This window comes from Xiphophorus hellerii, chromosome 13 (genome assembly GCF_003331165.1).
Source record: "Xiphophorus hellerii strain 12219 chromosome 13, Xiphophorus_hellerii-4.1, whole genome shotgun sequence".
NCBI classification, from domain to species: Eukaryota; Metazoa; Chordata; class Actinopteri; order Cyprinodontiformes; family Poeciliidae; genus Xiphophorus; species Xiphophorus hellerii.
In genome coordinates this window covers 24,204,678-24,348,856 of record NC_045684.1, presented here as the reverse complement: position 1 = coordinate 24,348,856, position 144,179 = coordinate 24,204,678, and the positions used below count along the sequence as shown (strand labels likewise).

General features: G+C 40.2%; 6 protein-coding genes across 8 annotated transcripts; 4 read left to right on the top strand and 2 right to left on the bottom strand.

Annotated features, from left to right (window-relative positions):
• Positions 1 to 22,500: 22,500 nt before the first annotated feature.
• On the top strand, positions 22,501 to 24,908 carry LOC116731687 (C-type mannose receptor 2-like; the record flags this gene model as incomplete). The annotated part of the gene is made up of 3 exons (XM_032581501.1): positions 22,501 to 22,888; positions 23,610 to 24,040; positions 24,131 to 24,908. Coding segments are annotated over 3 exons (921 nt in total), but the record flags the coding sequence as incomplete, so codon positions are not given.
• Positions 24,909 to 42,785: 17,877 nt separating this feature from the next.
• On the top strand, positions 42,786 to 67,326 carry fndc5b (fibronectin type III domain containing 5b). Its single transcript, XM_032581272.1, has 6 exons — positions 42,786 to 43,570; positions 47,317 to 47,435; positions 49,107 to 49,305; positions 55,269 to 55,358; positions 62,294 to 62,484; positions 63,418 to 67,326. The coding sequence occupies exons 1-5, from the start codon at positions 43,489 to 43,491 to the stop codon at positions 62,431 to 62,433; spliced, it is 630 nt and encodes a 209-aa protein (XP_032437163.1). The 5' UTR covers positions 42,786 to 43,488; the 3' UTR covers positions 62,434 to 62,484; positions 63,418 to 67,326.
• A 19,598-nt stretch (positions 67,327 to 86,924) lies between these two features.
• On the bottom strand, positions 86,925 to 101,853 carry ldlrap1a (low density lipoprotein receptor adaptor protein 1a). Of its 2 annotated transcripts, XM_032581808.1 has the most exons (10): positions 101,671 to 101,853; positions 95,434 to 95,576; positions 94,420 to 94,532; positions 94,226 to 94,340; positions 92,501 to 92,573; positions 92,304 to 92,399; positions 91,400 to 91,527; positions 91,173 to 91,207; positions 90,916 to 90,947; positions 86,925 to 87,925 (listed from the first exon to the last, which is right to left on the bottom strand). In XM_032581808.1, exons 1-10 carry the CDS (start codon positions 101,753 to 101,755, stop codon positions 87,879 to 87,881), a joined length of 867 nt encoding a protein of 288 aa, XP_032437699.1. In that variant the 5' UTR covers positions 101,756 to 101,853; the 3' UTR covers positions 86,925 to 87,878. The 2 variants fall into 2 exon arrangements, with proteins under 2 accessions (XP_032437699.1, XP_032437696.1); XM_032581805.1 differs by lacking the exon at positions 90,916 to 90,947.
• Positions 101,854 to 103,305: 1,452 nt separating this feature from the next.
• maco1a (macoilin 1a) lies at positions 103,306 to 114,196 on the bottom strand. The gene is made up of 11 exons (XM_032581201.1): positions 114,117 to 114,196; positions 111,983 to 112,124; positions 111,137 to 111,263; positions 110,923 to 111,046; positions 110,626 to 110,804; positions 108,088 to 108,613; positions 107,801 to 107,959; positions 106,327 to 106,509; positions 106,127 to 106,247; positions 105,828 to 106,002; positions 103,306 to 105,401 (listed from the first exon to the last, which is right to left on the bottom strand). The coding sequence occupies exons 1-11, from the start codon at positions 114,194 to 114,196 to the stop codon at positions 105,199 to 105,201; spliced, it is 2,019 nt and encodes a 672-aa protein (XP_032437092.1). The 3' UTR covers positions 103,306 to 105,198.
• A 177-nt stretch (positions 114,197 to 114,373) lies between these two features.
• On the top strand, positions 114,374 to 118,114 carry srfbp1 (serum response factor binding protein 1). 2 transcript variants are annotated; one of them, XM_032581202.1, is made up of 3 exons: positions 114,374 to 114,502; positions 115,591 to 116,004; positions 116,297 to 118,114. In XM_032581202.1, the coding sequence occupies exons 2-3, from the start codon at positions 115,591 to 115,593 to the stop codon at positions 117,521 to 117,523; spliced, it is 1,641 nt and encodes a 546-aa protein (XP_032437093.1). In that variant the 5' UTR covers positions 114,374 to 114,502; the 3' UTR covers positions 117,524 to 118,114. The 2 variants fall into 2 exon arrangements, with proteins under 2 accessions (XP_032437093.1, XP_032437094.1); XM_032581203.1 differs by having other exon boundaries at positions 114,403 to 114,502; positions 115,628 to 116,004.
• Positions 118,115 to 119,566: 1,452 nt separating this feature from the next.
• Positions 119,567 to 125,216, top strand: e2f3 (E2F transcription factor 3). The gene is made up of 7 exons (XM_032579847.1): positions 119,567 to 119,747; positions 119,989 to 120,121; positions 120,624 to 120,843; positions 122,303 to 122,434; positions 122,541 to 122,655; positions 122,737 to 122,917; positions 124,260 to 125,216. The coding sequence occupies exons 1-7, from the start codon at positions 119,700 to 119,702 to the stop codon at positions 124,484 to 124,486; spliced, it is 1,056 nt and encodes a 351-aa protein (XP_032435738.1). The 5' UTR covers positions 119,567 to 119,699; the 3' UTR covers positions 124,487 to 125,216.
• Positions 125,217 to 144,179: the final 18,963 nt, after the last annotated feature.

The window sequence follows — 144,179 nt, the reverse complement described above, 5'->3', positions numbered from 1 at the left end:
AGGGGGGAAAACATGCGGCAAATATCGTCGGGTCCAGGAGTCGAACCCGTGACGGCCGCGTCGAGGACTGAAGGCCTCCAAATATGAGTCGCGCTAACCCCTACGCCACCACGGCACGCCCCGACTGCCATGATTTTTAGTGACTTTGCGTGAACACACTTACTCACGTGTGATTTTGATTTGATTTCTTATTTAAAGGAAATTGCAAAATTGTGTTTTTTCGACACTACACAAAAGTCTGACCACATTTGTAATGGAAAAGCAGCCGCTGTCACTCTGATGAATATTTAACAATCCCATAGCTCCTGGATTGATACCAGGCATATTTACACTACTTCTAATTACTTAGCATCAAATTTTTATATATTTATATTTGAAACATTTCTACATTCAGAGCAAAACGGACTCAAGGTCAAATCTCTTGTTTATTTGCACAAACTTGCTTAAAAAACTCGATTTTTTAAGCGATGACTGTGACAGTGATGTTACTGTATTTTTCACATCCGCAGTCATGTTTTAAATTCAAAGAAACGATGTTAAGAGCAAAATAAGAGCTTATAGTGCAGATACTGAAATTATGGCGTATTAATGACATCACAACAGATGTTGATTTTACATTTAAACAAAATATGATACAAATAACATGACATTACATAAAAGCTGTATCCATTTTCCACACATTTTTTTAAAAAGTATACATTTTAAAAATGTATACTTTTCTCTATAAATCTACTTATGGCAGCTATCCTATTGCAGTACATTCCAGTGTATTTCTTTAGTTTTCCTAGTGTCATGCTTACAGCATGAGTACGCAGTTGTTTTGGCTCAGGCGTCCCTTCACCCTGCCGTACGAACGACGTGAAAAATTTATGCGTCTTCTCAGCAGAGAGCTGGAAATGATTAAACATTCAGATTCCAGCCCTTAAAATGGATGCTGAAGCGGTCTCTTCAATACACACGAAGCTTTGAGGATGTTTGGTTGGGTTTTTTTTTTTTTTAAGTCCACAGATGTCAAGCCAGGGGTTCGACTGCTTCTACGTCTTTTCACAAGTGACCAAGATTAGTGGTTAATTTTCTTTTTTCTGGATTGTAAGCAGAACAGAGAGACGCAGTAGATAGATGGTCACCGGAGAATCTGCAAGATTGGGACGGAGTTAATTAGTGACAAGATGAGAAACTTATACTAATTTCTGTTCCGTTTTTTCCATTATCTCCTTAACTTTGTTCACATATAGACTGTGTCTGTGTCTATTTTGCAAGTCTCTTGTTGTCAGACTCTATGTTTAACTTCTTATCCAATTCCTGCCTGTAATTTTTCTCTTTCTTGCTGCTCTCTTATTCTCTTCTCTTTGTGTAAAAAAAATATGCCGATATATTTCTAGATAAACCATAATTCTAACATTTCTCTTCTTCTTTTCTTAGTCACATCACAGCAATGAGAGGAACAGGAGCCCTGAGGTATTTTACAATTAGCATAAGCAATGCAGCGAAGATTGCTGCACAACATGCTAGCTCATGCATAGCAACTCTTATTTTTAATAGTAAATGTTATTTAGTGTCTTGTTTTCAACCTGCTGTAGTTCTTTTTGGCAAAGTTGGTCCATTCTAAGTCCCACAAGTCGTACTGCGTCACTTGAAGCTGCAGTACGTGACTTTTATAAAAAATATATTTTTTTACATATTTGCTGAAACTTGTCACTGTGTCGTGACAGTTTATGAGACAGATAATCGAGCTCCTCTGCTTTCTGCCAGAGCTAACCAGGAACAGCCTATCAAAGCCAGGAGGCGGGTCTTAGCGCTGTCAACACCCTCTGTGTAGCGCTGCTCATCGCACCTTCTCTCTCTCTGTCCCTCCTTTTGTCTCTGCTATGCTGCAGCTAGCATAGCCTGTCATAAATGCTAAAGCTAATTAGCATGGCCATCGATGACGGCAGATAAACGGTTTTCCTGTAAGTTGTTTCTCCGCCATTAGCACTTTGAGCAGCGAGTACAGGAGATTGATTGACAGCCCTAAGGCCCTCCTCCTGGCTCTGATTGGTTGTTTTTGGTTGTGCATTTCTTCAGACGCCAACAGTAGTTCAGAAAGGAGGCAGAGGAGTTTGATCTTTTCACAGATTATCCGTCTTGTATTATACTGTCACGATGTTCATGGTGTATGGTTTAAAAATGTAAAGAAAAAATATTTATTTTATAAAAGTTATATAATGCTGCTTTAAAGACAAAATGTTTGTGTGGCAATAAACATTTGGAAGCAATTTAGCAAATGTAAACTTCCATGTATGCATCTTTAGAGTTAAGGAAGTGTTATGAAATAACTCTTGCCACGGACAAGCAAAAATATTCACAGCTTTTTTTCACATTTTGTCCTGTTACACTCACAAACTTTTATCCAATATTTGTAAAATTTCAGAGACTGAAACTATTGCATAGTTGGGATGCATTTGTAGCCACTCCTATTACAGTAAGCCATTAGTTTCTCCTTTCTAAATTAAACAGAGCTGCTTTATTCCTTGGTTTATCTACCCTACGTAGAAAACAGCCTCTGATTCCTTGGACTGAAGAATAGCCTCCTTAAGACTCTCCTACAGGTGTGAAACAGCGGATGAATATTTGACGTGATGTGTGTTTACACACAGAGGCGTCCTGAACAGATGATCTCAGGCTCTGAACTCATGCCTGTGACTTCACCATTACAGCACACAAGACATACGTGCACGGAGCAGAACAGCAAACAGATTACAACGAATGTGTGTAGCACTTGCTGTCACACATGACCGTGTCCGTACAAATGAACACTTGCTGAAAGCAGGATAGAGGTGGATTGTAGAAGCAGTGGGTGGTTACGTGGGTGTTTTTTTTTTGTGTGTGTTTTTTTTGGTAACCTGGATCTGGTGTTCCTACATGTTCAAACACAGAACTTGGCAGTCGTTCTTGAAACCTTTTGGATCCGTTAGAGTTTCCTTCGCTACTGCCGATCACTCAAGGAACTTGTACGCGGAGGCCACATCCGCCCCGATGCGCTCAGAATACAGCGGTCTTCACAAAACAAGACCGCAGCCAACTTGGAACAGGCCTGCCCGAGAGGGCGCGCGAGAAAGCTGGAACCAAACCAGCAACTTTCCAATTACAAGAGAACTACTCTTCCCATCGATCCACAGCCACCCCAGTGTGGTGGCGTGAACATATTTTGCCAACTCAATGAGAATCAAATTTTTACGTAAATTAATAGAGCTGATTGACTTTTACTCAAATTTTCAATGTACATGTGTAGGACTTACATTGACTTGCGTATCTCTTTTCTATAAATGTGTTGCATGGAGGCTTGAGTTAGCAATTTGATCTTTTAGTTCAAAAACAGAAATCCCAAGCAACATTTTCATTCTGGGTCTGAAACACTAATTTCCCTTTTTCACATTAAACAAGAAAGCCTAAATTATTTCTGCTGGCGAAGTGCCCAAATAATTAAATAGAGAACACATTGCTTGCTGGTGTGGCATCATATGCACGCTGTATGAATATTTCTTGGGTTTTATCAGTTGGACCCCAGGAAAATCAGTAACCACTTCGGTGGAAACTAATGGGCATTCTATAAATAAATAAAGAAGCATCATATTAAACCAACAGGAAATCAGTCAGGGTATCAGGAAGATGATTGTGAACATTCAGAAATCTGGTTCATCCTTGTGTTAAATTTCCAGAAGTTGCTACGTTCATCTGTTCAAACAATTACAGGCAAGTATAAACAACACCGGAAAGTCCATGAGCTGGAAGGTCACTCAGAGAGGAAGAGGTCAGTACTATTGCTATTGTTGAAGGACTTGGAAAATACTACTAATTTAAAGCCGACATGGTTTTGAAACTCAAAGGGAACTCTTCTGATCAATGTGCTGTTATGATCAGCTGGGAAACTCGACGTGGAAAAGGGGTGTAGCTGTTTTTTGCTCCACAAAGCATGAAATGCTCCAGTTGGTTGGTTGCTGAGTAGTGTGGAGTGCGGTAGCTGAGGTTGGCCAGGAAAGCATCGGCGTTTTTAGTGTGGCCGGCTGTAAGTACTCCAGTGGTAATTAAACTCATTAATTAAAAGAGCATGGAACGGTTCTGTCTTATTGAATGGTTTACAAGCAGAGCTGAGCATCACCAGTCCCAGCTGGAACTAACACAATTAAGATGAAGATTGCCTTTTAATTACGGGGCTTCTGCTATGTGAAGTTAGCATGTTCTCCCTCCGCTTCTCCTGGTATTCAGATGTCCTTCCACAAGATAAAAACATGTCAGTCAGATTCATTGGAGATCCTGAGTTGCCCTTAGTGGTTGTCTTCTGCCTACTGACCCTCTGGAACCAACCATCAACAGGTATAGCAGGGTTTACCCCAGGAACCTTGCTAAGCCCAGTGGCAGGGGCACAAGGGCAGACATCCAGCAGCCTACTGTTTTTGAGTAAAAAACCCGTTAAAGTTGACAGGAAATTTGAAAATATCATTATTATGTAATTATGTGTTATTGGAAGACATTATCAACAATACCTAAACGCCAACTATGAAAACGCCAAATATAAAAAAACTATAAAAACAACCTGAAATAAATAAACAAACAATGCTTAGCCTGGTGGGGGAACAAGTAAAACCTGGTGGCCCGCCAGGCTTATAGTACACTGAGGCAACACTTGTACTGGAAATATGTAAATCAGTCAACGTAGGGCTGTGTTTATGAATTTATTGCAAAATTTCATAAAAAGTCTTTTTGGGGAAAATGTATGAAAAATGATTGGGCAACATCATCTAATCGGTTGAGGCTGAAGAGTTTATCACAATTCAAATGAGGGATTCACTGATATAAACATTTGTACCTATATCAATATCTGATAATGTTGTTTTGCCCGATAACTGAAGATTTTGATATTTTGGTCAATATATTTCCATTGCCTATCAACACCATGAAAAAACGTGGGAACACTTTCATCTCTACTTCAGTTCAATAAGCCACTATCCTACCGATACTGATATCAATGCAGATATATTGTGCATCTCTGCTTCAAACCACTAATTCTCCAGGATGAACACGTCCGTATTTATGGACCAGATTGTTGGGACACATTTCTTAGTTTGTTGCTTTATCATTTCTGGATTATTTGCCATCATTGCTCAATTTTTCTGCTCGTTTGTGATCACGTAACTCGTAATTCGTTTGACGTTTTTCCAACTTAAAGCGCAAAACAGTTTTGTGGTGAAATTTTTTCTTCATCTGCTCAGCAACAAATTAAACATGAAATATTTTAATGAAACAAAGTCTCATGTTTTGTCTTAACAACAGGGAAACAGTTTCCTACTTTTATGTAATGTTTTTTTTTTTTTTTTTAGATTATTTGATTTAGAAAATCCTCTAGTCTATTTCCAGCGACAAAAAATGAGAATTTCTTTGAAAAAGAAAAAAAAGAACTCTTCTATTACTATAACTTAGTTTTTAGTAAAAATTAAATTAAAATTAAAAGAAAACACTGCTGTGCTATTAAAGGAAAATGCTTTGTGCCCAACACTTATCGTTAAATGAAGAATTCTTATGCTAAAAAAATGACCAAAGTGCCGAATTAGTTGCTTTCTTGAAATGCAGCCAGGGGCCATGCAAAGTTGATCCAAGGGCCACAAATGGCCCCCAGGCCACCCTACCAGCTGTTGTTATGGCATTTGAACAAGGAAAATGTTCAAGAATCTACAGTCTTACTGTCTTCCATGTTCTTATGGTAAATGCACATCTATCAAAATGCACAAATGTTACTTCCTGGAGGAGGAATATCACATTTTCTTGATTTATGTCATTATTAATTTTTTGAAGTAAAAAGAAATAAAAACGACTGCCATTGTAGTTAGTTAGATAGTTTTGCAATAACAAAAACAAGAACTAGCAAGTCACCAGGAAAGCTGGCCTTTGTACGTGTTGCAACCCAACGCAATAACATTTTCATAAACCAACGGAGTCCCGCACGTCCACCGCGTTACAATAAAGCTTCTGAGCGTCCTCCGCCTCGCCGGTGGCCGCGGCTGATGGAGTGGCGACCGGCGGCTGATCGCCGGCGTGAATCGACCACTGTGCTGCGGGAGACAGGGCTGCATTGTTCGCGGCCGATCCTAACAATAGGAGCTCTGTCAGAGGGGATCATCTGTTTTCTTGGCTAGTTGGCCCGCTAATAGGGCTACTTATGCTGTGTGAATGGGCCGGAGCCGGGTCACAAACAAATGGGACTGATAAACACACAAACAAGCGCGCTGCTGTGGTCATGTGCCGCAGCATGTAGCTGGAAATGCAATGCCGCGATTAAAGGGAAGCAACCTGAAAAAAAAGAAAGTTAAATAAAACTGCTGAGGATTTACTGAACAGGGTGGGGGGAGGAGGATGTACAGTGGGAATAAAGGATAGAGAGAGAATAAGGACAAGTCCAACGTTTTTCCCAGGTCAGCTTAAACGCTCTGGGCTGAACTCGCCGTGCTGTTGCTGTTTTCTACTTCCCTTTTCTCTCCCCCCTCACTTCCCTCTCATTCTCAAGCTCTCTCCCGTTTGCCTAGAGCCATAGTCAAGCTGCAACAGGATTCAGTCGTTCCCACGGAGACGGGAGAGACGGTGCTGCCATGGCAACGATAGATCGCTTGCTCGAGCGGAGAGCCACTCCATCTATCCGACTCTCCTTCTACACTTGTGTCTTCCGAGCGTCACAGCTCTCCATCTTCTCCGTCTTCAGCTGAAATCAGAGCGCCAAGCTTTCATTCGATCTGTCGTTCTGACTTTCTTTCTTTCGTCCTGTCTTCATCTTCATCTGCGCTGCCTTGTCCTGATCGTATGGTTTTTCACGGCAAAAAAAGCATAAACTTGGCACTGGCTTTCGCGCTGCTGTAATTAAAAGGTTCTCACAGCAGCCACTCTCCCACAGAGAAGGCCAGATTCTCACTCCGCAAATTGCTTCTTGCACATTCAGAGTGGCTCAGAAGAGGAAAACATTAGAATTGAACAAGCGGGCTCAATTAACGCTCTCTCAATTAATTCACTTGTCCAGGGGAAAAAGGTGCCAGCAAAGGTCAGGGGAAAAAAACAGGTTTGTAGGGAGAGATGTTTGCAGGGTATCTGAACTGGTTTTTGGGCATAATCTTCCCAACAGATTAGAGGTTTAGGACTTTCTCACTTTATTAGGAGTTCATTTTTGGGTAATATATAGCTTGGCTATTTGTTTTGCCGCTAACTACTATCAACTACTTTCAAATAGAAAAGGGAAATGTTCACAAATAGAAGTGACACATACATTATTATGGGGGACGTCAGCATGGGCACCTGATCGTGTTTTTAAGTGAGGGAGTGAAATTAAAATCAAAAGCAGCCGCTACCCCCAAAACCATCCCCCCGCATGCCAACCCCCAAAACCAGTCAGTGGCACCACTGCCACTGACTGGTATGGAGTCCAACTACATACGTTTTTTGGCCGCACCAGCCCACCGGGAAACGTCCGGGTACTCCTGATGGCCAGCAGGCCCTGGCTCCACACCCAAGTCACAACTACATCGTTTTCCTCCATTAAACAAAAATAAAACAATACCCGGTCTGACGTATAAGTGTATTACAATGATTCCTATAATAGTCTACAGACTGATTTAGTAAGAAATCAGTCTGGGATGCTGTTTCTATGAGATGAGATTGTAACTCTGAAAATCTAGTCTAGTCCAACGGGAAAACAACATTAGTCGAAGTACAAATCCCACATCTTTCACATGTTTAATGAAACAGACGAGTATTGGGGCAAATCTCGGAAAGGCCACTAGTTCGTCACCTGGCCAATAAAGAGACATAAGCACTATCACACCTAAGGACAATAGAAATGGCCAATTAACCAAACATAGTTGATTTCATTTGTGCAGTGAAGGTAGAAGAAACACATAAATATTCCATACAGAAAGAATCCTGCGAAGGAGACCTCGCATCCATGAGGCATTCAAATGTAAAGCTGAAGGTATTCAGAGCAGGAAGCAGAACTCTCCCACTCCACTCCGAGCAAACACTCTGCCTAGTGACTGCACACAGAAATTTCTGATAGGCTTTTTTTTTTTTTTCCAAATGCAAAACCACTGTAAGACCTTTTCTGAACACCTTAAAGGCAGTAAAAGGCTGTCCACTGGTATGTCAGGAAATTTTTAAACTAAGGAATGCGGGGGCTAAAGCAATACAGTACCGGCTCCTTAGCACCAACCAAACTGGTTTAAGCAAGGCAGGAATCAACAAACAGCATTTGCATTGATAGGGGGATCGATCTGCTACACAGTGGTCGATATTAGAGTCTGACTGGCTATAACCTTATTGCATTGCCACTAGATAGGAAAGCTATTACAACAATAAATAAGGAAGACAAATGAAAGCATAATAGATCAATGTTTGAATATCTTTGACTTGTTGCCGTCGTATCAGTGGGGGATGTAGGTGTTTTAACACCCACGCTTTTCGTGCAGTTTTGCTCAAAAACTCCTGTGATGTCTTTGTGTCACCAATTAGTGTGCATTGACACAGATGTGATCGCATATGAATCTTTGTAAACAAAAGATTTCCTCGAGTATGGGACACCAAGAAGGCCAAAAAGGTGTGAGATTTAAAGCATCCTTCATACGCAAAGTACGTTATTTACAGGTAAACAACTGCAAAGCATATTTAAATGATCGTTTCAGGTAGCCTTTCTACCGCCGCAATCCCTTCCCAGTCAACTCACATCGACCATTTTAGAAAAAAAAAAGGTTTCTACTTCTTTTGATTTCCATAATTTCATCCAGTCTTTTTATAGGGCAGCAACTCCCATGATTACTGTCGCCTCAGGCAACTGTCTACCCATGTCTTATGTTGTTCGTTTATCTTTTTTTGTTGTTGTTGTTCTTTGGATGGAATGTACTGAAACTAATTTCATTGTGCTTTCTGTAAAATGTCATTTGTGTGAAATGCTGATTCTGATTCTATATTCTTGCTGCATACTCCCGTAAGCTAGAATTTTACCGTTGAGGTTTGTTGTTTTTGTCGTTTCTTCATACACCAAATAGATATATACTGTATATATACTTATATATATATAAAAGTGACCCCGCTCCTCTTCCCTCACTGACACACCTTTCTTACTTTCCCCTCATGTTTGTCTGAAGTCCTCTGCACGCTGTCGGGCTGAACACACACACACACACCCCCGTGTCCAGGTGTGACGTAAACACGCTTCAGCTCGACACTCGTAAGGTCGTTTAAAGGAGTCTTTGGCGAAAAAGAAACCGCACGTCAGTGGGAGTCTGGACTTATTGATTATTTATATGGCTGTCAGGGACTCTCAGCGTCACACACAGCAGGGCGGCGGGAGGAGGTGGGGGGTGTATGTGTGAAAGAGCATGAGATTAAGATGGAGGGGTGGAGGGGAAAGATGGAGGGAAATGGTGAAGGAGCGTTTGAGCAGGAATCTATACCTTCGCCTGGAGCCAACACTTTCCAAAGATCAGCATTGAGGGATTTCTACACCGTTGAGGCCTGTTGGTCTTCAGACACACTCTGGAGTTGGTTCAAAGCTCAACCTTCTCCACCCTGAAGCACTTTCTTTCTTCCCCCTAAACTACCACTTCTCATGCCAGATACAGCGTCTTTTGTTTATCCCCATGTTCTTCCGTTAGCCGTTACTGACCTGCGTCTACGTCCCTAACAGCCACTATGGATTTTTTTTCACATAAACAGCCTCTCATGGTGTCCTGCTGGAACAATTAACAGGGGCAGAATGATTTACTGATATAATTTGGTCCTCAGTAAAAGCCGTGGGGATGCGTTTTCATTCCCATGGATTCTGTGCAGAAACATGAGCTAATTTTATGAGCCTATTTAAAGTGATTAGCCATAGGTTTCTCTGTCGCAGTGTTGATTTACTAATGTGTACGCAATGGCCCATATGAGAGTCTCATTGGAAGATGAACCAATCCACAATATAAATATGAAGATTTAAAATAGAAACGTACATGTAACATGATCTATTGTTGGAAAATTAAGGTTAAACTCCTTCAGTTTCAACACGTTCATGGTTTAGTTTAGCTAAAGTTCACAAATAAAATGACATCTTTCCTTCAGCTAACTAAATGACAGAATGCGCGACTCTGTGCTGTTCCCTAAACAGCTGGAACAGTATGATTGATAATGATGGTGGAAGAAACTTTTATGTATATGTTGTTATTTATAACTGACCCGAACCCATAATAGGAATGAGCAAACATTTCAGTCTATAATTGTGCAGATCTAGTTCTACAAAACAATCGACTCAGGGGAGTTTAATGAAAATGTAGTCTACACTCATATTCATATTTTAATGATTTTTGTACATTTACAAACAAATGCTAACAAAATGTGTCACTGACCATGAGTGCAGCTACCAAGCATCCACTAAATATTGGCTAGAGTACAAATTGATTAGCTCCATTTTTGGCTAGCTAGCCTAGCTGCTACACTACACTCTGCTAAAGAACTAAGGCAACGAGTAAGTTTGTCACATTAGTTTTACTCCATTTACCTCTGTTTGTGTCACGATTTTTGTCTTCTTTTCTTTTGACTTCCTTTGGCACCAGACAATTGAGGACATTTTGGCATAATACTTTCTGAAGTTATTTGTGCTACAAAGTAAGATAGATCCTGCTCAAACAAACCGTCTAATAGAGAGGGGGGGGGGGGGGCAAATAAAGCAATCTATAATTATTTCTAGTATTTTTTTTTTTTTTTTTTTGCGATGTGGCTAATCTAGGAAGTTGTATGATTACCTATTAGTTTTAAATAAAAATGTGAAAGGTAAAGAAGAGTTTTTCTTAACCCTTTTCATGGCGCCCCTAGACTCTAGCACCCTGAGCCTGTACTGCTTAAGCCACAGGCTGGCCCTGTGTATGATTGTCTTTAAGACCAAATGTTTTGCAGCAAATAACTTCAGTAATTTATGTTCATGTTTCATTGTGAAAAATAAAACACTTTCTCCTTTTCCACATTTATCACGATATCTGCAAAACACAACACACACTTACGACATCAGCTCATTGTTCACCTGTTGAACACAGGCACATGTATTTAAACATATAAATCCATCAGGAGAGAAATGCCAACACACAGGCGACGGCCCCCCTGCCAGGAGTCTAAATAAAAATCAACGGACCGCAACCGGATGTGCATCACTGGTTGCCATGGCCACTGAGGACTAGTCTTTGGAGTTGCCAAGGCAACAGCTTGGGAAACTCTTTGCCAGCCCGTCACTCGTCTCGGGAGAAAATAGTGGATGAGGGATGAGTATATGTTTGCTTTTGCTTTTTTTACTATTATTATTATTAATATATTTCTTTTTTGCTGCACGAGTGTGTCCGCGTGCTGCGAGAAGAGTCTGGGTGACTGGAACAGGTGGATGAGTTTGTGAATAAGAAGTGAAGGCAGAATAAGTGGAGATATTTAAATTAGTGAAAAATACAAACACACATGCATGCCTTTCTTGAGATGTTGTCCTAAAAGTCGATCCATATATGTGTACTTTCTTATATCGCCTATTTAAGACAATTTCAATAGGACTGAAAGGAACCAAAGCCCAGTCCTAGTGTGTTCAATCCAGTTTTTAGAGTTAGAGCTATGCTTTGAATTAGGGTTAGGCGTGGTTTTGTGTCAGAGTAACTTTTAGATGGAGTTACTTAAACAAGTCAGTAAAAAAGTGCTGACATGGTCAGAAACACAAATGTGTGTGTGTGTGTGTGATTGCATGAACATAAGAGTCGTGAATCAGTGTATATATATGCAAGAGCACTGTGCACATAAAACCCACTGCCAGTCAAAGTGACGTGAACTGAATGAGGGGAAGAAAAAGTAGGGCCCGGTTGCTATGGCGACGTGATGGGCTTTCAATCGGGAGCTCTTCTCTCCTGGGCGCCATCGGCATCAAATGCTACCTGGACGATAAACACAGACCGTCTAAGTGTCAACACACCGTCTGAGCGTTGAAAAAATACAAATCTAAAGTCGCCATGTCTGCTGCTATACTTCAGCTCGTAATCCTTCATCTCCTCCACTTATTTGTCTGTTTTTCCTCCCCTCTTTTTTTTTTTCTTTCTCCTGCCCTATATTCATACTCTAATCTAGTCCTGGTCTGACTTCTTGTCTCACTCCAGTAATCTTGTCAGGACAGATGGTTCGCACACACAAACACACACAAGTATAAAACGCTTTCTCTCTGATCCACATTCGATGCACATTTGCTCTTTCGCTGACCCAAATCAGCTCGAAACTCACGTTACGTCACATTTCCCACAGTCGGACCCCCCCCCCCCCCAAATACACACACACACAGCTACCGTCCCACTGGGTGACCCAGTCATGTTTCTTGCTCAGCGATGGGCTGCTGGCAATCAACAGGTCAGCTGAAGAGCAGATCAATAAGCATATGAATTTTAGTCCTAACATGCTTTGGAAAATTCATACTAGCTTGTTTGTTAGGACAGCGGTTGGTCAATATGATGCTGATGATGGCTTCTGTAGAAAATCCACTACTCTGATATGTCCTAAAAGCCTTTTCTTTTCCAAACCAAACCCCCAAAAGACTTGCCTGTGTTCTGTTTTGTGATGGTGATGCAGTTAATTAGACTCACTGAGAAACGTACTGATGCTGGAAAAATCCTGCCATGGAATATGTCGGGAATCTGTGCATCTTTTTCTTCTTTCGCACAGCAAACATGTGGAAGAATGATCCCTGGTCAAATGATAAAGGAATTGAATGTTTTGTTGTGGTTTGTTTTGCCTACATGCAGTGTGCTATGCGTGGAACCCTGAAAACATCATCCCCACAATAAAACATGGTTCTGACTGCATCATGCTGTGGGGATGTTATTCTTCAACAGGAAGAGAGTGGAAGACGCCATGTTTACATAGAAGCAACGCGCCGCGAAGCTTTGTTCGTGAGACTTGCAGCCACGTGGAATTTTCTAGGTTGGTTGTGGGCGGAGCTTGGTAAGGTCCATTCTGTGTGACATCAAACAACCCACTGTGCGCCACTGAATATCGCCAACACATTTTTTAAAATGCCCGTTAAACTTCATTGTAATTGTTTAGCCTGGAATGTGCGTCTTCCGACTCACGTCTGTATTTTTGCCAGAGGTTTTGCTTCTAAGGACGGTGTAGTATCGGGTGGACATTTTAAAAAGACACTGGTTGATAGCAGCTCACTGCGGCTGCGTAGTGTCCGTCTCTAAGCAACCGTGACAACAGCGTCAGTTCGTGGGGGTGGGGGATCCTGTTTAGGTCCCGCATCGACAATTTAACTGACCTTACCTTGTTTTGTTTTGGTCATTATTATTACATTTACTGTTGGAGATGTGTGTGATAGGTGTGTCTATCAGACATTTATAGCAATACGGAATAAATCGCGTCCCGTATTGGTTCAATACGGGACGAAGACAACAACAACCACCTGTCATTTTAGGCTAGCTTAAGCTAACCTAAAATATTTACAACTCTCTTGCTGATACAATGACATTACTTACCTACTGTCTTTCAACCACTTTGAAAAGCTTTTCTTTGACTCTCCAACATCTTTATCCCTCCCCCTCTTCCGTTTTCTGTTTTGTGCCCCGGAAGTTTTTTTCTGCCGCCCCATCTTTAGCTCCCTGCTGTCGAGGCATTACTACAAATTTAAAAGAAAGAAAACGCACCGTAGGGTGACTGGGCTCTCACTTAGAGATAGGGTGAGAAGCTCAGTCATCCGGGAGGGACTCAGAGTAGAGCCGCTGCTCCTTCACATCGAGAGGAGCCAGTTGAGGTGGCTCGGGCATCTGGTCAGGATGCCTCCTGGACGCCTCCCTGGTGAGGTGTTCCGGGGACGTCCCACCGGGAGGAGGCCCCAGGGAAGACCCAGGACACGCTGGAGGGACTATGTCTCTCGGCTGGCCTGGGAACGCCTCGGGATTCCCCCGGAAGAGCTAGAAGAAGTGGCCGGGGAGAGGGAAGTCTGGGCCTCCCTTCTGAAGCTGCTACCCCCGCGACCCGACCCCGGATAAGCGGAAGAAGATGGATGGATGGATGGAAAACGCGCCTCAGCGTGTTCTCGAAGGGACGCTGCCCAAGCTACCTGTATTGGAGGGGAGAGCGGCTGGCAGGGAAGGAAGAGGGGCGCCTAATCAGTGCTGTTCCTCTGTTATTGATCATTTCATACACAAACAGCTGTTAAGTACATAAAATGCTGACTAGAAAAAAAAAATTCCCCACATCGTTTTTACGCCCCCTCTAGTGCAGCGCCCCTAATGCGTTGCATACACTGCATAACCACTTTTTGCGCCACTGAAGGCACCATATGTGTATGTTTGGAAACGATCCGTCTTGTTTTGCTGTTTTAGGATTCTCTGGCCATCTGAACTCTCCACAATCGAGTTGTTCAATGAACTAAAATCCAAAAAAATTTTCAGGCAACCAAAAAAACCAGAGTTGGAAAAGAGATGAAGTGTAAGACTTGAGGCTACGCTAAGCAGACAGGATCAATCAATCTCTGGTTCATTTGTGTGTCCTCTGGTGCATTCCTAATGAACTAATCCATTTAGCATGCTCGGGGGGGGGGGATCACATGTACCACCAGCAACAAACTCCACACACATGACCCCAGCTTTTATGTGTTGTATTGATTGCCTATGAATTTGAATAAATAAAACACAGTCAGCGTAGCTATATGTGTGACTGTTGACTGAAAGGTTTGGATTCTTGGTTGAAATGTTTGCAGGAAGTTTGGCGAAGACCGATGACGGTTTGGCTGAGCAAGTGAGGGAACGCAGGTGCAGACTCGGCAACCAGAAACCCGGGCTGGGTGCAAGTCAGGAGGAGACGGGGAGACTTCCGGAAAAATGAAAACTAAGAATTCGGTTTTGGATGCAAAAATACAAGTAGAGCCATTAGAGCCATGGTAGATGAAAAAAAGGAGTAGTAAAATTTCCGCCAAGAACTCAATCTCAATTTTCTGATTTTTGTTTTCTTTCTGTTAAACGTTGTCAGCAAAGTTAACAGCAGTAAATTGTTCGACCCATCACTCTGTGTGGAATGAATCCATGAGTTTCACTTTTAGTGAAATAAATGTACTTTTCAGTAATACTCTACTGACGTACGGAGATCAACCGTACCCCCTCTTATCACGGTCAAAGTCAGTCACCACACGTGAGAATAAACCACATAAATTAATGCCAAACAAAAATGAGGTGGAAGAATGACATGACATTTTTAAAGCAATATAACACAGCTCTGGAAAAGTAGAGGGAATAGACTTACCCTTCCTTCCTTGTGTTTTAGGTTTACTACTGCTGTTAAAACTACCGTAAAAACACATCTGAGCCTTTTGTATTTTCACATTAAAAATGGGCTAAGAAGGGCTGAGAACTAAGAAATCTGAGTAAGAGAAGTTTGTGTATGGATTTTACATCTAATTTTGCACAATTAACAATTGTCTTGCCAACTGATATTCCCTCCAAAAGTTTATTTTTAACAGTAAAATCTTTGTCTATTTTAGTTATTGTTCTCTTTCCACAACAGGTCGTGCCCTGTTTAAGGATCTCCTTAACTTTTCACCTAGTGACTCAATATCTCATTATTACATGTGGGCATTATGTTGAACGCAACTTTTTCCATCTTAAGAGGATTTAAATTTTTAGAGGAAAAGTGTTCCTCTAAACAAACTTCCGTCATTCAACGAACTCTTGTCCAGCTACAAACCTCGGTCTCTGTTCGGTTGAAGCAAACTCTGGCGCGGTTCGATTGCGTATGTGGACGCCAAGCGGACCAGAGACCGCTCCAAAAGCAGGAAGTGGACTACAGCGCAATGTATTCTGGGTAAGTACAAGCAAAACAAACATGCGAGTCTTAACGCGGGAAGGAGAAATGACTTGTCTTTTACCAAAGACAAAAGAGAAATCCTGCAACCGCTAAAATCTGACGCTACTTCATTTTTGTTTGCATTACGTGAAGAATTAAGTTGCGCTCATGGTTCTTCTGAGGTTTTCATGCAATTTCCTCCAGTGGTTTTTGGTGCAGCGCCACCACAGGCGAGGAGGAGAACAAGGGTTTGGTTTGTTTGACAGAATGAAATCGATCCTCACCAGCTGAAAATGTAAAAAAAAGTTACAATTTTGGTCCCCAATTGAAGCGAGTCTACAGGCGAAAAAACACCCCGAGAAGCAGTTAAAGACACTTTTATATCGACAGGCTTTTAAACTCATTTATCTTCAAGATTTTTCTTGTTTCTATGTTTGTATGTTAACATCTGTGACAGGCGCCACTTATTTCTACTAGCAGGGCTTCTGCCAATAAATCGCTTTCATTTATTTCATGTAAAGTGGGCCAGCGAGCGAAGCACATCTGAACAGAATAGACCTGAACAAAAGAGGGGAGAACTTGAGAGGTTCAGCTGTAATTCTCTTCTCAGTAGAGGAGTCACCAGAGGGCAGGGCAGCGGCATGACTACATCTCCCAGCATGCTGCGGTCACACTGGGATGAGGCGATGGAGTAGACGTTGGGGAAAAAACCAAAAACTACTGATTCAATACATCCAAGAAAAAAAAAAATCATATTTCTGCTAATTCCTGCTAAAAATGCAGAATTGTCAAACTGCTTCATCCAGAAATAGCAAATGGATACAGGAAGGAGGAGGTTGATTATAGAGCTGCAGAGGAGGCTTCTCTACACCAGTTGGTGCAATCCTATTGGCCCATCTTGGTACCCCTTCCCCCATACCGATCCCACCTCACAGACTCCTACTTGATGTCTCTCATCTTCAGCACATTTCTACGCGCATCAAGCCAAATTCACAGGCGGCCATGGTGGGAAGAGAGAAATTTGTCCGACAGCAGTCGGGGGTTGTGTACACGGTGTAGAAATATTTATTGCAATCTAAGTGAGGAACAATGTAGGTAGGAAAAAGTGGGGGGGGGTAAAGGGAAGAAGGGGTGGAGGCAGTGGAGGGGTGGCTGTTTTTGGGAAGATGGATGTTGTTCAGAATAGGAAATGGAGGCAGCAACAGAGAGAGGAGTGGGGGGGTGAGTTCATATTGGGGAAGGGGCGGCGGTGGTGGTGGTAGTGGCGGACGGTGGGAGACTGGGCTACATGACGTTTGTTTCCATGGTGATGGTCTCTCTGTCTCCCACATGTAGGGAGATGGTGCTTTAATATGTGTGTGTATCTCTGTGTGTGTGTCTCTGTGTGTAATGGGTTTTTTTTTTCTCCAAAAAAGAAAAAAAAAAACAGTTTGTTTGTTTGTTTGTTTGGTGGCCATTTTATTGCTAAAAGGGTAAAACCACAGCTATGAGCCTTGCCAATCTGCACCCTGAAATGCTTCCATGGTTTGCAATCAACACAGATTTCAGAATCATGATTCAACACAAGCCGACTGGTTTAAAAAAAAAAAAAAAAAAGTGTATTTTCTTGACCGTCCTGTTGTTTGAGCCGGTCGTTAAGTTAAAGTGTAAAAGGCAACAATGCCACAACTGTGGCTGTTAGGTTCCATTAAGAATCTTTATCTTTGCTTTGAAATTAAAATAATATGAATAAAGATCAAATCTGTTGGCGCAACCGCAGCTGCCAGACAACCACTAATTCCAACCAGTTCGCTCCGGACCGCAGAAATGCCAGATCAATTACAGCGCGCGAGTCGGTCTTTCCACCTGTGCTTCCCGCCATGACGCTTTTCTCACTCGCTGATTAATGTAATTAATTGCGTGAGCTGCAGATTTTGGCGTTTAGTTTGTAAAGGCTCGTTTAAAAATAGCATGTATAGGAGCTACAGCTGGGATGAAGGTGGAATTTTAGTTTGTGGGGGTGTGGAGGGTTTCAAAAAAAAAAAAAGAACGTCAAACGGTGAGCGAGCCTGGATGCTTCTGCACGTGCGTTTTATTAGGGATGTGACACTGCATGTGTCGGAGAAACAGGCTGATATCTGCGCGGGGCGTGACCGGCATGGCAAAAAGATCCTGTTGCGATCCGCGCCGAACTGGAGGCAGAGAGGAGGCCTGGGAATTCCGCTCAAACTTGAAGGCAACATCGCCATCTGCTGTCGGGAAGAAACACGGCGCTTCTGCTGAACAAATCCACCCCCCTTAAAAAAAAAAAAAAAGTGATTAGCGACACATTAAGCTGCGCTTTGCTTACAGATGGTCACACGCGAGATTGAGGCGGACAACCTGAGCGGGAGTCACCAAGCAGACGGGCGAATTCCCTTGGAGGCCTCAATTCAGGGTGGACACACATCCATCTTCCTCCATTAACCACACACGCCATCTATTTTTTCCCTCCTGTTTTTAATGACATTATACTATCATTTACAATTTGGCACCGTCTGAAACCAGAAATCTGCATGGAAATTCAAGGATGAAAGAAAAAAACCCCACAAAAACAAGAACCTGCCCAGAATTTCAAGCAGCTGAGTCAGAAGAAAAGAATTGCCGTTGTTCTCGACAAACGGGTCAAGCCTTCCACCTGCAGAAGTAAGAGGATAAGCTGAACTGCCGGAACTGAAAGTATTAGGGGGAAAAAAGTCATTAGTAACCCTAAGGTGATTAATGATGCTAAGTAGTGTAGTTTATGGATTTCAACGCAAAAGGCATGGCAAAATGCCAGTCATGGGTCTGATTCATTTTTAGCAATAATAAAGCGTTTGGTTTTTAGGTTTTCTTTGCTGCAAAAACACAAAATCTTAAGTACGTCTGGTCTAGTTTCTACTTCCAATATCTCAATACATTTTAAATAAAACAAAACTAACTTACAAGTAACTTTTCAGCAGGTGTAGGGGCTTGTTTTAGCTTCTATGTTTGGTGTAGAAAAGGCAGTTTTTAATGATTGCCATTGAATGAAAAAGAAATTTGATGTGTATTTTTTTCTAATCAGCTCAGGCTGAACAATTACATACCCTTATCAAAACATATATCTGCAGCTTCCGTTTAACTTCCGCTAAACTGCCTCTCAGTTTTTATGTCAAAGTTCTGGCCCTTTTGATTCTTTCTCCCAGCTTTCATCATCCTCATGGGTTAAGCCACAGAAGAAAGCTCTGTTTTCGTGAGAAAGACCAGCCGTGAAACCCGTGAAACCCGTAATCCCCGCTCCGACAAGATATTTCCCTGGAGAGACGATCTAAATAAAACCAGAGCAAACCTGATGTTTAAACTAAACATACAATCACTTCTAAAACCGTTCTACGGTTTTTGAGACTTTACGGGAAATTCATAGATTGCCTTGGAATCTTTCAACATAATCATCTCATGCAAAGGCTCATAAAATTCAGATGATGTTTTTGGGTCTGGAATTGAGGATTTTGGTGATGACACTTGACAAAATGTAATGTTTGTTACTGGTTTCTCAATGACCGCATGATGTTTTTGAGGCTTATGTTTTTATGATGTAAAGCATCTTGAGCTGCCTTATTGTGATACAAATAAACTCGAATAGTTGCCATTAAATACCTGAACAAGATGGGAGCAAATTCAACAAATGGCCACAAGAGGGCACCTTGAACAAAACATTGTTACACCTCCAGTCAGATTCTTACTATGTCTGAGAGACAATCTGTGTCCATCTGTTCAGCACTGAGACCGAAACTGTCTTTAATTGGTGCCTCTGACTCAAAAGGGTCAAAGGTCACACGCCAAAGACCTCCATCTCTATTGGCTCAGGCTCAAATATTGAAGGTCAGTGCTTCACAATCTGTGCCAGGCAACGAGCCGTGCAGTGCTCAGAGATCGGATGTTTTGGGAGAACTTTTGCTTGAGTGATGTTCATTTCAACCCAAAGTCATATGTGTGATTTATCCGCCGTCCTGCTCAAAGACAATATTTTTAATAAAAAAAATTTTTTTTTCCTCAACTACATTTAAATGATAATAATCTCTAATTGCAGTTGTGAACTGTCTGTCACCCTTAGTTTGTTTACAAAATGGCCTGAACAACCCTGGAGCGGAAGGTCACACGCCTCATTTCACCACCTTATGGATGCAGGGAAATAAGAATCTGGGCTCTCTTCACACAAGCAATGAGGCAGTGGAGTTGATTTTTACATAATTACAGCACACGTAAATCACGGGCAGTCGTAGGCCGGGCTAAAAACAAATGAGATCTAGGGTACCTTATGAAAAACAACACAAGGTACGCAGAAGCCAGAATTTTCCAAGTTTTAAGTGGAAAAAAAAATTACCTGGAGCACATAAAAAGTACTTCAAGCTGCAGCAGCAAATTATTTATTTACACTTCTGTCATATTGTGTCACACAGAAAGAGGAGGATAAAGTCCACCTAAAAGCAAAATGCGAAGTAATCCCATTGTATTACTGATAACTGTCCTGGTGGTAAATTCTACGTGACGTCCAAAATGCAATATTCATAATTACGTTTTATGTGATGATGAAGTCATTTCCCGTTTTGCCATTTTCATCACCATTTCTAATGCAATACTTCTAAATGTTAACAGAAAAAAACATTGATGGAAACATGGACTGCTGACTAGTTGACATAGCAAAGTACAACAACTAGTTAGTTCCACCAGTTTTTCACCTTACTATTTAAACATGCTTACTGCCTGTGGGTTACTTGACTCAAATTTTAACTTCAAATCACCTTTTGCCCACTCCCAAGTCAGAAAATCAGCAGTACTTGTTAATTATTCTTCAAATGCTAGCTAAACCTAAGCAAGACTCAGAACTGAATGCTGTCAGACCTGTAAAAAGAAGAATTACAACCTGCATGACAACATAAATTGAGTTAAAACAACTCAAATAGCAACAAGGTCATTCTCATTGATCAGTCTGGAGCAATTTGTAAGGTTTTTGGACTTCAGTGGACTTCATCTAGAGCCATTATCTACAACTAGTGAAAACATGAAGGAGTGGTAAACCTTCTTGGTAGTTACCAAAACCACCAAATTTCCTTAAAAGGGAGTAGAAAAGTCCTCCCATTTCTTCAGGTCTAACTTGCCTTAGTTAAAATTAGTGTTCAAAATTCTACATTAATAGGAAACCAAGCAGAATTTGCATTCATGGGAGAGTTCCAAGGTGAAAACTACTGCTGACCAAAAAAAAACAAAAATGCCAATCTCACACTACCTAAAAACATCTTGATGATTCTTAAGAAGCATAATTTCATAATAATAACTACGTGATACCTACAGTCAAACAGGACGCTGTTAGTTGGATGGTCTGGAGTTGCTTTGCTGGCTGTTCCAGAACCAGACTGCCCTGCTGTAGTTGATGAAACCATGAATTTCATCAACTGGATGGAGACATACTCCTTCCAGATTTTCTGGATGGAGTATGTCTAGCCACCAGTTTGTGGCCTAAAGTTAAAGTCCAAGAGCACAGATTCAAATCCGACTGAGATGCTCTGGCATAACCTTAAACAGGCTGTACATGCTTGACAACCGTCCAATGCAGCTGAATTAAAGCAATTCGGCATTGAAGGGTATGCTAGCCTCCATGATGGATAAGACAATCTATTAAACTTTGATTATGCTATTGGTCAAAGTCAAAAGCTCAATTTCACCAGCTAGATTTGCATGTTATTGACAGTGTCCAATTATGGAGAATGACTTTGCATAGCAACCAAGAAAAGGAGGGAAGAAATGAAATACAGCTAAGAAAAGTCTTCCTAATGGTAGGAGGATTTTCTAATCCAAAGAAAGCAAGCAGCAGGGCATAAGAACTAGAGCTTCTTTTTCTGTTGGAAGGTAAAATTATTTAATGTGTGCGTTTACACATGTTCACTGATTCATCTGTACATTTTATTTTTCTTGTTTGAACCACAGACGTGGGAAATCAGGAGTACTTTCAACAACTTCAGCTTAAATTCACCTGTTTATAACTGCTCGTTCTTTTAGAGTAAGTAAAAGTAAAAGTAAGTAAAGTAAAAGCTTGAAATTAACATTTGGTGCCATCTTTGATCCACTGTATTTGTATTTCTTCAAAAATACTTTGTACAGCTATTCCAGTGTTTCACACTTTATTTTTCAGGATGAAGCGGACACTCCTGCTTGTCCTCGCCTTCTCAGGTCAGTCTGTCAGTTGTGCAGAAGGGTGAAACTCAAAGGGACAGGTCTGATGTTTGTACAGATATAAGTTCTCCAAAGTTATTTTCAGTACCTCCAGTGGGCAGATGTCATACAGTAGTGATTTTGTAGAAAGTGCAGAGATTCAGACCTTGTCAGTCCACTACAATCTTACCATGAATGCTGTAGTTTTTGGAACAGGTCATCAGTTGTTTACATGGACAGTATTATAAATTGTTCTTTCAAAAAAAAAAGCTAACTATTAAACGCTAACTGATGGCATTTGCTGGACTACAGCAACCAACAGTACGATAAGGATAGTAGATTTTGCTGTTTGAGCTCATTTCCCACTGTTGGTTTCACAGCATATATTCTAAATCTAGATTATATTTCTATAATATTGATTGTTTACAGAAGATGTGTTATAAGATGAGGTAATTTTAAAAAAAATGATCTTGTCCAGCGGGGGTTTATGTTCTGTCTACCAACTTGTTTCGTGAGTACCACTACGTGAGCAGCCCCAAGACGTGGGCTGAAGCTCAGCGGTACTGCAGAGAGACGTACGCCGACCTGGCCACCGTGGACAGCCCAGAGGAAAACGACAGACTGCTCCTTGAACTGCAGGGATCCGGACAGTTTGCCTGGATCGGGCTTTACGACAACACAACGGGTTGGAAGTGGACAATGGGAGACGATGACTTTGTCGGCAATAAGAGTTTCCCACCTTGGCAACCAAATCAGCCTGACAACTACGGTGGCAAGCAGAGCTGCATAGTGATGAATTTGACTGGAGGTTGGCGGGATGAAATCTGCAACACAGAGCGCCCTTTTATCTGCTTTGATGGTAAGTAATTTTTATAAAAAACAACTTGGGGATGTGCTGTGGTGGCGCTGGGGTTAAGCACAACCCACATATGGAGGCCTTAGTCCTCGACGTGGCTGTCGCAGGTCGATTCCAGGCCTGGCGACCTTTACCGCATGTCTTCCCCCTTCTCTCATTACCCACTTTCCTGTCAATTAACTATCAAATAAAGGCCACTCGAGCCAAAAAAATAAAAAAATCTTTAAAAAACTCAAGTATTCACTTCACAAATCTACTATCAATCAAACCATCAAATGTTAATATTTTTGCGGCGCCGTATGCTGCAGTGGTTAGAGCAGGCGCTCCGCATTCACAGGCTAGAGTCCTGGATATATCCATCCCAAGTACGACTCCTGTCCTCAGTTCCTTTGCTGCTTGTCTTTACCCCCTTCTCTCTGCTCCGTTCCTGTCAAATTATTGTGTGAAAAAGGCCAACAGTGATGTAAAACAATTTTAAAATAAAGATTACTATGTCAGACAGAGGTCAAGAAAAATCAAAGAACATTGGTCCTCGCTTTCATGAGGTTTTTTTTTCTGTGCGGTTTCAGAAATTGACGGTCTGACCGGACGAGCCCCCACTTTCCCACTGTCTGACAGTGACATTTTCGGTGCTCCTCCTAATCGTCGTTCTATGACCGCAGGAGCGTTAAAAAAGAGAATATAAGTGAAGTTTATTTTTTGCTGTCTTTCTCTTTTCTTGTAGAACACGGCCCTTCTAAATACGTTGTTGTGACTACATTCGTGCTTTGGGAAGATGCTAAGAACTACTGTCGGTCCAAATACACGGACCTGGTCAGAGTGTGGAACACGTCTCAGAACAATGAAATACACCCACTCATTGAGAGGAACCACTGGATCGGCCTCTACAGAGACCTGTGGGCTAACTGGTCTGACCACAGCCTACTGACCTTCACTAACTGGGAGACGGGCCAGCCCGACAACAAAGGCAGCACCAACATGACTTCCTGTGCTGCTGTGAATACGAGCACCAGAACGTGGGGGGATGTTGACTGTAGTGAAGAGCACGAGTTCATCTGTCAGACTCTGATTCCATCCAGTAGGAGGTTGGAGCTGCTCTTCCAGTCTGAGGCCGACCTGACCGACCCCGACGCCCAGCAGCAGATTTTACAGCAGGTAAATACTGTAAATGCCTCTTTAAGAGCAATGGATCCTCAAAAAGTTCTTAATACCCTGACACAGGTTTTGTTTCTATCTGACATTTAGCTGCATGCTAAAATGGAGGCTGATGGACTAACAGACTTCAAGTTTCGCTGGATGGAGAGGGATGGGCAAATTTTTCATAAAGAACCAAAGAAAAAAACATGAGGAAAATTCTGCCTTTTTCATGCACCATTCATAAGCATAACCTACAGATATTCGCATCTACATGTATAGTCTAGTAAGTCAAGGACATTTTCAGTACCTCTTTTTTTGTTAAGCTAACAGTAATTTACTTTGCAGATACACTATAAAACATATGTAATCCTTTCTGGAATAAGTCGATCCACATATATTTTTATTCATATATGTGTACCTAAATGTCAAGGTACACATTGTATGCAGGTAATATCGTGTAACATCCAATTTGACTGTTTAATAAGGTAAAACCTGACACGACTACCTGTAATATCATATGCGTTTCCTAAACTTGAATTATGCAAATGATTTGCTTTTCTCTTTTTATGATTTATTTGTGCTGTACATGGCATTATACATTCTATGGACCATTTAAACTTTATACCCGACCTTTTTCTTGACTTTGATACCCAATTGTTACTTCTTTTTTCATTTGTCGGTTGTACCTGTATTGTCTGTGATGCAATACAATGCAAGGGTGGTTTGAATGTATAAAAAAAATAAAGAAAAACTTGTCATTTCTTGGCCACAAAATGTTTAAGTGGTGCCTTTTAAATTCATTGGAAGTGTTTGTGACTTTGTTCATTTAGTCAGTGTAAAACTATGTTCAATTATTTTAAACTGGCAATAAAACCGTGTAATTAAATGGGTGTGTTAGTGCCATAATTTGTCATTTTCTCACCAAAATGTTAATAGCAAGACATTTAGGAGTTTTTAATACAAATACTAAATGTAATGTATTTCAGTCATTGCACTCAGGTGCAGTGAGTCTCAGGTCATTGTAGTATAAAGACGTCTGTGTCAGAAATGTTTAAAACTTCTTTTCAGCTGGATTTAAAACTAGAAAACAATAAACTACCAAATTTACTCAGACTAAACACTGTTGACTACTATTGCATGTTTTCAAAATGATACTTTTTTTTTAATAGACGCCACCTAATTTCACTTGATTCATTGTATGTGTCTACATGCTGTTCTAATGACAGCGACAAATTACTTCCACCGTGTTTGCATAGCTGCAGAAAAGAAGGTGGAGTGACAGAAGAAAAGGCAGGCAAATGCCGTTCCTGTAGGTCTGAGATTTGTTTTCCGTCAGATTTTACAGCAAGTACAGGAAGCCTGGATCCGTTTCATCTAAACGTAGCTCGCCCATCTCGCAACAATGCTGTCGTTTTGTCTCGAGTATTTAACCAAAGATTAACATACTAGACATTGTGTGCTGTCATAGTTTCAGCTGCATGCAAAATTGAACTCTGATGGGATGACAGACTTTAAACGGCGCTGGATCGAGAAAGACGGAGTCACTTTACACAAGGAGCAGAAGAAGAAGTGTAAACCCATCCTGTGTCGGCGTGTGTTTTCTCTAAGAAGTCAACCTAAAGTTGCTTGTCACATTTTACAGGATAACTAACGAGCTCGTAAAACATTTGTGACAAACTCATATAAAAATGAAGAACTGGGCTGATGCTGGTCCTACAAAAGCCATGAATCTGTTTCATTAAAAAAGCCTTACACTGAAAAAACAAAAACAGGTGATTCAATTTCAAATCAAAACACTGAGCTCATTTGTTGCAAGTAATCAAATTGAGTTTATCCAAGCGAATATATTACGTTTATTAAGTTGTCGGGTTAAACAAATGTAAATAATTTAGGTTTGATAAACTTAATTGAACTATATTTTTTAAGATGGAGCTTTTTTTTTCAGGAAAGTTTCTTTCACAAACAGAGCTACAATATAACTTAGAAACATGTGAAACTTGCACAAACATAATGTATAAATTTGACTTATGGGAACTTTAGAGATACAAGTTTGATTTATGTCCATAATATGTTATTTATTCAAAAATAAACAGTTTAAAAAGTTTTTACTGAGTTTAAATGTGGGGTTCCTCAAGGCTCAGATTTTATTCACAACATCTAAAACAATACATCAGCTGATGATACATTTCTGCTACCACATGGAACTGGGCCTTTGTGTTCTAGGATTTGTCCAACGGTGGAGGTTCTCATTGTGAACAGTAGATGCTGGTTTCAATACCTTTTGAAAGTTGCTTTTTAATCCCTTTCAGTCTACTTTATGTGGCCTTACAGGTTATTTCAGGTGATTCTGTCAGGAATAGTCTGGCAGCAATAAGGCCTGACTGTTGGTAATGAAACTGAACTGAAAAATTTGGGTTTCTTGAGTTAAGAAGGTGAACAATGACTTTCTCCACACAGGGCCAGGGTGCTTCGCATTGATTTTCTCCCCCTTTTCATCTGATGATGTGAAACATTTAAGTGTGACAAATAAATCAAAAACAGAAGAAATCTGTAAGACAAAAAAAAAAAACCTTCTCACAGAAGCATATATATTGATGGAAAAGGGAGACCAAACACTGTTGCAAAAATGCTGGTGATTTTAGAAACAAAGGAAGCGAAAACCCCCTATGGTGTAGTAGTTACTTACTGTTGATATGTGATGTCAGAACAATGGAAAGCAAGTAACACACTATTGTTTCAATATCTAGGTACTTTTAGTTGAATACTAAGGTCAACATCAAAGCCAATTGTACATTTTTGTGAGCTTCAGGGCCTCCTTCGTTATTAAAGCTTTCATGCTTACGGTAAACCCCAGAGTTGTTCAGAGACAGGGCTCTTAGCAACATGAGCTGCGTTTCCATTACGAAGGTGCGCAAGACTGTCAATTTTAAGTTAATGTCAAAAATGGTCCATTAAATAAATAACGCAATTAAAAGCACGTGAAGAAGTTTGCTCACGCAATAATTAAAATACATGTCACGCCATCGTCCTCAAACTACTTCCTGTCATCATCTTCTTCATGGTTTGCGCCAGCAGCAACATCCAGTTGTTGATCATGTGACTTGTGATGCGAAAAAAGTGTTTCCATCGCAGTTTTGCGAAATAACCCGCAAAAAAAAAAAAAAGGAATCCTAGAGGCAAAACTTTTTAGTGAAAAACAATTTTTTTTTTTCAAAATTGCCATGTTTCCGTTCAGCAAATTTATTTTTGAAATGTCAAATTGCGCAATTATATGCAGCTACACACTACATAGCCCAACTATATAGCACAAGAGAAATAGTCATACAACTTGAGGCTTTACTTTTCCTCACAAACAATTATCAATGTATGTTATTGGGATTAAACGTGGTTGACCAACATAAAAAGACAGAACATGAAAGGTAAGTGACAAAAAGCTTGTTTCACTGGATTTTACATAATTTACGAGTATTATTTTCCTTCCACTTCATAATTACACACTACATTGTGTTGGTCTATCACAAAATATCAACAAAATATGTTAAAACTTGGTTTAACTAATGCACTTAACTGGACAAAAAAAAAAAAAACGTGGTTCTGAATAGTTTCCGTTTTGGTACAAGATGAACTCTCATAATGATCCATTATCAAGAGACATAAACATACTGGTGGTAATATGAGTAAATTGAACACTGATACTGCATAACACTGGTCTGGTTTGACATAATTGTTTACAGCTATTAAAAACCAATCAGGCTGTTGTTTTCTTATAATGTTCATGTTCGAAGGTGAAACGCTTGAGTTCATCAACATGATTTGGATGCGTTTACCTCCTGTACTAACCACAGGAGCAAATTAGTGAGACCGGCTTTGCATAGCTACCAAAGAGAACAAAGAGAGAAACTGTAGAAGTAAGCAAATTCTGTATTTTAGGTTTGAGTTTTTACTAATTCACAAAACAAACGCATGAAAGAAGCAAACTGGTGCATTTTCCAGTTGACGGTAAGCCTTGTGTCCTGATGTCTCATTTTGTCAGTGTTATGTCCATGTGGGAAGAAATGAACAAATAAAAGTGATTTTAAATAAAACAATGTTGTCTTACTGTCACGAATAATTCTGTAATTAATTTAAGGACATTGAGTTGTCTGTCCATGTTTGTTCTTTTTATTTTACATGATGTAATCTTGAAGTCTGTACACCTTTTCTGAGACGGTCACAGACAGATACTAGGAGGCGCTAGAGTGCTTGCCATTTTTCCTCCAGACAAAAAAAGTGCCCTGGTGAAATATTTCTTTTATGCTCAGCATATGGCTATTAATTTGAAATAGATAGACAAAAGACGTAAGATACACTACAGCTAAGTCAGCTGGTGGTTCCCCTCTTTCCAAATGTCTCTGCCTCTGCACCTATCAATAAGAAAGTAGCCGCCTTGTAATGGTTGAATTTACAAGATAAGGGACGCACTTGTCCTTGTTTTATAGTTCATTTTTCTACAAGATTCACGAGATCCACGTTTTCACTTTTAAAAAATAAAATCTAGTGGTGCTTAGCGTGATAAAAGTTGTGAGACGAAATGTCCTTTTATCTGTTTCAGTGGTAAGAGCATTTTCTTTTCTTATTTTTGGTTCCAACAATAACTCGTGTGCATCTCTGTTACATTTTTCCATTTAATTTTGAAATCTAAATTAATGTTTGGTTAAAAAGAAATTGTTGAATGTTCAAAAAAGGCACAAACTGCCTTTGGAACAGAAAACTGGTGGAATATCTAACATTTAGAAATCAAACCACATACATCTTACGCTTTTCCTGTTTAATTTGTCTTGAGTTTTATCTTTATACAGGATAATTATGGCAAATGTACTTTCAGCAGACTGATCGACGTTCTTTGTTGCTATGATACACGTGTAATAATCGTGTGGCTACAACAGGATACTTCACCTCGCGTAAGTTCTTCTGAAACAGCCTGTATGCAAATAAAGATCTTTTCTCTTTGACTGACTTACTTATGTAGTTCTAATACAGAAAATAAAAACATCCTCATTACTTATATCCAAGCACACAAATTTTCAAAATGGCTTGATATGCAAGCAAATTTTATACGACTCAGTGGAGCGTGACTTAGTGTTTCTGTTCAAAATCCATAAATCCATAAACATTTGTATTTTACGGCTCAGTTGCTCAGACTGCTCGTCTCAAACTGTCAATGTCGGAGATTGTGAAATGATGATGACACAAAGGAGCTCCATGAGGAAATGCACTCTAAAAATGAAAACTGTGGAACAAAATAACATCCAAACAACTGCACTCTCTGCACTTTTAATCTAGAGCAGATTTAAAAGGTACATTCGTCTGAAAAACTCTAGGAAAGGAAAAAGAACATGATAATGTGAGTCAAGGGACAAAGTTATTCCAAACACTTACTAGATTAAGAGATAGACTGCCGTTCTCTAACATTTTCCACAAAACAGAGAAATACCGTAAATCGATATGAAACGTCCTTTTCTGAACTTCTTTATGGGTTTCTGTCACTGCAACATTTCCTTCTGCTTGTAATTAAGGGGCCTGATGAGTGTAAGGAGTTAAGAGTCACATGTGTATATAAATGTAGTGCCTTGCAAAAGTGTTTACACCCCATTAATATTTGTACATCTTTTGCGATGTGTTGGAACGTCTATGTGACAGAATATCTCAGTCTAGTGCATAGTGAAGTGGAAGGCGAATGATACGCGGTTTTCAGTATTTCTTACAATAAAAATCTGTAAGTGTAAAACTCCGTGAACCCAATTATTATACCGTTCACCTGTACATAATTTAGATGATTAATGCCTCAGAGGTTTGTTAGAGAATATTAGTGAACAAATAGCATCAAGAAGACCAAGAGGAAAAGCGTACAGGTCAGAGAGAAAGTTTTAAAACAATATTCCAAGATTGGAACGTTTATTGGAGAACTTCTCAGTCCAAAAACAGAAAAAGTACAACTCCAAACCTTTTAACGTGTGGTATTTAGGCCTAATCTGATAGGCCAAGCAAGAATAAGAGTTCTAACTTAGATTACCAGGAAGACCACAGCAACAGAGATCCACGGCTCCGTTGGGCGAGTCTTTCAACACAACTCTGGCCTTTATGGAGAAGCAGCAAGAAAGACGCTATTAGTTATATTTTCATTCAATTGTCACACAAATTTTAAGCCAACTTTAGAAATTTCTCAAAAAGGAAACAAACGAAAAATGCAAATTAAGTGCGTTTTCATCTACTGGTTCGAAGTGAATCAACCAGGTTACACAAAAGTGTAATTTTGTTAGATGTTGATGCTACCTATGGTTGTAATAAACAAGACACACAGGTTGCCAACTAGCATAAAACACACATTTCACAGAAATTGAGAGCTTTCTTACCTCCAGCTGAATGTTTGGGCTTAGAAATTTCTCAGACTTTCGGGCCTTTGGTAAGGCATACCAAAGTTTCTTGGGGGAAAATCTACTCTTCTTTTTTTACCCAACTACAATGGCCCTAGTACGCCGTCGTAGAAAATAAGTGTATGAACTACAGATGTCCCAGAGAAAGCTTTAACAAGTATTAAGCAACTGGAACATAGACAAACAAAATGAGGACATGAGTTTATATTGCCACTGTGCCCAATGAGGTATTGTAGAAGATGTAAAAGAATCTCAAGAGTGGTATCTCCATAACAACCATTTCTTTTACAGCTTCTTTAGATCTCTCTCCCTGGGTGCTAATAAACGCTCACATATGCTGCATATAGAACGGCTCAGATTACACTCTGGTTTATGAGGTGATAGAGGATAAAGTACATTCAATAAGCTTTTGTTAGCATTGAGGTAACAAGACTACAAAGTTGTCACCCCCCCCTCAACCATCTTGGTCGCCAAAAACCTGCCCGCTAAACCAGTTTAGATCGCCAGTCGCAATAGTGATGCCATAAAATGAAGCATCAACGAATCATAAAAAGAAACGCTTAAACTTGTCAGTCTAGCGTAAGCAGTTTTTTTTTTTGGGTTTTAACAAGTTGCTATTTTTTTTGTCATTTTAACTCAAACTCCTAAGACATAAAGATTACACCCATGATGACCCGTATCTGTGTGTCCGTCATGTGTTGGCAGGTATCGGTGGCGTCCATGACTATTCAAAATGACAGTCAGCCACAGAGTCTCTCTCTCCGTCTCTCTCTACGCAAGTGTACACATCCCCTCACACACACATACACACACAGAGATAAATAGAGAGGAATACAGAAGCTGCAGCGTGACAGTAATTCAGCCGTGCCGTCGGCTGGTGCGAGGCCATCTCTGGCAACACCCTAAATGAGTTCTCATGTCCCCCACGGCAAGATGAAGCACCTCCGATAAAGCCGAGCTGCGGACCTCGGCTTTCTGCCACCTAACCGCAACTAAATCACAGTCCGCCTCCTGCACTCGCTGTCAGGTCTGGGTGCAATGGGAGGATGAAATAAAAAAATAAAAAATAAAGAGGATGCAATAAAATATCTTGGCTAACAGTGTGGGGTTATGTGTGTGCGGGTATATTACTGTGAAGAGATTCTGTCACAAATGCAATTCAGTTTACCTGTACTGCACCAGTTCACAAGAAATGTCATTTCAGGGCACTTTACAAAAAAAAAAAAGTGAATTAAATCCAATTATACATACACATTACAACTGATCCAAGTTATCAAATATTACTCATTTTGGTTCAAACATTTTCTATCTAATCAAACCCTGCAAATTGTATCAAGTCAGTAGCTGTGTTTCCACTGACAGTAAAATTGTGTAAGTTGAAATTATAAATATGCTTAATGCAATTTTTTTTTTTTAAATCAAATTTTTCATTAAAGTTTGTAGCGTTAGGATGAGGTGGTTTTTTGGCCATATATAAATAGATGTTTTGTAAAACTCCAGTGGAAACACTTTTTTCGCATACTCACGTTATCAACTGCCGGATGTTAATACCGACAAAGACGACACACAGAGTGCATTTGAGAAAATGTTAACGACATAACAGTGATGCAACAGATTTAATAGCTGTTACAGGCCTGTTACTCATGTCAATCGCAAATCAAACTTCGACCAGAGTCCTCCAACCAAGATGACACCCTTCTGTGTTGCTGGAGGTCAAAGGAAAGATGGCACCCAAAAAAATGGTTCATATCTAAAACCAAAATATACACCATCTAGTTTACATAATTTAGATCAACATTAGATTATTTTTCTTCTTTTGCTCTTTCCTTTGGGTTGTTATTTTGTTTGTATTTCCTTTTAATTCCTGTAAAGCACTCTGTATTGCCTTGTTGCCGAAAATGTGCTATATAAATAACATTACCTTTACCTTGCTAAATGTTTTCACTAATCATGGACCTGAGAGACATCCATTTATTAATCCGTGGGGTTTAATATGAAAAGGTTGAGCCCATCTCTTACAAAAGCAGCCCCCCACACCTTAATCCCCTCAGCACCAAACTTTACCCGTGACACGTTGCCTTGAGGCAAGTACCGTTATTCCGGCTACTGTCATGTAACCACTGGCTTTCCAGACCTAAGAGTCGTGATTCGTCACTCCAGAGAATACATCTGCACTGTTCTAGAGTCCAGTGGCGGTGTTCTTTGCACGACAGCAACAGATGCCTTTGCGTTGCACTTGGTGCTGCAAGGCTTGAACGCCAGGGCCATGGAAACCCATTCCATGAAGTCCTCCATGCATTGCTCGCGAGTTGATCACTGACCGCATGAAGGAGGTCTGGAGACAATGATGGCAGAAAGTTGGCACCTTTGGCCATAAAACATCTGATGAATGGATGGGTGAATAAAAACTTTTAGCAGTGTAGTGTATATTGTAGCTGCCTCACATGAACACTAATTGCTTTAAAAAAAATCATACAAAAATTGGCAGGACATTTTACCTCTAGAAAAGGGGCCTGCTCCATTGCAGATTGATGATTGAGCTACTGATAGCTGTATGGCTACATCAAACTACATAAAGTTGCATGCTTTCATGTTTTCGTTTTTCTAGAGCAGTGGCTTCATGTACTGTGAATATGGACATCCCAAAATACTTCACTATGTGTACTTATTATCTGCAGCAGCTTGTACTTTTTGAATAATGCCTGAAAGCAGATTAAAAAAGACTTCTAATCATTGTGTCCTTTATTCAACACAATGCTATAAAAATCATTTTCATTGCCTGTAGTCAGACAAATAGATTAGAAAAACCCAAGCAGGCAGATTTAATGAGACTCATTCGACCATTACGTACTTCCTGTTTGAAATCTATAACCCCCTAAACATTTTATGAAACGGTTACTCAGAGTGTTTGTCTCAAACTGTTTTAATGTCAACAATGGTGAAATGATGATGAAACAAATGAGGCTACCAGACAACATATTTCATAAATAAACCCCAGAGATCAGGGTGCAGTGCTTGGCAGTGGAAACCAGTGGCAGCTGGTGGAAAACATTCTTGGTGGGGTTGATGTGCCAATAAATTTCCCTTCCAAATCCAGTACAGGGATTGAAATGAGCAGCAGGGAAATTCTTTATACAGCAAAATAACATGTTGAATTAGACAAACGCAAAAGGCTGGTTCAGTAACTTCCAAGTTATATAGAATTTTATCATTAAATCAGTGTCAACAGCCAACACCGAATCAAGACTCAGAACTGTGAAAAACACCAAACTAATTTGAGAAGTTTAACTTTTAACAAACAAGCGAAATTTTAGTAAAATTGTAGAAAATTAACTCATGGCACCAGACAGAGGCCTTCCTCCCTAAAAGGACTAAACACACAGGATGAAATAATCATGGCTACTCACACAAAATGAACCCAGAAATCAAAAAGACTTGACCAGGTTCTGCTGGAACCATAGGCGTAAATCCCGGTGGGGGGTCGGGAGGGGATACTGGGGATATCCCCTCCCCAGATATATATATATGTGTGTGTGTGTGTGTGTATACATATATATATACACACACACATAAGTGGCCGTCTTACCCAGCAAACATCATGCTATCAACCAAACATGTGCATTATAAAAGCAGCAGAAGCTCAAAAAGGCAACAGGAACATTATGATTATTAACAATTAAAAACAAATCCTAGCAAAATTTACCCAGAGCAGTATTGGCATTATGCTAGCCAGAGAAACACATACATCAAACAAACTACAGCAACATTCATAACTGATTATCAGTAAAGACTAAATGATAGTGGCTGATGAACAGAAAAAGTAAACAACGAAAAACAGCAGGGTGGTAGCTATTAGCTAAAACTAATTTAAAAAGCAGAGGAACTCAAACTGTAGCTTACCGGCCATCTTGAAAATTCAGCACCATCATTCAAGGTGGGGTAAGGTCTCCCTCAACAGTTGTCAGTCGCCATCATCAAATTTGGAACTTTCTCACTTTCAATTACGCCGGAATCTTCTTTTCTTGATTTTTTTATCGGCTGTTGGCAAGAGAAACGTCAGGTAAGCCTACTGGTTTACCCACATATTCCAGGCAGAGGCGAAATTCTAAGAGCCCCAATGATATTAAATTCAGCGATGCTGATTGGCCAAATGTTTCTTAGTTTCCCCTAATAACCGCACACTATTGGCTATTTAGCTACACTAAGGTGGCGCTATGAGAATAGACAGTCTGTCGGGGGAAATTCACTTTTAAATGAGAGTTGATGTGTGGTAATGTGGTGTAAATGATCCAGATTAAGCACACGCTACTAAGGGACACTGGCTAATATTTTTTTCGTTTTTTCCTGCGTATTTCATTCCAAACATAAGAGAACGTGTTATTTAACTTTTTTTTTCGTTTATTTTTTTCTTTTTGCATGAAAGTTTCTGTATTATCAAAATGTGTGTGTGTGTGTGTTTCACCTTCCTTTCAAACTACAATTGCTCTGGAAGAAAAAAAATCTCTTTTCTCTTTCGATCTGCATTTCAATAAAAGCCCTTTAATGGAAGGAATAAGGGATTACATTTGACACTAGCTCGGTCACCATTTGATGTAAACAGCTTCCCATCCCTGTCTCCGTGTTTCATTAGTGGCCTATAATATATTTTTAATGGCAGCCTTAAATTATAATTCCAGTTTCAGCTGTCGTTATGAGTCACCGCCGTTTTCTGTTGGCTCAGCAAAGCACGCTCAGTCGAGTCGAGTTCAAATAGGAAGGCAACTTTGCCAAATATATCAGTTTGGGGGCCAGCAACGTGAAAGCTGCCAAATCCCATCAGCTGCAGAGGTGGAATGATGCTAAGTGATTAGCAGCAAGCCTGCAGATTGATAAAGGTCTGCATATTGTGACTTTTCTCACTTTGTTTGAGGACAGTAGAGTAAATGGACATTTAGCGATTTTTAAAACGACTTTCTGTGGAAAAAGGTGAACAGCAGCTAACATCTGCTTTGCAGATCTGAAAATATATAGTGACGAAACATCAGAAAAGTAAAGAGGTGAACCAACTAATTTGAATTTACACTTAACGACGACAACCAAGAGAGTAATTTACTACAGGTAAGATATAACGTGCTTGTAATTTTGTAACAGAGCCCCACTTTGAAAACACGGAGCTTCAAACATAAAAAGTTACCTGCAGTCTTTGATCATTTGAGCAAAGCTCAAAATTTTAAATTTGGCTCTTGTTGGCCTTTTTCGTCTTTGTCAAGCATGCACAAGGATAAAATATGTCCCCATTTCTGCAGCGATTCCTGAAAAAGTGATGCAGGCGTCGCTGGCATCCCTACTTGGCATTAGCCGCCAAAATTCAGCCTCATTTCACCGCATTTCACACATTCATGTCTGATGAGTGCTATTCAGCGCCGCTCTCAAGCTCAACCTTCACACTTCAAAAGCCACTCCATCATCATCGTTGTCGTCGTCGTTGGGTAAAAAGTCAAAGTGTGAACTTCTTTTGATGAGGCGTACACAGTGTGAGGTCTCTCTTTGTGACCTTTGACTCACTTATGGCTCAACGATGCAAACGGCGCCAGAATGAGAATTGCAAGCGCTGGGAATGACCCAGGTGAGAACAGTGACATTTCTTTTCGGTTCTTAGAGAGATACGTCTTCTTACAGGTGGATTTAATCACACCACCTTGAATATTTCCCAACTCTTTAAAAAACAGTTATGGATCTAAATATGTAATAAATCCTTCAGTGTTTCGAACGGACGAGTAACATTTTCTAAACAGTATATTTCCTTGCACCTACTAGAGTAACATATTTGAGTATTTCTACATCTACAATCTCAGATTATATCCATATTGGCAAGTAGACAACATAGATTTTAAAGCCTTAAAATAATATTTTTTTTATTGAATTTGCAAATGTGAAACATTTAGAAAAACAAAATCCAACCAATAGTTTGAGTACATTTCAGTTTCTGTCAAGCACGTCGCTTCGTGTCCCAGCTGAACTACATTCTCTTTAAGTTGACTCACCTGATTGCTGAGTTAATGTCTTGCCAGATCCTCCTGCGATGTCAGTTTCTCCGTTGCTCTTCTTGTGACTACCACCATGATTTGTAGCAAAAAACCATATTATTTATAATTATTCAAGTCAATAAATGTCCTAAAACATTTGGTAAAATAAGCACATTGCAACGTGATAAGGATATTCGGCCTTTCAAAGACTCTTAAAGGGTATTTTTGACCAGTCAAGTAACCGAAAACTATATATATATATATGTATATATATATATATATATATATATATATATATATATATATATATATATATATATATAGTTACATGGAACGACATAACCAAGTTGCAGGCATAGTGTACAGAAACATCTGTGCAGAATATGGACTGGAAACCCCGAGATCAAAGTGGGAAACACCCCCAAAGGTGGCGGAGAACGCCAGAGCTAAGATCCTGTGGGACTTCCAGATCCAGACAGACAAAATGGTAATGGCGAACCAACCAGACATTGTCGTAGTGGATAAACAACAGAGGAAAGCCGTTGTGGTAGATGTAGCAATACCAAGCGACTGCAACATCAGGAAAAAGGAGCACGAGAAACTAGAGAAATACCAGGGCCTCAGGGAGGAACTGGAGAGGGCCTGGAAGGTGAAGACCACAGTGGTGCCTGTGGTCATCGGGGCCCTCGGGGCAGTCACCCCCAAACTGGACCAATGGCTACAACAGATCCCAGGAACAACATCAGACATCTCAGTCCAGAAATGTGCAGTCCTTGGCACAGCCAAGATACTGCGCAGAACCCTCAAGCTCCCAGGCCTCTGGTAGAGGACCCGAGCTCAGAGGATAAGAACCACCCGCGGTGGGTGAGAAGGGAATTTTTTTATATATATATATATATTTATTTATTTATTTTTTTTTTCAGACATGTCATGTTCATGTCAGCATCAAAGTTCATGTTTCCTTAGCTGTGATATGGTAACATGTGCAAATTGTTTATTGTTCAACATGGAACTTGTTTATGGCTGATTTACAATTTGCCTCATTTTTGTTTTTTGCTCCGGTTGCAGTAGTTTTATGCTGACTGTTACAAAATCTCAAAGATTAATAAAGCCAAGTGAGAGAACTTGACAGAGGCTGATTTGCAGACCAAGTCAATGTTCAGCATCATATTTCATTATTAATGCTAAGTTATGCCATAAATTAAAAAGTGTTGCAATCCAAACTATACATAATTCTGGCACTTTGTGGGTAAGTAAATTCAGACTCCTTCACCAATGTTGTCGTCCCGACCCCACAAGTCCACGACATTCATGCTGCTGATAGGTGTACGTAAACTTCTGACCCACACCCGAGCTCCGCTACCTGTACTTCCTCTGCTCTGGAGGTGTGCGTTCGCCAGCCGATGTTGCTCCTCGGAGCTCGCGTTGCTCACAAAGCCGTAGTTGTGAATTAGTAATGGCTTCCCAGTCCTGTTACCTTTTTCATGCCTTACTGCCAAATATAGAGACGTGTGGTGTGCGACTGAGTGCCAAGGAGAGGTTATTATATAACTGCTGCTGACCTCTACCAACATCCTCCATGAGAGTATACTGCTACAGTATGAGCGGCAGATGGTGAGCATGGACACGGTTTCGCTGCATTTATCTGTCCCGAACAAAACAAATACACCAAACCGCCAACGCCGTTGCTGCGTTTTTGCCTTCGCTTTGCCTCCTTACACCACTCATGTTGTTGAATTGGATTTTTTTTCCTCTTTTCTTTTACCCATGTTTCAGGTTTCACTGCAGGTCAGGAGAGAGAGTTTTAGCGAATGGTTTTGGGTTAATGAGCGTGTCAGATGTGAAAACCCAACAGAGAGCAAAACAGAACAATAAAAGCAAAAGAAACAAAAAAAAGCAAATGATTCGGCGTGGCGACTGTAGCGACAACCAGAACCTGTGATGGTCGTGACGAAATCCGTAGACCATAAAAAGCACATCTGGATGAGTCCAGAGAAGGTTTTTTTTTATTATTATTATTCTTAGTTTTTATATTTTCCGGTTAGCTGCTGTGCAAAAGTACCAAAAACACACAAGTTTCAGGTGGAAACACAGATGGGATGCATTTGGCCCTCCTCTTCCTCGTTGATAGAGCTTCGTTTCGCTTACTGTGTTGTTTGACAAATGACTCAGTGCTTTTGGTCAATAATCACTGAGTCACTGATAGTAATTGGAACCACCTGCACTGTGGCATTTAGCTGATTTGTACTCCGGATGAGGAGGAAATATCGAACCAACAGGATCTGTAAGCGCTTCACTTCCAAATGTGTAATAAGGAAAACAGCTGGACTTCGACATCCTGTCTCGGATCGCGCCGGTGTGTCATCAGCAGAGGAAATGTCGATTACAGACGGTTGCATTCTGTCTTAACCTTTGCTGAAAAATATTATTACTTGAAGAAATTTATTACAGCTTAATAAATAGACCAGTAAGTGGAACATAAATTGTTGGTTAGTTGAATCCAATGTCACCTGGAGACATTTCTTTAACAATGGTAAGACGCGTGTTTTTGTGTGAACATCAGAATCACATCCAGACTTTGTTTGATGCGAGATTTGATTTAGACCAGGGGTCTCAAACTCCAGTCCTCGAGGGCCGCAGTCCTGCAACTTTTAGATGTGCCTCTGCTGCACCACACCTGAACAGAATAATTAGGTCATTAAGGCTCTGGAGAACTGATCTACACAAGGAGGAGGTCATTAAGTCATTTCATTCCAGTGTTTTGTACCTGTGGCACATCTAAACACTGCAGGACTGCGGCCCTCGAGGCCTGGAGTTTGAGACCCCTGATTTAGACAAACAAAAAAATAATAATTCTAATATGTTGTTAATACTTGCATATCTGCTTCAACAAGCCTTTTTTTTTTTTTTTTTAGTTTGCAATTAGGCATAAACGTTCTCTGAAGTTGAAATTCCTTGTAGGAAAGTCGAGTTTACCAACAACACGAACCCTCAAAATCCAATATGGCTGCCCCGCATATAAACCTCAACTGTATTTGAGATAATAGAGTTGATTCCCTGAAAATTTGTATCTCAGCAAACTTATCACACACACACACACACACACCCACACACAAAAACTGTCTGTCCTTCTACATTAAACATGACAGTGAGATGTTGGAAAGCACAAAGTGAAGATGAATAATAGTTTTAGTTTGCATTTTCTGTTCTTGTTTAATGAGCTTGAACTTGAAGCAACCGAACCGAGTCCCAGAGGGTAAGTAACTCATTTATTTCTACTCACCAAACTAATATCAATATTTCTTGTGAGTGACACTAAAGTAGGGGAGTCTAAACGTTTTGTCACAAAGGTCAAAAGTATTCATGGCCCAAGAAAGAAAAATGAAAAATCTCAAATAAGATCAAGGAAAGAAAGGAACAAAATTTTTGGGGAGCATTATTCATGGTTCATCCAACACTTAGCAATAATTTTGCACATTTGTTCTCTTAAAGGAAATACTTTTCAAATACTTTCCAAACAAATGTATTCTCAGTTTACAAGAACGAGATTCGGGTCACTTTCTTCCACAATGCTTGCTAAATTTAGGCAAGTTTAATAAATTAAATAAAAGCTTCAGAAAAGCCAGATTTTCAGTAAAAGTCTCTGGGTAAACGTGGTTCTACTTATTACACAAGCTTGGCTGTAGAAAAAAAAAAAAGGCCAGCACTTTGTGTCGTACTTAACATTTAGAGTTGTAAGAAAATTCGGTCAATAACGATTTCACACTGATTAAAAGTAAATCGTTCAATAAACAAATTTATGTTATTCTTAAACTGCTGTTTGCAGCCTCAAAAAAAATTGTTCCGAGTGCCAAAAATGGCCCCGGGGCCGCACTTTGGACACCCCTGCACAAGAGAAAACTGGAGTCCATCAGTGGCAGAACTATGGCTGATGTTTGCACTTACTGCAGAATAAGTATCAACTCACCCAGATTTTGACATAAGCTAAAGAGGTTCGCTTCTAAAGTACCGAAAAATGAAAGAAAGAAAAGAAAGAGTTCAACGTGGAATGATAGCGAGTTTTTAGAATGTCTTCAACTTATCTTAATGAAGTGTTGCTCAGTTATCTCCTTTATTTTACCTCTCTATGCACTCCTTCAGAGAAATTCAGAGCTTCAGCGGTCAAACACATTCAAGGCGGATTAAGCAAGCTATTGGATGTGACGTTTTTCCTCCGAAAAGTAAAAAATATCCTTTATAGTTGATCAGAGAATGCAAGCGATGCAAATATCCTCCGTAAAAATGGACAGAGGGACACTGGGGGTTATTTCCATAATCACATTTAGTTTGGGTTTGACTCAGAAATGCACGATTCAACAACAATAAGTCCACCTTTGCGGTTTCATCGTCCCCTAGATTCACTCACCGTAGGAAACGAGGAGAGAGATCAGGGGCCGGTCGCCACATTTCAGATCTGCTTGCAAATTGAATCCAGGAAACATTTTTTGCTACAAAAGCAAGCAGAGCAACAGAGGCGTTTTGAACACGCGGCACTTGAAAGTGACTTTGACTCGTTAGGGTGCAGCTGGAAGGAGGCGGCAGCATCTCCTTCCTGTTAGGTAACACCGGGGGGGGGGGGGGTCGGCCCCTCAGCACAGGGCCTCTGTCCCGGGAAGGAGGGAGTCCACGTCAGAACGTTTTCTTCCTTCTCTTCGTCTTTCCTCTTCCTCCCTTCTCCGAGGAGGGCGTTCTCTCCCACCGGTGCCAGCACTTTAATTGGAACCACTTTAGGAAATAAGCTGCTGCCATCTTGTTTTTTTCTTGTTTTTTCTTGGTCTGTTTTAGCTAAAAGACAGAAGAGCAGCACATAAAACGTGAACCTTTGATGGCGGGGGGGGGGAAGAAAGAAAGTACAGCCTTATCTTTTGGTGAGCGAAATGAAATCGAATCCAAACTAAACATGGTTTATAAATACAAACAAATATATTTGTTTATGTTTATATTTTATTTTGCTCTATAGTGAATATAGAACAAAACAAGACTTAAGGAGGAAATCAAGGAGACTAGCTTTTTGTTTGTTTTCGCAAAAAAGGAGATAATGATTTGGTGGAATACAAACTGTTTTAAAGTTATAAACGATTAAAGGGGCAGAGTTTTGTGTTTTCCAGGCATCTGGTGTCATTTTATAACATAATCAAGTGACTGTGTTAGCTTCAGTTGTTATAAAAATGATGTATATCAAATATTACACCTTGGTATTGGACCTGAGTGAAGTTGCTCCCCCACCGCCACCTTCTGCAAATCAGACAAAACTGGTGTGAATCAACTAGACTACGTTTGTGCAGCAATTATTTTTGTTTGTGTTGCTCTGGCTTTGAAGATAGCAATGAAGGTTTAAAGGTCAACCCCCCTCCCCCTCCCCCCCCTCCCCCCTCCCCTCACTCTTACTAAATCAAAATTACCTTTAAACCAATTTTGTTTAATGTGAAGAAGGTTGGAAACCGGCCCTCTGTCTCCAGTTTGATTGCGTCTCCAATGAGAAAAGAGCAAAAGGTTCCAGAGAAGAACTGATGACATCAGCAGGTTGTTTTTGGAGTGTGCATTTCCTGCAGCAAAGCTTTTCTTCTTTTTTTTTTTTAGGGTGGCAGGATTTATGAGGGACATATGCACATTCAAGGGCAGACAAACATTCGGGCAAACAGTTTTCGATGATTTATGAGATTTTTTTTTTTCCAGCTTTGTTCTCTGTTTTTGTTTTTTGTTTATTTGTTGTTGTTGTTGTTGTTGTTTTTTCAATAAGATGTCGTTCTTAGCTTTATCTTCAAAACTTCATCTTTATTTTTAGTGCTGTGGCCTTGGGAGCAGCCTTCTTCCACCCAAATCTATCAGAGCTTTGCAGAAGAACTCAAATGTGAGTCTGCACTAATTCTTTTTTTTTTTCTTTGAACCAACTTAAAAGTAATAATGATCATTTCTTACAGATAATTTTATTAGTTTTGCTCAAGCTAGAATTCTCATTTAGTTGAAATCAGAATTTTTTTCTTCTTCTGATTTCTGATTGAAAATCTGTCCTTCTTGCCAACTAAAACAACTCTGAATAATCTTGAATAATTTGCTTTACAATAACATTTAATTTCACTTTGGGATCAATAAGTTATTTTTTGGATGAACTGAATTTAACTGGTTAGAATCAACAGTAATTTCCAGATGCCGTTTCTACAGAAATCCTGATTATCAGGATTTCCTGAAGATATTGCTCGTGTCCATCTACAATCTATATTATTAATTATTATAATTTTTTTTCAATTATAAAAAAATTATAATAATTCAAGCAGTTTCACGTTTTTAATAATAACATAAGTAAAAAACATCGCCCTTCGCTCTTTTTTGATGACTTTGTTGCAAAAACAAAATTTGGGGTTGAAAGGTCAAACAATCAGTGTAATAATTCATCCCGCTCGCACGCGCGCCGTAATATTTTATATTCTACTATATTTACCAACTCATTTAATGAAATAAAATATCTTCAGTGAGGTTTGTCTGTCTACTTTATTTTTTATTTGTTTATTTATTTTTTTTTTTTTTTGCTTTCCGGTTTCTTCTGTTAAGTGACCTCACGTGCACCGCTGCAGGTGTTTTTGCGCGAGCGTCTGCGGGTGTCTGCGAACAGCGGCACGTCGTTGCCGCCTCCGCTCCCACCTCCCCGTCACCACCAGCCGGATCGGACTGACACTCCGAGCCGCCATCCCCTGTCGCCACACCGGTACTATCTCCCTCGCTTCCCCTCCACCCCTCTCCACCTCCCTCTCTCTTCACCTTCATCTCAATCCCTCCCTCCTCTTCGTCTTCCTCCTCCTCCTTCGGCTGTTGTTGCGCCTCCGCCGCCGCCGCCGCCGCTGGCGCTTCTGCTGCAGCTCACAACTTCCAGAGAGCCTCGTCTCCGGCACAACAAGTCCGCCCTCTGGTTCCCCCCCGTACCGGCCGGGGGGATGCTCGTCTCGCTCGCCTTCAATGCGATGTGATAAATGGGCCGCGCAGGATGTGAAGCCCCGCAAGAAGAAGCAGGAGGATGGCGAAACCGGGCTTGTCTGCCGCGGCGTTGCCGCTGCTCCTGCTGGGCTCCTTCCTCTCGGCGTCCTCCGTTAAAGCCGGTGAGTTGGACCACAGGTTGGTGAGCGATCACCGCAGGTAAACAAAGAAGAGGCGGGGATGAATGTACCGGCTGAGCAAAACGCATCCAGCGGGGCTGATGTGTGTCGGTTCGGAGCACCGCTGATCTAGTGTTAGGTTTGTAGCGGCATCCCTTTGGGGGACGAAGGGGGCGCACACTGTCATGACATATGGATGTGATCTGCGCTCACAATAAGCTTTGTTAAGCCAAAAATGATGGGTTGACATGAGGTAATCACGCTGCATTAGCGTGATTTTTAGGATCACTCTGACACAAACAGAGGCAGAAATCGCCTCATAATCCAGGTAAATGTCTTGAAATTGAATCCAAGATGAGATTGTAACTCCCAGCTAGAGTTCAAGGCACACACACACACACGCACGCACGCACACACACACACACACAGCGTCATCCAAGTGATTCCATTCAACCTCATCTGGACAATTCAGATTTCTCTGGACATATTTTTCAGCGTCCGTCACTTTTCCTGCGAGATTATTTCCAGCCCTTTTTAAACAATGATATATCCTGAATTCGTCAGCGAGTTATGCTCAAGAGGGGAAATCTGAGTCCAAAGATCTTGCTTCCATTGTGTCCTGACTATGGAAGCTCACAGACGACTCATAGTCCTTTGGAAATCCTAACTCTTGGAGATAACATCGTCGAGGCTTTATCTCAGCTTGGAGAGATCGCTTTCATTTGGTCTGAAGATGTGTGTGTGTTCATGCGCGCGTGGGTGGGTGTGTGTGTGCGGTTTTAGGAGCAAGATTTGTTCTTCTGGAACCTTGTTTAAATCATTTTGCGTCTTGTGGAGTAGTTGGGAACGTTCTGGTACGTTCTGAGGTGTGGCCGAGGCTAGAAAATCTTGCAAAAGTCTCTTCATTTTCACAATCTGTCGTATTACAACCTCTTCAATCCATTTCATTAAGTTTGCATGCGACATCTCACACATCAATATTTAGTTCATCAACTGCAAACCTAATAGGACATGGCTATAGTCAAAGTCCAGACCTAAATCTAATTGACAATCTGTGGCTTGACTTTATAATTGATGCTCACAGACAACTTAAGTTGAGTAAATACGTAAATGTCCAGTTATATGCACCGCCACATATTCTTAGATTTTCATTTGGAAAACGTTTTGCTAACTTTTTATTTTCTGCCTTCCCACTTTATGTTGGTTTACCTCAATAAAAATACATAGAGGGAAGAAAACTCATCTCTTTCTGCATTTGTAGTTCTGTAAGGGATTTGTTTAGTGGATATTTGTCCAGATGTTCGGGGACTCGGCCTCCACAACTTTTATGAGTTATTATTAAGGGTGCGCCGATTTATCGGCCAGCTGATTTATCGGTGCCAATTTCCTTAATTTTGGGAGATCGTGATCAGCATATTTTTACGTATGAAGCCGATCTTATCCACCGATCTTATCTAAGGCAAAGGTCTACGAATCAACCGCTGTCCTCTGTTGCTTTCTGTTGACAGAGGTTTGACTGATAGACCGGCCCATCGGGTCATGTCTGCACATTTACAATCAACAATAGTGACCCCACTGTTACCAACTCAACAATTTTCTTGCTATATTGAGCAACATTTCAGACAAAAACTTGGTATCAGCCAAAATCGGAATTGGCAGGTTAAGCTTTTTAAAAGATTGGTAATCGGTGATCGGCCAGAAACTGCAATCGGTGCACCTCTGGTTATTATTTTCCCACTGCCAACTAGCTCTGTTTCTTCTTCGTATTTGTCCATTTATTTATAGGAAATCTATAAACTTAAGTTTTGAGTTCCTACCAAAATTTCTATTTCAATACATTGAAATATTGGTGATAATTTGCCAAGCTGTGGAAAACAGAGCAGTACAAAAGGTGCCGTTAATTGAACTCTCTCTATGCAGACCTTTGCTTCCATAAAAACAAATTCTACTAAAAATACATACAAAAATACTATGTCCACCTACAGAATATTTGCTTGTACACTTTTTGACGACTCAGAAACTAACCTAATTAACAGACGAATGAAGGCTAACAGTAATGTTAGCAAACTTTATACACAAGAGCTCCCCTATTCCAGTGATCATTTTCACAGTTTTCACAAGCAGGAAACCACTATTCCTTTTCATGTACAGCTGAATTTCTATATTTGAGCTTTACATACTTTGCTAAGTGCCAAATTTTAGCTAGGCATGACAAATTGCATCAAAGTTCCAATTTCGTTAAGGCTAGAAGTAGAAAAGTTACCAACAAAGTATGTCAGTGAAGACCTTGCTTTTTGTTTTTGAATGTAAGAGGAAATTATGCAAAACTTTTTGCTATATTTTTATTTTAGTTCAAGCGGTGCTATGACTGAGTCATTACTCATTTAACTCAGTCAACATACATTTTAAATATGGCACATCATATTAGTTGTAGTAACTGAATGTGGTTACTGTGGCAGCACAAGCGAGCTGTAACAACAGCATTAGCATAATACTGCTAATGCTAAACACAAGTGAGAAGTAACAACCTCATTAGCATAATACTTCTAACACTAAACACAAGCAAGCTGTAGCAACCGCATTAGCACAGTAATACTAACTCTAAGGGCAATTGAGCTCTAACTACTGCATCAGAATAATACTGCTAAAGCTAATTAGCACCATCTCAGCTGAAATGGTTGACTTGTTAGCTGGCATAAATCAGCTAAATATTCGAAGGAGTCAGTGGGGTGACATTCCAGACATTTTCTTGACACTACATGTCTTGCTACTTGCTCATCTAACTCCTTAGAGTAAATGTAAACTGCCAATTTTTGTTCATTAGTCAGAAGCAAATATGAGATGCTGGCGAGACTGCCATGGAAACGGTGGGCAAATGCTGATAATTGCCAATTAGGGTGCATCATGTAATGGGTTGAAAATTCCAAAAGTGTTCGAGTATGCTGTATAATATAATCAAACTATGTGGAACATTTTTATGTGGTAGTCTTTGGTTACATTTTCAGAAAGAATAGCTTTAGTGTTGTGACCAGGGAGTCACTATTATTTTCTTGCTTCCTGAGTTCAAACCCAAACCAAGGTCTAACTCTGATGTTAATTTGTCGAGCTGGACTCGAGGGAAATCCAGGTTCGAGTCGACTCGTAGAGGACCTGGAGTTTGTTGTAATTGACACACACTTCCTGTCTGTAAAGTCACACACACACACACACACACACACACAGACGCATTCAGCTCTATCCCTTTCTGCAGTTCAGAAATGGAAACGATTCAAACTTCAACAGGATCTGTCATGAAAGATTAGCGCCGTATTACATTCACCCAGGTGTGATTTCTCCTCTTTTCCAGCACAAACATTAAGATCATTTCACAGAAGGATCGCACCAAAAGTGAACCTCTGCCTACGAAAGAGGAGAGGAGGCAAAGACCGAAAAAATGTGTGAGAATCAGAAACAAAGACAAATGGTGAGCAGCGTCTTCCTGTGGGGAAACCCCCCCGACAGACTGAAGTGTGTTAATTAGGCAGGGTCTAAATGAAAGGAGATAGATTAATTTGCGGGTGGTGCGAGGAAGATCTGAGTGAAAGTGGGCTGAGGGAGCAAAATAAAAAAGAGAAGAGTTCAAAGAGAGTGATCATGAGGAGGCTGTGCTGCTCTCCGCTTTAGGATTTATTATATCAATTGCAAAGTGCGGGAATGTAGCATTTATGTTCTGTCCTTGTTAATTAAATATCCTTCTGTGTCTGTGTTAGACGCTGCGCTGTCAGCTCCGCTCAATGTGACCATCAGAGAGCTGGAGGTCAACTCGGCTGTGGTGACGTGGGAGATCTCGGAGGGAGATCCCGTCATCGGATTCGCCATCACGCAACAGGTATGTGTGAGTTTGTTTTGTTTTTTTCTTTCTTTTTTTTTAATGGCTTTGGGAGAGAGGGCCTGAAAATAATGTTCAAAACAAACATTAAAACGACAGCTGGGTCGTAAATTCAAAACCATAAAGAAGTACAAGAAGCACTGTGTTATTTTATTTCCCAACTTTGACAATGTGGGCAAATTCTTTGGCATTTTAACAAGACTTTAAAACATATGATACTCATAAATTCTAAAATCCTATTGTGCAAAACTTGATACATTTATGCAGCTATGCTGTTATTACTGAGGATTTGTCCCCTTTGTTTTTTTCTTTTGTTTACATGTATGTTAATACTGCGCACTTGATTGCATTTGGTTTACTTGGCATTACAACATTTTTGATGGAATTTCATGGACACGGATTTTTTTTACTAGCTCAGGGGGGAAAAAATATCTTTTTCTCACCACTCATTCATAAAGTTATATTGGCCCGTTGCGGAGAAACCCCTTGTGGTTTTGGATATCAAAGATTCACCAACCAGAAATGTTTTGAAGCTTTTATTTAAGCTAAAACAGTTAGCTAGAAGAAGAATTAACATGTCTGAGAGCCAATTCTAACCAGCTAGCGTGAAAAGGTAGCCTAACGGTGCCGAGCTTCTGTTCAAAGAAGCATTTCCATTAAAACCAGCTGGCGTATTTAACTGGTATTTATTCTATCTGTTTCTTAGATCATGTTCTACGAAGTACATTTGTTTAAAAAATACAGCACTTTGTTAAAATGATATTTTTGGCACTTTATCTAAATTTAGCGGACTTGATTTTGCATTGATGATCTAAATACATGACCCTGATTTAAGTGTCATGAGTGCAAGCTCTGAGGCTTCAAATATATGCCGTATGTCTACAACATTATGTAGGTAGGTGCAAATTATTATAGTATTGAAGCTAATAATCACTATTTAAGCAATAAGGTTAATTATGTTGGCCACAGTAGTGTCAGCATTTGCATTTCTGGCTATAAACAATAGAAGATATATTTTCAGATTGAACTCAAATCTTAAATTATCTTAAAAATCTTAAAGTATCTCCTTAAATCTTCAAGCAAATCATCTTGTTTCTGGTTTTGCCTGAGCACCAAAGTAATTTATCGTCGCGCACACATTTTTTCATTAATTATTCAAACCGGAGCAGAAAATCGCAGCTTTCAGGAACCTAGTTTCTGCTGCCACGCCGCAGCGCTCTGAAAGATCCGTGTTAGATGAACATTTTGTCCTCGTGAAGTTTTAATGGCTTAAGAAATTTCCTTTTATAATTGCCTGGTAAATAAAAGTGCCCCAGAGGAGCCGTGGTCTTTAATCCAGCGGGAGCCAATTGACCTGAGCAAGCAGCTGTAGCCGGGGTAATAATGGCCATTTCTAGGACATGGCCTGGAAAGCAATTTCTGTCTTTAAGCTTTACTGCATTGTTAAAATAAACCTTGAGAGACTTTACTTAAGCTTTTTCCCCAACTGTTCCCCTGGACAGAAGTGTACACATTAGCATAAATTAAGCCACAGCATAGAAAACTGAAGTTCCTTACAGAAATTTGCAGTGGTTACAACAAAAATTTAGTTTAAAAAAAGGTAAACAAAAATGGATTGTAAGCTTGTTTTTTTTTTTCCGTTTTTTTGTTTTCCCCTCTTGTGCGCCGCAGAAGAAGGATGTGCGGATGTTGAGGTTCATCCAGGAAGTGAACACCACCACCCGCTCCTGCGCGCTGTGGGACCTGGACGAGGATACCGAATACATCGTCCACGTCCAGAGCATCAGCATGGGAGGCAGCAGCCCCCCCAGTCAGCCCGTTCTCTTCAGAACGCCAAAAGAGTCGGAGAAAATGGCGTCCAAGAATCCCGGTGAGATTCGGATTCCCGGCAGGGTTTGCTTAGTTTTAAACAGCCTGAGTTGGGTTTCTCTTGGGCTTTATGTGACGTGCCGGCACAATGTGAGGCGTAATTGTGAAATGTACGAAAAAATGTGATTCGTTTTACTCTGATACCCCTAAATAAAGTCACCCTGTTTGTAAAAATGCTCTATATTCACTGAAAAAAAGAAAGCAGGTGATCCGACTTATAAAAAATTGAGTTGATTTGTAACAAGTAATCAAATTAAGTTTATCCAAGAAATATATAAAGTATATTAACTTGTCATGTTAAACAAGTGTAAATAAATAAAGTTTGACAAACTTAATTTGATAACTTTTTTAAGTTGAGCCCCATTCTCTTTTTTCAGTGCGTCACTTCTGTTGATAGGAGACTTAGTAGTTGTGTACTCCACTAATTTGGCCTTCATTGGAAAGTGGCAAGAAGAAATACTCATATGTAGTAATATTGAGAAAGAGCACTTTCTGGTCTCAATATAAAAGGGTAGGAAAAAATAAATAAACCAACAACGGTGGTGGCAGCATCATGTTGTGGGGAAGAAAACCTGCTGGGATACTGACTGGGATGGAGTTTCAACATCCAGCAATTAAATAAGCCTAAACATGCCACCGACAAAAAAAAAGATTGCAATTGAATGTTTTAGATCAATTAATATTCATGTGCAGGAACGGCCCAGTCAAAGTCAGGAAGCGAAATTGAATTAAATCTGCGGCCAGACTTAAAAGCTGGCCGTCTCTCCCTATTGAATCTGACCGAGGTTGAGCTGATTCACGGGGTAACAAAACTGGAAGAGACACACCCTAAAAAACAGGCGCATGCCACACTTTTCAGATTTGTATATCCTATCCCTTCCGCTTTGTTTTTATGCTTTTTACTTTGTGTTGATGCGTCACATAAAATCCCCAAGAAACGCACCGAATTTTGGGGTCGTAACGAGACAAAATGTGGCGATAAAGTTCTCTGGCAACGAGGCGCTGCACCTGTCTCTGCTAGCATACTGTGAGCCGTGTTACCGAGTTCTCCAAGTGCTAATCTATATGTAAATACATTTCTTGTGTATTCATCACACTTTTCCCATTGAGGACGTCGTCGTGTAGCTTCTATTGGAACAGGATATGCTACAAACACAAAATGTGAGAGGGGAATTGAAATTCGGCGCATACGAGAGAGCCCGCGAAAAAAAGAAAAAAAAAATGCAAGCACGAGAGCATATAGACACGGAGGCAATCATGTATCAGCGCAGATGGAGTGAACAAACAATCGGCCTCCTTGTTTCTCCCTCTGCTGTCACACACACAGAAAAAACTCTGCTCATGTTCTTACATACAAGTATGTATATATACTGTATATATTTTATTATTACTCTGTCTCCCCCCCCACTCAGACTATATATGTCACACTATTTTCTGTTTCTGCGTCTCCCAGACGAACAAAACGGTAATAAAAACACAAATCTCGGGCGTGAACTCCTCGCGCCTTCCATCTTCTCTCCCACGAGTACGCAGAGAGGCTGCTGGCTCTTTTCTGGAGCGGCCCGCGGCACTCCCAGTTTTATCAGGTCCAACCCAGTTCTGCTGCCAAAAGCAGCCGCTTCAGAGGGACCCTGCAAAATACTAAAACGCTCATCAGCGGCGAGGCGATAAGAGGACGCAGCAGTCTGTTCCCTGGAAGCCCCCGCACTGACTGAGCTCGCCTTGGTCCTGTTTTAAGACACATGGTTGGAACTGATACTGTATTTATATAGCAAAAAAAAACATTATCCATCTTTTGTAATGTAGCTTTCCTTCTCTGTCCTAATGAGGTTATGACACACCAAGCCCCTATAGAGATTGAAATTTCGTTCCTTCTTGTAAAATAGCCGGAGCTTGGTCAGATTGGATTTAGAGCATCTGTGAAAATATTTACAGCGGTAAGCTTCATCACGTCAAGACCAAATGTTAGGAATTAGCTAAAAAGACTTCAACAGAGTCCATGCCTCCAGCAAACAATCTTTTCTCAATTTCAGAGAGTCCAGACCTTCTGGATGAAGTAAAGGATAGAACAAGCAACTGTTTTTTATCAGACTATGTGTTATTTTGCTTTTACGAAAAAAGTCAATCCTCTAAAGGGGAGATGAAAACACATTTACTGAATAAGTTTTGACGTAGTAAATTTGCTTCCATCCACTGGTGGGTCTGTTCCCTACCAAAGGCAGAAAACTAAAAAAACATTAAAAGTCCAAACTGCTAGCTTGGAGGGAATGACTCTCTGCATTTTTTTTCTAATTTGCAACCTCTGCTTCCCGTGTATTACGGTCATATGTAACAGGAACATCTGACGAAATGACGCTTTCATGGTTGATTCGCCTCTTTTGTCCACTTTTCTACAAAGATCTGATTTATAAAGTTCACAAACAACAGTTGCTCAATCCTAAGCAGCGGATCGTTTCTTTCCGTTCTGTCCGGCAAAAGTTTGCGCAGACATCTTCATTGTCACTAACGGTGGTTGAAGCTAACGTACAGCTGCTAACATACCCTTGCTTGCTCGCTAGCTTTTCTGTACCTGTCATGGGCAACTTCAAACTTATCGCTAGTTGGCTGGACGATGTTCATTTTCACCACCGGCTCACTTCTGTTGCCAACCTATATGAGGCCAGACGCATTCTGTGAGAAAAAAAAAACTTTATAAGTGTGGCTCTATGGTTTCTCTATAGTTTTTTGGCCTTAAATTTTAGTCCCCAGTGTCATTAAAAAGCTCTTTAAAACTCTTAAATTTGACTCCCTGGAATCTGCAGATGCCCTGAATTAATCAAATGAAATCTTAAGACACCTTGAAGTTTTTGGTCATACGGCAACATTTTAAGGGGTGTGAATACTTTCGCAAGCCACCGAACATCTGGTCACGTGACACATATTTAGAGGTGTAATTTGTCTCGACTGTTGCCGAGCTCTGACTTTGATGGATGGATCCGGTTGGTGTTGGTGGAAGTATTCATTAGCTGTCCTGATTAAATCTCCCGGCCATTACTGCTCTCCTCCCCCTCTAAGCTGGTATTAATCAGCCTGACACCGCTTTGCATTTGTAGCCGCGGTGCGGACCGGCACGCCGCTCGTCGCTGGGTTTCTGTCAGACGGTTTGCTTATCTTTCTAAGCCGTCTATCGCTAGGATGGAGAAAATACTGCAGGTGTTCCCATCAAGCTAAATCGTTGGAGGTTTCGTGGTAGTCTTTCCCAGCTATCACGTTTTACAAGCCTCCATACTGTTGGACCTATATTGAAACTGTAATTAGTGTCTGTCTTCTTTTTGTAGGTCCTGCTTCTCCTTTTGTTTTGCAAGTGATATTTAAATATGGTCAAACCATTCTGGACATGAGATGATTTGTTTTCCAGTGTTTTGACCTGTTTGACTGTTACTGAAAGCAAACCAAGCTGACTAATTAAGAGCTTGTCAACAAAGAAAACAACCATATTTAATGTAATCATGCCAAGCCCTCACAGACAGGAGTATGTAATTATTTCACATTCAGCTTATTAAAGTGCATAAACCTTCCACTCCTTCTGTCAGGCCTCGGGCTGCAGTTAAAGCTTAGAGGGATCGCTATGGTAACAGTGATCTTGACAGCCAGGCAGAGCAGAGATGTACGAAGAGCAAAATCCTAAACTCACCCAGACAAAGATGATGTGTCACAAAGGCCTTCATGGAACGGCGTCTCTCCCCTAAAGGAGACCGCGACTCGCGCCGGACCTGGAACGAAAACAAACATTTAGCTTTTAGAGCAGCGGGGTTCACTTGCGTACACAGCAACGGTCGTGTGGTCCGAAGAAACCACGTAGGCTCAGTGCAGTTCATTATCAGCGAGGTCAGCTTGTCATCTCTCTGGCATTTTGAAATACTTGACGTCCAAAATAGTATTTTACCCCAAATAGTCAGAATTTGTGCTGCTTTATCCAGTTTCAATGACATCTCATGGGACAAGTTATCACAATATTCATGACACTGTTGACCTCCGGTGTTTGTGGAGGTTGGCCACCACAAGAAACCAAACAGCTAAAATCCACAAATACTTCAGACGCCCTCTAAAAGCGTTTACAGCTGCTTATTTTACTAGTTCAAACAATAAATATGCAGAAGCTAACATCCACAGTCTTCCTTAACTCCACTCTTGCTGATCAATCAGCACCGATACCAAGGGTTGCTTTGGCTGCTTTGCGACATCCAATAGTAGCAAGTAGCATTGTGCGCTCTTTGCTGTATTTTCTTTCAAGTATATTATGCTACACGAAAAAAAAATCTGTGAATAATTTGGAGTTAGAATAATTTTAGTTAGAACAAGGCGACGGTCTTCTGTATTTGGAATTTAGAGGAAGTCTGTAGGAGGTAGCACTTTCCAGCTGGAGCTAGCTTAAGTTTAATTAGCACAGAAAAAGAAGTGCTCTCTACCATTAAATCATTTGCGTGGCAGTATTTTATCTTCCTAGCTGGTAAAATAAATAGCTACGTTGTGACAAATAAAATAAATGATCATTTTTAAGCACTAGAGGGAAATACTGCTGTAAAATTGCAGCTAGCTAGCTAGCAGCAGCTGCTAGCTGGATTCCTGTCTGAAGCTCACTATTTGTACATTGACATTTTTGAAACGTGAACAAATTTACTCTACTGATTACAAATTGTTAAATATTAAACCTGCCTTCAATTTGTGAAAACACACCAATTGTAAATAAATGACGTAGATATATAAAACACAGCTCATGATCAGTTAAATCTTTATTCTATATGTGAAACAACAAAAATAAACAGGAAAAAATACTTATGTGGGCGTTCTGCAGCTAAAGCCAAACCTGGGCTGTATTTTTCTGCAGTGAATACAGACCTTTTAATATACAGTAAAATCTTTGTTTTATTTGTAAAAGTAAAATAAAAAAATTTAGTTTTCCTGAAAAAGTAAATGGTAAGGACTTCATCTCCACTGAATGCAGAATTTCTTTTGCCACACGTAATCCAATTAAGTTTACCAAAGTTAATTTCTGAAGTTATCAAGTTAAACAAAGGTAAATAAATTAAGTTAGATGAACTTCATTCAATTACTTGTGACCAGTTAAAAATTTTTAAATTGGATATCAATTCTCTATTTTCAGTATTATTTTGTTCTTGCGAGCTCTGAGCACTTTGACAACCCTACTATTTAATTCATATAACATGTGTTGTTTCTTACATGAAGGAATGTTGACTCTACAGTTGACCTTTAAGACCAGCTCCCTTCAGCCAGTCTGTGGTTTCCCCATCCCAGCTTCTTCTTTCCCCTTCTTCCAGTTTTTGCTCCTATAGTTTTTCCAGCCTGTCCAATTTTCTGCCTGCACCAGATACAGGATTCTGTTCGGCTGATTGAAACGTGCACTGGAAGCAACATCCAACTCCCACTATCATACAGCAATGTTGCCGCGAACGCACTGGATGGCGATTAAAAACAAAAACGGCCAGGCGGAGAAGGAAGTGAAAGGCGGTGGAATGTGTTGTGTTTGCTTTGCAGCTGATGGCAGCTGAGAGACAGAGGCTGTAATTCAGAGTGTGTTCCAACCTTTACAGCTGTGATTGGTTTTACGCTGCAGCGGCCAGAGTGCTGTCAGCGAGGGAAAGCCCGGTGACTGATTGGGTGGGGGGTCTGGGCTCCTTTTGTCCCTGCAGACGGCTGCTCTCACTTAGCTTTAATTACACAGAGCAGGGTGAAGAATTCACACCAGCCTGCCTCTCTTTCCTCACGTCACCCGTCTTTGATTCTTTTATCTTTCCTCGCAGAGTTTACGAGTGATGGGAAATTTTTTTTATTTTTTACATTTAATTTCTGTCATACTGTTCTTAAAAAGACACACCCACCGCTGATGAATTACAGTGTCTTCCACCTTCCCTTTGTTGACGGGGTGTGTGGGCGTGTGTGTGTGTGTGTGTGTTCTCTCTGCAGACGAGGTGACGATGGAGGAGGTTGGTCAGGATGCCCAGCTGAGGGCCGGAGAGCTCATCATCATTGTTGTGGTGCTCGTCATGTGGGCAGGTAATGTTCTTCTGCGTTATTGGTCATTTATCATCAGGCACCTTCCAGGACGGCAGTACCTGCAGAGTAAATAAGCTCTCTGATGGAGTTCCTTTCTGGGAACAAACATTCGGCTTCAGGTGCCATATTTCCGTGAGGAATAACTCCCCGCAAGGTTTTTAGGGCAAAGTGGAGAGACTCCGGGTTATGTTAGACAATATTCAAGTTTCCTAAAGGTCGTTAGAACTTTTTGGATTCGTATTTATGATCCAAAAAGTTCAGTTGCTTGGATCTCTTGTTACTTACCTATTACCTAAAAAATGATGGCCTATCAGTAATCTATTGTCTACGACGGTGCGTTGGGGCAATTATTGATAGAAATTTTTTACTTAAAAAAAACCACAGAAATATGTGAGTTTGAAAAGTTGGAAATTGGCTAGAAAAAAGTCAAAAATGTCAACATTGATCTCAGAAGTTTTCTAGAAAAAACAAGGAAATGTTTGAAGTTAGAAAGTCTAAGAAATTCTTAGAAAAAAATAATAATAACAAATTTGGAGATTGATCTCAGACATTTTCTAGAAAAAAATACAGAACTTTCTGAGTTTGGAAAGTCTAGTCTTTTGGAAAGTCTTTTTTTTTTTAGGTTTTATTGGCTCTAGTGGCTAATTGATAGCTAATTGACAGGAAAGTGGGTAATGAGAGAAGGGGAGGAAAGACGGAAAAGGTCGCCAGGCCGGGAATCAAACCTGCAACGGTCACGTCGAGGCAACCCACAATGTGGGTTGTGCTGAACTCCTGCGCCACCACAGCACACCCAAAGAAAGTCAAAAAAAACTATTTTTTTTTCTTTAAAAACTCACAAATTTGGAGATTGATCTCAGACATTTTCCAGAAAACACAAAGGAAATTTTCAAGTTCCAAAAGTTAAAATTGTTCTGAAGTTTGTACATCTTTTTGTGCCTTACCCAGCTCTTTTATGATTCCAGTTCTTAATCTGATTTGCTATATATTATGTCTGAATTTTTTTTTGTTTGTTTGGTTTTTTTGCCACTTTTGAGAAAGGAGCCAAGTGTTGTTTTAAAAAATACCCGAAAAACAGATTAAAGACATAGTAATTATTTAATTTAGCCTGATAATTTGGCAGTAAAGAACAATCTCTCCTGTAACACTGCCATCTTCAGCTCCTATATTTTCATGTATTAATCCTTATTACAGTTGTACAATATGAAAAACTAATGTCCACCACTTCCTAATGAGATTAGATAACACATCTTGCAGCTTACATTCCTCTATTTCCTCTCTTTGTTTCTTCATTTTGCATTTCTTCTCTCTGAAGTCTCATTAAGCGATCTGCAGCTTCAGCTGGCAGTTTAGATTCTCTACCAGCTCTTGAGGTTTAAGCCTCTCCTTTAAGGGAAACACAATCCGGGTCGCTTTTCTTCTCCGCTTCAAACGGCTGCATCCCGTACTCGAGAGAGCCGACACAGAATGCATCTCTACTAGTGGCCCCTCTTTTCTGTTTTTTTGTTTTTGTTTTTGTTTTTTTTGTGTGTCAGAATTGAAAGAAATGAAAGGACAAGAGAGCTGATGATGTAACATTTGTGTACAACATTTTAAGAAAAGTCCAACATATTGGTTCTGGTGGTTTGTTTATCTATTATAAGTGACAAGTAGGTAAAAAGCCAACAAGCAAGGTGAGAGCCAGCTCCTAGTGCTCCTCCTCAAAAATAAAAAGATATGACTGCTTTGTTTTTTCTTGATATTTTTAATTTTTTTATTTGATGTTTCTTGTTGAGCAGCTGTCATAAAAACAAGCAAGGCATTTTTCTTATTTTTAATTTACTGAACCCCCCGCCCCCTCAATCCCCAAATTTTATTGCTCAAAAGTTTTAGATTGAAAGTTTTGGGGTCAAAAAATATGTAAGTTACATTTTCTTAATTAAATCATCACACACACACACACACCCACACACACGCCCACACACACACGCACACACGCGCCTGCATACACACACAGCCAGCCGTCGCTTTCTGTTAAGGATTGTAAAAGTGTTTAAAGACCCTTAAATATTACTTTGAAGGATTTACTTCCACTTTCCCCACATTTGGCTTTAAACAGACGTTGAGTACTCAAAATAAATTATAATTAAAAAGCTAGCCAAAAGTTAGATGAGTTTAAACTGATATGACTGAATTTTTATGTTGCACTGTAAAAACAAAATCTTCATTTTAGGTATGTAAATCTCGGCACACTTGAAATAAGACAAAACAAACCAGAGGTGTGACCAAGTCACTGTGTTGCAAGTCTCAAGTAAGTCTCAAGTCTCTGTCCTCAAGTCCGAGTCAAGTCTCAAGTAAAGACAGGCAAAAGTCGAGTCAAGTCTCAAGTCAGGAACCTTTAATTTCAAGTCATTTCGAGTCGTTTTTATTTATTTATTTTTAATAATTTGCAATTATATATAATATTCAAATATTAGACCATTTGTTCTTTTTAAAATATGTATTTGAGGTTCATTTGTGATCCTCTTATTCATCTGGTATTCTTCAAATCTGTCAGAAGTAATCAGATGTCAGAAAATAAATTACAGCCTTTCATGAATTACATTTGACTTCAGTTTACTCCTTCTATTCATAAATAAACATCAACACTACAACAATCATAGTTTTCAAAAAATGAAATAAGTATAAATGAAGTTATCACAAGTAAACTCAGGAAGGTCTGGTGCATTTATTTTTCTGCTTTTATTTCTAAGTATGTTAGTTTCAGTCCTCCGTAAATATGGGACAGATATTCTAAACACAAAATTTATTTGGGACAGTCACTGTATTTGGTCTTTTTTTTTTTTCCCAGCAAAGCTATACTACTTGGAAATGGGTTCTGTGCGACATGTGACAGTCACGCCGGTCAGTGCATTAAGTCAAAAACAGTTGACTTAATGCACTGACTGCAGTAAACAATATATTGTCAATATAATTTCCCAACGTAGATGTCTTCAAATACACCAACCATCCTTAGATGATACTAGACCCGGCTCATCATCATGATGGGACAGAGAGACTCTGTTCCCTGTGTTCAGGTCCAGAATCTGCTTTCTGTTCCGGAGCCCCGCTCACTATCCACCGGCTTCCTGAGCTAACACGGTGCACATTATTTGTGGAGGCATTTGAAGGACCGGATTTATGGTAAATCATCACCAATTTAACCCGGAGTACACATGCTAACACGAAGTTAGCTAAAGTCAACTATCTTACAGCAAAAGAAAAGTGCCACCTACCGATCTTTGTGAAGCTTCAAATGCCGGACAAAGTTGGACGTCGTGGCATCTCCATCCGATATTCTCCTCTTGCATGTTTTACAAGTTGCAGTTCGTTTTTTAGTCGAAAGTTCATAACCTACATAGCCAAAAGAAATTACTCGCGGAAGCATATTCCAGCGGTTATTTCGTATTTCGTTCCCTGAGCTCTGTAGCTTTGCCGCGTTTTTTTAAACGTCCAAATCCTGTTAATTTGATTGGTTGTGCTGCAGCTACGTACACATACATACATACATAAGGAGAGAGGAAAACCATAGTGACGGTCTGCGCATATGGAGTGAGTGAAATTAATTAATGACGCCACTTTATAAATAATGTGTTTTAAATTTTAAGACTTTGAGTAAAAAATATCAAGTCTTTTCAAGTAAACAGCTTCAAGTCGAGTCAAGTCCCAAGTCAATGGCATGAAAGTCAAAGTCAAGTCCGAGTCTTTGAGCATTTTTTCAAGTCAAGTCTCAAGTCGTGATTTTAACGACTCGAGTCTGACTCGAGTCCAAGTCATGTGACTCGAGTCCCCACCTCTGAAACAAACTTACAAGTAACTTTTCAGAACGGTATAGGAGCTTGTTCTAGTTAACAATTACTTAATACTGACCAAAACACACTAGTCAGAAGTAAAATAATCTGCTTGTGGATTTAGTCCTTTAAAAAAAAAAAACATTAAGTAATTATTGACTTCAAATAAGCTCCTATATTTCGCTGAAAAGTCACCTTTAAGTTAGTTTTGTCTTATTTCAGGTAAACTAAGATATTTGCACTATAAATTTGACCAAAAATACTTGGTAGGATTTTGTATTTGTGCAAATTAAAAGACTCCTAAAGGCTTAGTGCCTCTCTTTCCACAAATAATAAAGTGATAACTCACCCCACAAAAAAATACTCTTCTTCCTGTTGTGGAAATATTCACATTTGAGTGGCAAGATGCCCATTTACTAAGGTTTTTTTGTTTTTTTTGTCATATGATAAGTCTCTGATCTTACTCCACTAAATGTAACAAGATATATATGGTCTCTGTACATTCCATGGAGGGGTTGGTATGCACCCAATTACTGGTAGCAGGGACTGAGATGACAAGGGAAAAACTAAGGAAAATTCAAAGAGAATAAAAGAAAACGTGGTGGAGAAAAACCTGAGCAGCTTACGATGGTAGAAAAAGAAAACTAACTAAAAGCCAAGGAGGCGAATTGTGTTTTTCAGCTCTTAATTGGACCTGTGGGGCATGGTGGGGCATATCACAGGGAGATATCCCTTCTTGCCCCTTGGTACCGCAATGATTAGATCTGCCGAGGCTGACATAAGCAGAAATACCGAGCCATGTTTGGGCTCAGATTCATCCCATCGCACACTCCTCCACCATCATGAATTATTCCCTTTCTCGTTCCTGCAAGCTCGTTCTCTATCTGCTCCCCGCATCGACAGCTCCTGCGTCATGTCTCGGCGTCCAGATTCACATCCCCACCCCCCTCGACTCCATCTGCTCACGTCGCTACTGTCCGTGTCTCCGTCTCAGTTTGTTCGGATCGGCTCTATTGACATGTCGGGAGCACGTATCTGCCACGTCGCTCTGTCTGCGTCAGAATGAACAAGTCAATGATTCCAAATGCACATAGAAAGTGGTTTGGATAAGACTGGCTAACGTTAGCCTTTTGGGTCCGTTCCAGAAAAAGAACCAATTTAAATTAGATTTACCATTTTTCATTAGAACAGTGGTCAATATCCAGACAGGATTACTTTTGGACCTTGTTAATGACGACAAGAGCATGAGGATTTTTTTGAATCTTGCTAAGAGACATTTAACCAAATATATCTCTGCAAGTACATATAATTTAAACCTTGTTCAGGTAGGAGAGCATCCACAAATTCAAACCTGCAGCACACAGTTCTTGTCTTTGAACGTTATCTGTTGTGTGTTTATCACACCCCACAAAAAGGACAGTTCAAATGGACCCCGAAGGGCTCAAAATGAATGTAAACACCTGGCTGGAATCGGATATGTTGAGCTGCAATCCATATCATATCATCACTTTATACACCGACAGGACCAAAGTGCTATACACAATCATAAAATGAAATGCAATTATAAAATAGAAAAGATCAAAATATAAAATACATACAGACACAATAAAACAAAGTGAAACCTCTCAGATTGTGCCAAAAGCCATAGAAAAAAGATGGGTCTTAAGAAGGGACTTAAAAACAACAAGTGAAGAGGCCTGTCTTATGCCCAAAGGAAGATCATTCCATAGCTTGGGAGCTGCCACAGAAAAACCGTGATCCCCTCTGAGCTTACACTTTGGTACCTTCAGAAGCAGCTGATCAGCTGACCTGAGGGAACGGGACGGTGTGTAAGAATGTAACAGCTCAGACAGATAGGGAGGGGCGAGGCCATTAAGAGCTTTAAAAACAAATAAAAGGATTTTAAAATGAATCCTAAAATGTACTGGCAACCAGTGTAAGGAAGCTAAAATAGGGTAAGTGTGGTCAAATTTACGTGTACCTGTTAAAAGACGTGCAGCAGCATTTTGTACCCTCTGAAGCTGGAAAATATAAAAATCATTGACTCCTATATAAAGTGCATTACAGTAATCCAATCCAAGCATTTCAGTTTAAAGCTTCAGTCAGGTGAAGGACCTGAACATTCAGTCACATAAAGACAGTTACAAAGTCAGCCTTCTATCGCCTGAAGTACATTTCTAGGATTAAAGGGCTAATGTTGATTTTGATGATGGGGTATGACTAAATGTTACGTTTATTGCTTGTTTCACAATTGGTGACTGTAGGATGTTCTGAGAATGATTGAACTGCCTTGTTGCTGAACATACAGATAAACTTGAATTTAAGTTTCAGCGGAAGGTGCACGTGTTAAGAAGCAAAAATTTTTTCTTTAATGTTTTGAGTTCAAGAGTGCGTAAATGAACCTTTGTGTGTGTGAAATGTTTGTTGCCTTGTGGGTGTGTCCTTGTAGCTGCCATCTTGGGACCCTGCTAAGGAGGAGGCCCGCCTCAAACCCAGCTCTTTTATAGAAGGAGCAGTGATAAGAGCTGGGGTTTGATTGGCTTTGGTAAATTGTGAAGGCAGGGATGACCAGTATATGGGTGGACTGCTGGATGTAGCACGAAGACTGATGGGACGGCTGCCATTTTGAACTCTGCTGTGTTGCTGGAGGCTTAATAAACCAGCTTTATTAGCTGAATAGTCAAGTTTCCCGACTTTTTCTTTCCACACCACACCTCTCAGCGTAACAATGGTGTCAGAAGTGAGATTTGAATCTTCTTTTTAAGTATCTTAGCCAGTTTAGAGCTGAGACTCACAAATGTTCCTAGCGGATCTTGTAAGACTGTTTTAAAAACGTTTGAATGGCCATGTTTTATGTTGGTAGCTATTTACATTGACTGCCATATTAATTTAGACTATACAACAATGATCTTCACATATGAAACATCTAATACTGATCCCTCATAACCGCTTAAGAGATACCAAAGAAAAAGTCTTGAACTATCCCTTCAACGCCCACACATTCCAAGATGATGCAAACTTTGTTGGTTTTCTGTATTTCTCTACACAATCATCATAAAGAGAGAGAGATTTTATTTCTAGACATTGCGGCAGTTACTTAACAATCTCTATCTTGTTGTCCCTCAGGGGTGATCGCCTTGTTTTGTCGTCAGTATGACATCATCAAAGACAACGAGCCCAACAACAACAAGGACAAAGCCAAGAACTCCTCAGAGTGCAGTACTCCTGAGCACCCACAAGGGGGGTTACTGCGCAGCAACGTCTAGGACCAACCTTCTGTCGCCTTCTGCAATAACCAACCTAAGACCTCAGGACGGGTGAGGAATTTTCACAAACTCTTGTGTCATATTGTAACAAACAGTTGGCTTTGCTTTCATATATTATCTTTATCTGTAGGAATTGATAAAACTAACTGGGAGGCACAATTTTGGACAAACTGACAATTTGCCAACCTCTTTCCTTTAAAAGTTGAGGCTAAATGTTTATAAAATCTACATGTCAGGCTTTTGGACTTCTCAACATTATCATCCACATATATCGTCATAATTAAGGGTACATAGTTTGTCTCCAGTTTGGCAGTATCTTGGATATTTAAAAAAAACAAAAACTAATCAATAATTATTGATACCGACTGATATGACATGGTTATTGTGTTAAGTTTTTCGGCCATATCACCAATGCCTTAGCTGTAATATTCATTTTGGTTAACCATTTAAAGTAGGGCTGCACAATATATCACATTACATGGTCATAGCAATATCAAACCTAATATCGTCACAGCAATATGTACCAATATTATTCCCAAGGCAAGATTTTCTAATATCGTATCTGAGCTGCTGCTGTGCGATGTGATCCCTGCAAACACAGTTGAGTTTCTCCAATGAAACAAATCTGAACTGTGGGAGAAACTGCAGCTTAAGTCTTAACAAATTAGGACATTCAGGACGGTCGGGTTCAGAAATGCTCACCAAACAACAGATATCCTTTGTGACATTTAGAACGAATGTAGGGCTGCCAAAGTGTTAACGAATGCAATTAATTTAAAAAGTGATATGTAAAATGTTTTGAATTTTTATATTTCAAGCTTGCAAAGTTAAGCATCGTGATTAATCGCGATTAATCACAGCGGTAGAGTGTGACTAATATAACATTTTTCAATTGATTGAAGCACTTAACTATTTCTTACCGGGGTTTTTTATATCATTAGAATAACTGAACTGTGCTAAAGTTTATAACTGTGTTTCTTCCAGACCCTGAGACCAACAGAAAGCCATTCTCAGAAAAAAGACAAAAAAAATATTGACGAACAGATCAAACCAATAAAGGAATCTTCTTGAGACAACGGAGCAAGCGTGCAAAATCAAAGGCTACAAGCAGCCGAACTGGAAACGGCGGACTGTCGCCTCCCTCCTGCCGATACATGGCGGACTTTTGACCAGAGCTGCCCGATTCATATGGTTTTGTTACTCTTCGTCGGTGACATGGAATCCCCCCTGACCTCTCTAACCTGGGAGTGTTGATTATCGAATGTGAACGTCAAACTCAACATGTGGACGCCAGTTCCAAGGTGGCGGGAACTGGAGATGGGCTGGTCCAGGTATCAGCCAGCGCACAACTATGACTAGAGTTCATGTTTTCTGTCGGTCCATCTGCTTTGGTTCCTTTCTGTCTTTGTTCCTGCTCATCTCTCTCCTTGTCTCTCTGTGTTGGTGTGGCTCTAATAAGCACATTGCCGTTTGGTGCTCCTCTTACTGTGATTGCTTCTTGAACTCCTCTACAGTCCCACCGCTGATTGCAGTCTGAGTTTTCTCCTTGGGTCGCGAGTGTTGCATGACGAGTGTCGTCTCCAGCTTTTCTCTCTCTCTCGTTACCGTCAGTTCAAATGATGCATCCGTTCCTTCGCCTCACTAAACGGAACTTTAAACTCTCCCATCAGCCCAGCAGATCACATTTGACAGGCTTATTACCCTCCACCTATATTTTGCCGACGAGGTGATGACTGAGTATGGCGATGATTCACGGAGAGTTCAAGGATTGACAAGGAGTGCGTCACCCGTTTCTGACTTATTGTCACTTTGGGTTGTAAAACTACCGGGCCCTGCGCGGCGTGCCAACGTTTAGAAAGACGCCGCAGCGGGTTTGGGTATTGTCGTTCGTCGCTGCATATTCAGCACCATATGCCGTTTGTGGTCCGCAGCAGGACGAGCAGGGAATGTGAATCCTCTAATGCGATGTAGAATGTGGCCGCGTTTCCCCGTGCGGTTTGGCCGAAGACCAACGGGGATGCCAGGAAGTGAAGGCCGTAAGAGGACACACTCAGTCCTGCGCTGGACCCAGATCTGTCAATGAATGCGAGGCTCTCCAAACTCCTGGTACACTCTCAGTAGGAGAACACAACATGAAACAGGACAAAAATCTGACATTCAGGAACTTCATCCTTAAAACTGGGGTATGTTTCTTTATGTTTAAAAAAATTACATATTTGTTAAAACTGTCACTATGTCCTCATAAATGTCCTTATACATATAATATGAGGCAAATAATCTGTGAAAAAATCAATCTACTATAGCCGTCCCAAAAAACATTTTCCGGTCTCAGTTAAAAACAACTAATCAAAGCCAGGAGGAGGGTCTTAGCGCTGTCAATCTATCTCATGTACGTTCTACTAAATGTGAAGAAACAACTTACCATTACAGGAAGACCGTTTACCCACCGTCATCGCCATTAGGGGCCATGCTAACTAGCCTTGGCATCCACGGCAGCCTTCATTGTGGTGAACCAGCTGTAGCATAGTAGAAAGAAAGGGGGAGGGTGGTTGACAGCGCTAAGACCCTCCTCCTAGCTCTGATTGGTTGTTTTTGACAGAGCTGTGTATTTATTCAAATGATAGAAAGTCTAAGGTGAGGGAGCTTGATTTTTACAGATTATCTGCCTCACACCATACTGTGATAACATAGTGAGAGTTTTAACCAGCATGAGAAAAAAACATATTTTTGATGAAAATTAGACAGACAACTAGATTAAAACTTCCTTGATGGTACAATATACAATGTCAGCCACTTATTGACCTTAAAATGCCTTCACTTATTGTTGCAGTAGCATAAATCTCACACAGAAAAATCTAGAATTCTGGTGAAGCATTTCTATATAAAATTTTGCCAAGTGAAATACTTAAATATTCTTTTACTTAAAAAAAAAAGTATGTCTTCCACTTTAAATACGTCTTCCCCCCCAAGGTTCCCAGGGCGTTGGGAAAAGTAGTCCCACAGCATTACAGATCCTTCACCGTACTTATGGCATGGTTGCTTTTCCTTTGAACTTTGATTGACTTAAATACATTAAATACAGATTCCAATTATGCAATGGTTACATTTATTGTATAGATAATTGTTAGGGGAAGCAATGAATGTGCCAGCAAAAATTCAGTGCTAAAAATGTACGTTTTTGACATGAGTTTTTTTCTTTCTCCAAACGAATTCCACTAATGTGGAGAAATTAAAGGTAGGATTTTCCTACATGTTTCAGCATAACGTAGCGATGAAAGGGAGATTTTTATGGTATTTTACGCAACTGTTCCAGGAGTGTCGAAATAAGTGGTTGGCCCTGAAAGTCTGTGTCTCAAAATGGTTATTTCTCATATTTAAAATACACGAGAAGCAAGTCACAATGCCACTTTTGTGATAAAAAAAAACAACTAAATAAACTATAAATGAAACCAGTCGACACTTCCAATCAAATATTTACTTTTGCCTGTTTCTCCGTGTCCCAGAACTCCATTGTTGGCAGACTGTTATGAAGTTACAAAAATCATGCAACAACAAATGTGGCCACTCTTATTTATTCTCCAATCTCTCTGCTGTAGTGCATGAAATGTGTATCGTTGCGCCACTGAAAATAGTTCCCCGGAGTAACGCGCTGTAATAAATCCATGTCAGGTCAACATTTGTTGCCCAGCTGCCTTTATCACACCAGCTTAGTTGGCGGACATTTGCAACTTCTTGTTTAGGAAAAGTGAAACGTAGCACCCCGCGGCTGTATTGACACCCCTGTTAAAGATGTGTAAAAGAAAGAAAAGGAAAAAAAGCTTTAATCCCTTTATTACATTTGATCTGCTCAGACAGGATTTAGCATGCTGTTGTTGCAGCGTCAAAAGCAAACAGCAACGCTAATCAACTGACAGACTGAAGTTGATTTAAAGTGAGAGGTGAAAAGCCACACTTTTTCTGCGTTTATTTTACATTTACATAGACCACGAGAAAGTTAAACAAGTTGCTTTATTGTAGTATTTACATACCAAAAAAGGGTTCTGATTAATGGTGACACACTCGCTGTGTGTTAAAATAGCATTCCTACCACTTCATTTTTTTAAAATGCAAATATTATGACATTACAACCACAAACTTCAGATTTTTGGGGATGAGGAGACAAAATGGAAGAAGAAGATTTTCATAGTTATTTTCTTTAGAAGCAAAAGCAAATCTTAAAGGGGGAGATTGCATTTGTTCTTAGCCTCATTTAAGCTAATACCCTGAAATAAAGTCCAGTGAAAGCATCTGTTTTCAGAAATAGCATGATTAGTCGTTCTTACTCCAGCCGCCACGGGACTCCAGAGCGGTCACAACTCGTGTCGCTCCGTCTGTGCCTGTCTTTTCGAGACATTGCGAAAAGTTTCACTTGTTCCAAATTGACCGTGCTCCACTGCACAAAGCAACATCCGTAAAGAGAGGCATGAGGGAGTTTTGTGTGAAGGAAGTGGACTGGCCTTCATGTTGCTCTGGCATGAAGATGATGGAGCACATCCAACACACACTGCTTGATGTGTTTCAAGCAGTTTTAAACATCAGAATTATTTTCTCCTTTCTGTTCTGTTCTGATGTTTTTTTACTTTCACGTCAGTGTGATTCGTTTTAATTAGTAAGCCACGAGTCTCTGTTTCTCGGGCGTAAACAGATGATCGTTTCTCAAACGAAGTCTTCGAAATGGAAAAGACAAGAAAACATACCATTAAAGGCAGACGGCTACAGTTAGAGCAACAATACTATTTTTAATCAACTTATCTTCCCACCATAGACAGTACCTGTGTTTCCTTTGACCATACAATTGCGCAAATTGGAATTCCGAAAATAAATTTGCTTAATGGAAACATGGCTTTTTTTTTTTTTTTTTTTAAAAGTCACGTTCTTGCGCCAGGATGAGGTGGTTTTTCAGCCGTATCGAAATCGGTGTATTTTTCAAGACTGCAGTGGAAACGCTATTTGTTTGTGTCGCACAAGTCACATGATCAACAACTACTGGCGGAAGAGACAAAGAAGACGACAGGAAGCGATAGGAGGACGATGGCGCAGCATGTTTTTGAATGACTTATCGCGTTTTGTTATTTAATGGAAACACCGCAACAGCAAAATTGTGTTTTTTCGCCATGGTCAGAGTATTGACAATGTTTAGCACACTTTTAAAATGGAAATACAGCCAGTCAGAATGATGGTCAGAGAAGTAAAAACATCCAAAGCCAACTGTCAGAGAACTGCATTGATTAAAGCAATAAAATTAAATAATCTGCATCCTTATTATGGTTGCTAATAAATTTGGCGGCAAGAGAGGACACTGTTTTTGAGAAAATGTAAAAATAGTTCAATTCTCTGAAGCGAAAATAAGAATATTATTTAAAAAATACCTACTAAATATTTGAAACCCGTGCAAGTTCTTGACAAAGTTTGACCTTCACACTTAATTGGTTGGAACTCCATCAACGCGTTCATAGAAATGAGCGAAGGACTTCCTCAGCTAAAGATAAGGCTTCTTTATCTCCTCCTTCGCTTCCTGTTCGGTTAAGCTGCTCTGTCCACACAACCCCAACCACCGGCTGACGTCACTCTGAAAGACAGTCAGAGAAACACCTCCAGACCAAAGTCAGCGGAGGTTCTCTCTATTAGAGATAATGAGTTCATGGCTCAGTGAGCTGCAGGTTGAGATGTCCTCTAATCATCAGTCTAGATTTATTCATTCACACACATTCCGGCTGGATTTTAATGCCGTCTTGCGCTGGGAGAAAAGCAGCCATTTTGTGGTGACAGTCTTATCCTGCCACCGCCATCGGCCCCTCCCAACAACCATCTCCTGTCCTCATCCTCCTTCATTCTTCCATTTATGACTTTACCCTCATTCGTCGCTCTCCCTTCCTCTCTCATATACATCGCTAACCGTCCTTTCTTGTTTCTCCCCTCTCGCCGCCCTGACTCTCATTACATCCACTCTCCGAGGTTAGCCGCCTCCGTCTCCCGCTCCACATGAGCTCTTCGCTCTCTCGTTCTGGCCCCGGCCCACCGCCTACCCCTCGCTCCTCCGCTCGTTTGTCACCTCTGCGTCCTGGACTGGCTGGAATGGCCACCTCACCTGGTAACAAGTGAGGAATAATGGAGGGTGTAGAAATCAATGAAAAGGTTGAACCGAATTGACCGTTTTTCACTACTCATAAGCGCGTGCCTGTTAATCATTACTTTGAGCGACTTTCCTTTGCGAAAATATTTGAGATTCTGCTAGGCCTATCAATGTTAACACATGGGATTAATCAAAACGTTTAATGTGCCTATTTATCGCATTACCTATTTTGACCTAACAGCCACTCTCCGGCAGAGGGTTAGTTAGTTCAAAATAAGCGTGTCACACGGTCTTGGACTGCGGTCAACAATGCAAAGTCAGAAACATGAGTGAAAAGATGAGTGAGGAGAGTCAGATTGGTGTGCTCAGCCGCACATTTTGCTTTAAAATCAATCAAACAATCAAATTTTATTTGTATAGCACATTTCAGCAGCAAGGCATTTCAAAGTGCTTTACATCATTACAAACACAGAAACACAAAGCAACATAGAATCAATAATCAAAACACAGCATTAAGTTCCATCAATAAATTTGTACTTGATTACATTTCAAATACAATTCTAAACAGGTGGGTTTTTAGTTGAGATCTAAAATAAGTCAGTGTTTCAGCTGTTTTACAGTTTTCTGGAAGTTTGTTCCAAATTTGTGGTGCATAGATGCTGAATGCTGCTTCTCCTCGTTTGGTTCTGGTTCTGGGGATGCAGAGCAGAACCAGAACTGGAAGACCTGAGAGGTCTGGAAGGTTGATACAACAACAGCAGATCTTTAATGTATTGTGGTGCTAAGCCATTCAGTGATTTGTAAACTAACAACAGTATTTTAAAGTCTATTCTTTGAGCTACAGGGAGCCAGTGGAGGGACTTTAAAACTGGTGTTATGTGCTCTATCTTCCTGGTTTTAGTGAGAACGCGAGCAGCAGCATTCTGGATCAGCTGCAGCTGTTTGATTGATTTGTTGGACAGACCTGTGAAGACGCTGTTGCAATAATCAATACGACTGAAGATGAACGCATGGATGAGTTTCTCTAGATCTGGCTGAGACATTAGTCCTTTAATCCTGGAAATGTTCTTCAGGTGATAGAAGGCCGACTTTGTGACTGTCTTTATGTGGCTCTGGAAGTTCAGGTCAGAGTCCATCACTACTCCCAGGTTTCGGGCTGATCGCTGGTTTTAGTTGTAATAACTGAAGCTGTTCATTGACTCTAGATCGTTCCTCTTTAGGTCCAAAAATAATAACTTCAGTTTTGTTTCTGTTCAGCTGGAGAAAGTTTTGGCACATCCACACATTTATCTGTTCTAAGCATCTGTTCAGTGATTGGATGGGCTCTGAGTCACCTGGTGACATCGTAATGTAGAGCTGTGTGTCATCTGCATAGTTATGGTAGCTAATATTATTTCCTGTTACAACCTGAACTAGTGGGAGCATATAGATATTGAATAAAAGGGGCCCTAGGATTGAACCTTGGGGTACCCCACATGTGACCTTTGACCTCTTTGATGAAAAGTTTTCAATTGAAACAAAGAAATCCCTGTTCTTTATGTAAGATTCAAACCAGTTAAGCACTGGACCGGAGAGTCCGACCCAAGTCTCCAGTCGATTCAGTAATATGTCGTGGTCAACAGTGTCAAAAGCTGCATTGAGGTCCAACAGAACCAGCACTGTGGTTCTGCCACAGTCCGTATTTATATGGATGTCATTGAACACTTTTACGAGGGCAGTCTCTGTGCTGTGGTGAGCACGAAAACCAGACTGGAAGGAGTCAAAGCGGTTGGTTATCGTTAGGAAGCTAGTTAATTGTTTACACACAGCTTTTTCAATAACTTTGCTGATGAATGGGAGGTTGGAGATCGGCCTGTAATTCTGCATTAGTGATTTGTCCAGATTGTTCTTTTTTATAAGTGGTTTGATTACTGCTGTTTTCAAAGCCTGGGGGAAAACGCCTGACGAGAGAGATGAGTTTACTGTTTGAATCAGATCAGCAGCAATAACAGGCAGGACTTTCTTAAAGAAATGTGTGGGTAAAACATCCAGACAGCAGGAACTGGAGCTTAGTTGACTTATAATTTCCTGTAGGGTTTTATAATTAAGTAGTTGGAATTGGGTCATTTTTCCTGTATTTGTTTTGTTTGGGCACAGCATTGGTACTGACTTTAAAACAAACACTTTGGTTAGGAACAGGGAGTTTATAGACCTCGTCTCAGGTTTGACTCCCGTCTTCGGTTTCTTTGACTTAATTAATCTGCCGCCTTCCTGCCAGATTACTGTCAGACACAAGCCACGAGTGCAACAAAACTTCTTAAATGAAAAACACCACGATGGATGTTTGAGTAAAACCGAGCTAGTACTGCAATGACAAATTATCCTTCCACTGAGGCACAACCAGTTTTTAGCTACCATTTTTAAATTATGTTTGAAACAAAATGGCTTATTTGGAAACCTTCCTGAATATGGAAACCTGTAAAAGTAAAACATTTTCTTAAATATTTTTTATATTTCGAGCGTAGAAATTTAAGCAGTGATTAATCTACACAGTGCTATTTTTCAATCAATCGACAGCACTCGTTTTTGCCACCAGATCCACATGAAAAGCTTATAGTGTTGCAAAAAATATCCACTTTTTACGGCGCAAGTGTTCAGACTTGTAATGGTTGAAGGGTGCGCTTGTTGAGGAGATGACAGAAGCGGGGCGCTGAGGCCGCCACGGCAGATTTAAGCAACAACAGATAAACGAGTCAAAGGGGGGGATTGGATGTCGAGCTTTATCCAAGGAAAAGCCCCCGCAGGTCTGGGGTCAGAGTCAGAGGTAGCCCTGTAAGAAGCTGTGAAGATTTAATGCCATTGTTGTTGCTCCGTCTGTACAGGTGAAGCAGATGAAAGCCAGAGGAAAGACTCCACTCAGCAAATCTGGAGATATTTTTAAACCGCCCACCCTGCTTCCTCTTTCTGTTTTTTGTTTTGTTCACTGCCCTGCTTTCAATATGCAATCGTGTGTGAAGTACAGAATTGGAGGAGGGATGGATTTTTTTTTTCACCTGAATGAACATGCTGGATTTTATTCAGAGACATCAGGATAAAGAGAGTTGAATAGTTACCTTGCACTTTACCTTGTGTTGATTTTGATGATCAAAATCGAAACACATTGACGTTTGTGGTTGTAGTAGCAGGACAAAAGTGTAAATCATTTTGCCAGGTGCTATCTACTTTCTAAATCAAAGTTTTTAAATCCTCAAACCATTTAAACAAGCAGCTTCCGGGTTCGTTGAATCCCCATTTTGATCCACATAGCTCCGGCTCTTAAGAACCCAGCCGGCACAAGCGCTTCTTAGTCAGTTTAGAGTATTGATCAGAAGCTTAAATGTGCTAATGAATGTCATATGAATGAGGGAGTTATATTGATCTATCTGGTAGGGACTGATGACACAACATAAAACCTTTTAGTTGTAGTTTTTTTAGGTCCTTGTGTGTTTCTGCCTTTATATTTGACCGCTCTTATTGGCAGAACGTAAAGAGTTTAGTTCCATTCTCTGATTCCCTGACCCATAACCAGCTGTAAGGGATAGCTAACACATTTTATACATTCAGATGCATATTAAAAACAAACAAACATATTTTTACATTTAGATACATGTGTGACCTGATACAGGTTATCATAAAAGGTACCTCTGTCTTTGAGCATACCCCAAATGGCCATTTCTTTTGTTTATACTCTTTAATAATTTCATAAATGATCATAATACATTGTACATAAAGAATAAACATCCCCTATTGGACTTGTTACTACAGATTGGTTAAGATCAATTCAATTTTAGCCATTAAAGAAAGGAACTTGACTTATTGGGCCCTTATGGTTAATTCTGTCTAAACAGGACATTGTGGTTAAAAGGTGAGAGCTAAGAAAACTTTTTACATAAATACTTCATGTTCATGTTAAAATAATTTTGGTTGAGGTTTTAGTTGAGATGATCCAATAGCCCAACCAAATCTGACTCTCTGTACCTTTGTTTAGGCAAAATTTGAGCCAAACATATTATCTACAAAAATATATATTTTAATCTGAGCTGGCTAAAACAGATTGACCAACCTGGACAGCTCCATAGAAAATCCTGTGCTTGGATGTCAAGTGTGTGCAGGAGGCTGAAGAACTTCATTCGCGTGCCGACGATAACTTTTTCATTTTGTTTCTTGATCTATCTCAGGAGACACGTTCTTAACACCCACATCGAGTGACCTTTCCGAGTGCCACAATCAATCTGACGTAGAGGGCGATAAAAGCACAAACGTGCCTGGTGACTGTAATGCTATTGAGCCTGAAGCGGTACATTTCCTGTACCGGTCTAATCCAAGCACACAAACACACACACGCTTAAACACTGCGCTCATCCACCAACTCCATTCCGTATGCTGGCTGCAGTCCAAAGGGGCCCATTTGAGGAGGTGGCAGAAGGCAGGTCTGGCCTAGACTGCTCAGTCACTGTCTGTCTCAAGCTACAGGAGGTGGTTGAACAGCTGCTCAAGGTGAGCATGCAGTCAACGTGAAAATATGGAGCTCAACACTGGAGGAGACCAAAGAAGAGAGAGAGAGAGAAAGAGAAAGAGAAAGATGCAAAACTCAAAAGAGTATTCTCGAATTCGAATTGTCACAGGCACAGAGCGTCAAAGGAAATCGTTGCACCCAGTGACTGTGTGAAGTTTGAGTGCCAACATGTCTGGCGTGATATTAAGGTGCCGTCCTACGAGGGATTCAATGACAGAAACCATTCCAGGAAAAGGAAATTAGCATGATAAAGTAAGTCATTCTGCTCGTCTAATTGTATTGGATTAATTGTAATTCATTGCTCTGCTTTACGTCCATTAATGCTCTGCTCCAGGAGACTTACTCTCTGTTACATCTTTCCTAAGTGAGATGTTTGTATGGATGTATGAAAAGCCTCAGTACGGCTACAATGTGATTTAACTAATCTCATGTTCCTGTAATACAGCGAAGGCTCCTGCATACTCTGGCGTACTCTGATCTCTCTTTGAGCCGCGCAGACTCCGTTCACCCCGTCTGCGGACGGTTGAGATTTCATAGGTGAGCATACAGATTGCCTACATTTCCCACAATCTAAGTGGATACTAGCAAGTATGACGGGCTGGTTGGGTGCCTAGCCTCATTTCTAGCCTTCACACACCTATTAGTGTGGCACAAAGTGGCAGTCTGGCTGATGCTTGTCCTTGCGGCTGCTTGTGCCAACCCTCAACCTAATCAGATTGGTGTCGCACACAAAACAGTTCGATGTGAACACCATTTCCTGCAATTTGCTGTGCGTCAACGAGTGCACGTATGGAGTTATAAAATCGTACCTTTCCGGTACCTTGGCGTTCTCAAAGTGATGCACGCCCAGTTTGCGAGAGCCTTTTAGTCCTAATAATACCCCCAAAAAACTTAGTAACTCCAGTTCCTTTAGGTCAAACTTAAGTTTACATTATTTTGTTTACCAACTGAGGCCTACAAGATGGCTAAATCCCCCCACTTCCCCCACGTATGCCAACACTGTAGATGACAGAATGAGCAAATGTCAAGAACTTTGGATAATCCCATCAAGGCCCTACAAAGTATAGCAACGACTGAGGCCTTTTACTTACAGCATATATTTGTACTTTCAGTTTAAGCAAATAACCAAGAAGCATGGATTTATATCTGAATAACAGAGTCTGTGTTTTATGTACAATCACAACGTCTGTGTTGACATTTTGATGTTCATGGGATAAAACCTGTTCATGAGGGCTAGCATGACTCTGCTATCGTTCACACCCCAAGGTATACATATGAATGAATATATATATATATACAACTGTATATATATATATACTGTATATATATATATACTGTATATATATATACAATATATACAATATATATATATATATATATACTATTTCTATGAAAATATCAATGTCTAATTATGTATTGACACAAAAGAAATAAAATATTTTCAATGCACCGTTGATGTTGGTCCTTTTGTTTACTAGAAAAATAAGCATTTTTGCATTTGACAATAGCTTAGAAGGTGTTCTGTGACTTTCACTCATTTGATAAAAAGTAAAAGATTTTATATTTCTCCTAAAACCTTAAGCACTGCACATCAAAGCAACATACAACCTAAAATATTTACATAAGCTACTTTGCTACATGATACCCAGTCAAACAAATAATTGTTTTTGAAGCCCCAACCTTGGCCTTTGACAGAGTCTTTTTCAGATGTGCTTAATTATATTTTGCTAAATGGGAGAAGGTGCAGGATGACACCTGAAATCTAACAGAGGAATTTTTTTTAATGGTCATTTACATCTTTGCATTATTTATATGGCACATTAAGGGTGATGTGGAATACCTGAGGTGAACTTCTGTAGGTGTCATAGGGGATGCAAAACTGAGTTTGTAGTATAAACCAAACTGGGTTACTTATGACACATAATCAGGCAATCTTAGCTTTACAGGGTTTCCCCCAGAAGACATAAGCCTGGTGGTAGGAGTGCTAGGCCAGTCCACCAGCGGCCCAACACGTCTTTGTGTTAAAAAATGTCAAAAGTTACAAGAATGTGGAGGTGCATGAGCAAGCATCATAATTTGGAAATAACAGGCCAACAGGAAGGTGCAGGGTCGGAGCAATTGGTTAGCGCACAGTTCAATGCATCAACTATAACACCTATTTGTTTGGAGTGTTTAACTATTAAGATGAATATATATACAGTACAGACCTTCTCATTGAATTCAATGAGAAGGTGTGTCCAAACTTTTGGTCTGAACTGAGTACAGACCAAAAGTTTGGACACACAGTTGTGTCCAAACTTTTGGTCTGTACTGTACAGTATATATTAGCATGTTCTCCCTGAGCATTTGTGGGTTCTCTCCAGGTACTCCCTTTTCATCCCAAAATCCAAAAACATGACTGTTGGGTTAAGAAAAATGTAGGTTTAGATAATAGATGGATGGATGGAAGGAAACAATTTATTTAGCATTTTTTGGTTTCAGGCCAAACTTGATGTGTTTCAATGGATAGAATAAATGTGTTTATTGCCAAGCTGTATCATGTGCATCAATTTGAAAGGAAGGGTGGAATCTCTAAGGCACTCCAGCAGTGACCCAATATATCAGATCGCCTCAAGAGTTTGGCAGTAACAGCTGTTGTCTGTCTGAATGCTAATGAAGGCTGAGGGTGGCCAAAGTTGGCCTCCAGCATATGGGCTGTGACAAGGTTATATTGCAATGAATGTTGGCCAGGCCTGGAAACTCGAGGCTGGTTTATGAGGCTGCATCTGCAGGCACCGTGTATCAATATAACAATCCCCCACAACACACACCTGCTCTCAGATAAACACACACACACACATATGTTTGCACGGCTATCTTTGTGGGGACTTTCCATTGACTTCCATTCATTTCTACAGCCTAAACCTTACCCTTAACCTAACCCTAACCATTACATACCTAACCCTAACCAAAACTCAATTCACACCTTAGTCCTAAATCTGACCCCTGACCCAAAAACAGCGTTTCCCCTTGTGGGGACCAAGCTTCGGTCCCCACAAGGAGCAGTGTGTCCCCACAACGTAGTATGTGTCAGGAAAATGGTCCCCACAAGGTATTAGAAACAAACGCGCACACACACGCACATAATTACACGCAGACAGACCTCCACTTCCAGCCATTCCAGGGCATCCTGTGGAACCAAACACATAAATTAGACCGGAGCTCCAGAGAGCCGACGACAGCAGGTGTTCAGACACGCACGCGAAGCTAATGGCGCCGTGTCAGAGGAAAGGCTGACGTTGGATTTCTGATGAATGAAGTTCAGGTAACGGCGGACGATGACTGTGACGATGTCAGAGAAGGCTGATGGAGCCTAATGATGATGTTACAGTTCCTGTCTGATGTGATGCGGGTGTCAAAAATAATGGTGATAACATGAAGATGCGCACTCTACCTGGACAATAGGATGAACAGAGCACACGTACAGCTGTCACGATGAATAATCACTGCAGGTTGGTCACTTTACAGCATATGCAAGATTTATTAGACATGTGAACTCAATGGGCATTGATTGCAGAGGAATCTTTTCCATCAAGTTTATTTTTGTTGCTTTCAACTTTAAAAGCAGGAGTTTCTCCCGTTGGAGCAAATCTTTTTAACTGTATATAACATAAAACATATAACATAAAACAACCCAACAGCAAGCCCCTCTGAAATCCACAGTAGATTTCAGAACTAGGTTGAGTTTTCTCTCCATTTTCAGCCTACTTAAGATGATAGCATAACAGAAGCAGGCCTATCACAGATCTTTTGTCTCAAAACTTAATTTAGCACACAATAACATCCTGAAGAGCATGCTCTATGGATCTGCATGTGTTTAATATAACATGGCTTCTAGCTGACAAAAACCAACAACAACAAAAAAGAAGAAGAAGAAAAACTGAGTGTAGAACTGGTGCACACAGGACCGTGGGATACACGCAGCTCAGATGGCTGCTGCTGTTCTCCACATTTTGGAGTGATAAACTTTGCTGCTGCTGCTGCCTGGAGGCTTGAATTTAACAAGCAGACATAAAAGTGACATCAAACCGGTAATGGGATTCAAGTCTTGCTATTCCTTTCATCTTACAGAATATCGTACAGCCGCTTCTTTCCCGCGTTTGAGGAGATGAGACATGCTTGTCTGGACGTTATTGGGTTTATGTTCTTTGTGCTCTGTTTACTCCAGAAGAAAATGCACTTTCAGTTCTTTGTGCAAAAGTCCTACATAGCAGGGAGCCTAATTGCATAAAAATGCAAAAACCTCATTGTCTTTATGAAGGCTGTGCATTAACCTTTAAAAAGTATTAATACAGCTGAACTTTTTTCTCCTGCTACAGTGTAACGTGTCCCCTGCTTCGCTCGTGGGAAAGCAGCAAAGCAGCTCTGGTGTAATTTTTCCATTGTTGAAATGATGAGTTGAAACTGTATTCCCTGAGATTTTACATTAAACAGTTTCCTCTGACTAATCTGTGCTTCTCGGTGAATGACACAATGTGGACTCTTTGCTTTTTAGGTGATTTCTGAAGGTAATTGTTTGCACTGTCTTCCCTTTAGTGTATGAGGAAAAAAGGGAACTGAAAGAACCCTGAGAACTTTATTTTCCTTACACTTTACAATAATTATAACCTTGTATCTATCCCCCAATGGTGGGGACTGCTAGCTAAAAAAACAATAAGCTAGCTCTCATAGCTAGCTTGCACTTGCTAGCTATGGGAGCTAGCAAGTGCAAGCTCCCATAGCTTGCACTTGCTATGGGAGCAAGTATTCTCCTATATACTTGTTCTGAACTGCTACTGAATATCGGTTCAGAATATCAGCTGAACCGATATTCAGTTGATATTCTGAATATCAACTGAATATCGGTTTTGATATTCAACTGAGAGTGTACAAAGCGGCTAAGTAAATTAGCGCTTTAGGATTTACCCAGAAAAACTAATTAAGGGGAAGCTAAGTTTGTTAAACGGCTTCAAAGTTAGCAACGGTGCTAAATGAAAAAATTTGCTCTGCTATTAACGCATTAGCGGAAGTGTGCCCACCACTGCAACTCACAAAACGGTCTTGTAAAACAAATTGAACTGTGTAGTTGTAATGCCACAAAATGTGAAATACATAAAATATTTAGTTGATTGTATTAATTTGCCAGTATTTGGGCTTCCTGCCTCGTCACATTAGGGTTTTTTTTTTTTTTTTAGTCCTCACCAGGTATGGTATCTGTACCTTTCTCTGTGGAGAAAGAGATATTTCCTGGCTGTTTCTGCCTGTGCAGACTTTTATCAAACTTACAGAGAGTTGGAGCTCCCTTTGAGGAAAGACTGTTAAATAATGCAGGTGGTTAAGTAAGCTTGTCGGGTACGAATTGTAAAAAAGCCCCTGGTTCAGTGAGCCAAAGCCTGTTATGGGACCGCGTGACTCTCAACCCTCCAGAGAGCTGCTCGCACACACAGGGCGAACACAGAACGTGGCAGGGAACGTGTGGGTGCATGTGTGCTTCGTGGAACCCAATGAAGCCAGGTGCTTGTGTCCGGTGTATGTTTTCCGTTGGTTTGTAGATCCCACTACCACACCACATCCTCAGCACATCACAGAATGATCTCTGAATGATCTGATCTGTGCTGCACAGATCTTTCTGACAGGAGGCGGTCCGACTAGGAAGATGATGGCCTCAACACACATAAGTTAGTCTGGAGGTGACAAGTGCAATTGACTGAAGATGTGACAAAAACTGAATTAACACTTTTCTATTCTCCAGAGTTCCACTCATTATGTAGCCCAGGACTGCCCTCTGCTGGTTGTACAAGAGGCATTGAAAGTTAAAAAAAACCCATCAATAAAGTAGAAATGATCTCCAGAATGTGCAGTGACTGTGTCCATGTGGGTAATCAGTTTCTTAGCCTTGCCATCTCCAATTTTAATCTTTTCAGCATGAAAGTACATTTAGCTCTCTCCACTTCCCTTCCAAGATGAGTCAATGGCAGAAGTTGAAGGCTTACGTTCTTCTGCAGTGCCTCTTCATTTCAGAGGATGAGGGAAAAGGCTTTCCCCCTGAACTACCCTGTTAAGGACAAATTCTCTTGGCAGAGAATTCCTCCTCAGCGCCTACCTCCGATGTCCTCTTTCTGGAGACGCGAGGGCCAGATGTCGAGGGAGCCAGGTTCAGTTCTACACTTACCCGATGGCCTGAGGAGGTCCCAGAAAGTGAGTGGTCTTCTTCACTTTCTAGAGGCTCTTTATGGTTCCTGAGTTTGGGAGGAATGGTCTGCACAAACCGAAGATGTGGTGGAAGGTCCTTCTCATCTTCATCAACTTCCTTGTCCTCATAGCTCGTGGTATTAAAACCAGATACCTCACTGGATGACTTTAAAAAATCCCCAGATGACGAAAGAGAACAAACATTTGATTCCTCTGACGATGACTCCTCATCAACACTGAGCTCTCCTTCATCCTCAGAAGCCCATAAGCTCATCCTGGAGGTCGTGGTTCCATTGGAGTCTGAAGTTGGAAAGATCTGGACTAGGCGAAGATGTTGTGGAAGGCCATCCTTATTATCATCCTCTTCTTCCTCAGAGTAAATGGCATCAGACGCAGAGACCTCACTGGAAACTTCAAGAGAGCGATCATATGCCAACTCCACCGCCTCAAAATCCTCATCCTCCAAGTTTACCTCCACAACATCCTCATTCTCAGTCTCTACCTCGACCTCATCACCATCCTTATCCAGATTTGCGTAGTTTTAGTCAATAAGACCAATGCTCTGTAAGTTGTGGTTATTCATTAATAAACTGAGTTCTGACATTTCAAGGTTTGATGATAATAGTTTGAAGCAAATCTCTGCTCTTTGGCTTCATATCCTTCGTAGTAAACACATGCAGCCATTTTGTATAACAGTTTGAGAACATCTATCTCCAAAACTGAAGGAGTTAGATAAGCTGAAGCACAAAGGGTTACAATCATCCTCTATCTCTCCTGTTTTCAAGTCAAAGGGTTGAGGGGCCATTGCTGTTAAAGTAGGAAATGATTTCATCAGGTCAAGTCAAAAGTCTTGACTCTTTTCCAAGTTTCAGGAGTCACGTCCACTCACTCCCCTGTGAGGTTTTGACCAACAATTTCAATGTAAACACCAAATAGCTTTAGCCCGCCTGCAACAAGTTGATTCAGATCAAAGCTAAACCTTTTTAGTGAGAGCCTAATATTTAAATGACTGATGTTGTCTGATCCTTTAACCCTTTTTTTTGACATCTTGTGTCATGAATCAGTATCAGTACTGTTCCAGTTCAAAATCAAGGTGGTGGATGCTTACAACAGACGCTGAGTGATACACACAGAATGTCTTCCAGACTATAAGTGCTTTGCGCCATTTAGTGGTCAGCGAAAAGGTTCCTAAAATCAGAAGTGCTGAAAACAGTTTTACTGCATCAATCTGGACTGAGTGATCATGTGCACACGCCTTTACCTTTCAGCATGTTGGGTGATTCACGCAGTCTGCAGCTGTGGATAGTCGGTTTATTAAGCGATCAGCTTCAGTTCTTTCACATTCATGACAGACACATTACCAACTGCCAATGCTGAAAACATTAGCATTGGAGTCACATGTTGAAAGGCTTCCTAAAGAGTGAATCGTTTCTGAAAATGTAAATGTTAAGTTTCTAATTGAGCTTTCTCGGTGGCTTTATATGTTGGATGTATGACCAAATATTAACAGTGATTAAAATGTGGTGAATTGAAAAAGTGAGACTTAATTGCTTTGTGCTCACAATTTGTTTAATTGTGATTAGATGCAGATAATTTTACAAATGTTTTCCTGTACAAAGCTGGTTGATTAAGTTAGCAGTTTTAAGTTTCATTCCCGCTGTTGTTGCGCAACACCCCCCCCCCCCCCCCCCCCCCTTCTGTCTCTACTGTCTCACTCTCTACTTCCTCTTCTGAGAGGGGAGATGTGCTACCAGCTCTCCTTCTAACGGGTTAATTGAGTTTCCTAAATCTGCCGGGATTTACCCTGCCCAGAACTGAAGTAAACTCTGTTTAAGCTGGTTTCGAGAAACGATTCGCCTGGTTTTCTGACGGCCTACATCCAGGTGTCCCACCCTTCTTCCCCCTGTGAATTAGCCAGACTGAGCAGCCTACAGCCAACTAGTTTCACAGAGCACACCTGTTAACGGTCGCTCGTTCTCTATTTTACAACTTGCATTTCTTATTGAACCAGGTAGGTTTTAGTGACTCGGGTGAGTCCCAAGGATGACGTTTTAAATTTGGGCTACCAGCAACCTAAAAACATTTTAAACTTTTTCCTCTCCAGAATCAAACATCACAGCTATTTTACAACCATCAAAGAACCTTAAGGTGACTCATTAACTGAATGTCCACAACATCTTTTAGATTTTCTTTATGCTAAATATTTTATTAGTAAGGCAGTTTTGCAAGGGTCAGTACAGCTTAATTCAGTAGCAGAAATAATCAAATAAGTAAAATCAATCATCTAGTCTGTCTTTCCCTACTGCTGACACTGAAAACTAAAAAAAGGGAACCTTTGAGAGAGACGGACGGAGTTTGACGTTTCGAACCCCAGACCTGGCACGACGACGAAGAAGGTGCTGCAGCAGGAGGAAGACGCCGATCGATGAAGGCAGGGATCTCTGTAGGTCTGATGATGAAGAAGGTGCTGCAGCAGGAGGAGGAAGTTGATCAGCGAAGGCAGGGATCTCTGTAGGTCTGATGAGCTTCTTCTCCGCATGGATGGTGAGGTCACACAGGACTTGGTGCTGGCAGGAAAAAAGGCACCAGTTCTTCTTCTTTGTCTTTGCCTTTGTCTTTATCTTCATCTTTGTCTTTGGGGTCTGAACCCAGCTGATGAGAGAAGTGCGATGTGAAGCCACAGGTTGTGGGCCTGACCGGTTGGTCTCCATGAGCGGGACAGTCTTCGGCTCCGTGGCCCCGGCTCTTCTTCAGCTGCAGAGTTCTTTGTCCATCTCTTGGCTCGAAGCTGCCCGGAGGATCCAACAAAAGGTTCCTCTTTTGCACCCACCTTATATAGGGTTTATCCACCCTTTTGGTGCGTTTTCATTGGCTGTCTGCTTAGACAGATGACCTCACATCCATCACTGTCCTTCAGACATTATGTCCTGAAGTCTGTGCTAATGTCTCAGAGTTGCTCAACCTCCTATGTCCATTGCCTGCACAACCTTTTACCTAAATAAGGCGGTGATCATCTCTGCTCTCCTGTTAGTTCCTTGCCTTTCACCTTTCACCTACTCTCTACCTCCAACATATCAGTGATGTTTAATTGCAGTTACACCTTTTTACACCATTTCAAGTTCAATGTAAAAATCACATTTATATCACATTTATTTTCTTTAGCTTCTCTGATCTAGCATTCATTTATGATTTTATAACCATAACTTATTAGTTACTCTTATTATGATCTTAATGTGAGTTATTACAGATGTTTTTCTGAAAAGAAACCAAGAATAATACATGATTCTAATTATTTGATGCCAAAGTTACAGTTACTTGTTTTTCTTGTAAGTGTTCCCACAAATGTAACTGTAAATATTATTATAAGTAAACCAATATTAATATAAATATTTTACTTTGAATCTTATCAAATTACTCAAAATGTTTAGATTTTCTTCTTTAACATTCATGCTTTAAACTAAGGAATAGTCTCAGCTATTTTTATAAATCTGCAGGCTGGAAACTTCCTCTTTTTCCAGGAAACCTGCTTTTCCTGTTTAATGACTCTTTCTGACTGACTATGATTTCTTATGATTAGATAGAAAAAAGTAGAATTAAAGCAAAGTTTGCTTTAGACAAAAACAACACACACAACCAGATTTATTTTATTGACACTTAAGTCTACTGTTGGGCCTAGATGTCACTTGAGTGATTCATTTTAAAGATAACTTTATTTATTATTACTGTTAAACTAACTTTATTGACACCTAAGTCTACTGTTGGGCCTTGATGTCACTTGAGTGATTCATTTTAAAGATAACTTTATTTATTATTACTGTTAAACTAAAATCTCCAGCATGGGGAAGTGGGATGAGCTCGGATTTTCTTGACACCCCCTCCACGAGGTCAGACCTTTCACATGCTGGGAGTCCATCACCCTCCTGCAGTTCGCCGTCCTCATCCCCTGGAAAGAGAAGATGTTCATCTGAGATGCAAAGATGCAGATTCTTCATCCTCAGTTGTCACAGAGGGCTCAGTGTAGTCATCAAAACTCCACTTCTCTTGACACCCCCTCCTTGGAGTTTTGATTTCCCCCATGAGGTGATGAATGTCGAAGAAAACTTGGATCGCTCTGATTCTTCTACAGGAACTTTCGCTGGATGAACTGTCGGTTATTCAGGATGTGGGATGGTTCTTTAGGGAAGATGGGCTGAGACAGAAGGCCTCAAAAAAAAAAAAATTCTGGCTGTTCAGCAGAGCAAAGCAAAAAGCATAAGCATCGTGATGCTTTATACGTAATCATGATCCTTTTCCGTTTTAATCCATCAGGTTGTGACAGGAGTTCTTCTTTAGCATAGTCCAATTTCTTCACGGCCCTCCCAGTCCAAAGCCTTGAAGTTGTTCTTTGAACGGCAACCTTCCTGTAATAGTGGCCAGTCTACTGTAGGATGGCATGGTGCTTGATTCTCTGGCCATCTTCTCGTAATGTTCTGGTTTGCTGTAGCTAAGAACTGGCTTGAGCACTGCTTCCTCATGGACCCCTTTCTTCATCAGTAGTACTGTGTTGAAGTTCAGTACTTGCTTTACAAAATCTCGGGCGTTGAATCTCAGCTTGATCACCGTAGTTGCAGGCCGATCTTGAGCTTTAATCCAAACTCTCTGCCCTGTTTTCAGTGACACTTCGAGCTGCAACTTCCCTTTTCCTTCTGAGCAAAAAGGAGAAGTGTCTTCGCCTCCCTGCTTTCTGTGACGTGAACGGAGTTCCTCTGCAGGGGAAGACCTGCTCTTCTAGCAGTTGTCACTGTGTCCATCAGCACCAAGAGGTACTTCTCACCTCTCTTTCTTGTTGTCCCCATTGGCTCTGCTACATCCATGCAGACTGAACCCCATGGGACTGTGTTCTTGATGAACAAACCTTCCATCCACTCCCCTGGGTGCCCTGGGTAGCTGTGCAGAAAGCTGATGCAGTTCTGTTGAGGTCTCCTCTTTCTCCAAACGATCTGGGCGGCCGGCTTCCTCCGGTTTCTTCCCCAGATTTTCCTCCTCGAAGTGATCATCCATCACTCCGTCTCTCTGTCGGTTCGAGTTGTCTATCCCCCAAAGCCTCTCTTTGCGCTCTCGAGCAGGGATGGGTCTAGACTATGTTGGCTACTAGCTTCACTGTCTGGATCCGGTCATTTATCCTCAGTAGAAGCTTTCCCTCACCTGTATGCCATACAGTTACTGCAAGGGTTGTGACTGACGGCCATATCAGTCACCATTAACTCTATTCCCTAAGAGTTAACAAACCAAGTGAGCTATTCAGATCCTCACATCTGTTTTTACTGACTTGGCAGGGCCCTCCTACTCCGTTAGTCGAGTCCCTGTTCGGGCGCCACTTGTTGTTGCGCAACACCCCCCCCCTCCTTTCTGTCTCTACTGTCTCACTCTCTACTTCCTCTTCTGAGAGGGGAGATGTGCTACCAGCTCTCCTTCTAACGGGTTAATTGAGTTTCCTAAATCTGCCGGGATTTACCCTGCCCAGAACTGAAGTAAACTCTGTTTAAGCTGGTTTCGAGAAACGATTCGCCTGGTTTTCTGACGGCCTACATCCAGGTGTCCCACCCTTCTTCCCCCTGTGAATTAGCCAGACTGAGCAGCCTACAGCCAACTAGTTTCACAGAGCACACCTGTTAACGGTCGCTCGTTCTCTATTTTACAACTTGCATTTCTTATTGAACCAGGTAGGTTTTAGTGACTCGGGTGAGTCCCAAGGATGACGTTTTAAATTTGGGCTACCAGCAACCTAAAAACATTTTAAACTTTTTCCTCTCCAGAATCAAACATCACAGCTATTTTACAACCATCAAAGAACCTTAAGGTGACTCATTAACTGAATGTCCACAACATCTTTTAGATTTTCTTTATGCTAAATATTTTATTAGTAAGGCAGTTTTGCAAGGGTCAGTACAGCTTAATTCAGTAGCAGAAATAATCAAATAAGTAAAATCAATCATCTAGTCTGTCTTTCCCTACTGCTGACACTGAAAACTAAAAAAAGGGAACCTTTGAGAGAGACGGACGGAGTTTGACGTTTCGAACCCCAGACCTGGCACGACGACGAAGAAGGTGCTGCAGCAGGAGGAAGACGCCGATCGATGAAGGCAGGGATCTCTGTAGGTCTGATGATGAAGAAGGTGCTGCAGCAGGAGGAGGAAGTTGATCAGCGAAGGCAGGGATCTCTGTAGGTCTGATGAGCTTCTTCTCCGCATGGATGGTGAGGTCACACAGGACTTGGTGCTGGCAGGAAAAAAGGCACCAGTTCTTCTTCTTTGTCTTTGCCTTTGTCTTTATCTTCATCTTTGTCTTTGGGGTCTGAACCCAGCTGATGAGAGAAGTGCGATGTGAAGCCACAGGTTGTGGGCCTGACCGGTTGGTCTCCATGAGCGGGACAGTCTTCGGCTCCGTGGCCCCGGCTCTTCTTCAGCTGCAGAGTTCTTTGTCCATCTCTTGGCTCGAAGCTGCCCGGAGGATCCAACAAAAGGTTCCTCTTTTGCACCCACCTTATATAGGGTTTATCCACCCTTTTGGTGCGTTTTCATTGGCTGTCTGCTTAGACAGATGACCTCACATCCATCACTGTCCTTCAGACATTATGTCCTGAAGTCTGTGCTAATGTCTCAGAGTTGCTCAACCTCCTATGTCCATTGCCTGCACAACCTTTTACCTAAATAAGGCGGTGATCATCTCTGCTCTCCTGTTAGTTCCTTGCCTTTCACCTTTCACCTACTCTCTACCTCCAACATATCAGTGATGTTTAATTGCAGTTACACCTTTTTACACCATTTCAAGTTCAATGTAAAAATCACATTTATATCACATTTATTTTCTTTAGCTTCTCTGATCTAGCATTCATTTATGATTTTATAACCATAACTTATTAGTTACTCTTATTATGATCTTAATGTGAGTTATTACAGATGTTTTTCTGAAAAGAAACCAAGAATAATACATGATTCTAATTATTTGATGCCAAAGTTACAGTTACTTGTTTTTCTTGTAAGTGTTCCCACAAATGTAACTGTAAATATTATTATAAGTAAACCAATATTAATATAAATATTTTACTTTGAATCTTATCAAATTACTCAAAATGTTTAGATTTTCTTCTTTAACATTCATGCTTTAAACTAAGGAATAGTCTCAGCTATTTTTATAAATCTGCAGGCTGGAAACTTCCTCTTTTTCCAGGAAACCTGCTTTTCCTGTTTAATGACTCTTTCTGACTGACTATGATTTCTTATGATTAGATAGAAAAAAGTAGAATTAAAGCAAAGTTTGCTTTAGACAAAAACAACACACACAACCAGATTTATTTTATTGACACTTAAGTCTACTGTTGGGCCTAGATGTCACTTGAGTGATTCATTTTAAAGATAACTTTATTTATTATTACTGTTAAACTAACTTTATTGACACCTAAGTCTACTGTTGGGCCTTGATGTCACTTGAGTGATTCATTTTAAAGATAACTTTATTTATTATTACTGTTAAACTAAAATCTCCAGCATGGGGAAGTGGGATGAGCTCGGATTTTCTTGACACCGCGCTGATACAATATGTTGTCATTATCATCATAAAAGGGCAGTGCAGCTGTGAAAGAGTTCAGCTGATATCATTTACATTTGATTACCTTAATGCCGTTAAAGACCGCCAGGTGACTATTGAGAAAAGCATGAAGGATTTTCAACTTGGAATTGTTTCTTAAAATGTAAGTAAAACAAAATGTTTTTCTTCTTCTAAGAACACTCCCCCTCAGTTCATTCTCATCTTTCCAATTAGAAACAAGTTTCTTGGGTAAATACAAATAACTTTAAAATTTATGTTAACAGTCAAAGAATGTGAAAAGGCCTTGTGCGTTTAATTAATACATTTTATTCCTGTACAAAGCTGGTTGATTAAAAAAAATGTCATTAAGACGGTCATTCAACATGAATTTTCATTGCATCAGTGAGAAATATAGGCATACTACAATATGCAAAGTACATAAATAAATAGAATAAAATTTCAGATTATACACAGAAGAATATATGTTGGCAAAGGAAGGCCAAAACTACACAATAAATCCATGAAGGAAGTGAATAACAACTGAAAACAGTAATTACCTTGCTGGCATTAAGGTTTGTCGTGTGATTTTCAGGTTAAACTTTCCTACTTTATGCATTTAACAAAAACTCCGTAACTACACAATGTAACCAAAGCACATACAAATTACTTCTGCGGCCGGGAATACTGATTAGGTGAACAAATGCTGCGTCATATAACGATTATGCACAAAGACGTAGTGTTAATATCGCTTTGGTGCACAGATGCAGCAGACTGAGCACGACGAAGGAAGAACCGCGCATGGGAAAAGTGCATAAGCGAGGATCATGCTTGTTCCCTTGTGCTCTCACTGTCGCCTCTTGGTAAATCTTGCATTACGATAAAGTAAGGAAAGTTTCTGCCCCTCCTTCGCTGCTGTGCTGAGATATCAGAAACCAAAGGGATCGTCCTTGTGTGCGCTGAAACAGTGGTGAGTGTTTCTGTCAGTGCTGTCCCAGTCAGGTTTGGTGAGCCAGTCTTGGGGCATCACCCCAATGTCCAAGACCTGGGGGTTAGTACGCGATGCTGCCAGTCTGAGTCAATGTAGGGAGAAACAAAAGAGATACGAAAATGAGTGAAAACGTCTTTAAACCTGATAAGTGTCTAAAGTTGGGCTAAAATACTACATAGAGCTACACCAGTCAATCGGCCAGATTTTAGAGTTGGACAAATGTCCGTAGATTCAATCAACAGCATGTAAAATATAGATAAGTGCTGGAGAAGTATTTTCTGTTTTATTCAAAACTGCTATCAATATCAAAGAACATGCAGCATATTTTTATGTTTTGTGTTTTAGTTTTGAGGGGGAAAATTTTTTTTATTGAAGCCAGCTGGTTCCACTGGTGCATCACTAGGACTGAAGTGTTATCACTCTGTCACATAAAGATGCCAGAAAAAGTGTCTTTCTGAAATCATATTTCATTTAGATGAGTAAACCTAATCAAAGGTTCCAAAATAAAATTATTTTTTTAAAAAGTAACACCCTCCCATACTTTATAAGCCATAAACTCTAAAGGGTTTATGGTTTAAAAGTCACTGGGTCCATTCTTGTCATAAGGTGTCCCATTACTTGATTGAATCAAGTAACTACATCAAGTAATGGACATTACATCAAGAAATGGACATGTGAAACATGTGAAACATGTGAAACTTGTTCAAGAGTCTTTTGCTGCATTTTCTATTTGTTGAAGTGCAAGTTCAGAGCTCTTGAATGGGTTTCTATGGAGAAGTTATGAGCAACTAATAGAAAACTCTCTTAGCATCGTCACTTTGAATTAGCAAAGTGGAACTAGAAGTTAAGGGAAAGTCTGAGTAGAGTCACGACAAAAGTCAAACTGATGTCACATTTATGTCTAATGTTTTTTTTATTACAGTCGTTAGCAATAATCAGTAGTGAGCACACTTTCAGTGGGCTGCTAATGTGCTAATAGCGGCACTAACTTTTTGTTTAGTGCTTTTCCATTATTGCCAACTTTGAACACCTAGCTTTGCCTAAATATATTTTTCCCTATAAATTATAAAGTGCTAATACACTTTACTATTTTGCAAACTTTCAGTTGAATACATTTTTATATAATTTGTCGGTATAGAGGGAAATATGAGACATATCACTGACACATGGTGGGTTTCAACAAGGTTAAAATTAGCGCTTTAGCATTAGCTTCTACAAATTACTATTCTGATGTAGCGCTTTATTGTTAGCTTATGATTAGCACTTTAGGGTCAGGACAACTAACTTTTTAGTTATTACTGCCCACCACTAGCAGTAATGATTGTTGTCAGTTACAGTTTGCCTTACTTGTTTTTCTATGAATCCATGTCAGTTATTCGCCACTAGAGGTCACTCACAAACAAACATTCAGCTGATGGAAAACAACTAGGAAAAACAAGAAGATGCTAAGACTGTTATCTACAAGTTAGATACTAACTGCACACACTCTACCACCACAAGCCATACTTTATAGTGAAGATAATGTCTGGATATCCAGATTAGCTTAAAAAAAACAACAACTTCTATTTAAAAATGAACACGTTTTATATTTTGAAACAAATGATCTATAGAAATCCAACCTGTTTTCTACATCCTTCTTTTTTCCAGATGAATACAGTCCTGAAGAATTCTAAAATCAAACATTGTACTTTTCCAGAGTCCCCAAAATTATTGGAACTCTGGCTGACCACATTATGGGAACATTCATTGATTAGTGTAAGTATTTATATAAGCTGAAAAGTAGCTATGGGATACAAGAGAAACGACTTGTTACCAAAGGATGTGGAGATTTTGCCTGTATGACTTTGATGCTTTTTTTTTTAAAGGTTTTGTTGGCTCTAGTGGCCTTTATTTGAAAGTAGTTCAACAGGAAACCGGGTAATGAGAGTGGGGGAAGACATGCGGCAAATGTCTCCAGGCCAGGAATCGAACCTGCGACCACCGCCACGAGGACTAAGGCCTCAATACGTAGGTCGTGCTTTGCCCCTGCGCCGTCACAGCCCCAATCATGACTTTGATGCTTGTTAGACATTCAGTAACTGGACTTGAAATAAATCTGGTTAAGATAACCTGATTTACCTTAACCTGGATTTATTCCTGGTTTAATCTGGTTTTCCATGAAGTTATCTCAAATAATGAGTAACAGCTATTTCCAAGACAAGGTCTAAAACTTTCAAAGACAAAATTGGTTAAAATGATGTAAATTGGTTATTTCTGCTTCATGAGGCCATTTGATGAATAGGCCGGGGAGGTGAGTCATATTTTTTCAGGAACATTTCGTGATTTGTCATGAATGGGAGGTGGAAACGCTCAAATTGATGAGAACATGAGGCCTCCTTTGAGCTTCCACTTTATTTGTTCAGATTTGGGAGACCTGGATTGGCTGCAGACATCCATTTACTGTATAGAATAATAATGTCACAAAAGATTATATAAGAGACATTCAGGTATAAAATTATTTCTGGTATAAAATTTTTTCTCACTGCTCCGCTTTTAGAACAGCCACTCAGAGAGAGGAAGTGCTTAACAATAAAGTTCCTGCTTCTCGAGTCGGTTCACACAATGACCGTACGATATGCAGTTACATGTTAAAACCACAAACTGCAGCGGGATTTTGTGAGATATTACTAGGTGAGTTCTGACGGCAGAACTGGATGTTATTTAGGCGTATCATAGTGAAAGCACACCACACTTGTAAGATTTTTATTTGAAAAATGAATAATTTTTTTCATTCCACATTTATGGGATCATTTGTGTTGATATATAAAACAAAATCCTCATAAATTACGTCAAATATTTTGGACGTAATGTGACAACGTGATAAAGACATAAAATCATCTGTCTTGTTTGAAGTATGTGGACTATTTACCCATCAGAGAGGCAATAAAAGATTAGAGAAGCTACTTCAAACTACTGATACACATTACTGACCTATAAACAGTTTTATTGGCTTTGGTAGTGATTAAATGAAACAGATTCCGGTTAGGTTAGTGATTAAGACTAGTCATGGTTTACTGCGATGCTTAACTTTACCTGGAAATGAACCATAGCTATCCAGAGCACAGCTGGAGACACAAACACACAGCAGATTGAGCAAAATTACCAGTTTTGTTCCCAATTTGTAGAGAAATCATAGATTTAGAAGCTGCAGCACATACAAATCACCAGTGGGTGGCACCGTGATGCCAAGAAGGATGAACAAAAACCCTGATTTGACAGGCTGAATTTGCAACAGGAATCAACACGGTTTAATTATGGATGAATAAAAATGCTCATAGCTCATATCCCACCTGGAAAAGGCTTCATCCAAACTGTCTTCCATTTCCTGGAAGAAAGAAAAAAAAAGGATATCAATGATCGGCCACGAAAGATTCCGTCCAGTTTGTTATAGTTTCTATCACAGGATTATGAGCAGCAACTTCCCTGAGAAATCTCACATTTTCTTAAGCTTAAAAATAGCAAATATTTGATAACTTGTTCAGTCTGTGAAACAGAAACAAGTCAGAGAAGATCGTACCGAGGCAGGACTGTTGTTGGTCTCCGAGGGCCTGTGTTTATCCAGCTGATCGCCGCCTGTATTCCCACTACTCTCCACCAACACCTTCACACCGTCCTCCAAGTCCAAAAGGATTTCTGTGGCTGCATCTGAATGAAGGAAAAATAAGAGACTGTTGTCATGTATTCAAATGTTTTAACATCTGCTGTTTAATATGCCTCACTACTGTTTTGTATTTTGTCTGTTTGGTGTAAAATTTACAGCTAATTATCAGGACAGTAGGATACTTTTTTAATACCCAACGGCTGGAGTAGCTGTTTTGTTTGTGCAGCCTTAGACTACGCTAACTCAGCAGGTGTTGATGCTCAATTCGACATGACTGTTCAGACTGCAGATCATTTGAAAACTATGTAATTACATAGTAACTGATTGAATAGGGCTGTTTAGACTGCCATGAAAAAGTCGGATCGAATTTGGGCAACCAAAAAAAAGAAAAAACGGATTTGGGTTGCAGTTGCCTGTTGCGTGAAAGTCGCCTAAGAGTGCCCCCACGTGGTCAAATAATTTGTAGCTGAATTATTTAGAAAATAAATCCACTCCATACATGTTGATTTGAAAGAATCTTCATCACTGCAGACAGAGCTCATGCATACCGTAGCACTTGATTAAGAAATGCTATTATTAGAACAAAATAACAAAACAAGTATTTGTTTGCATAAAAACCGTAACATTGGCATCAATGGATTCTTCTACGTCACCAGGAAAAAAAATTAAGCTACTTGGTTTTGTACCTTAATCAATGTGCAACACTGTGCCTATACTGTGTATAGTGTAAAATTTATTTCCAGATGCTCTAACATTTAAAATAAGAGAGTGACAGAAGATTTGACTTCACTGAGAATATGTCCCAGTACTCTTTTCTCACCTGTTCCTTTCAGACTCCCCAGACTGTTGGACCTTTCTGAGTGGGAACTGCTGCTGCCCTCTCCCGCAGAACCAGACTTAACTCTCGTACCTTTCTCTACAAAAAACAAAACGCCTCACATAAAAACCTCCAGACCTACAGTCGTCATCAACCTCAAGGTGCATTTAGGGGAAAAGAGAGAAGAAAGTTGGCCCCACCTTCCTTCGCCACCTGCCAGAGCTCAAAGGCTACTGTGAAGGCCTGGGCGACTGTCAGGGCTACTGCCTGTGCCTGGAAAAAAACACAAGAGAGGAGCACAGCTAATGACGCCCTGTGACAGGAAATACTAACAGAATATGACAGCACATATTCTATTCAGTGACATCAACAGATTGGAGAACCTTGATTTACTTAACTGAAGAGGGGGAAAGAACCAGAAGTACAAATTGAATCAAATATAAGGGGAAAAAAAGTGTTAGCTTGAATTCATGCTGAAGTTTGTGTATCAACACCAAAGCTCATGGTGTATATTGATCAACATTAAAGTTCATCTATACAATTATGATTTCTTAGTTTTATATTTTCAAGAAATTTACAGAACACTCAATGAAAAAAAATCAATAAATTTGGAATAAGGCTGTGACATAACAAAATGTGGAAAAAGTGAAGTGGTGCCAATGCTTTCCAGACACTGCATCTGATACATAGTCAGTTTTCCTTCCATATAAGAAGTCAAAGGAAAAGTTTAATCTGAGAACAGAGTCATAGCTAAGTCCAGAATGCTTGTTTCCACTGGCATTTTGACAATTATTAATGAGCTCCAGGTGTGTGATATTGGAAGGTCTCTTTGCCATTACCCTAATCTTTAGTTCCCTCCACAGATTCAACTCAGAACTCCACCAGGGCCACGGCCAAATCCTTACATAAAAAAAAACGTGCTTGTAAAATTAAAAGATTACTTTATTCTTAAATCTGCTAGGTTTATAATTAAGTATCAAGTAACTTGTATTCATTTAATATATACAATCAAACAGTTGCTTTAATCACAAGTTTAATCAGCACTTGGGAGGGCAGTAGAACTACTCATGTATAGCAGAAGGGAGGTTTTCCTGAGAAATTAGTAACTCTGCGGTCAGCAATGTCTGTCCACTGGTCTGCATTCAGTTTCCATTGTAACTCACTGTTGCACTAGCTGATGGGTGCAGCAGCCTTGCTGTTTGGACAGAAGGAGAAGCTGCAAATGATCCATCATGTGATCCAAGGGACAAACATTAACATAAAAAAGCAGTGATGAAGTCATTTCCTGGAATTCAGTTCTCATCTTCTGCTTTGTAAATATGTTGTGACTGGTTGGTACCGTCATCTTCACGGAGTTCACATGAACTTGTTAGGTGGTTTGTGGTAAATGTGAAATTGATTGTTGTTTGGAGGATGTCAGATGTTTTCATTCGCTATAGTATACAGATTAATAAAAATTGGGTTACCTAGGTAACGGCACCCATGAGCTTTGGTGTTTAGGTTCTCCTCAGAGTGTATATTTGGTACCCCTTTTTTCTTTTTATGCACTTTAATCAAATCTTTAAAAAAGCTAAGAGATTTGAAAATCCAGCTGACTACAATAATTAAAAAAAACACTAAAGAAAAAAATATGTCAATAAATAAAGACCAATGAAGCGAGACTTAACTTCTTTACAAAACCTTTTTGTTTTTAATTAGAATATTGTCACCTTCCTAAAATGATGGCCTAAGTTATTTTTGCTAAAAGTGATTTTGTTTTTCTTTGTTTTGTTTCTTTGCCTAAAATATCTTTTGGCAAAGAAGAAGTGGCATTTTTTTGTTTGTTTTGCTGTTGTTGTTTTGTTTTTTTTTGTTGCAAAATTCACTTTAGAATTTATTACAGGAATCTTAAGAAAGTAAAATGAAAACAGAAACACAGAACCTACCACTTTTCTTTTGGAGCAGAGGTAAGCGTGACACTCCAGCGTCCCATTGAGGGTGTTCTGAGCGATGTAAGCGAACACTTTGTCATGCAGCTTGTCCACCGTACAGTAGGATATCCTGCAGGCCGAGAGGAATGGATGGTTTAGGTCTAATAGACTTTCTGAACCTGCGCTCCATCGCTGCTTCGTTATTACACCTGTATATAGAGACGCTTTCCAGGAGTTTATTGGTAGACCTGTCCAGCACCACGATGCCTTGAGGGGAAACCTTCAGGCCAACCTTCTGGGGCTTCTTCCCACTGGCTTTTGCCTGTGCAGCACAAACATAAATTTTAGATTTTAATAGCATTTAGAATTGCATGTACAGTAGTGGGATCCAATCTTCACTGGGCAAACTGGGTTTTATTTAGGGATTAATTGACTTTATCACACTTCAATGTATTTAATTGAGACTCATTTCCTCTGTCACATAAAGTCTCAATAAAGGGGTTATTATTAGTACTGCAAATGCAGTTACTTGCACTAATAGCAGAACTGTAGAACCGTTGACACACTGAAATCTTAATTCTGCTGAAAATCAACAAGCAAATGGTGTTTCTACAACATCGCACGACCATCTTGCATCTATTTGTAGTCAACTTTCATTGTCCAGAGGAAAATGAAGATAAGAAAAGCTTAGCCATCTTCAGTATTTTGGAAACAAACATTAAGCATCTATCCAGCTGAGGCCAACCGATTCACTGATACATGCTGGACTTACTCTCATCTATATATCCGCAATGACTTTAAGGAATTTATTGTTCCAAATTGTTTTTTTTAAGAAAATATATATTTTAATCTAATATCGGGTTAACTGGACTCACTAAACTGCCCTTAGGCCTGACTGTGTGTATGCGTTGTATTTTATGACAGGGCCAGAAACCTGTTGATTAGATAAAGGGATGTGAAATGCGAATGCACACTGCATTTTCCAGACTTTGAGATGCAAGAAGAAAATTGAAAATTATTTTCCTTTGACTTCACAATTACCCACTACTTTGGACTTCTAGCATAACAGTTCAATAAAGTACATTATCAGTCATAGATATCATGTTGCAGAGTATGAATATTATAACACCAACAATTTCTTTGAGACAAACACATAAGCAATGATGAGTAAGAAGACATTTTAAATCCCCTAAAAAGAAAAGCTGGAGCTCTTTTACACCGACCGTAGCAACGATCCTCTTCACAGCAGCCGCCGACAGTTCCTCTCCCTTGGGTTGATCCACAAGTGTCATGCCTAGGTGGCAGAGGTTAAAGGTCATCCCCTCTAAAATGGTCTCCCGGGTGTCTGTCCAGTTCTCTGGCAGCTCTACAACGAAAAAGGGTTGCTGTGTTGAATTATTATTATTTTTTTTTATCTTAAATTGTCGAACCGAAGTGCAGTTTTTAGAATGATCTCATTTTATGTTACTGTATGAAAATACAGTTTTTCTTTAAGGAGCTGCATGTTGGAGGAAATGTAAACATCAAGTCGAAAACAGAGTGTCTGGGTCAAAGGTTCTGTGGATGCAAAGTAAATATTTCATCTCCAAAAGAAAAACAACACCCCCCCCCCCCTGACAACTTACATTTACAGAGGTAACCTGGACTTTGACATGCTGCGATAAGAGGAAATTGTCTTTTTTTTTTTTTCTGAGAGCATGACGTTTCCAATTTTTCTGGCATTATTGGCCTTTATTTGACAGCAATACGACACAAATGGGGCAAAGTAACCGAGGACAGGAGTTGAACTCGGTACATCTGCTCTAACCACTGAGGCACGCAACGCCCCAACATGACCAGTGGGGGTAAAAAAATAAAAAATAAAAAGATGGTGTGTTTGGTAGTTATGAAATTAAAACTGGATGAGCTGAAAGGACAGCGTGTGCCTTCATGTGGTTTCTTATCAGGTTGTGCGCGGTGCCTGGCGCCCCTGACCCCGTGTGTCTGTTTACAGAGATTTCCTCGCGGTCGGCGAAGTGGGGGAAAGGGTGGGAGGTGTTAGTGAAGATGAGATCCTTACCTCAAAATTCATCCTCCCAGAGGTTTTTTTTTTTTTTTATCTCCTGCGGGACGCAGGGAATACCACACATTCGTGCAAGTCACATGTTTTAACTCAAGATTTATAGCAAGAGTCAGCAACCAGATATGTTCCACTAAACCCCGGCTTAAAGTGACAAGCCGACTGATCAATGCCCCGAGTCACAGCGTCAACATGCTTTCAGACGGCGCTTAATACATTTTTTTAACCTTATCTCTCATTTTTCTGTTTTCCAAGGGAGAAGTAATACCTTGCTAGTAATTACAGATGTTATTTTCCCTCCCTCACAGGAGCCACTGTTCGGTTTCCAAGAACCAGTTTTACAGTTTTTCGGGAAACCTCTACAGCACACCAACAGAGTAGGTACCAGGCACCGCTCAGCCTGAGAATGTGGACGACTCTGGGTTCAAAGGTCAGCTGCGAAAACCACACGTGAGGGAAGACAGCTGTGTTCACGTGCTGAAAAGCTTACCGTTAATAAAAGACAAGTAATCCCCACTGTATGAAACTTCAATATCGCCTCATCTACTGTGTTGAAATAGTAATGTTTATTCTTTTGAAATATGTTGTTCAAGCCAAATCCATGATGATAACTCCACTAGATTCAACAGCTTTTCTGATCTCAAATTTAGTCTTTCTTAATGTTTCACCTTCCAGTGTGTCTTGTAACATTTCAGAGAATCTGTTACATCAAGTTTCCACAACCTGAACTCTTTTTTTATTATTATTATTTTTATTTAATATGAGAACCAAAGAGAACTTTCTGATTGGCTCTGCTACCTCGTGGAAGAAGATAGTGTGTTAAATTGTAATTGTTATATTTTTTAGGGAAGGAACCTAAAGATTTGATACTAGAACCTTAAACATGTATGAACAATTTTAGATGGACTAGTTTAAAGACAAACTTCTTCTTTAGTTTGATTGGTCGAAGGGCATCTGAATGATAAGATTACTTTTTGGGATACCAGGTAAATGATCAACTCTCTTAAAACATCTTACTGTAACCTTTCAAACGGCTCTTGATCAAGTTTCTCAGTATCTCTGAAGTCTTTCAAACTTTCTTTAAGTCTAGATACTTTCCTGTTTACGTTCTGTTTGGTACTTCACCATTTTTAGAAATGTTTTTTTTTTATTTGCCTCTTTGCCCTATTGTTTGAATCATTCAGGCATGAAGAGGCTTCAAAACTCAAGGGTCAAATCAGTGTTGTGTCTTCATACAAGTTTAACAAAGTTTGACCAATGAAAAAAATATTTTAAAACACCAACAAGCTATTTCCAAATTAGTTAATGGATGAGTAATCTTGTTAGGTTTCTGCTGATTTTGTCTGTTCCTTTAAGACATGAATGTCATAGATGGTTCACCTATCTTTTCAGGACAGACACTTTTCTTTTTATAGTTCTCCACCTTCTTTAGCGTGACAAATGCGGCCATGATTGAGTACAGAAAATGTTAGAAAAGCAGGCAAAGGTCCACGGAATAACACTAAAAGACCTCCAGAAAGTGTAGAGGACAGATGAAGAATACCTGGAGTACGCTCCAGGTACTCCAGAGTAAAAAAATACTTAGAAGTGGTTTCAAACTTTTCTACAGTGTGTATCCTTGATAATAAAAGGTGAACGTCTGAAACAAGAAGAGTTGATCATATTTTCCCCCCATGAGGAAACACTCCAATATTAGGCCAATGGCAGATGAGGGACACCAACAGAAACCTTTCTGCCTCCAACATTAGAACCCTGCCTTATTGCTGAGACAAAAGTCTCTTATTTAATTTTCTCACAAAGTTATCACTTTACATCTAAATGTAAGAGGAGTTCAATCCAAGCTGTTTGCGTCCAACGCTTTGATCAGATGTTAACAAGTGGAATCTGGAGTGAACAGAAAGGTATTCAGAACAACATCCAGTGTTCAGCTGGATGGAAGGTCTCTGTTCAACACTATGACAACAATGTTGCTGATCCAATAAGTTCCGATCGACGGGGCACACTCTTTCCGGCTCCTGTGTGTGTCTACGCTAAACACTGCATCACCAAGGAGACCACCAATGGGGGTCCTACAACTTCGGACCTCTCCTGGTCTTTGTTTTTGGGAAGGCATTGAAGGGGTTTGGTGGAAAGCCAGTCGCCTGCTGCCATCTCACTTCTCTCTTAACTGTAGCCACTTTCACAAAACACTTTAAATCTGATATTTGACATCTTGTGGACAACTATGTGTGATTTCTGACAAAAACCTAAACGAGTTGGCAAGAGCAAGAGCGGTTGAATGTAACCCAGCCCTCTTGCATCTCAGGGTGATCACATTTGTTACTAATCATACTGGTTATCTTCATAAAGGTTTAGCTTGTGTTCCAGCCCTTTAAAACCAAAGGGTTCCAGTGCTTATTGTTTGTGGTGGCACATAGTGTTAGTTCTTTGAGTTTTCACCAAGGTTTTTATGAAGTCCCTGTATTTACACCATCATCTCCAAAAGTTCCACAGTCATCCTCAGAGCAGAACCAACCGTCTTTGTCAGGTTGTTGAGCCTTTTTAGGTGCCTTGACTCAAAGAAGTACCAGCATGACCTGTCCTTTGTTGTAGATGTCTTCACTGTTGCATCTATTGTCCAGTCTGTTGTCCAGATGAACGCCACGGTATTTATATTCCTCAACCACACTCACTTCTTCTGGAAATAAGGTTTGAGCTAACCCCGTTTCTCCTGAAATCTGCAATCATCTCCTTTATTTTGTGCAAATTCAAGATGATAGTTTCCACACCATGCCACAAAGTGGTCCACCAGCTCTCTGTACTCAGTTTCTTAACCATCTTAGAAACACCCAACTGCAAAGTCATTTGAGAATTTCTACAGATGACAGAAGTCGGAAGTCTGAAGTGTTCAGAGTGCAAAGTAATGGTCTCTGTGCTCCTGTGCTGCCCACCACCTGGTTAGACACACAGTTCTTCAGTCTTACAAACTGTGGTCTGTTTGTCAGCTGAGCATTGATCCAGGCGATTGTTGAGGCCTCTAATTTGGCTTCCCTGGTTTTTGACAAAGTAAATCAAATCAAATATTTGATTTATATCACTACTTCACACTCATTTCACATTAACATTTTAACCCTTTACAGTTCGTAATGGTTACGAGCTAGGTGGATCAGAGAGATATTATTCGTTGAATGTAATGACCCATGTAGATCATGTAAACAGATGATCTGAAAGAGACTTTGGAAAGATCTGACATATGCATCAAAAACGACAAGGCTACCAGGTCTCTGTTGCACTCAGAGCGCAGAAAGCCAGCTTTGACGTTTGTGAATCCGATTACTGGAAGAAAGCCTCCAAGTTATTTGGAGAACTTATCTACCATCCTCTACAACCTATGTGGCATGTGTGACTTTGCATTCTGTCTGCTTTCTATAAATATTCAAGTCAACATTCCAGATCCTTCCTGAATGGAGTGAGGACCACAGCCAACTGTGACTGAGAGAGTCGGGATAACTTGTTCAGTTTGGCAGGTGTCTCCACAAAGCAGAAGGTGCAGGACAAGCTGCCGCTGAAACCTTTCTCTGGAAAACTGGAAGGCCGATCCAGACAAGTCACAGTAAGACCTGGAAGTTTGGCTGGATGATATGGATCAGCGCCGGCGAGGAATGCCTGCCCCGCTGTCAGGGGAACACCTGTTAGTCTACACTACAATACTCCATTTTTCCTACAAGTAGGTCAGCGCCTGCATTTCCATGAACCTGCTAATTCCGTGGGTAATCAGTGCCTGATGGGGTAAGAAGTTCATTTACAGCTAAAAAGGCAAACAAACGAGCTCATTCAGAGAAACCTGACTCCTTTTCAAATGGTCAGAGTTAAATTATAACCCAATGGAGTGCTCCATTTAACAGCTGATGTGCTGCTGGGCAAGGCTGAAGAACATATTTGTGTTTACTTTGAACAAAAAAAATAGACATTTAAGACACTGTCACTTGACCTAATACTACATAGTTACATCATCTGCTCTAATTATTATCGTTTGTAGAAATTTGCTTTCCTGGTTTTTAAACCAGCTCAGCCTGAAATTGAGCCATTGTTTTTACAAAGCCATCAAGAGCAACAAAATTTGACTTTGACAAAAAAAAAAAAAAAAAGACTTTTAATTTCAAACTGTCATGAGAATTAAATCAAAATAAAACATAAAATAAGTGATTACATAAATATTCACCCCTTTTAAGTCAGGTTTAGTCTATTAGCATTAGTAGATGCACCTTTGTGGATAGGTTGCAAACTAATAATGACAATATATACTTGCCATTATTTTGTAGAAATCTGTTTTCACTTTAACATTTGTTGTTTTTGTCAAAAAAGCCACATTTTGTTTGTCACAATTGATTTGGAATAAAAAGAATAAAACATCCCAGGGGGCTGATGAATACTGTCTATAGGCACTGTAAATGGAGCTACGACCCTGACCTCTGACCTCCTGCTGGTACTGAGGTGGAAAGAATAAGGTCGTTCTAAGGAATGAGAATATCAACAATTCCCCAAATGCCACAGCTGTGAGGAAATCAACAAGGCAATAAAGAGTCATTGTATCCTGGCCACATCACAAAAGCCTTGAGAAACCTTTGGTGTGAAAATCCTAAAATCCCATCACTGGAAAAAAACCCAAAACGATTCTAAACTAATTTGTTTTGCATGCCAAATACGAACTAAAAGTTTTTCTAATTGCCATTTTATATGACAGGTGAACACAAAACTGCGAAATGAAGGGAAAGTGATGGAAGGTTTCTCTGTCTGTGCTGAACAAAAGTATTCCCAAAACACGATGCAGTCACTGCCATTTATCGCCATGGTGATGTGAAATGTTATTTTGCATGTTGGGGGGAAGAAGGTCTATTTTGCTCTTAAAACGAGGCGAAACGTCTTTGGTGGGTTCCTCATGGAGACTTTATAAAACAGCAGAACAGCTGGTTTATACTGGGATTAAAATCACACACAGGTGGACTCTATTAGCTAGTCATGCAATTTATGGCTACCACAGAAAAAAGGGAGATTTATTCGATTATTTGATTCAAACCGTGTATCCTTTCCCTTCCACTTCCGATTGGTTTATCAAAAAACAAAAAAAACAACAAAAATACTTTCGCAGCGAAATTGCTTAAAAATAGAAATGCCATATTTATCTTGAACCTCACAATAGTCTACTTAAATGACGTAACTTTAAAAAAAAACAAAAACGTATTACTTTGTCATTGACAGACGTTAAGTTACAAGAACGGTATAAATACTAAACTGACTGTTTTTGACCTCAGAGAGTAAATAAAGTGCGCCAGTAAGTAAACGTTGAAGTTGCCATGGTAAATACTGAACTATTTTAGCATTCCGTCTCCGTTTCTACTACTTTTACGGCAGTCTGTCTTACTTCTGTGTCTGCCGGAGGTCCACGACTGCTTCGCCTTGCTCGGGCTCCGGATAATGGCTCTCCCAGCCGACCTGAGCGCATCCATGTCGGTGCTCTGAAGTGCAGAGAGTCGGTGAAGTTTTTGCCGCGAGGATTCCAGGGGAAACGTTGTTGCCCTGACTGGAGATGAGGGGCGGGGGGAGAGGGAGAGATGGACTGGTGGTGCTTTCGAATGCAATCGGAGACAACGCTTATCTTGCTCTCGGGACAGTTCTAAAAATGTAAAATTCTGAATTAAAATGATATAGTTTCAAATAACTGTCGACGTTTTTCATATTTCATGGTCCGAGTAGAGCTGCAGAGAAGCGTAAAATAGCATATTAATAGTATTTTAAAACTCAAAAGATGGTTCAGTAGAACACGCTGACGCTCAGGTTAAAACGATATCCCAACTACAGGCAGAGAAATAGATATTTCCGAACAACACCTGAAGGCTGCGTTGAAGTTTGATAACGGAAGTTTTTCCGATTTTTTTTTCTTTTTTCCAAACATACGCGTAAGCTAGGAATGTGGTTTTGGGGGGGGCGACATTTAAGAATAATAAATGAAAAAATAATTAAAGCTTAGTTACTAAGAAACTTAAAAAAAATTTTTTGCCGCCATTCTAAGGGCTATATTTACACACACACACACATATATATATATACAGTACAGACCAAAAGTTTGGACACAACTGTGTGTCCAAACGTTTGGTCTGTACTCAGTTCAGACCAAAAGTTTGGACACACTTTCTCATTGAATTCAATGAGAATTGAATTAAAGTATTAACCTATTTTAGTTATGGATAGAAGTTAAAAACATTTACTGAGTTCACTTTCTTTTTTAGCAAATGCATCACTTTTATACAACGGGTCAATATTTACATTGCTGCTTCCTCTTCATTACTTCTGCAATTTAGCTTGAGAAATCAGAGATCCTGGGTGAGGTTAAGATCTGGACAGTTTGTATTTCTAAGGCGAAAATTTTCTATTATATACTGAGCCATGTTGTCGTTTCATTTGACTTTTGAATAGTGCTCAGACTGGCAAACAAGACTATCACCAGTTTGTTTCCAGACTTCCTGAATAAGTTTGGATTATGAAAAACAAAAATTTTCCCATATCCCAAAACATTTAAGACCATGAATCTTTTTTTCTTTTTTTTGCAGGCTACATGCTTGTCTTTGCCAGTAACCATTGAGAACTCAAGAAGCACATATGTTTTAATGGAGGTATAAAAGTGCTGCTGTTCATTAAATAAACAATTACTTATCATATACTACTTAACTAAATTCCTAAAAATTTAAAGACATGTAATTTCAAATAATACATCAAATGAGCAACTAATTGAATTAATTTTAAAGTTGGGTGTTTGTTGCAATCCATTATGACTATTTTACCCCTCCTCTCCTCATAAAAGTGGTCTAGACCCGAGTAGATGTTGATATCAGAAAATATGATAATACTAAAAGACAATATTGATAATATTTAAGTCACATTTTCTAATTCTTTTAACTGTCTAGTAAAACTTAGTGTTAACACTCGATGTAAAACTCAGTGTCACCCTCTAGTGGTCAGTATTAGAAGTTCAACACAAAAGGGCAAACGAGACTCCGCATCTTGCAACGCCACCAGCAAGACTTTCTTTAATGGTGAGGCTCAAAGTGAACCGTGACACAGCCACCATTACTTTGAGTGAATAAAATAAAACATGGCAGAACAATAAAAAGATAAAACAAAGCACTTTTTTTTTTTATACCTTTTCACTTCCTTCTACACAAACTTGTAAAAGCAACTCGAGAACTTAAGTTACAATGCAAGAGCGATCCACAAATGATACTATTTTTCTTTTTTTTTTCCTTTTAACATAGGCGACGTGACAACACAGGGTGGTCAAAATGGTTCAGGGGTAACCTTTTTCCCTTTTACACAAAAATATTCACAGAATTCTTCCTGGTCTAAAAAAAAAAAAAAAAAAATCATCAAAAAATACAGAAAATAAAACAGTGTATGATGGGAAATGTCATTTTAAAAAAAAAATATATAAAAGTAAATAAATAAAATGTGAATTAACACAATGTGTCCAACTGACCACCTGCTGCTTCACTGTGATCAGCCCAGAACCATGTAAACACAACACCATCCAAATATGTTCTAATGACATAAAAAAAAAGAACAGCACGCTGCTGCCAACATTATGCTAGCTACATCAATCAAAGTACGGATGGGAACCGAACATCAACACTTGGCACTTAAGAACGGAAATTAAATAAGCAAAAGGAAAAAAAACATTCCCCAGTAAGTTCAATGTACATTGTTGTAAACAAGATGCCGGCTTGAGGGCATGATAAGAGACAATCAGTTTGGGTTGGCGTTTGGCATATTAAGCCCACGTCCAGTGTTTTTTTTTTTTTTCCCTTTAAGTCTGCTAAACTGCTGTCATCTAGCTGCAATGATCATACGGTTTTTTTTTTTTCTTCCTTTGAATACTGACTTCTTGAAAATGCTCTTTTTTAAGCACTCAAATAAAATCTAGACATGTTGGAGGCAGAGAGAGAGAGAGAGAGAAGTGTGACTTCAAAGTGAGATGCTAATATCCCAGGATTGCTAAGCAAGTGGTTTCCGCAAGGCACTGATACGTCTGCAAATTATGGTAACCGAGCAGTTACCTCGACATCATTGAATCTGGTGAGTGACATGGCCTAATGTGTCCTAATTTGGTCCAGAAGTAAGAGGGAACGGTGTTCGTGGCGAGGGAAGCTTAACGTCAACGTTTTTGGCAGTGCCTAGGCCTAATTGAGCAGTTGTCTTCCGAAGGGGTGACGCTTCCTACGTCTAATTCTTCCACTTGCTGATTATCCTGGAGAAGCCAATATTCCAGTATAAAGGAGACAATACCGTATCTCGAGAACGACAGAATTCAATAGCACGGTTTCAGATATACGCACATTGTCGAACTGAACCGAAACATCACGAAACAATCACGGATTTAAGTTAAACGCAGATATATCCAAACATGAACTGTTTTACATTCATGTACTTCTAGCGGGTCTTTTACTTTACTTTACAGGAGAGCCTCGGAGGAACAGAACTAAAAACCATGCCTTCCGTCTCTTTTAAGCCATCGTTTGAAACCCAAAAGGAGTTTGATTTTGATCAATTAGACACCTGGTTGTGAAGAAAAGTGGTCACGCTGGAAAGGGGTACTGACATGAAGCGATGTGTGATGGCTCACCTGTAGACATTTGGCCGACAAATTGTATGCAACCCTTGTGAAATAAGAGTTCTCGTAATAAAACCGAACCCTCCTTTGAACAAAGTAGAGAAAACTCTTTAGAAGAAAATGGAGGGACTTTGTGTGTCTGCGTGTGCTAAGTGCAAAATCTTGTCAAGAGGGTTTCGGGGGGCAGGGGCGCTGGTAAAGGCTGGTAAACTTTAAAAGAACCCAAACCAGCAGAGACGGTAAAACGAGGAAAAAGGGAAACGTTCTGTCTGACGAAAAACAAGAGAGTCACTTTTTCATTGGCTGGTAGACCGAGGCGTTGGGGTCCAGGGAGGAGGGACTATTGTCCATGAACTTGGAGGAGTAGTGCGGGGTGACTGGGCTCAGGTTGCTGCCGTCCGACGAGTAGGACAGGCTGGGCATCACTGCCATGACCTCTGCTATCTTCTGCTTCAGCTCCATGATCTCCTGCTCCCTCTGGTGGATCTGGCCTGTGTAGCAGGAAACGGATAAAGTTGTTCACAGCTGTTTTTCTATGCAAAACAAAGTCATTATAAAAGGGATTAAAGGTTTACGAGATTAAAATGAGTTCCAACCGATTGACTAATATCATCCGCTTACATCTTCTTTCTGTGTTGTAGTTTGGCTGCCGTCCAGCAGAGTGCGCCACTGGGTATCCTTAAGTTTTATCTTAATTACTGCTCCTATGCTGTTCTGTTCTTTCAGCAAGAGGCCTCCAGCTAACGATTAATTGATTGCTAAATTAGCTGACGATTATTTAAATTAATCGACTAATCGTGATTAATCGTTTCAGCCCTAGTTGGAAGTTAGGTTATTTAATCTTATAAACTTGTTCAGTTGTGCTCATTTGTTCATGACTAAAAGTACACATTTTCTTCATTTATTTGTTGGGATACCTTGTGCTATCTCCAGCTGCCTCTTGGCATCTCCCAGAGCGGAGAACAGGTCCAGTTTGATGCGGGTCTCGGCGCTGAGGCTGTTCTCCAGATGCTGGGTCTTCTCCTGCATGGCGGACAGCGCAGACATCAGCACCTCCGTGTCCTTCTCGTTCTCCTTGTACTTGCGCAGCTCCTGGAGTGCGACAGGAAATGGGGCATGAAGGTGACGTTCACTGTGCACATCTTACAGTTCTGATTTACAAAACAAAAGCGTCTGATGCTGGATATAGACGTATTTTTACAGTAAACAATCTCACCTGACACTTCCCCTCCAGATCCCTAATCTGCTCCTCCTTGAGCTTCATGTCCATGCTGAGCTTCTTGCATTCCGTCTCCAGCTCTCTGATACGTCCTCGGAGAGAATCGGTTGACTCCACCCTGGCGGACAGATGAGGACAATGTTATTTTAAAGGTCTGAAACAGCCGTTTTGTGACCAAAAGAAACAAAAAGAGGCACCTGGTAGCGGCGGCTAAAGCTACCGCTCTGGCCGCGGTGGCCTCCTCCATCTTCTTCCTCTTTCTCTCCTCGGCCAGCTGTTTCTCAGCCGCAGCTCGGGCCTCCTGCTCAGCCTTCAGCCTCTTCTCCAGCTGGGATATGGTCTGCTTGTCCTTCTGCTTGGCCTGGACGGCACTTTGGAGCCTAAAGGGCAGGGAGGTATCGTCAGCTTGTGCATCGCTTCTAACTTGCAGTGCCTTGTAGTGCTTCATACTTCCTGAGATTTTTCTGATTTTGTCAAATTACAATTATGGAGACTTGGGGCCATGCAACAAAAATTAAAAAAAAATAATAATAAAATTGCACAAATGAAGTCAAAAAGGTCCGTTTTGTTCCTTTTTAATTTTTTTTTTACATTTGGGCAATATGGACTTCAAGTTTTATCACAATATTTTGTTGTACTGGTGTGATAATGGTGAAAGTGACAATAAGAACTATTTATTACTTATTTTTAGGCAACAGTATGGCTGTGACTGCATGACACACAAACACACAAACTGCTCTTGCATGTTACCATTTGTAACATTTGTGCTTCTTTAGCACACCAGTCACATAAGTGTGATTTGCGTCCATTTTGGGAGATTTTAAACATTATTAATTGAAATTTATTGAGACAACAATAAATCTAAGTTCTTCTAAAAAATGTATCCCAATAAATGAGACCAGGGTTTCCTCCAGAAAACGTGCTAAGCCTGGTGCTAGGGCAGTCATCCAGCCGGCCGCCATGTTTTTGAGTTAATTTTTTTTTAAAGTTGACAGGAAATTTGAAAATACTTTATAGTTATGCATTTTTGGAAGACTGGAAGATTAATACCTAAATACTAACTATAAAGTTTTAAAAAAAGGCAATAATTAAAAAAAAATTAAGATAAATTAACAATGCTAAGCCTGGTGAGGGCACAAGTAAAGCCTGGTGGCCTGCCAGGCTTATAATAAAAGGAGGGAAAACCCTGAATATGATAAATGCCCACCTCTAGTTTTCTGTTTTGAATTGTTGCTGTGTTTGAATCTGAACCCCACCACTCCATTCATTTTCCAGTCACTTCACAACTCTGCACTGCTTTCTGTTTGTCCAACAACATAAAATCCCCGTAGAACAGGGGTGTCAAACTCCAGACCTCAAGGGCCGCTGTCCTGCAACTATTAGATGTGCCTCTGCTGCACCACACCTGAATAGAATAATTAGGTCATTAGCAAGGCTCTGGAGAACTGATCTACACGAGGAGGTAATTAAGCCATTTCATTCCAGTGTTTTGTACCTGTGGCACATCTAAAAACTGCAGGACAGCAGCCCTTGAGGACTGGAGTTTGACACCTGTGCCGTAGAAGATATTGCAACTTGTGGCGTAAACTGTAAAATTACACATCAGATTAACAATCTGATGGAACTACAACACAAACCCCAACTTTTGTGGGTAAAGTTCTTCCTCCTCACTTGTTCTGCAGCAGCTCGTTGTCCTGTCGCAGCTGGCCCAGTTCAGAGCGGAGGCTACGGTCCTGGCTGCTCAGCGAGGAGAGCTGGCTGCGCAGCTCCGACTCCAGCTGCCGGTTGGCCTGCAGGTCTGCCTTCAGGCGCTTCACGTCCTGCTCCAGCCTGGGAGAACATAGAACTTCATTAACAGACAGGTTTTCATCCCCCAAACCCCGCCACTGATTTGGTTATTTAAGTGGAGAATATGAGAGTCTGAATTCGTTTTAACGTGGTGAGAGAGTGAGTCTTACCGGATTAGAGTGTCCGGCTTCCCCAGCTGGTTATTAGGGATGCAGTTCTCCACCGGGTCCCTCTGGCCTTTCCCCGACCCCTTCTGCTTCTTCTCGTTCTTGCCGGCCGAGGAGCCCGACGGAAGGCTGCCGTTCGTGGAGCTGTGGTTCCGCGGGGAAGAGTTGGTGCCGGCGTTTTTGTAGTTCTTCCCCGTCCCCCCCGTTTCCTCTTTCGCTGACATGTGCGCGCTCCCGTCGGCGAGCGCGTTCTCCCCCGCCAGGTCGTTGTTCAGTCTCTTTGTCCCGACGTAGTTCTCGATAAATTCTGCCTCCTGCAGTTTGGAGTCCAGTGCGTGTATAATACTGTTGTTATTGATTCCCACCGTGTTCTGTTTTTTGCCCTCTCGCTCTTTCGCCGTACTGTCCTTCCCTTTCTCGCGGTACTCCAGCTCCGGTAATGTGACCGAGGAGCTTTTCTTCCCGGGCGGCGCTCCGTTTTGGGTGATGACTGTGGGTTCTACCTCGGAGATCCCCTTGGATAAGGCAGCTGGGTGAGAACGAGCACATGGTGAGTTAACAGGCTAGACATAAACATTACTAAGGAGATTTAACTGCCGGACAACTTGAAACATATTTGGCCACAAACAACAGCTAAATCATGACCTTGATTGGTTGATACAAGCAGATATTAACGGAAAAGTCCTTGCTTCCTTTGGTTAGCATTTCTCTTAAAGGGAAGAAAGTACTGGATAACAAAAATCAACTTAAAGTTTAGTCATTAAATAGCCAAATGAACAGAAAAATTTGAAATCTGTCAAACTTAACTCTACATAACTATTTTTTGAATAACGATGTTAGTCATTGTTTTTCTGATCTTAATTCACACAGCAATGGGAAAAATTATTAGAAAGTAAGCTGACTGAAAATTAAAAAGGTCGGGGTTTCTGCTGGTTTCTCCAACTCAAATAATGAAGACTTTTTAAGACCTTTATAAATGAAATTCAAGACCTATATCTCCACAGAAATGTAAAAATGTCATCCAGCCAGCTGGTGATAAATTTGCCCTTTCCCATGATAGATGCAAACAAAAAAAAAAAAAAAAAAAGCTAGCTGGCAAGGGTATGTTAGCTGTAGCCACAATCATGTCAAGTTACAGAACACAATGGAGATGTCTGAGTGCTACTCAAACCTTTGCCTGACAGAAAAGTCCAGAGAGGAAAAAAAACTAAACACACAGAATAGTCATGTTAAGACAAAATTTAAGACTTGTGATCAAGTCAACAAAGTTAAAGGCCTTAGTTTTAGATAGGCCGAAACGAATCTAAGAGTTTTTAAGGATATGGACACCCTGATGCAGTGTTTTAATGTGCCACTTTTTGTGTTTCAATAAGCTAATGCCTTCTTCTGCCATTGTGCAAAGGATCTCTTGGGTTTTTGGGTCACCAGCTGGGCATAGCAGGCGACAACAGGAAGAGTCTGGAATTCTTACGTAGCGTCATAGCTTAGGAACAAAAATAGTTTGTGACGCCAGAAACACACACGAGGCAAAATGAGATACCTACAAGGAGGTTGAGACGACGAAGTTTATATTTTCCAGCCAGTCTACACAGGCCCAATAAACACTAGAAGGTCTAGTCTGGAAAACTCGAAGGGTACACAAACACAGGCGTGACCAGTGTATTTTATCGGGTTAAACCGCTCTCTGATACAGGTGAACTTAATGTAACCTTCTCTAAATTTTATAAGGTACATGTCCAGTTGTTGAGTGTTTTGGTACTTTTTTTTACAACTTGCTCTTCTCTAGCAAGGAGCTTAACTGCAAACTTCACAACGGGCATCAAGATTCATATTTGAACATTTCCTCGAGGAAAAAGAATTATGCAGTCCTCCTCAGCACTCCGTTCACATTATGAGATCAATACGATGCCCAACAGCTGACCACTAGTACCACGACATTGTGAGGCTTTAAACAGGACGTTGTCAGACAGAAGTGGCCACTGGGCCAACAGATATAGAGAGACGGGAAGAGTCACAGAAAGGCATATGAGTGGACGTCCTTTGGGTGCAGTGTCCTGCCAAACCAAATGATGAATGCCATTCAGTTCCTTGCATATTTAAGGAAGGAGTGAGGCACCCAAGTGTCACGTCAGACCATTCAAAACCGTTTACAGTGGCGCGGTTTGCGTAACAGGCAACGTGGAAGACTACCAGACTCCACCGTCTGGAACACGTCATCGTCTTTCATGGGAGCATTTACACTGGACAAAGGACCAGTGGGGCTCAGTGTGGTTCTCTTGATTAATTTCAATCCACATTAAGCAAAAATGATGGTCACCAAAGAGAATGAAGACATTGTAAATCTTAAGAGAATCCTCCGTAAAAAACAGTGAAACGGGTGAAATAGTAATGCTTAAAAACAGTTTTACCTCGCTGTAATTCTTGAACATGGTGAGGAGGTTTAATTGGACACTTTTATGAACATTAATTTGTTCTTTAGTAGATCATTCCGATGCAGAAAAACCTGTTGTTTTGATTTCTGCAAGCCAGTGTAAGACTAACCTTCTTCTGCTTCTCGCTCCTGCCTCTGCAGCATCTGTTGCTCCGGCGGTAGAGCCTGCTGTAGGAGCTGCATGTAGAACTCGTTTTCCTTCTGCACCTCCTTCTGTTTCCTCAGGCGCATCTTATAGCTAACGTAGCTTTTGAAGCCGAAGCCCAGGGTCACCACTGGATAGCCGATACTAGGAGGAATAATTACGAGACGGCCTTTTGGTTCCACAGACACCAAAGCAAGGGAAGGGAACACTTTTACACGGCAATGTGTGCTTAAGGAAACTGCTTTGACTGAATGATGCTTACCAGTGGGCGGCGAAGGGTCGACAGAGATCTACGTGAAAATTCTTCAGATCTTTGAACCGTATGGCAGCTTCGATGTACACAAACAGAATCCAGAGCGAAACGGTGGGTAGACAGACTCCTCTCTCTGGGTGAAAGAGAGCGACGTTAAAGCAGCCACATCACAGGTGAGGAACACGAGAAAACGTGAAACCGACTGAGACATTTTTTGGCTAACCTGTGTGCCACACATACTGGACCCATACGTAGGTGCTGGCTGCAAAAAACAACCACTGGACGGGGATGAAGAGGAGGCATATGATGTCCGATGTAAACGCCACGCAGACGAAGAAAACAGAGAATGCCTAAATGGAGGGGGGGACAAAAACAGAAAATTAGATGCTACTACATTTTCCAAGTCCAAATTCCATACTTTTACTGAGCTCCTAATCTTAAATTGATACCACACGTGACTAAGACTTTACTGGAGGTATTTCTACGTTGGCAAAGTTTTAAATACCTACAAAAACCAAGGGATGGATGGATAGATGGAACACTAGCTGCGTTTCCATTACAAGCAAACCTTGTTGATATTCCGCTAATGTTGATTAGCAATTTTTTAATGTTGAAACAATTTTGCAGTCGTTTCCACTAAATTAAAATTACCTGAGAATATGTTTGTTCACGTGATAAGTTATTAAAAAGCACGCCACGCAGTCGTCCTCCTTCCACTTCTCGTCATCTTCTTCATCTTTTCTGCCAGTAGTAACGGCCGGTTGTTGATCTCGACTTGTGATGTGAAAAAAGTGTTTCCATTGTAGTTTTGTGAAATACACCAATGTCGATACAGCTGAAAAACCACCTCATCTTAGCGCAAAAGGCTTTTAATTGAAAATTGTTAAATTGCATTGTTTCCATTAAATTTATTTTCGCAATTCTGGTTTATGCAAGTTTATGGTCAATGGAAAGGCCGCTACTAATTCCCATGTTCTTCCACAAATATTCTGACTTGCACAATACTTGACCATATTCCATACCTCCCGCAGGAACTCTATGCACAGAGGGAACACAGACAGGCTCTTACCAGACCCTGATATCTGAAGGAGTCGTAGACGCTTCGGATGAAAAGCCAGAAAGGCCACAGGTACTCGAACCTGAACTCCAGCACAAAGTCAGCCAGCAGAACCAACACCCACACCACCAGAAACTTCAGGTACAGGAACGTGCTGCGGGAACGAGGCAACGAGTTAAAGGGGAGGTAAGAAAACCAGGCGTCTTATGGAAACAGAGCCTAGTAACAATTATTTGTTCCGCTTGAACTTTTCCACACTAGTTAATACAAATGTATTTTAGCTTGACTTTAGTAGGTAGACCAACAGCAACTACTTACCATTTTTCTTGTTGTAATTTTATCACCTTGTACAGTGATTGCAATTAGGGTATTTGTAGACTTTCAATGGATTTTTTTTAATGATATTAGACAGCTTTATTAATTCACCTGCTCAGGGACTACAGATCTAAACTTTTCTTGTCTGTGTTTAAAAGCAATTAAAAAAAAAAAAAAAAATCCAGCTCACTGACAGCATGATTCTTCCACCACCGTGTTTCACAGTGGGGAAGATGTATTCATGGTGAGGTGCGCTGTTAAGTTTTCTGTAGTATATAGCATTTTGCAAGTAAGGCAACACGTTTGTGGTGTCCCCTGAGAGGAATGTGAAGGACAATAGGCGTTTTTATGACTATTTGATATGCAATATCCAACAATGTTTTGCGACAGAGAGAGGGAAATAATCATTTAAGAGCAAAAGGAAATGAAAAGAACAACCAAAAAGTGTCTTTCAAACCAGTGTGTTGGGTAAATATATAGAATGAATTAAATGATGGGCTCAGAGTACAAATATAAATCAGCTTAATAAACAACAGATTTTAAAGTATGTTGAATAGTATGTGTAGGTCAAAGTCACAAAATTGCAATTGTTGTTAATAATGTATAAATAACAGAGTTAATTGTTATTTAACCTGCTCTTTTGGAGCAATTTGTGTAAAATTGGCAGGTCAATTTGTCGTATTTATTCTGTTTTTACCTTTTGTCTGCTCAAATAAATACATAGATAAATACATATTTAAATGACAGTTAAATTTATTTTTTAAAATTTGTTACTATACTATGTTAATAACTATACTATAATTATAGTATAATTATTTACTATAATTATAGAAGCCAATGACTTCTGAAGGCACTGGCTTCTATTTCAAAGGGGTTTAATACACAGGCATGTCACAATTTCCAGGTTTATTCTTAAAAAGGATTTGAATGCCAAATTTGAATGCCATATTATTGTATATTGGATGCATATTTCATTGCATCCAATCAAATATACCAACGTTTCTGTTTGTGACACGACTAAATGTGCAATAGTTCCAGGAGCACCAGCAAACACTCAAGATGGTTGGATGATAATCGCCTGAAAATCACATCTATACATTTTACTACGGATCTGTGTTGAACAATTCTACACTCCCAAAGCAAATTTAAAGTTATTTCTCAATTTGAACTCAGACAAAACCCAGGATAGGCCCTGGAGAAGCGGACTGAAAGCCACTGTATGGTTTAAGCTCTCCCATATGATGAGTGTGGGTCATGTCTGGACATGTTGGCCAGCACAGCTGCTTTCCATTTTGTGTGGATTGCTACCAATCAACCAAAGGGGCCGGCCGGCTGTTTGAGTTGCAACAAGTTAAATTAAATCGGCTGAAAAATAAGACATTGTTTCATTCATACGTTTAAACTGAGCCGCCCCCCCCTCTGCCAGACAAAGCACATGTGATTTCAAAACGAGCGCCTCCGTCATTACAGCTTTCCTCACAAAGTTCCAGAGCATTTTCCTATTTTAACCGGAAACATTTCCTCGGGGTGTAATTTATTATTAATGGCGCTCGTGGAGTTATTCAAGCACTAATTCAAATTTGATCAGAAATCTTTTTTTTTATTTTATTTTTTTTTAAAGGCTTACACCGTGTCTACATGCCAGCTTATAAAACCGTTAACCCGGGCCTGATACTGTGAAAAATACACGAGCACGTCCATTCAGTTCATATTGCAGCTGAAAGGCTGAAATACGAACGAGCCAGAGGCTGTCAGTCGCGTCCTGACACATACAGAGCGACGCCATTGTTATACAATAAGGTCCCTCCAGCCCCCCTTTTTTTTTTTGTACCTGCTATATATACCCTCGGTGATTCGGTTCCGTTTTAACGGCCGTCGGAGTTTGCTGCAGTCCGCATTGCGCCGCTTCATCCTCCCCCTGTTGATTCTCTGTTGATATCGCTCTGGTAACTGGAACTGGAAACGTCACCCGCTCATCCTAATATCCCCACTTGTTCCAATTACCCACCATTGTAGCTGTTTTATGCTCATGAAACAAAGAAATAAATAAAAACAGTCCGCCGAAGGCCCTCCCCCTTTCACGACACGCTGCGTTGCTCGCGTCTTGACGTGTCGCGGCGGCGACGTCGAAGACGTAGGAAACATGGCCGCTCCCTGCTAGTCGAAGTGTTTCCCTTGAATTTTTATCTGTTTGTGCAAAACATTCATTTCTGAACGGTAAGTCACATGAGGTCGTACGTTACTTTCCGTTTGGGTTTGGTTTATTCACCGTAAAGACGCTTAGAAAAAGTCAAAGTAGACGCCAGTATGCGCAGTATTTCTTCTCACATGTTTTCTTAACCACGTTTGTTTTGGTTTTTTGGTATTTCGCTTAGCCCTTTCCCTCCAAACGTCAACGTTTCCCGTTTCAGACATATTATATTACTTTAGCTTAAGAAGAGAAGCCCTAGGTGTAAGCGAGCTAAAGTACATTTGTGGATTTTTCAACTTGAAGTTGAAAAATCAACTTAAAGTGATTGAAACTGCAGTGAAGCTCACTGTGTCAAATATGGCAGCCAGATGAAGCTTTTTATTAAAGCTGTAAAGTTTTTACCCAGTTGCAAAAAAAAAAAAAGGTTTACTTCTAGAGTATTTGAAAGCTCAGCAGTGCCACCTGCTGATCTAAAAATGAAAATCAGGAAATTATGCAAAAATGTGTAATATTTTACATGCTTATTTGTAATCCAAAATTTGACTGTACCTTTTATTTGACTAAATTTTACTTTTGAAAGGAAGCTACGTGCTCATGCAGCTGGGCAATAGGTACGCTATTAAAATTCTTAAAAGCTGCGTTTAAAAACAAACTATTTAAATGAACGGGGCATAAAAACAGAAGAATCAAATGGCATCAAGGCTGTGTATGTTGGCTTGAAATGAAAATAGTTTCAAAGATTTTCAAAGCTGAAGTTCTTGGAGAGATGCTTCACTACTTGTCCTAAAATATATAACAAAATATATAACAAACAGGCACTTAAACATCCCAAAAACTGGCTCAAATTTGTAGAAATTGTAAAGCTTTAGTAAGCACGTTACTGGTGAATGATCTACCCTTTTCAGTGTTTGCAATAAATGGCAGGTAATTTACCTGCAATTGTCTTTCATCCAGCATAAAAAGGTCAAGTCTAAATTTTTCCTGCTGTAAAATTTTGTATAATTTTGCCTTTATTAATTTATCTAAATGTCAAAGGGATTCCCATACTAAAATTTGTTTTTTCAATTGTTTGTTTTTAAGCTGTTAAAAAGCAGTTAGCTCTGTGTTTCGACAGATGATTAACACCGAGAAAACGTTCCCATCTGTTGAAGAGCAAGTACAGGACGAGATGGAAGAAGAAGACAAGGAGGACGACGAAGAGGAAGGAGCCACAAGCTCAGATGATAATAATAATAATGATGAGGAGGAGGAGAAGGATGAAGAGGAAGCAGGAGGTGAAAAGGAAGCAGAACCGTCGTCTGCTGCGGAGGAAAAGAAGCCCTCCGATGTCCTGAATCTAAACAACGAGGTGGTGAAGATGAGGAAGGAGGTGAAGCGGGTGAAGGCTCTGCTCATCAGGAAGCTCACTCGTCAGATTGTCGCCTTGAAGAAGAAGAAGGGAAAGGAGGCAGAAATGGAGAGGAATCAGAGGAGAGCTGCGAGGCTGCTGGAGGAGGTCCACAGCATGAAGAAGCTCCCTCCAGACGGGGTACGACCGTCCCGCTCTTACTCTGAAACCTGAAACATTCTGTGTTGCTTGATTCCACAGTCAGGGGTTAGCATTTAGCCTCATTGTTAGTCCTTTGCTGTTTCCAGCTTTCTTCCAGCATGTTAGTCCCCTCTAGCTAGAGTAGCTTTTACACCTGTCCTAGTAAAATCCAAGCAAAATGTATTTCTATAGCAAAACAAACAATGAGGTGTCAATACGTTTTCCTAAGCAAATCATTAATTTTGCAGCTCTAACCAGAGGCGTTTTAATTTCTTTTTGCCGACAACTACAGGTGACCAAGACGGCCTTGCAAAAGAACCTCAACTTTGAGCGTGTTTGCAAAAACCCCGAGTCGACCATGTTAGACAGAGCCGTAGCACGCATCGCCAGCCACCCTCAGTTCAGGAAGAAGATCGAGAGCATCAGAGCCGCCGTCAAAGACTTCAGAGAGGAGCGCAACAAGGCCAGAGAACAGGGGGAGCACCCGAAAGGCCAGAGGCGACCAGAAAAAGCCACCCAGCTTTCACCAGACACAAGACAGGACAGGAAAAATGAGGATGAAGACAAAGACAATCCTTTGAACCAACAAGTGGAAGACATTAAGGAAGGAGCAGATGTCCTTAAAAGTGCTAAGACATCAGTTGTACAATCACCTGCTATCTCTGATGTTCACAAGCAAGAGAAGCCAGAGTCTACCAGTGCTAAAGCTACTGTAGTTAAAAGCAGCATGAAGCCTAAGCCTCAAAGTAAACACGAAGAGAAGAATTCCCGTCTTCATTCTGTTCCTGAATTAGCTCTCGAAAGCGCAGATGAGGAAGAGAGCGACGTAGAGTCGTCGGACAACGAAGAGAAAGAGTACTTCGACGACAGCACGGAGGAGCGTTTCCACAAGCAGTCCTCCGCGTCAGAGGAGAGCGATGAAGACGACTTCTTCATAGGGAAAGTTAGCAAATTCAAGAAGAAGAAGAAAAAAGAGACGAGCGGCGAAGTGGAGGTGGATAAAGAACGGGAAGGGAAAAAAGATGCGGGCGACCCGAAATCCGACAAACTCCAGAGTGAACTGGACGAGCTGCAGTCCAGGTTGAAGCCCAAACCCATGACAGTTCAGTCTGTGTTCTGCTCGTCGCTGGCCGGAGGTAAGGGCGGACGGGGTGGCGACAAAGGGAAAGGGACGGGTAAACCTGGAGCTCCGGGGAACTCCAAAACCGTCGGAGGTCTAAATGATGGAGGCTCTGGCAAATCAAAGTTCAGAAAGCAGGAGAGCAGAACTTCAAATTCTGGGGCCAAGTTCGGCAAACGCCCCGAGTCGAACAGAAAAGAATCTGGGTCTGCTGGAAGAGGAAGAGGCGAAGACGTCCGAAAGCAGAAGGACAACAGGGGGGGAGGCTTCCTCTCCCATCAGCCGCCACAGCCGGCGCTCCATCCATCATGGGAGGCCAGCAAGAAGAGGAAGGAGCAGCAGGGACAAATCCTGGCATTCCAAGGGAAGAAGATTAAATTTGATGATGATGATGACTGAAGGAATAGTTTTAGAACTGAATAAATTTAGCCTTCAGGAATGTATTTTGGTTGTGGTCATCTTCTGTTCCTCCTAGATATGAAGTCTATTGCTTAGACGCTTGTCATTTGTTCAAGCATAGATTCAAGACGGTGTGTTGAGGCCGTTGTGAACTTCTTTGTCTTTAGTGATAAAACTTAAATCTTAAGATGCTTGAGACGTCAGAATATGACGGCTCAGTACTTTAAAAACAAAAAATGACTACTCTGTGTTTCAAGGAAAATTTCTAATAAACTTGGATTTTCATGTGTATGGACATGGTCACCTATTTCCCTGTTTACATTTCCATAAAACTGTCATATTGTGACGTGTTTATATACACTGCAGAAAACCTTTCACTCAACTAACCATTTCTCGTTTATGCGTAATAACAGAGGCTAATACCTAATAGCCCCTGCTATTAGGCAAGTTTAAATCAATGGCAAATTTTGGAGTTTTTTTTTTTTTACCCTTGTGGCTCTGTGTTTCTTCAAATATTCTAAGCGGTGTCTTTGAATTTATTTAAAGTTACACTGAATTGTATTAATTCAATAAAATATTCGATCATTTGAACCTTTGTCTTCTCATTGTGAACTACGAGATTTATGAGACAATCGCAGAAATGTCTACTGACTCTTTTTACTCTTATTCAGATGCGCCACCTGCTGGCAGAAGTAATAGCACACCATTAAACTGAGTTACTCTAAAAAGTTGAAATAATTGTTTTGAGTATGAGCCTAAACATATATTGTTTAAAAAGATAGTTTGAAGAAAACATGACTCACTGATAACCATGATTTTTAAAGATTTATTGTAATGGAGATAATTATCTATGTAAGTATATGTTACTCATGAAGAGCAAAACATTTTTGCTGATTACAATTTCTATTTTTTTCCCCATTTTGAAGAGCCCATTTTTGTGTCACACCACAATTAATGGGTTACTAATTGTAGACACTGACTGACTAAATCATTCTCCATACTTTGGACAAAGGTAAACGTGTTATTGACAGCAGCCTGTTGTCTACATTCAGTCTGCATTTGAACAACCTCCCGGTTAATAGAGGCCTCCCAGCTTTGTTAGCAATATCTTGTTTTAGAAACATATTTCAAATACTAACTGTGACAATAGAGTTTTCTCAGTACGTTGAAGAATCTGTGAACAAACCTGAGTTGTGCTAAACCCCGAAAACTTGTGATTGATTTGAATTACTTTGATTGCTTTGAAATCCAAATTATATAACTCAGCATATACGATTTCATCGCCATCAAAAACGATAAGTAGGAGAATAGAAAGGAAACTCCTAATACTGTAGTCTGTAGCACAGTCTCTTCATTACTGGCTTTAGTAGTGTGGTGTAAGTTTTGCTAATTTCACTACAAGTTATTTATAACCTCAAAGGAACTTGGATCTTGGATCTTGGAATGACATCAAAACCATTTTAATTATTCAGGTTCCAAATTAAGACACAAATAGGATCGACCTCCACAGTGACCGGTATTAGTATTTCCTAATAGTAATTAGCCTTAATAGCAATGTATTTTTCTTAGCACAACTTTAAAAATTTGTAGCACCATATTTAGTAAAAGAGGACTGTGTAAGACATATTTAATGAGACATAAATGATCTGAGGTGCACAGTGATGTAAGGCAGCCATTTGGATTTTGATGCTGCTGGGGTTGTTTAGACAATTCTGACATTTCTGTTAATTTCTCCCAACTATAAACAAGAGTATCTCAACTTCTAATTGTAAACGAAACACATAAACGGCATATGTAATTTTTTTTAATTATCAATCATTGGATATGGACATTTACATGTTTTTCCACCACCAATCTGAAAAAGTTTGTCTTCCGCGTTAAAATGGTCGCACTTGGAAAACTTGGTACTGAATTGGTTTTGTGCTTAATTTTGTCAAATTCTCAAACGCAATAATAATAATAATAATAATAATAATAATAATAATAAATATTTTGGATACTTTTATTTTGAAGGCTAACTCTGACGTTTGTGTATATCCGGAGGCTGTACAGGCGTGCTTAGCCTCCGCTGAGGCGATTTGGCGGGTAATACTTTTGTATATTTCTGATTTCGGTCGGCGCATAGTCTGAAGCAGGACCTGAGTGATGCTAAAGTAGCTTTTAAGAAGTGTGCGAAATGTTGTCAACACCAACAGAGGAAAGAAAGTACTTTTGTAGCCCTGAGGTAAGCTTGGAAAGGGGGGAGGGACTGTTGTTTCAACAAGCTAAGCAAACTTTCAAGTTAGCCTTTGCTAACTTTACGCTGCAGACTCGTGCGTCAGGTGATACACGGAGTCGAATTGAAGCATTAATTGCTTGCCGTGTGTGTAATAGGGAGCTGAGAAGTGAATAATGAATCAAAGTCGCCCCTTAAACAGACTTGGCAAACTTTATGAACGTGTTTATTTGCTAATATTTTCTGTCAGGCGAATAGCAGACTGGAACTGCAGGGCCGTGTACCGCGCGAGCCTCAGGACGAAGGTGGGATCATGGCGTCTATCGCTGGGGCGAACCAAACCAAGATGGGCATAACCTCTCAGACCCATAATATAAAAAAAGGTGAGGCTTTGCAATCCTGATTTTTTTTCCCTTTCTTTTTTGGTCAAACCTTGCCTCAGAACTGCATTACAAATTTTGTCACATTAAAGCCACAAATATTTAGTGTGTATTTATTAGATAAAAGTACAATAATAATGTTATTTAAAAACTAATGAACTGACACAATGATATTGCAATGAAAATATATTGTGCAACTCTAGCATAGACTTCACTGTCTAGATCTGCAAAGCTGGTAGAAAGATTCCTCAACAAAAAATCTGCTAATGATATACTCTGGAGGCATGCATATTGTGGGAGATCCTAATGGAATTTATGAAAAACTTTGCTTATATTTTGACAAAACGTTAAAAAAATAAGATGCTATAACTACACTTTAAATGCTAATAATCTCCATTTAGGTGTTGGTTTTGTTGTGCAATGACCTCAGTGTCCAATACTTGTTCCAGTTTCGATATCAGGGTACGATTTTTGGGTAATTTCTCCCCCTCCCCCCAACCCACAGAAGCCATGCTGCTGTTCCAGAAGACCCGTGCCGATAACTCTCTGGTTCTCCTGACGAGGAAGTTTGCTCAGAGGCTAAATCACTGTCTAGGTGGAGTGGTGGACCTCAACTTGGTCTCATCGGAGCTCAAAGTGTCCAAGAGGCGTCTGTACGACATCACCAACGTGTTGGAAGGGATCAATCTCATGAAGAAGACACGCAAAAACCACCACCAGTGGTTGTGAGTACAGTCAACTCTTATTATTCATGTATTATTGTAGCCAAAATAACTCTTAACTGAGCTGGTAGGCACTACATAGTACTAGTTGAAGTCGCCTAACCAATTTAACATGAATAGAATGTGAAAAGGTCTTAGAAAATTGCTTCAACTGATTATGAAATTGGGTTCAAATTGAAGGCAGCTCATACAGAACGTCCAGTGGAAAGCTGCTTCAACCCAAACCTCAAACCTATGAAACAGTTTCAAAACAATCAGCAACTTCCTCTATTGTTTTGAATTAACTGATTTTTATCTATTAATCAAATATTTATTTTTGGAAGATTTATTCCTGGGAAAATCTGTATATAAGATTTTTATTTTTTTTTACTAATGTACTCCTTGGGTTTCCATAGTTCAGAGTGATAGCTTGCCCACGGCGGCCATCTTGTTTGACAAGCGTTTTTCACAGCTTCTGTTTATTTGAGCTTTGAATTCAGGTGAGCTTTACGATGGAATATTAGGACCAGACAAAGCTTTTATTTCTTAAATTACAAGAACAAAGTCTAATGACAATAGAGTCGAAATAATATGAGAATAAGGTTGTAATACAATGAGAACTCCTTTTATCATATCAGTACATCTGCCACAATAATAATTTTTGCTGGACGATAAATTGTCCCAGAGGTTATTGCGATAAACGATAATATTGTTGTTTTGAGATCACTTTCAAGTAGAATATTGATAACAGCATAATAAAGCAAGAACAAGTTCTCAAAAATGAATAAACTTAAAATTTTAACACTGCAGCTTGAAGATATTTTAAATATCCAAAATAAATAAACAAAACAAACAACAAATAAAAGGAATTATGAAGTCTTTGTAAACACAATTGTCCCTCAATCAAAGGAATAATTGAGACCAAATGCCAGACTGAAAACTTTTATCATCCAGTTTGTGGTAGAAAGAGAGAGAAAAACGATAAATCACCCAAATGGTCATTATTGAGCTCGTTCTAGTTTATGATGTCATTAATTGATTTATTGTGACAAACTAACAGATCAGCATCAAATTATTTTCAATAACAGGCCTTTGAAATGGTGTTTTATTTTCATGAAAGAACTATACAAACTGAATGTTTACATCAAATCTTGAGAATTTTTGAAGCTTTTTTTTTTCAATGAAACAACTTTTTTCTTGTAATTTTAAGTCGAATTGCGTCTTTATTCTGCTAATATCACAACTGTTGTAATAAAAAAAAAAAAATCTTGTTGCCTTAACCTGATACTCTGTCGTACAACTAACAGTAGGAATGAATGAATCAAAAGCCACTTTTTCAAAGTATTTTCTCTCATTTTGTAATTTTCTTTCTTTTTTTTTTTAAGAAAAGAAATAGAAAAAAAAATAAATTAATCTGATATATATATAAAAAAGAGATTTTATTTTGAAGTGGCATCACCCAGATCTATTCTCCTGTGCTCAGGGGCGGCCCTGTGGAGGACAGCCTCGCCAGAAGCCTGGAGGCTCTGATTGAGGAGGAGGAGAAGCTGGACGAACTCATCCAAATCTGCGCCCGGCAGATCAGCAGGCTGTGCGAGGAGAACCTGCATGACAGATATCCTTGGGGCTTTCAGCCTCCGCTGTCGAATATATTGGACCGTTTTTGTTTCAGATTTACCTGCAAATACACATTGGTTAGTTTCCTGAACTCCGCTGATCACGTACGCCTACCTGACGTACGAGGACATCAGGAGCATTTTGAGTTTTGAGCAGCAGACTGTGATTGTGATCAAAGCTCCGCCCGAGACTCGCCTTCAGGTGCCACATCCAGAGGAGGTACACAGATCAGGACGATTTCAGATTCTTCTCCAAAACTCATTTCATAATCACACCGTACTCTTCCTCTCTGACGCTCAGAGCTTGCAGATTCACCTCAGAAGCACCAACAGACCCATCGATGTCTTCCTCTGCTCTGACACACCGGTTGCCATGGAGACGGCGACTGCGGGCAGCGCCAGCGGTGGACAGGCCCAGCTACCCACCTGTGTTAAATACTCCTCTGCACCTCCATCCTTCTCAATGCAGACGTCGACTGAAGGTGAGCAAATCACTTTATGAAAGGAAAAGAAAAATCTATATGAACAAACCAGGCCATGTGTGGAACAAGGTTATTATAGTTAACTCAAACTTAAATTGAGAAGACACTTTTGTTAACTGAATAAAGAAATAAAAACGGTAATTAATGTGGAAAAAGTATAACTAACTGGAACTATATTGTTTGTTTATAAAACTAAAACATACTGAAATTATAGATATAATATCCTTTGTTTTTGTGTTTATGAATATATTTTTTAGCCTCTTGAACTGATGTGAAATAGATTTTTTTACCCCCTCCCCTTTATCTCAGTCACTTAGAACTAGACCACATCAATACCTCAGTTTTGTTTCTCTGAGCCAATCAAAGGTGGATTTGCTTTTTTAATTTATCATTATCCTGCTGCAGAACTCAAGTGAATTTGAGTCCAGGGTCAAACGGTTGAGCAGAATTCATGGTTCCATCAATTACAGAAGGTCATTCATCTCCTAAAGCAACACAGCAGCTCCAGATCATCACACTGCCGCCAATGTGTTTGTCTTTAGGTTTGATGTTCTTTTCAGTTTTGTACCAGATACTGTATATTGGGACACCCACCTTCCAAAAAGGTCCACATTTGTCTCGTTGGTCCACAGATATAAATGTTTTATATCAGTCTATCAATAATTATTGATTAGTTTTTCCAATGTTTTAAATATCTGAGATACTGCCAAATGGTTTATGACGTTTTCTGTTTTATGCACAGTTTCCTCTTGAGCTGTTGAACTCATTTACTCCTTTCATTCCATGCTACGTTGTTTTTTTTGTTTGTTTTTAAGCAGTTAGGCTTAAAAATGGTGAAACATGAAACTGCCGCTGCACAAGTTACTCAGCGTGTTGTTGCTAGGTACATCCCCCAGAATGCTGTGGGATTTTGGTTCAGCTGTCAGTGAAATTATTCAAAATTCTATCAGACGTATTATCTATTGATATTAATCACATGTCTATCGTGACATTTATTACCAGTTTATTGCCCAGCCCAACTGCAGTAACTAAAAAAAAGTTACAAGATTTGTCACTAGTTGCTTTTTTCTTTTTTGAGAAGTTGCTTGCTTGAGAAGCCTGAAAAGTGGCTAAATATAGCAACTAAGTTGCAACAGTGGGGTGACTGTAGTTAACCACACATATGCAGACATGACCTGGTGGGCGGCGCTAACAGTCAACCCTCTCTCACAGCAGAGAATGATGTATTGTAAAATGACAAAACCGGCACAAAAATGTTCAAAGTTGTTTCTTTTTTTTTTTTAACTCTGATGATTAATTTTCCTTTCTCCATCTCTCCCCCTTGTCCCAATTGTCTTTCCAGAGGATGCTAACAGTAGCTGTGAAACGAAGGGTTTCTCAAACCCAGAGTCTGAGGTGACACCACACTCGACACTGTTAAGTTTCATCCCTTTGACGAACTCGTGCAGTATCCCCCCGAAACTCGAGCATAGCTACGCCATTTCGTCTCCGATCTCCTCCCTTGGCGAGGAGCGTTGCCTCATCAGCCTGACCACAGATGAAGGCATCACAAAGTTCTCCTCAGCCTGACATGGAGATGCTGCATTGCTGAACAGACTCGGTTGGAATCGTCATTCAGGCTGAGGGGAAATAAAAAAAACAAACAAAACAGAAAAACACTACTCGCTCAAAGTAATTTTTTGTTTTGGAACTTTTACTACCTAAGAGGAAACGCCACACTGGATTTGCTCCGGAAATGCTAAGAAATTCAGGCTTGTTGAGCTACACTGTTCATCTATCTGAGATTATTAATCTGTTTAAGATTGAGTTAAACAGATTAACGTGGATAATTTTTCCTGCTGGATGTAAATGAACTGTAAAGACATTATAAAGGAACAAACTCGGTTATAGGATGTGACTTGAATTCACTCACTGATTTAAAAATAAGGTAAGATCCTCGAAGAATCATTCAACGTTGGATGTAGTTTGCTGCAAAGGCGAAGCAGAGTTGGGTATGTTTTATTTTCAAAGTGCTCCACCATGAATGGGCAACACAGGGCATAAATAGTGTCATCATGGGTGGCGTGATGATGTCACCAGGGAGTTTCCAAAGCATCTGACAGCCATTCTGTCATCCCATGGTGTCTTGAAAACACATCCATATTTTGTACCCACGGTCTGCCATTTTATCCCAAGACTCCAAACCTATTTCCACTTTTTGCCTGTAAGCAGTGCCTTTCATATCCATGTACTTTACCATTTTTTATTGTTTTGGTCTGCAGGTGTTCTTGATGAATAAAAGAATCGTAGAATGCAGAAATCTCACGTTTAATTAATGCTATATGATTTTGTAAAAAACTATGTTAACTATTATTTCCGTTGGCTCCCCCATTGGAGCCTGCTGACTTTTATAAAAATAGGACCCCTGATCTAAACTAAGACTAAGCTGAGCCACCTGCTGTTAGTAGAGATTATTTATTGGAGTTACATAAAAATGTTTACTTTCAATAGAGTAAGAGCGAATAAAGGAAAAACTCCTTTGAACAGTTGGTTTTCAACACAGGTACAAAATCTTCCTGTGATGGGTCTAAATTAACAAGTGATGGGACAAAATTACCACCACTTGTTGGCCCTATAATTAATTTGCACAGATTATAAAAACCTTAATATTGTTTACTAGGATTGCCCTGATATAAGTTCATAAATTTATATGACTGACTAGGCATAGGCTGGTAGGAGATTCTGACTCTATTAAACCTTTTAGTAAAATAAGTTTTAACTTTTGTAACTTTTAAAAACACTGTTTTTACCTATTTGTTAAAATTGTCACTCTGTCCTGACATTGTAAATATAAAAATGGAGCTCCTCTGCCTGCTCTCTGTGGTGCTACAGCCGTCTGCAGAAATACACCAATCAGAGCCAGGAGGAGAGTATTAGCGTTGTCCATCATCCTCCTGTAGGTTCACACTCTACCCACTGCTCTCTGCTAGGCTACAGCTAGTTCCCTGCAGTGGTGGGTGTCTTGAATGCTAAGACTTGTTAGCACGGCCACTGATGCCAGCAGACAAAGTTTTCCTGTAATAAGTTGTTTCTAAGCCATCAGCACATTGAGCAGTGCATACACAAGCGTGTTTGACAATACTAAGACCTTCCTGTTGGTTCTGATTGGCTGCATCCACCAGTTGTAGTTTTAAAACTGAAATACCTTTATCTCCAAATTGTTAGTTTCTGTCCAAGCTGAAATATTTCCAGAGTCAAATTTGACTGGCAATGCACAGCAGCATGTTGGGGAGGGGTCACACTGGATTACGTTTTGCAGCCAAAAGAAACTCCTTGTTAAAAGAACTGTGAAGATTAGTTACTGTTGGACGATAGATTGTTTTTAGGCTTTGGTATTGGTAAGCAGAATAAGGCTGTTCCTGATGTCATATGGACAATACAGGTTTAAAAGCCTCAACGTCAAGTCTGTATCAGACTCGAACTGGTGCATTTTGTACATAATATTTGTTTTATGAAACCTTTATATACTATAGGTCTTGACTGTTGGGGGTTTGGATTGGTCCATTTCCCTCTACTGCGGTCTTATTAGAACTCCCTGCCAAGACTCGGTCTGAAACTCTCTTTGTAGTTTTCTCAGGTCTCTAGCTCTTACTTCCTCTTCAACCTTCTGATCTGTAGACTTTTGATTGCACTCTTAAGTGTTTGACATTGAACATTGCTGCAGTGAAAAGTCTCATGGCAGTATTTTTGTCATCAAATCATTCAGAGAGTGGTATGCCCATGCAGACAGTGTGCCCTCTGGTCGATGTTAAGAGTGGTGGTGGGGGGAATTGTCTCCCGATGATGCTCTGGACCTCTGAAAGCATCGACTTTTATTTCTCCGTTGTCACAAAAGCCCTTTATGCCTTCCATTTAAGGACCTGCCCTACATTACAAAACAATTTCAACTGTGACAACTTAATAGTTGTCGGGCGTTAGCTGAATTTCAGCACAGACTTCGACTTGTCATGTTGGGAGAAGCTCAGGAGGATTTGGCAACACTAAAGAGAAGTACTGTTTGGTTTTAGTCTGTTTGCCTGGAATTGTCCTGGTTTAGCCGTTCAGCTCTGCTAAAACAATGAAACTGGGTTCTATTTGCACTTTTTTGGTGCATATTCAAGGCCTAATTTAGTCTTCATGGTGCAGAAGTGTAAATGCAGTGAGAGAAATAAGTATTTGATACAGCTCTGATCTTTAGAGCGTTCCCACTAAAGAAGAACGGAGAGGTCTGTAATTTTCACCATATACCTCAGCTGTCAGTACAACAAAGTATTTTATGGCCATAGTAGGAAAAAACTAGAAAATAAAATTGCGTCAATCATAATATCCTGAGAATAGTCGTAATATTATGAGTTGTGCAAAAATAAAGTTGGAATATGAGAAAAAAGTCATATTACGAGAATAAAGTAGTATTACAAGAATAGTCAGGATATTACGACTTTATTCTCATAATACTACAACTTTATTCTAGGAATTATTTAGACTTTATTGTCCCAAGACTTATAGTATTTTCTTAGCGTGGCCCCAATAATCTGTCGTACATGAGAGACAGAATCTTAAAAAAAAAAGGAGAGACAATAACGTTTAATTAATTGATCAGACGTGTACTGTAGCTATTGAGTTGGTTTGCCCACAGTGCCTGAGGGATTTTGGCCTACAGTTGCATGCAGATCGTCTCCACATCTTTCAAAATTCGGGTTCAGCTCTCTCCAATGATTTTCTATTTGGTTTAAGTCTACATACCTAAGCAATACATTAAGTAACTTCAGGAGCTTGATGTGCTTCCTTTGGAGGTACTTCTTACTTGGTCTGGCTGTATGTTTTGGGTCATCATCATGATAAGAGACCAAAGCAGGACCTGTCTGTAATGCTCTTACTGAAGTAAGGAGGACGGTGTTGCCCTAAATCTCATGACTCGTGGCCTCCTCCATCCTCTCCTCGGAAAAACTCCCACAAATCTGCTTTGGTGATAGTGGTGAGGAGCAGTGGTGTCCAAAGTCGGTCCTCATCCTGCATGTTTTAGTTCTCTCCCTGGTGAACGCAACTGGATCAATTGATGGGTCATTAGAAGCCCTAAGCAGAACATTGACATGCTGAGGAGGCTGTTACTACCACCAGGGAGAGAACTAGAACATGCAGCCCTTGAGGACCCACTTTGGACACCACTGGTGTAGAGTGAGATATTTAATCAGGAACTAAATTTAGCACATTTTTCTTCGTTTGGAAATTTTCACTTTTAAACTGTTTTGCGCCATTTTGCTTCATTTTCCACTCATACTTATTGCTTATGTATTCATACTGATGATTAAGTACGCCAACTTCTGTTGGTTTCGGGCCACCTTTGCTGGAAAATGTGTTGTTTAATGTTCCAAAGAAATGAGCAAAAACCGCTCAAAAGACTAATTTTGAGAAAATGTATTAAACGTTAAGCATAAAATTTCTTCATATATATTCTCATGAGACAGTTGGCCTCCATAAGAGAAAAATGTTAAAAATAAACGCAGTACTTCTCTTCTGGGCCTCTCTTCCCATTCTTGAAGCACCTCAAACATTTCTCACCTCTCTCTCTTCGTACTTGGTGTGAACCTCCCCCCACCCCCATGCAGTATTTATGTGGCGACACTAGGGGGCAGCGAGAGCCCACAGAATCTCAAAATGTGTCCAGGCTGCTCCAGACCCGATGTTGATTTCAAACTGCCAGATGAAGCGTTACCCTTTGGTTTTCAGAAATGCAGCTTTTGTGAATTCAAGCGTAAATGAGTCAAGGCGAAGTGTGGAAGTTGTCTTGTGTTTTTGAGAGTGGAGAAGAAACCAAGGTGTCAAACTGAACACCTGCATACAGTGATGACATTATTTCAGAAACAAATATCATTTCTTGAGTTTTTTTTTTTATTATGGTGTTCTATGAGATGTTTTTGGTAAGAAAAACGTGTCCTGAAGTGATACAGAACATCTTCAGCATGTTCCAGACTCAGAGTCAGGTTAAAGGTTAACAGATGAGGAAACACTCTGACCACTTTTTCTTTACAGCATGATTGAGTTTTTAAATAAATTAAATATTTCTGCTTTATTAAACCATTTATAACTAGAAAAATCTTTAAACTAATCAAAAATTCAGTGAAATTCCAAGTGCCGTAGTTATTTTTAAAAACTTTTCTCGTACCTTCAGCATTCACAAACAATCTCTCTTTGTCTGAGCCGCAGCATCTCAGAAAAACACATCATCTCCCCAAACATGATGATGTAATCCTTTGGCCACCCACAGTACCCCAGTGGTGTCCGTAGATGGCAGTGTTGGACCTGAAAATCCCCCGTCCTTGAACTCTGTCAACCCAATTCCCCCCACAAACAGTGGCACACTCAGTCTGAGTTCATGGAGAGTCACTGGATCATTGCTGGTATTGATTCATGTGTGGTTCTGATTTTCGTTTTTTTCTTCTTCTTCTTCTTCTTCTTCTTCTTCTTCTTCTTCTTCTTCTTCTGTGCCACTAAGATGAGCACATGGGGTGGGGGGAGAAGTTATTATTTATTTATTTATTTATTTTTTTAAAGATTGGTTTGTATTGAGTTGTCCCTGGATGCCGGCGAACCTCCAGGAGTTAAAGAGCAGTCGGTTGTATCTGTCAATCAGCCAATCAATGTCTCTATGAAGGTTCTTTCTTAAAGTGCTTTTCCTTGTCACCTGCAAACTAATGACGCACAGAGGGAGGCTTAAAGTGCTGAGCAAAATGCACAGATGGCTGGACTTTAACAGCGACATAGGGCAGAGTCGCCACTTAAGATAACATCCCTCAGGTTTTTTGTGTGTGTGTTGTTTTTTTTTTGACTCTGAAGGCCAGTCCAGCTATCTCTTTTTAGCCAAATTGTGCTACCGGTTCCTGCGCCGCACTGTACTCCCTTCGCCCGGGCTGCCGTTGCGACTGCTGAAAACTCACAGAGGCTGGAAGAGAAAACAAAACTCGGAGAGGGTTAAAGAGGGAGCACGAGAGAGGGAGAGAGCGTACTACTCGACTCTCATTGGCGGCGGGGAAGCACGCGTCGTCTTTTTACGCAGCGCCACCCGGCCAATCGTCTACCTTTTGCAATGTTTTGGGTTTATGAATGAAATGGATAGTGAGAAAGCAGCGCAGGAGTAGTTTGATTCACCACTCTGTAGCTCAGGGTGGAGAGTCTATTCTAAAAGAAAAAGAGGGAAAAGAACAGGTGTACCTGTAGTTTGACTCAGAGTAGCTGTGGATGTGGAAGAATGAACGGATGGTGGATTCAGAAGAAACTTAAGGTGGTTATGTTGGTAGAAACCTGTTGCCTAATCAGTGCTGATACGGTTTTCTTGTAGAAGATGTATATATTTGGAAGGTACAGGAAACGTAACTTTTTTTTCCAGAAAATACTCGATGCAGCTGTCCCTTAAGATTAAAAAAAAGAATGAAAAATCTAACAGAGATTCGCAAAACACTCCACTGTACAAGCACTTTCTTAAATCCTTGAATCCTTAACTTTTTTTTCCAGAAAATACTCGATGCAGCTGTCCCTTAAGATTAAAAAAAAGAATGAAAAATCAAACAGAGATTCGCAAAACACTCCACTGTACAAGCACTTTCTTAAATCCTTGATGTGTTATATCATGTTATGACAGTTTGCTCTGACTGTCATAACATGACAAATACTGAGTCATATTTGTTCTACATTTCACTGGTAGTGTATTTTTATAAGTAGGGTTCTATTAAGTTATGTGTAGTAATTATCTTACCTGGGTTTGCTCGCTCTGTTTTAGCTGTTAAATTTAGATGAATATGTGAGTACGTTGTCAACTAACTGGTAGAGTGATAAGTGGACAACTTCCATGTTTCCACAGATTGTCTTTGAAACAAATGTCTTTTTTTAAATTTATTATTTTTTACAATATGTGAAATGGATGAAATTAACCTAGCCACTTAAGATACTTAAGCTATTTAACCATGAACAAACACTGTGAAAATAATAAATACATAAATAATAGAGTAGCATCTTCCTAATTGAAATGAGGACAAATTGTCTAACACAGTTAGGGATGTCACAATAAAAAATTTAACTGAGTGATAAATTATTCCAGAAATGACTGCGATAAATTATGTTATTTTATCCAACTAATATGATAATTAAAGAAAAGATACCCACTCAGATTAAAAAAAATATCTAAAAACTTTTAACATTCTAAATATCCGAAATAAATGAAACAACCGAAACAACAATAATTAAAACAGACTATGAAGTTCCTGCAACCAAAACTGCATTTTAATAAATAATAATCATTCAGCTTAAACAGGGAAATCAGGCAAAAGTCCCAGGTAGTGCAAACCAACTACTTCCTACTGAGTATCAAATATTTGTAGCGTTTCTCAGCGATATTAAAGGACTGTTGTCATTCAAAAATGATTACACTCGTTTTAATTTATCATGTGGTTAATTGATTTATTATTTATTATCACAGGCCTACACACTGTTATCATGTCTTGCTAGAACATATTTCTGCTAATGGATAAGCTAGCTGCTATATAGCTGGATGTCCAAAAGCCTAAAACACCCATCAGAACAGCCTTTCCTTTTTTTAATCTGTATTTTTAGTGTTTATCTTCCTGTTAATCTCTCACCCTGTATATATTATTGCCAATCACACAAAAAGGCAGTGATTCTGCATTTTATTTCTTTGCAAATGTACAAATTGAGCAGGATTACATCCATACTGCCAATTCTTCAGCTGATCTACCTCCAAGGGTGGCCTTCACGGATGACTGCCATCCCCTCCCCGGAGGAGACGATTTCCAGGGGTATTGACTGTAAGATGTCTCTTTATTGATCACCCAAAGGGAAAATTACACATTATGGCATGTTTTTCCTCTTTCAGCATCACGCTTGATTTGACCATTTTGAAGTGGAGTACTTTGTTTTTATGGGATTTTTTTTCTTTTCTTAAAGCAAGAAAAACGCAAGACTATTGCACTAAAATAAAGAAGACGTTAAATAGAATATTTAGAAACTTTAAATGTATTTATTTTTTCTTAAAATGAAGGTTTCATTAATACAAATGGGGTTTTGAAATTTCTAATCGGTGTGGAATATTCTAGTCTAGCTTTGACTAGGCCATAAAGTGTGGGTTTTGATTAATTTCATGTCAAGCTTCAATCATTCACCTTCATAGCAGAGGACCGTAATTATAGCTAAAGTGTAGTGGTTAATATGATTTTATATTCAGCACAGAAAGCAAGCAAGTATTTCCTGTTAAAGGTAAGTTGTTTCTTTCTGTTGTCGCCACATGCTTGGTCTGGGCTTTCTCATAACCCATAAACCATTTGGCTTTATAAATGAATTCAAATGTGCACTGTACAATATCTAGCGTCATAACTTAGTTTAGATCTGTTAGCATGTACAGTATGTGTGAGTGATCTGGTTATTAATTTCTGTATATAAATCTGATCTGTTTGTCTTGTAAAGTTTGCTTAGTAACAGAGTAATGTATCGATTGGTCTGATGATTAATTGAATAATCAAATTAAAACAAAAGTCTCTTTGTGTAGTAGCTTCTTAAGCTAGTAAAACAAATCTATGAAACAGAAAATGCTAGTAAAGAACAATTCAGCTCCTTTTTTGTGCTTTAACATCAACCTGCCAGTGGAACAAGAAATGGAAATTAGCCACCTGGCTATAATATCCTATAAATATATCTTTACCTATTTTTAAATTGAACTTTAATAAGATAAGGTATTTCTTAAAATGCGATAAGATCCAAATGGCACTTTTAGTCCCAAGTTTGAAGTATGAAAAAACTTATTAAAAGTACAAAAACAGACAAGAGTTCACATTAATTTTTTGTTAACACTTTATTTGAAAGAAATAGACAATCAAACAGAGGCGATGTAGCTTGTGGTACAAACTGAAGTTTGAAGTGTTCAAAGAAAAGTCAACCAAAAAGAAAACCTTGGCTGAAGAAAGGGGAAGTAAATGAAATGCATAAATGGTTAAATTAATAAATTTAAAAGTTTCTAGATATTCAGATAAATGCAGTTTGTTTTTTTTAAGGAGGTCAGATCGTAGATCACTGGGTAGGCAGTCCATCAGGCTCCACATTAACTTTAAAAATTAAAAGGCAAAATTAAAATGAGACATTGAGAAAAGGGGACATTTTATATATAAAATGGTGCTATATAACTAAGCTAAACGTTGAATAAAATGAGACTTCATTTATTGAAAATCTGAAAAAATATTGTGCAGTTTTAAGATCTCGTTGCAGCTCAAGCACCCAGTAGAAGTTGTCACTCCTTGCGGTTGTAGGAGGGTGGGAGGATGGTAGGCAGATCAATTTACTACTCCTACATGCATGAATCCATAGCATAGGTCAATTTGTCGACTGCGCATTAGAAAAAGTCACTTTACTCTGACATGTGGTCTTCAGGGGCTCGTCTGCTCAAAAGTCTGACCTCTTCCCAGGAGGCTTCGGCTGCGGCTTTGCTCTCAAACGTTAATACCACCCTGGGCATATCGGCATATTCATATCCAGGCTTTGATCCGCCGGCCCCGGTCTCAGAAGGGGAGGGGCAAACTTTGAGGCTACGCTCCTCGTGATGTAGGAGTCGACTTGATCTAACACAGCTGGGATCTGGCTTTGATAAATGTGGAGCAGTTTGCATGTGAAGCCTACTTGTTTCTTCTCAGGTTTTTTTTTTTTACCTGGAAAGCAATTCACCTGCGTAACGATGATACAGCCGTGACTTTGGATCTTCCCCCAAACACCCCTATCTCCTGTGGGCCATTTACCTTCCTCAGTTTATCTTGGATAAATCAAACATTTGCTTATCCAAAACCAGACGTGAACCAGAACCTAAAGGCGTTTAGCCTTTGGCCAGTGGAGACAAAGACCATCGGTTGTTATTTGCATGCAATTTGCATCGGATCTCCTTTTCTCCCCCCCACGACTGTTTGCAATGTCAGGAGGCCAAATTAAACCGTGTTCCGTTTAAGCCTGATTTACATCTCATTTGCATTGGAGTTGCTTAACCGGGGCTACTTAGCTGAGTGACCCCTGTGGAAACTCCTTACCTCGCGCTCAGAGGAGGCAAGATGGCGCGACGGGCTAATTTCATTAAGCCAAAGCAGCCGTTCGACTGAGCGAGTGCCTTTGGATGTAATCATTAAAAAGGGACGACGGCTTGCAAGCTGTTTGTAATCAGGCCGTTTCTGCGTGCATATGGACATTGTGTCATATTTACTGTAAGGATGAAAGATTAGGCATGGGGGGGAATGGCGGGCGGCATCAATCTCACTCAGCATCTCAGAGCAGGCACATTAATCATCACATCTAGGGGAAATCATCGCTCGGCGACCACTCTCCGCACACATGGCGACGGTCGCCGGATGCGGGAATGGACAGAGGGAGAGTTAGTGCCTCACTGAGCACAAGCGCCGCAGCCAATACTTCTTCATTGATCCTCGGAAGTTGGACTGGACCTTAGACGACGTTTTGTTTTTTTTTCTTCTGTTGCTAATGTGCTCACATGGCGAGAACGGACCCCAACTTCTGCTTCTCCCAAGTTGATCATAGATTCCTTACCCAAAGAGGCTCCTGTTGCCCCCCTCTTTCCATCTTCCTTCTCCTTTTCCCCCCTCAACACTTTTACATCCGTTTTTATTTATAGAGGGATCCTGGGTAGATGGGTTCCCTTGGAAATGATGTGGGGGGATTTCAATAAGGAGAATCAATTCTGGTTTGTTTGTGGAAGCTTGCACACAGACATCAACCGGGGCAATATATCACCCACAGAAATTTCATCATGCTGTTTGTTTGCTTTGAAAGGAATAAGGGCAAGACATGGAAGCTAGAAACAGCCGACTTATTCCACAAGGAATCGTGGCCCTGCTGCGTGCTAGTTTTTCTTCTGGTATTACCTCCACTTCTGTTCCTGTTTTATTCCCTGAAAATAAGGTTATATCTGAAATAGAAAAGTAGTTGTAGTTGAATTCCAAGTTTGCAATTTTGTGTTTGTGTGTCTGAGGCTTTCAAGAATAGTGAGAATATAACGTGCTACCATCTGTACAGCCAGTAGCTGCTACTATTGTGAACCCTTATTTATGGTGCAAGTTAGAGATGCAGAAAAATAATTGCTTCTATAGAGATACAAAATTGACTCAGATTCAGATAGATTTAAAATCTGTTTTGAATAGATATAGACAAGTTGTACATCTTTGCCACTTCTTTTTGTGAGTATACTGCCTATCGCATTGTTCGTCCACTCACCTACCGTAGAAGGCTTAGAGGAGCCTGGGGGAGCCAAAACGATGGCAGATAAATTCTTTCTAGTCGGCATTTTTAGTATTTATCGACACAAAATAGGAAAGAATGCGCTAATGTTGATTTTGTGTGAATTTCCAGAATAGCACAATTGTGAAAAAACATTGGGACTGCCATGACTTTATATGTTCAGAGTTGTGCAATATGTTTTTCAGTTTTCACACAATGGGTTAGATCTTCATTTAATGAAGGCTAGGTTTTAACCTAACCTTCGTTAAAAGTTCTCTACAGGTTTCTCTCTGACCTGCCGTGTTCGCTGGTCTTTGTGAGGCTCTTTGTTCACTGCTACTCTCTGACATACCCTTGAGTACTTCACTCTCCTTTGTGTTCTTCTGTCGCATAACACCTCAAAAATGACTTTGACGGTTGTGGTTGTAATGTTGCCAAAAAAAAGTTGAGGTTATTTTAGCCTTTCAGCAAGACACTGTACTGTAGTTCTTCTGTCAGTAACGTTTCAAGGCAACCTCTTCAATACCAATCCAAAATGAAGACACAAAGCGACAAAGTGTAATTATTATCTTCAATTAGATTAACCTTGAGATACAGACATGATTTATCAATGCATTCCTAATGGTTAATAATGGCTCTTGTCAGACAAATGTCACCAAAAGCCCTGCACACCTTCAGACATGGTGCTTTCATCAGAATCCCATAGCCCGATGAATGAGCGTACGGATGAATAGTAAAAACCTGCGAGAGCTGTCACCTGCACGGAAATGTAAAACTACGATAAAATCCTCCTTTTTGCTGAAGAATTTATCAGAAGCTTTCATTCGCATTGTGCGCATTATTCGAGCGTGCTTCCATCATTTAAGAGCGGAATATGACTCTTGTTTCCTGCCGCTGCGCTAATCCCATCTACAGAGGAGAATGAAAACGCCGTTGTTAGCTAAATCCATTATTCCCTCTGTAAGCAGACCAGCCAGCACTCACACGCTCATTAGCAGTGTTTAAGTGTTTGGTGCGGTGTGAGGCACTTGGCTGCAAACCCGCGCACGTGCGCACACACTCGCCGGCTACGTCTAATGAGGGAGAAGGCCTTGAATGGTTCCTATGCTGTGATGCATTAAAGTTTAATAACCTGTCCTTTCGCTTTGCTCTTAGGAACATGCTCCACAGCTGATAATTGGAAAGATATTTGCTTCTTTCTCTTGTCTCTTTTGTCTAATGGCTGCTTTCTCTTCAGCTTGGGTCCATTATTTGCCCTTGAAGGAGTATTTCTTCTCTTTGGCTCTTTACTCAGAGCTTAGCTTATGAAAAAGGTGAAAGTGGCATGTTTAGTTCGGCAGCAGTTCTCTCTGTAACATCTGCCACATTTGGCCCGTACAGTGATGGCGAATGAATAGGCATCACTCATGAATAGTCCGAAGGCAGTTGTGTTATTACATTTTAAGGTGACTGGCGTTAAATTAGGTGTAAACAGTTCTTGTATGTAAGATAAATTCCTGTAACAGCTAAGCTCACAAAGGATAAAGGACGTTGTACTCTGCTTTTGATATTTTTGATAACCTGTATTTCATTCTGTTCAAGGTGAGGAAAGAAAAAAAAACTTAGCAAACCAAAGGTTTCCAGAAAAAAAATAACTGAAACTAATAACAGAATTTATGGCCTAATTAAAAAATTTCCAGCTGAATGTTTACTAACAAGCTTTGTGCAATGTTAACCTTAACCTGTGCTCGGTAGCTATTGAGCTAGCATCCATTTAGGCTAATTTTTATGACAATGGTGAAAACACGGTAGCTAGTGAAGACCTAAACCTCATTAAAAACATTTTGAACTCAAAGCGTTCAAATTCTCCTAAATTCTCACATTCTCCTAAATCTTTTGTAAGTCAATAAAAAGAAAAAAACCTAACAGGTTATAAATCAAAAATAGCATTTATGATTCATAACTTTTGCCCTCACATTCAGAAGAAAAACAAACATTTTGTGCGTGTGCATTGAAAAGTGTCCCATCATGTGAATTGTCGGAGCTGGAATGTAGCACTGAATGATAGAATAATCAAGGTGATGCTGTCGCTATTGTTTAAAACTTAAAATATAACCTGATGCTAAAATCTTGTAGGTCAGAGTCTGTCAATGACCTCCCCATTCGAGATGCCTTCTGCTACAGCATATAAAACTGTATTCACTTCTTAATTAAAGCATTTCAAAATAAGGAAACTGTTAAAAGCTGAAGGTCTTTTTATTGATTTTTACAAATTATTCTAAAACTATATTATGCCCCCTTCTTGCATGATGACATGATGCGTAAAGGGTTTATGAGACAAATATCCCCCTTTTTCATTTTTGCTTCGACAATACATTTCATAAACTGTGTTTAAAAGAATCTTCAATTAGTGTGGATTGATCCAGTCCAGGATTAACTCATCCTTTCATCATGATTTTTATGTTTGTCTCATTCTAAGATGGGACCAAGGTTAGTTTAGCTAGCAGTTCGCTAAACTAAGTATTTTTTTTTTTTTACCTTGCAAGGATTTAAGAGTTTGAAGCTTCTCCTATGACTATGCAACCAAATGTTGAAGTCTGTACTCATATCAAAATTATTACCAGTAAGAATTATGAGAATATTGCTTTCAATTTGCACATAATAAATTTGACCAAGTTTACACATAATGTTCCCCTTGCTGATGGAACAAGGGGAACATTTGTGGGTAGGTGGCTGGTATACCTGTATACATTAGAGATTTTATAATAAAGGGCAACTTCATGTGTTGATGCCCAGAGCTGTGTGGCTCTGAAGTGCCTCATGTGCAATCACAGTTGGTGGAAGCCTGTCCACATTGGTGTTTCGCCACGGGGCCAAGAGTGTCGTCTCAGCGTGGGGGCTTGTTTAATGCGCTTTGACCCAGAAACTAGAAGTCTGACCTGTTTAGCTTCTGCTTATAGGAAGTCATCCTCCCTGGCTCTATCTAGCTCTCTCTCTGTCTCGTTCCCTGCCCTCCAGACCTTTCAAGTTGTCGTCATCTGCATTTCTTTACTCGAGAGCATTGATTTGAACTTTTCAAACTTAAACAGCTTAGAAATCCTGAGGTCAAGCTTACTTATGAGGGCACGTAATCTGTTTCTTTGGCTTTATTAACCCAGCTGCTCAAGTCTAATTCGGGCTTGTGACGGAGATGTTGTCAGTTGCCCAAATAAGTAATGATGTTAGCTCTGAGTACTCAAACTGTATTAATGTGCCTGAGCCACCTTCCTAACAATAGACAATACTTTCACTCCAGATCAACAGTGGTATGCAAAAGTATTCATATTTCTTGAAATCCCACATTCTGTCCCATTACAACCACAACTTTCTATGCAATTCAGTGGGATTTTGCATCATAAACCAACACAAAGGAGACAAAAGAAAGGGGAAACATAATCTGGAAAATGGGGCATGTTTTTGTATTCATTCCCTTTTATTATGATATCCCCAATAAACCCAGTCCAACAATGAGCCCACCTGCATATAGGCAATAAAGGGCATCATGAAGCCCAAGGGACAACGTAGTCATGTCAGGGATGAAATTGTGGAGATGTTTGAAACACAGTGTCTCTCAAAGCAGTTTTTCCACAAGTCATGTAGGAAAAACATCAAACTTTGTAGAAAGAGGAGCTCTGGTCAGATGAAACCAAGGTTGAACTTCCTGCTTTACATACAAAATACTCCGTGTGGCATTGGACTTTAGTCTGAACACACTAGCCACACAGTGAAATGGTGGTATTAGACCATGCTGTGGGATGCTTTTCTTTATAAGGGACATGGAGACTGGTCAGAGTAGGAATATTGATGGAGCTCAATATAAACAAGGAAGAAAACCCATTAAACTGAGATACTATTTGAGACTAAGTTAGAAGTTCACCTTTCAGCAAGGCAATGACCTTAAACACACAGCCAGAGCTGCAATGGAAATGTTTAGATCAACATGATTTCATGTGTTAGAGCTACACAGATTCTGAATAGATGCAACTGCTTCTGTGAACTTTCAAAGATCGTCTTCACCTGGTCTGCCTGAGCTTTGAGGTTTTTAGTGCAAGCGAAGAGTAAAGGACTTCAGTCTGTAGACGAGCGTGGGGGGCGCAGTGCCATTACGGGGGGGGGGGGCGATGAATGGGGAAATTTTTTATTTTTTTTTAAATGTATTGATGATAGCAAAGTTTAATATTCTTACAAATAATAAAAAAGAAATATGTTTGAAATAACACTGACAGAAAAGATTACTCTTCTACAGTATAGAACAAAAAAATAAATAAAACAGTTGCACAAAAGTGTTTCACTGTAAAGATGGTTTGTAGTTTGTTTTGTTGCAACCTGAAGTGTGAAATAAACTTCAGTGGAGTTTGAAAACAAAATATGTGTATAGATTTATGTCTGGTTGAACGATGTGTGTGCACAGGTGATTTTTTTTTTCTTTTTTGGGGGGGATTTTATAGTATTCCATAGGGGGGGTGGGCAGAAGAAAATCTTTGGGAACCACTGCCTTAAGAGACGAAAGGGTAGTTGCACAAAGTATTGGTTCAGGGGTTGTTGAATAAAAATACAAATTTACGTAAAATCTCAACAAAACACATTGGAGTTTGGAACTGTAATGTGACAAAATGTAAAAAAGTTCAATGAGTATGTGTGCATTTGCAAAGGATTGGATGTTATCATTATAGACCAATACAAAACTTTACAGCGGGCATCTCCGACTTTAGTCCTTGACTCTTGCTAGTGGCCTATTTGGTTTAGTTGTGTTGAAACAAACAAAAATGGCTTCAGTGCTCATTTCAGTGATCTTGTGAGTATCTTTGATGTTTTAGAGATGGTATTCAAGTCTTACTTTAGTGAAGAAAGTTTTTCAGAAGCTAAGATCACCATTTATGCTGTACATGGAAATACACTCACACTTGCCACACTTCTCTCCCCACACCCTGCTGCCCCCGTCTCTCTCCTGTTATTGTGACTTATATAAGCTGTGTTTCTGTTTGACCTCTCACCGTGCTGACAGAGTGCTGTTAGAACGTTGCCCAGTCAAATTCAATCAGGCTCAGCAGAAATGTGTGGGGCCTGTTAGTATGTGTGAAGTGGGATGGCTTCCTAAAACAAAATAAGTATTAACTTTGAAAAGAAGTGTATAGATCTGCCTGATTTTGAGAACTTTAGTAAAAAATGTCAGTAGAGCCCTTATTAAAATGCTTAACAATCCACTATAACATTTCACGTGCTCCAAGTTGTTTCACTGTTTGCTCATCTCTCGCAATATAATTTAATCTAAAGTTGTAAAAGACTCCCTGGGAGAAAAACATAATTCAAGTTATGAATTTGAATTTATTTTATAAGGGACAATGCATCAATCAACTTGAGTATATTAAAACAACCATGTAAATATGCAAGTTTAATAACACTATGCTTTATATTTATGTTTAACTTCACTGGTAAAGAAAGATGCACAATTAATTTTGTGTCTAATTTTAGAGCCAAAAAAAGACATCAAACTGTCAACCCTCTATATATTTACAGAAGAAAACCTACAATAAAAATACAGCACATAATTAAAATGCCAAATGTGCACTAAAAACAAACCCCTTCCGCCATTGAACATATCAATATTGTTAGGACATTGGAACTGTTAGTTTAGGGAGAACCATGATTATTTCTGTAGCTAAGCTATTTTAGCCAAAAAATGACAGAACTTTTGTCTAGGTATTATAGATCTTGAGCAATAACTGATAAAATTCCAACCACTGTTATTTTTAAATCGTGAAATATCCTTTTACCACCAATAGAAAGCTCTGAAACAGATGCTAGCTTTAGCATAGCTAGTGGCCAATACTTGGCTAGTCTTTTTTTTTTTTTAAGTTTTAAAAAGTTCATATTATTTCTTTTTCTAGCGATTACCAAATATTATGATTTAAAAGTGTTGGAGCTTTCTTTGGTGTGTGATATTAGCCAGTACGAATGAATTGACTTTTATTTTAGTCAAGTCTGTCAACATGTCAACCTTAAAGCTACTTCATTTTTAACTTCAAAATAAGAGTCTCAAAATAAGATGAGGTAACTGTTAACTTCAGTTGTATCAAAAAGCTATAAATATAAAATGTTACTTAGTAATGTAACACCTTGAAATTGGGTCTCTGTCACTTTAAAAACTCCTGCACTTTCTGAAACTCCGCCTTCAGGAAGTCATAATAACATGGCTCCTCTGTTAACCCTTTAACAACATTTTTACCAACGCTACGCTGAGAACTAGCTTGTATGGTGATCTCAGCAGATGCGGAGTTCCACCTGGTGTTTGCTAATTGCTGCTTGCTAGTCTGAAGGAGCTGAGTGGGAGAGTTGTGGTGGAGGGGTGTTCTGTGAGGCAGAAGCTCAGAAGTTTGGAAACTGAGGAGGAGCTGTGTCTTGAAGGTGGAGCTAGGTCCACCTTGCATGCATGCACAGCTGAATGGTTGCCATAGGAGATTTAAGGATTTCTCAAACATGCATGAGAGAATCAAGGCATCACTCCAGGTATGTTATTGCTGAGGAAACGACATTATAACATCATTTTGCATAGCAGTACCATGTAAAATCAATATTGCTTTTACATGGTACTGCAGCCTTAAAAGATGCTCCATTTTGTATCATATTTTCAAAATGGGACGGTCATTGTTGTGGATTACTGTGGTATCTAATGCAAACAACAGTTGACTTCTATGCTAATGAGGGGCGAAACATCGTCTTCGTAAATTTTTGTCCTAGCAACTGGCCACTGATCTTTTTCAACCTTTGACACTCCTGTAAGTGAGCCTTTCATTTCTTCAACCCACTTGCAATCCAAAAAGAATTATGTCAGTTGGTTTTAAGTGGCTAAATGAGAAGTGAAGGATCAGAAATAACTCCTGTCATGCTTATGTGAACACCACTTTTCAGAACAACTTCATTACAAAGTGCAACTACTTACGTGAGGAATTGTGTGTTCAAACTGAGGCATGTGTCCATGTCAACATGTGTTTGTCGCCAGCCACTCAGCATCCCCCACCTCCCTTCCCGCCGTCTGGCCGATCCTAAATGTCAATCCCCCCCACAACTCCCCCCCACGCCTCCCTAACCCTCCCTTCTGCGCGATGCGGGAGTTGTTATGCAACTTTATCCTGAGCGCAGCGGCGCGGCATCAACAAAGCCTGTCGGCTGCAGATCTGTCCTCGACAGCCTGTTGTTTTTGTTGTTTTTCTCTCTCTCTCTGTGATCACTGACTACATTAGCAAGTTAATTATATGACCTGACATATCCGACTCGGTCAGAATCTCACCGGGAGCTCAATAGCCCTGTCCTGCGCGGGCTTCGGTAAACAAGTAGGAGAGAATCGGGTCAGACGATAGACAGCCGTCTGGGGGTGTGTGCGCGCTTGTGTTAGCATGCTCGCCCGCTCTAACGTCGCTAAAAGTCTGCCTTTCTGTGGCCCGGTTCTTTTAGCGACTGCTCCCTCCCTCCCCATGTGCAGCTATGTAACCCATGGCCTGGTTGTTGGGTTCTTGTGGACTGAGTTCACCTCTCCCACCTCTTTCTCTTCCCCCCCACCGTCCTTCCAACCAGATGAGTCATGGTAGGATAATCAGGCCCAGAGCTTTACGAGGATAACTCAGCTCGACAGCATAGACACACACTAGTCGCCGCCGCCCCATTTTCCCCACCGAGAACAGGATGGGCAGAGGAAAAGGCAACCGATGACTGAGTGGTGCAGAAGTTTTCCGTCATGACATTTTTGGGATGCATGCATGTCTTTGCATAAGTTATCGTGGGCATGCGTCTCCTGTGCAGCCTGTCGGTTGCGACGGGTCAGTAGGTGCAGTGAGTTGGCAAGTTGGGGTTTTTCCCATGTTAGTGCCAAGGCCAGTACCCAGGATAATTATGATCTTGTTATGTGTGTGCGTGTGTGGGGGTGTTTATTTTACCGGAAGATTCTGTTCTTCCCCTCATTCTTCTCACATTCCAGCTCTACACACTGTCTGAAGCCAGTGGTGCCATCTGTCAGTTTGGTGTGTGTACGCACGTGTGTGCGTGTCCGCACACCTTTTAAATGCAGAGGAAGGGAGAGTTTATTATGCAAAATAGAAGAAGAACAAGGGAGAAAAAAAGCTGAGGGTGGCAGCAAGTGAAGCGGCGAGAAGAAGCGGAATGGAAATGATTCCATCCATGTGTGGGCGTGCGTGTGTGTGTGTGTGTGCGCCTTCTGCCAGAGAGCTGCAAAGTCAGCCATTAACTTGACCCCTTCCTGGCAGCCAAAATGTGTTGTGGTTTGACACTGTTTGCATGCGTGTGTGTGTATGTGTGTGCGAACTGGAAAGCGGCAAGTAGCACCAGTTCTTTTTACTGGAAGAGGACTGCAAAGCTGGAACCGAGTGACTGGTGTTCAGTGTGCAGGGGCGGAAAGAGAAGCAGCTGCACTTTCAGGCTGGTGTTCTGCTGGCAAAAGATTGTTTTATTAGAACTGAAATCATTTGCCTTCGAGTTCGCCACAAGGAGATGGAGTTAGTTAAAATATGTGTAATGACTGTGCAATTTGAGTAGAGTTAATAGAATGCGACTACGGCAGATGCAGCTAATATATTGTGGATTATACATCAGCTGGAAAAGCAGAAGGTTGTTTTGAGTCATCCAGACGTAGAGTTTTGGTTTTTGCGCTTGTTGAGCTTTTCCACAAAGCTTGCTGAGGATTTATTTGGTAATGGGTAATCAAAAGTAAAACAAATTAGAATTTTAGCTAAAACTCCTTGCTGCTGCATAGTTGCACATTTTCTGTGGTTCAGAATGTAAAATAAATGATTAGAGTTGATTCTCCAGTCCTCATAAATTTGGTTTTCATTTTAAATAGGTTAATCTTGTCAGCATAAGCCGAGGCTGTGGATTATAGATTCGCAGGAGCAACATTACCCTAAACAATTAGAATCAAACCAAACACGTCCAAAAAGTATTCCTT

What these genes read in the sequence shown, in the direction of transcription:
- fndc5b (XM_032581272.1), top strand. Translation starts at nt 43,489, where the DNA reads ATGGCGAAACCGGGCTTGTCTGCCGCGGCGTTGCCGCTGCTCCTGCTG. An exon ending in GATTCGCCATCACGCAACAG is followed by an intron (nt 47,436 to 49,106) that starts GTATGTGTGAGT and finishes TGTGCGCCGCAG; the next exon opens with AAGAAGGATGTGCGGATGTT. An exon ending in GGTGCTCGTCATGTGGGCAG is followed by an intron (nt 55,359 to 62,293) that starts GTAATGTTCTTC and finishes GTTGTCCCTCAG; the next exon opens with GGGTGATCGCCTTGTTTTGT.
- ldlrap1a (XM_032581805.1), bottom strand. Translation starts at nt 101,755, where the DNA reads ATGGATGCGCTCAGGTCGGCTGGGAGAGCCATTATCCGGAGCCCGAGC. An exon ending in CCAACAACAGTCCTGCCTCG is followed by an intron (nt 91,208 to 91,399) that starts GTACGATCTTCT and finishes TCTTTCTTCCAG; the next exon opens with GAAATGGAAGACAGTTTGGA. An exon ending in TTGGATGAAGCCTTTTCCAG is followed by an intron (nt 87,926 to 91,172) that starts GTGGGATATGAG and finishes ACATTGACTCAG; the next exon opens with ACTGGCAGCATCGCGTACTA.
- maco1a (XM_032581201.1), bottom strand. Translation starts at nt 114,196, where the DNA reads ATGAAGCGGCGCAATGCGGACTGCAGCAAACTCCGACGGCCGTTAAAA. An exon ending in AAGCCGGACACTCTAATCCG is followed by an intron (nt 107,960 to 108,087) that starts GTAAGACTCACT and finishes ATGTTCTCCCAG; the next exon opens with GCTGGAGCAGGACGTGAAGC. An exon ending in GCAGCTGGAGATAGCACAAG is followed by an intron (nt 105,402 to 105,827) that starts GTATCCCAACAA and finishes CCTGCTACACAG; the next exon opens with GCCAGATCCACCAGAGGGAG.
- srfbp1 (XM_032581202.1), top strand. Translation starts at nt 115,591, where the DNA reads ATGATTAACACCGAGAAAACGTTCCCATCTGTTGAAGAGCAAGTACAG. An exon ending in AGAAGCTCCCTCCAGACGGG is followed by an intron (nt 116,005 to 116,296) that starts GTACGACCGTCC and finishes CGACAACTACAG; the next exon opens with GTGACCAAGACGGCCTTGCA.
- e2f3 (XM_032579847.1), top strand. Translation starts at nt 119,700, where the DNA reads ATGTTGTCAACACCAACAGAGGAAAGAAAGTACTTTTGTAGCCCTGAG. An exon ending in GACCCATAATATAAAAAAAG is followed by an intron (nt 120,122 to 120,623) that starts GTGAGGCTTTGC and finishes CCCAACCCACAG; the next exon opens with AAGCCATGCTGCTGTTCCAG. An exon ending in AAAAACCACCACCAGTGGTT is followed by an intron (nt 120,844 to 122,302) that starts GTGAGTACAGTC and finishes TCCTGTGCTCAG; the next exon opens with GGGCGGCCCTGTGGAGGACA.